Genomic DNA, 109,880 nt, shown 5'->3' with positions numbered 1-109,880 from the left:
AAGTATATGTTAAAAAAAAAAAGGAACATGTTTAGAGCACGTATGCTATCAGTAGCCATTGCGTGAGGTTTTCAGTGCCATTATATTAATATTCACACGGTATTCTCTGCATTTGCTCCTTACATGCCTCTTGTTCCAATGTTCTAGGTGGTCTCCTTCTGATTTACTTTTTTTGACCGAATTTGTGAAAAACAAATCATATAGTTGTTTTTTGGATACTTGGTAGAATGAGTCCTCCTTACGGGTTTTCATGCAGTGCAAATTTCACCAAATAATGAGTTTTTAGATTTATTGTAACAGCGGATTTGATGTAAAGCTATTAATAGAAATATTATATATAAATTGGATCCAAGCCTCAGATGACAAAAGAATGGGACATCCAAAAAGACTATTTTAAATATAGAGCCTCGCCTGTTCTTCTTTAGAAGAAGTGATTAATGCAGTGACATCAGCTGCTTGAGAAGACTGGGCATTAACCATTCATTTAAAAACAAACTTTTTTCCTTCCTGGTTTCTCATTTTTATGTTTTTATTTATCGGTGAAGTATATATTCATAGGGTTTCATTAATTGGGGAGGTTCAATTCATTTTAGTCATAGACACGTAACTGGTCACAGGAGTTGATTTTATTCCATAAATAACACCAAATTCTCCCATCAGAAGATAATCAGAGGCTAACTAAGAAAGATTATCCAAAATGTGGGTTTTAGACTCCGGCTAAAAATACCCCGCACAAGGAATTATGGGGAACATTCATCTGGTTCTTTATATATAAAGAACCAATAACCAACAAACTGCTTCTCAAACAAAAGGCTTCTCTACCTACATCAAATATAGGTCAAAAGTGAAATCCAGAAGGGAACAGAATTTAAAAGTATAGGTTTGTAACATCAGTAATCTTTTTACGGGGGAGTCTTCTAATGGCACTTCCTAAATTTTACATTAAAAGGAAAATTTCACTTCTAAATGTGTAAGTCATTTATGGTACATGCTGATCTAAACTCATATCTGTGGGGTTTTTGGAGCTTCTGCACACCTCTCCTGCTTTGACCGTGCGTCCTACCCTGACCTGACCTTGGGGTTGAAATGTGATTTTACATCTTTACTTTTGCACAGTCTGGAAATGATACAATGCATATATCTTGCTTTTCATCTATGGGAAAACATCTCACAAGAGAAAACATCCACTAAAAGTATCACAAGTGTGTCTGACCCAAAAGAACTTTTTGAAGCTTACTTTCTGCCATTTATGAGCATATAACTGCTCAGCGGACCTATATTCTACCGGGTCTTTCAATGCATCGTGTTATATTAAAACGGAAACCCACCAAACCACATGAGAAACCTAACACAAAATGTATACTTTGCGTTGTGAGCAGTGGTTATGTTTGCCTTATTAAAAAACGTAGGAACCATTGTCTCGACGCAGGTTGCCAGCGAGTGTATAAGTGTGCAATAACTATTCATCAGAGGCATAACTAGGCTTTCTATCATGTGTCCGGGTCAGAAGTCCTTACAAACTGGGACATTACATTCTCTTCTGGAAGTGGAAGAGGGAGCAGGGTCATCGGCACCAGGTGGCTCAATTGTACCCCTCACATAGTTGTGCCTGGGGCAGCTGCCCCTCTTGCCCCATGGAAGTTATCATTCTGCTGTTAATAGGCTGACAAATTAAGATCTGCTTTACACGTATTAGGTTTTATTTTGCCTATTTTTAAACAATACAGCTAGAGGTGACCCATATCACAAGCCAGCTATGAAGTTCGTTATAATGTTTTCAGGCTCTCATGCAGATTTTGCGGTGTTCCAAAATAAGGAGCTCAGCACAGGGTCTAAAACCTTTTCTTTAATGTAAGCTTTTGCATAAGCTTTTGGAGCTCAGAATTTCTTTCCTCATTTGGAAAGAGGGATGTCTGAGGTTAGGAAAGTTTATGGCTATCTTTTTCTTTTTCCATGGGATAATGTAAAAAAAAACAAACTATAGCATGGAGGGGCAAAAGAATATGGGATTTACAGATGGAAGTGAAAAAGAGAATTGGCATGATGTATGGACACCCAGTTTGCAAATAGAATGTCTCATTGTTAATGACCCAGGCAGACACTCTGCCTAACTAAGTCTATAGAGGAACGGACTTCATTAGCATTACCATAAAGAATTAGCTCAGTGTGGTGACTGAGCAGGTAAAGTAATGAAAATATCACATGACTTCATTGCAAGAAAATAAAACAAGGGTTTTCTACAATGCCTAACCACATTACAGCACTCTAATAAATGATCAAAGAAAATTATAGTTTTGTCCCTTGACATCCTTTTAAGTTTAAGGAAGTTCACTGGACTAAAAAAAACCCAGATAGAACTAGATTCTTGTTAATGCGGTGTATTTTAAATTGGAAAATATATTTTCCCTTTAATTAATGATGGGTTTAACGGCCATAATTCTGTCAATCTTAATTGGTGAAAATGAAAGAAATGTTATTGCCCAACTTGTTACAATGTTGCAAAGGGGAAATCCAATCCGTTTATTCCAGTATGTGATATATTTATACTGTTTGTGGGGTACCTAGCAGTGAATGCCAATTAGTTTTTTGTTTCATTATGGGTGCATTACTGTCATGCATATTGTTTGTGATTTTAGTGACACCCCATCAGATGGAAGCTCTAGTCTCCAGTCCATGTTATTTCTCAATCTCACCCCCGTGTAGAGTCTGAAGAATGTGGTCAATGCCATGGAACTAGTAATACTCCCTAGTTATTTACTTTAAAAGAAAACCATGTTACATGTAGAATTGTGGCTGGGAAATAGTTGGTTGCGGTACATAATCATAATCCTTGCAGAAACTGTTTCTAGGGTTTATTGGATGAGTTCCAATTTATGCAAACAGGAGAGATAAAAAATCCCCCCCCCCAAAAAAATAACACAAATATAGGGTTTTGTATAATTTGTTACACACTCGTTCAGTAAACATAATGTCCTTTTTATTCTTAAAGTCATGCAATCTACATGAAGTAATACATAGTTACTCTAAGCATATAGTGATGTACGCATCATCTCAGTACACAGACTGCTTGTATGAGTCCAGGAACCCAAGTGAATAATGTAGACAGTCAGGAACATCATGTTAGCTTACACGCAACATGTACAACTCATGCAGTAAAGTAGGTTAGCCGTTTTAAAAGGTAACGTTTGAGGCAGAGTATATAAATCTGCACCCAATCACTTAATGCAGGAAACAAACCATTTTAACCCCGTGTTAGAGAGGTCATATTTTGGTAAACAAAAGCAACACCAAATATTGTGAACAGGACTACTCATCTGTCACAGCTATAGGAAGCTTCATATATCCCCTTCTATATCCCCATTCAACATAATTTTGAGATGATTATCTTCTTCCAACACATAAACAATACAAAGAAAACATAACCACCAATAGTTCCATATTTCTGTTGAAGCGCTACAGAATATGGTGGCACTCTACATAAAACAATAAATAATAATTATATTTGTCAGGAAAAGATCCTTAACCGTGCCTTAATCTTGCTCTTGGCTGTTCTGGCAAATGTCTTGGGGTATCAGAAATGGCTGCAGCCAAGTATGCATTCTGTAGCACTGGGCAAGTAAATGGAAGAAGATTGTGCTTTCCATGAGAAGAAGATCCGGAGACCTCACCAATGTAAGCCCCATGTATACCGCCATGCTCTGGAAAGTTGGTATACCAGTTACCGTATATAGTCCATGTAATGCAGGCATGGTGATCTCACTAGTTCTATGGAATCTGAAGCCATATTTAGTACCAAGAATTGTATGTGCCGCCTGGACCAAAGGTTGTTACAAAAAATCACTTTTTAGGAAAATGGTGTATTTCCGTGCCGAGTGGAAATTACTCACGTGATGTAAAAGCAGCGCAAAAACAAAGTTCCTCTTTTCACATGAGAAACAACCTGTTGCAAAATCCTAAAGAATACACAAGGCGTAGTCACCCAACCACTGGAGTAGTTACTCTGTTACTCCTAGTTGGAGTTTAGGATTATCACACTTCATAGTCCTTTCTGCAATTTCAGCCTGAAGGGAGACTTTAATAACTGTATACATTCCCAGTTCTTTGTTATGCTGGACTGGGCCAATGTGGGTCATCTATGAGTCCCATGATTAGAGGTATAGTGAGAACTTGATCCCATAAGAGATACGGCAGAAACCTTTACAATTTCACCCCTTCCGTGGTTACACAACTGCAAAAGCAGGCAAAAAAGGGAAAATCCCACTAACTTTTTCCCCCTGAATTGTTGAGTGCGTTGATTTTGGCCTCTTTTTTAGTTATGGGAGAAAGTTCTACACGTGATCCACAGCTGTCCACATGTTGTCATACCACAGAACTTCCCAGGTCTACTTCCAGCAGGACCTCTCATTTCTGCTCTGTACGGGACCAAGGTGGGCCAGAGATGGGCGAGTTGCACCAAGGGGACATGTCTGCTCTCAAAATAGCCAGGGTAAGAGCAGGTAGTAGGCAAGGCGTGGGCCACTTACCCCAACCCGACAATAAAATGATGCCACAGAGGCCCAGTTATCAGCTGTTAATGCCTTGGACCTACTGGACAAATCTATAGAGTTTTAATGCATGCATACTGGCTGAGGATGATGAGCATCGCAGTAAACCAGCAGCCAGAAGATTTCTGTTCCCCAGCCCTGATGTATTAATAATGGCAAAAAAAAAACTGTCCAACCTGTTAGATTGTCCATCCCACACAGAAGAGATGTCTATCCAATACGTCATGAAAGATGATGTGTTGCCTAACGGTACCTTTTACAATGTAACAAATTAACAATGTTATGAATTAAATCTAATGATTGAGAAGTCTGGCCCTATATGGCACCCAACGTGGGCCAGCTAGCATTATAATTCACCTCTCAGCCCCAACTTGATAATCAGCAAATTTCATCAAAGGTCACACTATAGCTAATGAAGGGTCAGATGTTCAGGGACTACAGTTCCTATCATCCTTACTTGCTGTGCGAGAATGATTTTTTTCCACTTTTTTGTTGTTTTTATTTAATCAGACAAATTCCACCTCAAAGCGTTACAGACACTGTCATGATAAGCCGACAACCGATGAATATCACGTAGTTGTCATCACGAGGCTTCACCTGCCTGCTAGAAACCTGTTTGCCATAGATTTCTATCAATGTGTAAATTCCATACATCCACGGGCGTTTGAGTAAAGGATGCTAACAGCATAATAACCATAATAACTATAACGAGGGGAAGCAAAGCGGTAAATACAAGAGGCAGAAACACGTATAACGAGGGAAGCCCACTGGCCTGAGTGTGGATAGCAGACCACAGCCAATGGGAAAATGAGTTCCTAAGAAGCCCGTCTCTCATTGGCGGCACGGTGTCCCTATTTTCAGATTCATATACACGAGACACGGTATCTGTCTCTACATATTTATAGGATATTAAGAAAACCTTATACATGGCACAGGGTTATGTTCAACATCAGCCACGTCACAATTGTTTATTAACACCTCCAATGTGTTATCCCTGGGGTCCTCAGCACAGATAATGTATAATATTTATATACGTTCCCATGATCCTCTGCTGTAACCGTGGCCTGCTCATCCCCATTGAAGAAAAAAAACAACAACATTCTCAGACAGTACCCTGGGCTGAACCGGCCCATCTGGCACCTGATCTCACCGTTTAGCGTGCAGCCGCCGGCTGGACATGCCTGACCTCAAACTGTATAAAAACGTCTGTCCAGCTGGTGGATGTGTGTTACATCATTTGGTGGCCCCTGGCCCTAAAGTGGCAAGTTATCCCCAGCCCAGCCCTACCAGTACTCATATTTGGCCTATGGCTGATCTGGCACCTCGTGAGTTAAAGGGAAGACTATTGCCACCATAGCGCCATCAGATTGTCATAGTGCAATGAATATGCCCAAGCGTAGGCCCTACAGCGCTTAACCTCTACCAGAGGCCCCGGCCGGGATTCCCATTGCGTATTTTATATGACATAGTAACACAAGGCGAATATCTTTTAAATCTTATTTCTTCATGTCAACAAAGTACTATTTCCTCATATTTTTGACGGTTTACTAGATTATTCTGGATTTTTGTTTTGTCTTTTTCTCCTTGCTGTCTTCGTTTATTTAATACATTTAAGTAAAGGAAGTACCAAAGAAAAAAAAAAAAAAGAGACGCTCAAGAAAATTCCCAACCCCAGAGGGGTTCAGCGCAGTGGTCCAAAGCAACGAGGGTAACAGTGCTGATTCTACAGTTATAACAAACTATAACGCTCAGCACGAGTTCTGGATTTCATGGGACTCCCACGTGTGACATATCACTACCATCTGTATTTCCCAGTGTAAAGACTCTTAATCAGTCCTTGGTCTTATCTTCGATTCAGGTCATATGCCTATCCCATGTATGTTTAAATTAGCCTCTACCACTCTCTCTGGGAGGCTGTGCCACTTGTACCACCCTCTCAGTTCATACCAAGGGGCTACGAATGTCACATTAATTCCTAAACTGCTAATTCTGGCCAATGCATGGATGTCACATAAACTATATAGAACTTGATCTTTTCCCATGTGCCCTTTTTGCTCCAATGGTGTGTGGAACTCTGTCAAACCTAATGTTATGATGTCATAATCTAAAGTCCCCGCAAACTGGGACAAGGAAAAGACATTGCTTAAGGAAATGTTTGGTGAAGAACTGTACTCCATATCCATAATCATCTGCAGATTGAAGACATTAAGAACACTTATAATATTCAGAATATATTCAAACACTCTGATAACTTTTTAAAGTCACCCCATTGAAAGTTTCCCCACCATACCAGTGTGTGGCTTAAGGTACCTAAGTATGACATCATACCTCAACTCAACTTCAAGATTGTGGAAAACTTAGATCACCGTGTTCCTTTTCCACCAGCCTGTCAAAAGATGGGCAATGATTCCAAATGTATCATCCACGGGATCATGTTTGCTGATGCAATGTGTATCTTTGGGTGAGTTACTGGCAAGGGTGACCTAACCGGTCTCGGGGAAACATGGGTTAAACGGCCCTCATGACTGGCCAGCAAGTTTAAATGCTCAAATACTTCTTAAGATGGAGAGAATTTTATGGCAGATAAGAACTCTTCGGCCATCTAGGTAATTTTTGTTCTGTTCTAACTCTCAGGTCTTATCTGTCCTTGATCTTGTCTTCATGATAATACCACGTATGTTTACATTCCTTTACTGTATTAGCCTTTAACACTTCTGCTGGGAGGCCGTTCTATTTATTTACCACCATCGAACTGGAAGGGCAGAGGGTCTGACTTTATGCTTAGACTTGAGTTAAGTCCTAGTATTAATGTAGATGCCGATACCGGAGATAATGCCGAAACGTTATGGATAGAAGTTTGTGCAGATACAAGAAGATCCGGTACATTATTTAGTATTGAGGAGGAATATCTGTTTTTATCACAAACTAAAAAAAAAGGTGGTTTTAATGATGGTAAATTTTAATTAAAACCAATGTGGCTAAATCGAGCAGCCAGTCAGGAAAGAACAAAACATAAAGGTGCACACAAAAATCATAGGGCCATTAGAATGGCTATTTTTTTTAATGAGAATGATAGCCAATGACAGCAAGATATTCCCCCCAAAAAATGTTTTCAATACATTAATGGACAAAAAGTAGGAAGGAAACTGACGGCCCAACTGAAGTCTAGAATAGGGGAGTCCTAACCCAATCCCCCGAATGAAGAAAAATGGTGAAAAAAAATGTAGATTTCTGTTTGTTAAAACTTTAAAAGGGGAGTCCCATGTAAAAATATTTCCCTGTTGAACATAAAATACAGTTTTGCATACCGTATTGTAGGTCAGCATTTTTGGAAACTTGATTTTTATTTCATTTTGCGCCCAAAAACTTCCTACCTTCCTGTCGGCTGCTAAAAAGGCTAACCGGTCTTTCTACCATCACAGGGTAATTGTATTCTGCGATCTTTGTTCTGGGCTGATGGATTTATCTTCAGTATCTGGTATTATAGCCTCAGGCCCAACGATGACATCATATGTGGAATTTCTACAAGTAAGTAATACTTTATATAACTTTTCACTGACATCTCTGCATTAATCCAGCTCAGTGCAGCCGCCTAGTTTCATTATTCAACGTGGGTTTGGGAATCCTTCATATCCAAGCGGAGCTAAAATCTCAAGGTTTTGGCATAACTGAAGAGGTAAAATCCAACCTGTTATCCAGAAATTAAACTTATTACACTGTATATTAGGAGAGACCTACAGAGCCCCTATATGCACCCCTATATCTCTACCCTCCTATCCAAATAATCCCCCAACTGCCCTCTTCGTTGCGCTCATGACCTTCGTCTCTCTTCTTCCATCATCACCACTTTCAGTTCCCGTATTCAGGATTTCACCCGAGCTTTACCCCTTCTCTGGAATCTGAACAGGGATTTAAGCAAAATTTTCCCATAATATATACCAATAGGATGACTTTTTATTACACCGACACACATTATGATCACATTTTTTTTTATCCTGATGCGCATACAGTTCACCTGTTGCTGAGCAGCACATACGTAGTGCTGCCCCCTGCAGTATGTGGGGTGTATAGACTCACTTGAATTTGATCAGCAGCAGGGACAATCAAAGCTGATGTTCTCCAAAGTGTTTTTACAACAAAAAACCAAAGTATCTCCATTTTCCCTGGTCCTGTGCATGTGTTTGCAGGCGACGGGACAGCTTTAGCTGGCACATGTGGATATACTTTGCCTGAAAAGGTAATGGTTCGGTCCTGCTTCAGTACATATTCGCCAATCAGCCATAACATTATGACCACCTGCCTAATAATGTGTAGGTCCCCCTTTTGTTGCCAAAACAGCCCTGACCTGTCGAGGCATGGACACCAAGACGTTAGCAGCCGGTCCTGTAAATTGCGACTTTGTCCAGCACATCCCACAGATGTTCGATTGGATTGAGATCTTGGGAATTTGAAGGCCAAGCTTTTGCCCCCCACGTGCATCAATGAGCCTCGGCCGCCCATGACCCTGTCGCCGGTTCACCACTTTTCCTTCCACTTTTGATAGATATTAACCACGGCAGACCGGGACCCCCCACAAGAGCTGCAGTTTTGGAGATTCTCCGACCCAGTCGTCTCACCATGACAAATTGGCCCTCGTCAAAGTCGCTCAGATACTTGCGCTTGCCCATTTTTCCTGCTTCTAACACATCAACTTTATAAAGTAAAATAAAATGTTCACTTGCTGCCTGATATATTCCCCCCCCCCCACTGACAGGCTGGTGTTATGGCTGATCGTGTATTCTGCACCGCATGCTTGCAATATTTCATTCTGAGTTTAGAAAGATGAGATGATGAGGAAGTAGTGGCAGGAAAAATATTTTGAAGGGAATTTCTATAACCTTTAAACAGAAAAGGTTTTGATTTTGTGCCTCGAAAGGGGGAAAATTCTTTTTTTTAACTCCTAAATGGTAATGTGCAATGCCTTCACGTGATATATTCACCTCCAGTGCACATGCGTAGAAAGAGCTCCTATTGAGTTTAATATTGGAGAGCTTTCCTGCCATTGATTGGCTGCTTCAAAATATTATTTTTTTTATACATGCACCATTTTACAGGCTAAAAAGCCTCCATTCTGGGAGATTTCTACGATGAGAACAAGGCAAGTCCAGTCGGAGATTGAGACCGAGTCTACACTTTCAACCGTTAGGTGCTAACTTTAGCCTTTTTAGGAGCCATTGTTCCGGGGCTCCTGGGCTCCTAGCCAAGCTGTGTCATCCAAAAGACATGGCACGGACCCCAAATTCCAGTTTTAATTATCATTATGAAATCTAGACATAAATAAACAGCACGTCACAAGTTCTTCTGTACTCTAGAACTTATGGTATGGGGTCCCGGGGGGGGGGGAGGGTGTTGCTTGGCCAACAGCAACCATATACGGGTCACAGCACCCATTTAATGATAGGCACAATGGTCCATAGTGGACATTTACTGGTTCCAAGGAAGATGTCTGATCTCCCCAACTGGCCCATTGAGTAGTAGTGAACCAGGGGGCCAGATCTCCCAACAGCCCCCCAAGCCAATCAAACGATTTATTTTAGGTTCCACCCAGATCACTCAGACACGATGTATATTAAACCTTTGGCTTTTGAGATCTATTTACGTTTTATTGCGGTAACGCTTATTTGTGCTTCTCAGGATAATATACTTCCTGCAATTTATTCTTAGCCTTCAACCTTTGAAAGTGAAACTACAAAAAAAGCACAACTCCCACCCAATTCACCTTTTCCCCTGACAATATGCTTAAACGTTGACATTTATTTATAAGAAAAGGAAAAGAACCTTGTATTTTTATAATAACGTTACTTGTGGTTTTCGAATCTGCGTTGAACATACTATAGAAGCTGCAGCGATAAAACTGCCCTATCAACCACAAATTCTCTGTGATTATGGAAAGTAAAATAAAACATGTTACAACATTTTATTAGGAGCCAGGCTTTGTTTTTTAATCTGTTCAATTCAATTATTTATTGATTTATATAGCAACATCCTATTCCACAGCGGTGTACAATGGGTAAACAGGACATAACATCTACTGCATCACATAACAACCTGGAAAAGGAGCTTACAATTCAGACGTTAAAGATTTGAATGAACAGGAAAAACCTTTTGAGTAGGAGCATAACCAGGAACCACAGGGGCCTGGTGTGAAAATTGCCCCAGGACCCCCTGACTTCACCATGCAACATTTCCTAAAGCACCAGCTTTGCTCTCACATTTGCCCCAAAGAGCATGTGAGTGCCATCTTTGATGTTATCTGGATTCCCCTGTGACCATGATTGTTACGCCTCTGCTTTTAAGTCAGGTTAGTGGACATGCGAGAATCACCTTTTATCAACAAAAAAAATGTCAGACATGCCGGCTTACAACTTCAGGTATTTTCCACCGGAATCTCAGACTGTTTTCCTAAGTAAATTCGCCTTACAATTTCCCGCTACACCTGACACTGTCCCGGGTTTCTGACAGGAGTATAAATGCACAGGTCTAAGACAGCAACATTCAGCGTAAGGGGCCAGCCGAGTAACACACTGATAAAGCAGCCAACAAAGAACAGACCCATTTCAGAATCAGGGATAGGTTTTAAAACCAAATCTGTGAATCAAATCAATGAACTCACTTCACTGCCAACGTTTAAGGCACGTGAACCGTGGTCGTGGAAAGCATGGCGGCGTGGCATAGCCGACAATGTTATTTTCACCCTCATAGTCAGCTGTGACGGCTGCCTCGGAGACACCTTTCTGCTTTAACATTTTTTTTGTTTTTGTTTTTTTAAACTCAATTTGAATATTTATTGAAGATTCAGCTTTGGTTTGAAATTTGCAGCTTCACAGGGTCCCGCTATTATCATTTCATTATAAAATCATAGTAGAGAAAAATAATTTATAAGGGCCTTAAGTCCACAAGGTGTTAAATTGTTTCCCATATTGATAGTAAAAATTGAAATGCAACAGGTACCACATCTGCTTCGAGCAGTCAACAGTGGGTCTGAACATCAAGTAACTGTAGGGAGCTGCAGCACTGGGGCTGCAGTTTCTCCTTAAGATGTGTCCCCCTTTCTTTCTGCTTGCTTTTAAAGATTGCATACAAAATAATATATATATATATATATATATATATATATATATAAACAGTTACATTGTAACATCTCCGTGCTAAATAACACCAATAGACTTCCATCAGTTACATGTTATGTGCCGGCAACAAAAGGTGATTGTTATTTAAAACTATTACATAGTTTTATTTCTTACCCCATGTATTAACTTCTACATATAAAAAAAGGGGAAAAAAATAGTTTATCGCCACCTGCTATAGCTTATGATACAAAAAGAATAGGGCTAAAAGTTTACAAAAGAAAATAAATACCTTATTTCTTGAGTGTAGTTCTTTGCGTTCATACAAGTGAAAGTGTGTTTAAAAACCAGTCTAATATAGAGTACTTCAATACTCAAGCTCGCTGCTGATTGGCTGCTTAAATGCTGTAACACTTGCCTAACCAGCGCTGGAGCCGACAGGCGGTATGTATGTGACCTGCATGGAAATACATTCAGTGGAACATATCTCCTGCACGGAAAATAGTTGGGGGGTGGCAAAAGGTGCAAGTAAAAGGTAAGGATGGCCCTGCTCACAGGAGCTTACAATTTAGAGGTTAAAGATTATGATTCTGCTTGGACTTTTGAATGCACATGAAAAACCTTTTGGGTAGGGGCGTAACTAGAAACCACAGGGGCCTGGTGTGAAAATTGCCCCAGGACCCCCTGACTTCACCATGCAACATTTCCCAAAGCACCAGCTTTGCTTCCACATTTACCCCAAAGAGCATGTGAGTGCCATCTTTGCCCCAAACAGCCTGGCTGCGTCTTCCTTTGCCATCAACTTGTAAATGCCCCCAAACAGCTTGTCTGTGCCACCTTTATCACCAAACAAGTAGTCAGTGCCCCCAAACAGCCTGCCTGTGCCCCTGCCCACACTGCCCACATGAGTGGTGTGTCTTCCTCCTGTGCTGGGTGCGCAGACACAGTGGATCAGTCAGACACAGCGTGCAGGGAGAGATTGTGAGAGATCATCCTACTGCAGATTCTCTATACTCTCCATGCCGCTAGGTACAGGTACAACACACACCTAGTGGCTTAAATGGACAGATAAGTGGTAGCAGAAATTGCCGGTATCCCCCTGTGACCATGATTGTTACGCCTCTGCTTTTAAGTCAGGTTAATGGACATGCGAGAATCACCTTTTAACCACAAAAAAATGTCAGACATGCCGGCTTACAACTTCAGGCATTTTCCACCGGAATCTCAGTAAGTAAAGTCACCTTAACATTTCTTTCTTTCCGTTTGCTATTAAACATTGCTTACAAAAGAACCAAATTAACATTAACAGTTACATTGTAACAGCCCCGTGCTATATTTAGCATGTTACATGTTATGTGACGGCAACAAAAAGTGAGATTCTAGGTGACCTTTTGCTATTTGCAGGATTTGCGTTACGCCGCTGACTCCAGGTAAGTCTTTTATCAATACTGCGACCGTGTTGGGTAGGTAGGATAGTTTGTAGAACGGAGGAAATAGTTAAAATGGCTTTTATATTCACCGTAGGAAATCAGCGGCAGCTTTGAGTTCACAGATCTGCTATTTGAAACACAGGGGAGACAGGAATTCCTCGCTGAGATGTGTTAAGAAGGGTTAACAAGATAAGATTTTTTAACTTTGTCTCAAGAACAGGATCTAGTTTGGTGACACCTGTCATGATTAACTCATGAGGATATAGTGGATGCATGGAACGAAAATCCAGCAGAGGTGGTGGACACTTTGTGTTAGCATTCAATGGGTTAATCTGATGTGGATTTAAATCAGTTTCTTGCATGCCCTCTGTATCGTTCTGGCTAGAAGTGTCATCTTCTTAGGGGACCCATGTGGCGATTCATGGCCAAACTGATAAGGATTATAGGAGTTAAAGGTATTTCAACACCCCATTAAATAATTATTACCTGATCACTTGTAGGTGACATTTTAAGTCGCTGATTATTAAAAATTGACTCCACAATATCTGAGAAACATGACTTATCTATGCATGTGGGGTATCGCTGTACTGGGGGGGGGGGGGGGGACTGAAAAGTGAATGTGAAAAATGTTTTCTTTTTTTTGTTAGAATAAATTTGGAAGGCACCGGTGTGGAATCAGCTGCATGGGACAGGCCAATATGCCCCCAACTAGATTCCCTGAGTTTCAGGGGGTTTCAGGGGGTTAAAATGAAACATGGGACGTCTGCGTGTCTCAGATGAGACCTGGACCCAACATACTGATCTGTCAAAATTACATGTTTTAAAACTGTAATGCGCATGTTCAAATGTTGAACCCGCAGTGTCACAGAGACCTGCCCTACCCATGTATATGGGGTATTCCTGTACACGGGGGGTGTTGGTGAATACAAATCACAAGTTGTTTTAGTAATTTCATGTAATTTTTATGAAATACTGTGTTTAGCTAGAATGGCACAGACTGGCACTAAAATGGTTAAATCAAAAGTGTTAAAATGCCCCTAGTAAAATACTTTGGGATGTCAGCTTTCAAAAAAGATATACTTTTGTTTAGCAGTTTTTGGTATTCTGGCCGCTATTGGGGCGCAACTCCCAGCACATGACATTTAAAAAATTGTTTAGAAACAGTGATGCGTGTCATTCACATTTAACCCTGTAAGTGCCAAAATAAATGAAAATACCAGCCATATGTGGTGTTTCCAAAAACAGGACAAATACCTAAATACACTTTTGGAGGTTTTTTTCCCATTTGCACTGGTTATATAGTTTTTATAGGTGAAACTGTGAAAATATTTCATTTTTTCACAAATTTTCATACATTTTCTAAATGATGGTTTACATAAATAATTATTATTTCAAAAGTAAGCCCTACTTGTGCTGAAAAAAAACAATATATAATGTGCAGGGGTGCACAAAATCAGGGGTCCCCAACCACCAGGCCTATAAGCAACTGGGGCGCAAGGTAGGGTGACCACATCTCCCGGAATCAGTGGCTTCAAACGCCGTCCTTTTTTTTTTCCGACGCGGAGGAGAGAGAGGGGCCCCTCAGTCTCTTCCATGAGGCCTCTAGCTTGGCGGCGGTGCCGGCATTTCATGCGGAGCTCCGGAATATGATGTCATATTCCGGTGCTCAGCAGTGAAGAAGCGTGCACCGCGGCAGAGCAGGGAGACAGAGGCCTTGCGATTCCACCGTAGGACTCCTGGACAGTAAGTGAATTTAAAAGGGGGAGAGGGTAGATAGCGAGAAGAGGAGGAGAGGGGGTAGATAGTGAGAAAGGGTGTGTAGATAGCGAGAAGGGGGAGGGGGTAGATAGTGAGAAAAGGGGGAGAGGGGGTAGATAGTGAGAAGAGGAGGAGAGGGGGTAGATAGTGAGAAAGGGAGTGTATATAGTGAGAAATGGGGTATAGATAGCGAGATAATAAAAATAGATAAATATATTAATAATAATAGAAGTAAAATGCACAATAAATGTAATGCACCTCAATCAAACCCCCCGGTCTGTGGAAAAATTGTCATCTACAAAACCGGTTCCTGGTGCCAAAAAGATTGGGGACCGCTGCACTAAATGAGTTAGTGGGCAATCAGAGTTGAATAAAGTCAAAGCAAAAGCACAAAAACTGCTCTGGTCATTTAGTGCAAACATGGTAAAAAAAAAACCCACCCGGTCCTGAAGGGGTTAAAGGGGTGAAGTTAGTAAATCCAGAGGCCTGGTGCTATTAACCCCCTCATGCCCATACCCTTCACACCATCACGGGTTGGCTACTAGTCCTGACCGTGACAACACCAATAGCACAAGCAGGGAAATGAGCTTAACTAAAGGCTTGTGACCCGCGTTAAGATCTACGTGTTAGCAGTTCAGGTGTAGAGTTAGATTTAGTTATTAGAGTGTTTGTGTTGATTCTAAACTAATATCACACGCTATCTTTTGGGGTGGGTGGCGTATAGTCAGACAAAACCCTCCTCCTTTTACTTTTATCATACTGCCCTGTGGTAAACAATAGAATGACTCAGTCTTAATCACAAAGAATGACACTCTGACTAATCTAAGCTTATGGAGGAATGGATTATGGATCAAGTAGGACTTCATTAATATTGCCATAAAGGATCAAACAGAATTTGACGGCAGATAAGAACCATTCTGCGATCTAGTCTGTCCTTATTTCCTGATGTAAAGACTTAGACCTTAATCAGTCCCTGGTCTTATCTTAGATTCAGAAGCCATACGACTATACCATGAATTTGTGAATTCCCTCACTGAAATAGCCCCTACCACTTCCGCTGGGAGGCTGTTTCACTTCTCTACCACACTCTTAGTAACTTAAAATGTATTTATATTACATGTAAGCCTCTGTTCTCTCTCTAGATTTAGATTATTATGACCTCTTTTTCTGGGATATATAAGTCCACAGTATATCACGTTTGTACTGATCATTGTATATTGAATTTATCATTAGTCAGGGTTTTACTCTAGAATGGAATTCTTCATGTTGTAGAACCTGACTGTACTCGTTCGGCGTGACACATAGTTACATAGTTATAAACCTCATCACATTGGGATTGAGTGGACTTTTAATAATAGGTTCCTCCATAAGGCTTTCCCGGCAGCGGAGGGGAGGGAATTCATTAAGAAATGCAAGCGCTCCGGCTCCCAGAAACTCCTTCATCGGTCATTCTGCTTGGAGGGGTTTTAATCTTTGAAACGAACAATGAAACATTGTAGCAATGAACCGTCCTCCGCCAATTCCTGCAACCTGAAGCCGTAGGACACACGCGAAGCCCAAGTGCACAGGCGTGGAGTCTGACGGCAGATAAGAGCCATTCGGCCATCTAGTCTGCCTATTTGCTAATGTAAGACTCGGACCTTAATCAGTCGTTGGTCTCCTCTTAGAGTCACCATAGCTTTATGCCTATCCCATGCACGTTTTAATTCCCTAACTATATTAGTTCTGCTGGGAAGCTCCTCCACGTATCTACCACCCTCTCCGTAAAGTAAATCTTCATTACAGTAACCATTTCAGTGCTATTCAACGCATTTGACACCCTTGTGACAGTGAACTAATTAAAATACTTTTATTTACAGGAGTAATAAATGTCCTTAACTGACTGCTGGCAGGGGAATAACTCTATATGTCAGCCGTATGCAACCGGTGACCCTTCGGTTGTTGCTGGAGCACAACGGCCCCTAACGCCATAGCATGGATAAGCGTGCTGGGAGTTGAAGCACGATAGCAGCTGGCTGTACTCCGCAGCTCTCCTAACAGGTAAAGGCCAGCACTTGTATAGGTTTATGCCCTCCGTCAGACGGGGCGATCACACAGTACCTGCCACAGTTAGGATCCTCCGTCATTCCTAAGGGGGGTCTCCTCACATGAGCCGCATGTCTCCTAATCCAGCAGAGCCTCCTCCTCCAGCCTTCAGAGCAGCGAGCAGCAGGAAGAGTGCTCCAGAAGTTGGGATGTGGAGCCTAGCACCTCATTCCTCCAGACAGAAGCCAGCCATCCCCTTCCCAAAGCCCTCCCTCCCCAGGGAGCTCACCTGCCCTCCTCCCCTGCACCGTGGCCGATCTATTTCTCGTCTCTACCTATTTAGGACTCGTGTATTTCCTTATGCGGCTCGAGAGCTCCCCCTCTTCCTGTATTTCTAAACTTCTTCTGCACGCTGCACGTTTTATGCTTCTGCCTCTAGTCCTAACATAAGCAGGTCGAAGTACAATTATAACGCGTGAGGGAGTTCTGGATTATTAAGTGTCCGTACCGGCCTCGCACTCATTAGGCTTCCTACCTTCCTCTTATCACCGTCAGCTAACACAGGTAAGCAGCGCACACCTACGGAATACGTGCCAGACAGACGCCGCCTGATAATCCCCATGCCTGATAAGTCCCTTTTCTAATTGTTACAATTTTTTAAATCATTTTTCATTAAGCTGAGACGGGAAACTGGGGGCAAATGAATCAGCGGGTAGCTGCCCCGCCGTCTCGCCTCAATGCTGCGTGGAAAGTATTAACTTCAATGGATACATTTCTTGCAGGTACGCTCCCGACCATCAAACGAGACGTCCACGGAGAGGGAAAAGAAAAAAAGTATACTATAGTCATTTTAACCCTTTCAAAGTTTTTACGTATGGTATGGGGGGAAAAAAGCCACAACTTCTTCCTGAATATCAGCATTTGTTCCGTAACCGGATTTACACGCCCCGTATGAAACTACTACAAACCCTTAAGGTCTGACACACCTGTAGGTGGACACACGTACCGCCACCATATCCATCATATGTACGAGATTAGGAATTAGAGCATTTCATTGGTTTCTGAAAGTAGATCACGTCCTCTGAGATGGCGAGATACCTCTTTACATCTTCGGCTGCTTCCTCTTCCTCTTTTTTAGACCCATAAATGTTTAACAAGGATTGTCAGACGTGGGCATCAGAAGACCACAAAGAACATAAAAACTCGCTTTCAATCCAACAGGACTTAATGAATAATATTTCAGACAGAGTGTTAGAATTTGAAACACGGACATCATGTTAAGGGGTTTATCTTTTATCCCCACCCCGGGATTACGATGCAAACAATTCACTCTATAGAAACCTTTATATGTTTAACTAAAATACATTTTGGCTGAAACAACAGGAATTTAAAAACAGATTAAAGAAAAATTACCAAACAAAACCCAAATTCTCCAGAAGAAAAAGGATAGTTATCAATAGTCAGATAAATCTATTTGTATTAAACCGAATTATAATGATTGTACCCAGGAGATAGATTGTCAGCTTTCCTGTACAGAGACTTAGTCTTACAGCTACAAGGCATTCTATCCACAGAGCCTTTGCTAAAGGTATTATTTCGAGTTAAAAAGGCTACGTTCACGTCTTCAGAATACCCCGTTATTCCAGTCCTATAAACCCCACTTCCCAAGAGACCTCAAAATTCATAGAAAGCACCCGGGAGGCCTTCAGTTTCTGACACAAACTCATTATTATTATCTTTATTTATTAAACGCCAATAAATTACGGAGTGCTGTACACTAACCCTAGGCTCACCCTGATACTCACTCCAACACCATACATTGACACACAAACTCATGCTATCATACACCGACACCCACACACACACACACTAACACCAAATAAAAATGTCTGACAGAAAATCAAATGTCCATTAAAATAACAATACAGAAATGCAGCGTAGCCGTTAATGACTATTGTAGCTGGAAATGGCTAATTTTAACGTGTGTGGCGTGCTGCGGGACGATCCATCGGACGGCGTGCGACACAGGATGGCGGTCGATCCCCGACAGCGTGGTGGAGGAGCAGACCTCACGGCAGTGACCCCGGCGGATGAGCACTAACGTGACAGTTTGCTTATTTATTTCATATTTTGTACTCCTTAAAACCTTAATGTTTTGGTTACTTTTTATTATTTTGCTTTTCACATATCACGTTCCAGCACCTTATTGTGTGAGACTGGGCATTTTTGTGGAATAATTTGGGTATTTTTAAATTAGGTATAATTGTCATATACATAATTTACAAAATGATTGTCTAGAAAGCAAAACTACAAAAAAATGATTTCTATAGAATTCGAGGTTTGATGCATCAAAATGACATTTTCTCCCCCAAAAGTATGTTGTATTGTATGTGAATAGATCTCGCCAGATTTATTTATTACAAAGTATTTGTTAAAACCCCATCTATCATGGATAGTTATTACTTTAAGATATAGTGTTCGAACATCCGTGGCATGGCTGGGCGGGTAATTGTGCTTATTAAGACATGCATATCAACTAAACATTTGATTTAACCCCTTAATGACAAAGCCGGTAGATGTATGGGCCCAAAATGCATTGTTTTCAATGGGTTTAGGGTCCGCCCATTGTCCTTAAGGGGTTAAATACCTCCAAAGCTATTCCTTCAGGGAAACATCATCAGCCGCTGCAGACGTCTAACAGGCTGGGATTATGTGGCCCCCCATATCACTTTTTATATTCTGGTATTGGTCATGGTTTACGTTAATCACCGGAATCTGTTCAGGAACTTTTGATATATACAGAATAAAAAAAATTTAAATATATAGAAAAAAAACTGCATACAGCATGAATATATATATGAATAATATACATTTCCAGTATATATTCAACATTGCACAAAAAACTTGAGTATTACAAGAGCACGTTCAGGAAAAAAAAATGGACAGGAAGCATCCTATATAGAGAAAACAATCAAAATAAGCTTGAAATAATCAAAGTTCACAATTTTTATCTTAAATAACTTAAAAAGAATTGCTTTCTTTTTGTCTGTGGGAATTTAAGAAGACATGATATTACGTATGCAAATACCCGTCATGTTCTTATTCTTTGGATCACTGAAAAAAAAAAAAAGACAGAAGGCTTTTATTAAAAAAAAAAAAATGAATAAGTTAAACAGGTGCTGTATTCAAATTCATCCAAGTATCCTGCTGAGCTTTGCATCATCTCAACAGATGGTCTGCTGTCTCTTCCGGGGGCATTATCACGAAGGTTGTAACTTCTATTGATTGAGAAGCAGTCTAGTGGTTCCTCCACCTGACACTTGCTTGGTTATAACCAGAGGTACCACCACCCATGGTGGAATAATTGAATGCGGCTTAAAGGTTGCAAAAGACCACTGTATGCAGTCCAGTATCATATATTATATGACCAAAAGCATCTCTCCTACCATATTTGCTCGATTATAAGACGACCCTGATTATAAGACGACCCCCCAAAATCTGAATATTAATTAATGAAAAAAAAGAAAAAGCCTGAATATAAGACGACCCTATAGGAAAAAAGTTTAACCAGTAAATGTTAATTCATGTAAACTATGTGAAGAATTCTTTGTTAATAAAAGCTATGATTGAGAAAAATATGTTGTTTTTGTTTTTATTTCCTTTTTTTCAACCTGCCCCCCCAGTTATGCACATCTGCCCCCAGGCTTGCCACTCTGCCCCAGAAATGCCTTATACCCCCTATATGTCACTGTGCCCCATGATATGCCTTTTAACCCTCTATATGCCACTGTGCCCCATGATATGCCTTTCGACCCCCCTATGTGCCACTCTGCCTCCAGAATTGCCTTATACCCCTATATGCCACTCTGGAATTTAGGGGGTTAAAAGGCATATTATGGGGCAGAGTGGCATATAGGGAGGTATAAGGCATTTCACAGAGCACTCTGCCTCCAGAAATGCCTTATGCCTCCCCCCCCATTTAACACTCCCTCTCTCTCCTCCAAACTTACCGGTGCTTCCGAGTCCCCCGGTGCTTAGTCCGGGCAGAATGTAGAGCTCTACGCGCTTGAGCGGAAGTTGTCTACGTGAATCGCGTAGAGCTCTACGCGCTGCCTGGACTAAGCACCGGGGACTCAAAAGCACCGGTAAGTCTTAGTCTCATAGTCAGACCTATTTGAGGTCTGATTATAAGACAACCCCAATTTGCATTTGCTCTGAAAAAAACCTTGTCTTATAATCGGGCAAATATGGTATTTCACGGTGCGCGAGCAGCGTCTCTTGTACCGGCCAGGGGAAGCAGGAACCCAGATGAGAATTTATCTCATGTCACATGACTCTGCTCCGTTCCTACTTCCCCTGGGGGGACAAGAGAAGTTGTTAGCAATCACACTCCTATCATGCCAAGTCAGCCAGTACACGCTGGAATCTGGGTATGCCTGGGCATGACAGGAGTGTGATTGCTGTTAATCATATATATATATATATTAATATTGTTATTGAATTTTTTTGCACCATTTTGGTGTGTTACTTTTGTTAAAAGTGTGGTTATTGTTTAAAAAATTTATTTTATTTTTTAAAGGTTTTCGGTTTTGGCCAAGTGAATCCAGAATTTTCGGTTTCGGTCCAGAATTTTCATTTCGATGCAGAATTTTTAATTTAGTTCAGCTGCACCCATTGCTGACAGGTGTACAAAATGAAGAATGTAGGCAGCTATCTCCCCAGACATTGGCAACAGAGCTTAATCTGTCCTGAAAAAATATAGGTTTCTCGAAGTGAAGTGTAAACCCCCTGTGCACAAACTCTGAATATCTATCCCCCACCCCTGGGAAAAAAGGTCACAACATTATTTCTACAAGAAAAAATATTTTAACCACAAAATCCTGCTTTTATCTGCAGACCTGGAGGCCGCCATTGTTGTCAGTCATGTGATTTTGTTTTAAAAAGGCAAACAGCGCAATGATTTTGGAATCACTGTTAACCTGAGGAAGACTGCAGCATAAAAGCTGGTGTAGCGCTGTATAAACCTAAAGGGGGATCAAATACTCACAGCAAGCTGCAATACAACAACACACCACTAGGGGTCCCGCAGAGGAAAAAAATGTTATATATACCTAAAATATATTTTGCGGAGCATCAGAACACTTCCTCTCGCTTTCTTTTTTTTAACTTTCTTTTCCATATGATTTAGTGCCAATGGGGCTAATGATAATGACACGTGATGAGATTTCATAAGGGCCGAAACTTCATTTTTTTTTTTAAAGTACTTTTTTTGTTTTAATAAATTGGTTTATATAAATATACACGCTGCGAGTGATGGTTTATCATTCTTTTGTGTGTTTCAGGTGAAGACATGAATGTTTTCATTGAACTCGAATGCTCTCGCCTGAAACTTATAAAATTGAGAGTAGCAGACATTTGCTAACAACCTGCATATCACCTTACAAATATTCAGAGCCCCCAGACAAGGCGCATCACACGCACATACCAGCGAGGGGCACAAGCGTATACAGCCCTTTGGCAGACAGGTAATGGTACTTTTTATGCCAGCCTTAACGCTGGGGCCTATATGATACATTTTGTGTTATCTGCCCTAATTTATCGTGTATTTTTGCACTGTGCCCGTGGACACGCGGCCCTTCGGGAATCCTTTTGGGGAGGGATGGAAGGAGTCGCTTTAGGGAGCGCAACCCCAGAAGATAAAGATTGCTGGCAGAATTATTCACTAAAGGGAAACCTGACATGAAAGTTTGAAGCAGAGTCGTGTTTCAGTTCCTTGTAGAGTAGTAGACAAACGGAGCAACCTCCCGTCAGAAGTGGTAGAGGTTAACACAGTAAAGGAATTTAAACATGCATGGGTTAAGGTCGGTGTTTTTAAATCAGGAAACATGGGCAGACTAGACGAGCTGAATGGTTGTTATCTGCCATAAGATACTATGTTTCTGTTTCCCCATCCATTAAACTATAAATGATACAGAACCAGCGCAGCCCTTCTAGCTAGACGAACCTGTCCGTGTCGGCCCCTCACAGTGGGAGAGTTAAAACGGCTTTCACTCCCAGGTATCTAGACTACGTACCGATCATCCAAACAAACCCAATCCAAACTAAATCCTCTTACACCGGGATCGTTCATATCACCAAATGCTAAATAAAATTTAAAACCGCACTCAGATTAGTGAATCGCTCCTTTTATCCGGGATCACGGAGCACAGGTTGAAAGCCTCCTATTACCGGCAATGTACTGCTACACATAACCCATGTGCTCCCCTAGCACCGGGGCGGGGACACTATAGAAGCCACGCCCACCAGGCGCATCCTATTACAACCGCTGTACTTCCTAGACGCGACTCCTCTGCGCGCTGGCCAATTATACTACTGCAGCGTATGTCAGAAAGCTCTTATCGCCAATTGGTTCGCGTTCGCATGTCCGCTGTTTGCCATTGGCGGAGGTTGAGGCAGCGGGTTAGGTTGCGCCTAGAGCTGTCAATGTCTGCTCATCTTCCCGGTACTGGTGCCTGGTAATGGCATTTGGCCGTCGGTCGCTGTTGCTTCTGAGGTGGTGGCGGAGGCGGGAATTAGCGCTGTGACCAGGTGTGACAGAAGGAGCAGGGGATCCGGCGGGCTCACCCCGGGCGGGGCCCCATTTATTGTGTATGTTTTGATGCGCTGAGTGAATATGGCCACCATGGAGAAGCTGATGCGGGCGTTTGAGTCACTTAAGTCCTTCCAGCAGCAGGGACCGGCTGTTCCCGAGGAGCCCGTGCAGAAGCCGTGAGTACCGGGTGTGGGGGGGGGGATACGCAGGCCTAACAGCCCCACACAGACAGCAGCGCTTCACCTCATGCCAGTATGACTGCTGTGTGTTGCGGCATCTGCTGAATGTTACAGCGGCCGCAGGGAATAGCCGCTATGTGTTCGTTGCAGTGTATGCAGTCCTGCACACCTGTGTAACATTGCTGCGTAAATAGTCATGTGACCGAGCAGGGTCCGACACCATAACGATACAGACCGGTGTTTACATAAGCAAATCTTTCCCTGCATGCAGCGCTCATTCAGGGTAACATTCTCTGTTCTCTGCCCCATATACTATATATATATATATATATATATATATATCACTCCTGTGCCGTATGTAGCAGTTACCTCAGTATAGTGTGTAGTATACCCACCATTATACAGCAGCCCCCCTGATACTTGGCTTCCTGGGTATGATATCCCAGCAGAAGACACCTGCAGCATTCACTTCATGTCTGCAGAGACAGGCATGTGTATGTAGCGTGTCCAGAACATATATATATATGACCCAGCCCAGTGCTATAGGTTCTGATTATAAAGTTTTTGGGATGCAGAGTTTGAATGTTGTTGCTATGGTGATAACCCCGATTTCCAAGCTTTTCACCACACAGCCCCAGGAGCGGCTGGCGCATGTAACTGAGATGCTTTGTGTGTCAGGCCTATTGCCTTACGTCTCTACAAAGAGTCTGTCCCTATCTCGGCATGATATCCGCGCACTGTTGAAGTGAATAACTTTATTAACACTTGTTAATCCTTTGCACAGCATACCTTTGGACTGGTTTGACAGCCGGCTGTAAAAGCAAACCATGTCGGTGTATGATTTGAAAGCAAACTTTTTGTTGTGGATACCGGTGCCCGGCGGTAGATTTCTAGCCAGCTGGGAGATATGGCTATAAGTCACTCCTCATGCTCTTTACATATTTATTGGCAAAATTGCAACAAATGGATAACTTTATTTTTGTAACTATTAAACATTAACGAGCAGACCCGTTGGGGTTTATACACTAAAAGGGCCAACACCGACCTGTTTCTCCAGCAAGAAGTGCTGAGCTGGCATAATTCAATGTGTGAGATTTGAAGAAATGTCACTGATTTAACTATCCATTATACAGGGCCAGCTCTTCCTACTGCCAAAATTGGCTTGGGCAGGCCCTTGATAATGTATAGTGAAGTCAAGCAGCTGAAACACAACTGTATTTAGTGAATAAACTCCTTTGGCACAAGTAGCCGGATCGTTGCCACCTGTGGGGCACTATTGTAAAGCACTGATTGTTTAATGTATTGGAGACGTTTTTGTGGGACTTCTATCTCGGACGCCGATCCAGGGACACATTTTGCCAATAGAAGCCGATTGTAATATTTGTGCCAGGCAGCTAAAATCAATGCAGCGGAAAATGTATTTTATAGACGCTTTGCAATCACAGCTGTCACTCTAAGCCGTGTCTTTCCTGCTCTATAGATTATTTTCTCTATTTGAAAAGGAAATTCACCCCGTAAAGAGTTTATCTAGTAAAATAAGTCAAAAGGGAGCTGAATGTTGTAATATTAGTAAAGAAGTACAATGTGCATCTTCAAATAATTTATGCTGTACCACTAGGTACAAAATCTATTACAAAGATTTAGATAGTGGACTGTAAGCAGCCAACCAGGAGTCTTCTGGACGCCGGTGCCTCGGCAGCTTGGCAATCAGTGTAAAGATACAGGACTCCTCTGAACGCCAGAAGATGCTGACATTTGGTGACGTATAAGAGCCATTTGGCCAATATAGTCTGCCTAAACAGCTACAATCATTCATAGAGGATGATCCATCAAGAGGCATCCCATTGACTCTTAAGCACGAGCTTAGAGTCAAGAGGATCACTTGTTCCTTGTTCAGTATAACCTTATGACCTTTTCACATATATAATACAGTAGGTTGAAAAAAAGACTTCAGTTCATCGAGTTCAACCTTTCACACATGCCTAGTTCTAAAGTATATATCACTGCTGCATTAACCTCTACCGCTTCTGCTGGGAGTATGTTCTGTTCTTTATGACTTTCTCCAATTAAATTCCCGTTTTAGACATGGACCATTGTTGTGACCTTCAAAATATATAAATGTCTTTGAAATGATATAAATCCAGTGTGAAGACAGATTATGGCAGATACAGGCAGGGGGTAAATCAGGTACAGAGGAACCTGTAATCCGGTGCTGTAGGGAGCTGTTCTAGTCATTGCATATCTCGGATTATGTCGCTGCAGTATAGGGTCTGGCTTTCTTGTTCGCTTGTTAATGCTCTAACAGCTGTGTCTAGGGGTATATACGTTTTATATTCTGTCAAACCCTTTGTTATTCTTTATAAAACAATGGCATTAAATTGCCCGTGAAATGTTCTCTGATTTGGCTGCAGTCTTGTTGTGCTTAAGGGAAGTTCTTGATGCTTCACTGCGTAGAATGTATTCCTGTTTATATGTAATACATCAGTTTAAGAGATCATTTTATTCTCACGTGTAATATTTTATATAGACTTCTATGATCTCGTAAAGGGGTCTGTTAATGTACTTTCTAATATATCTCACGCTTACTATTCATGTCTCCTGGGAGACTTTGGTGGACGAACGTCTGTAGAAGTGAGGAGCTAACGGGATTTTTAAGGAGCCGAGGAGGCATTTCTTCAAATAGCGCAATACGGCAGTGCGACAATCCGCTATCTGGCTCCTCTTTGTCCAGAAACACACGCGTTAGACACTCTCATGATAGCATTTAATAGAAGTGGCTGGCGTGGGAGATGTTACTCTTGCATGAAGGTGAGAAAGGCTTCATTGGTCTCTGTACGTCAAAGTGAAATGGAAAGTGTTTTGGCCGGCGTATGCGTGTTCTAAATACCAAAATACAGTGATGGGAGTGATAAAGGGCCGTTGGAACACAGGACTGATGGCCGTGATAAAGGGCCTCTGTACGCCAATGAAGATATTCCAATAAAAATCAGCTGTTTCCAGCTACAATAATCATTTACAGCATTAACAACATGCGCTGGATTTCTCATTCATTTTGTGTTATTTGAAATAACACTTTTGAACGGCAGTATATTTACTTGGGCTGCCAACTACTTCAGAAGTTGCCGATGTGCCCTGCTGGAGATGGGTGGGCTGTGATCGAGACATTGCTAATAGGTGGGCTTGTTCTGAGGACCTGATATAACCCGTCACCGTGTATGTTACCTGCACGCCGGCTGCCGTCACCGTGTATGTTACCTGCACGCCGGCTGCCGTCACCGTGTATGTTACCTGCACGCCGGCTGCCGTCACCGTGTATGTTACCTGCACGCCGGCTGCCGTCACCGTGTATGTTACCTGCACGCCGGCTGCATGTGTACGATATCCGGACTGACAGCCCAGTGAAGCACAATGCCGGAAACTGCTTTATGAACAAAACAATTACTTATGTTTCACAGGGACGGCGTCTATCCGTCAACATAAAGAAACGGGAAAGCCTGCTTTTTGCTCCATAATATGGAAAACTCTGCCTCCAAAACAAGTGAGATTTTTCCATTCTATGTCATCCCTGGCAGCTTTCTCTTTACAGACTCAACGAGTCAACGAGGGTAGAACATATTAAATACATATGACTCTCATGCCTTTCCTTCCGTGGGCACGTCAGATACGGCTGACGTTTTTTCTCAAACCAACCTTTTGTATTGAGGAGTCTCTACGTTTCCATCAATATGTCTCGCAGTAGGAATCAGAAATCTTAAGGTATGGAGGCGGTTTTTAGCCGATGCCATGACAAGAAGATTTCTCCATTAAGTTTTCAGTTCCTCAGGTGCTGGAATACCTACAGGACGTTTTTAGAAGGACTTTGTCCAACTGCCTCGAAGGGACTGGTTTTAGCCTTTTCAGCTTTTGTAGATAAGAGTCTTATTCTCTAAAAGTGTCTTGTAGGATTTGCCCTGTAACCAAGTCTAAAGAGTCTCCCTGGGTCCTAAAGTTGATGCGTAATAGTTTGAGGCGCCTTTATTTGGAGCCCTGGAAGAGGCTTCTTTAACGTTTTTAACCCGGTGGCAGTCATTTCTGTGAGTGGGCACCAGGCGCTCTCCATCAGCGATCTGTACTTGGGAATCTCGGAGGATGTAGTTACGTTCTTCCTTGCTCCTGAGTCCATGCTCTTGCTGGTCTTGGAGAGTTTACCTTTTCATTTTATGCCCAAATCCGGTGTCGGTTATACCGAGGATGGATTCCGCTCTACTAATAAACTTTTCAGACACAACGAAAGGCAAGATAGTGTCAGGATCGATGTTAGCCTCCTAGATTACTCAAGCTACTGAGGCTTAGCTAGCTATGGATGAAATCCTCCACCAAGACATGCTGTGCAGACAGTGTGGATGGAGGCCTCTCCAGAACTGGTGTGCGAAGCAGCTGCATGGAGAAGTCTGCGTATGTTTGTGAGACTCTATAGAATTGGTGTCTTCTCTTCTGCAGGGATTTCGGGTCCATTTATATAGTTTACTGGAGCAAGAAAAAATAAAAACTTTTATAGATCATCGGAATGAACAAAGTAACTAAATGAAACTATTCGATGTAATTAAATGGCGACATGCCGATGCACCCAGAGAAATGAATAATCCGTCTGCCTTAGTAGCATTTGGAGAGCTATTTATGCTCAAAAAAAGCACCAGACCTGGTTGAACTTTGGAAATTAATTTTGTAACATTTAAATCTTAATGTTTTCTGTTCAATTTCTTTGCATTCGCTTGCATAGCAAGTCTTTGTGTTAAGAGGTGCTGCAGCAGGAGAGTTGCATTTTCACGTTGGTGACTTTACTCTGTGATATGAAGCTCCAACCCCAGTGTGTTTCTTCTGCGGGAATAGTTGAGCTGGCCCGAAGTTCAGCGTGTATAGAAAAAGTACGCTGTGCCGAATGGTGATTGAGTTGTATGCTGGGTGGAAATTTTATTTCAGATGTATTAACCCCTTCAATCCCCTATAGACGTACCGGGACGTCCAAAAACCGCCCACTAAGAAACCCCTATGGAGGTACCGGTACGTCTAGCCCTTCGTGCAGCGTCAGGGACACATCCTGTCGTTTGACAGCCTGGACTCCCCCCTGGCAGCAGAAGCCGGCGTCGCCCCAAATGAAACAAAGGTCTACTAAAGCAAAATGCGAAAATTTCACGCTTGGAATCTATAACGCGCATGGTCCCGTTTGTGCCCTGTAATGTCCAGAAAACCACAAAAAAACTAGGCATGTGGAGTATTTCCGTAATCAAGAGAGGCGGCTGAACAATTTAGGATAGATTTCTCTGCCGTAACGCAAAACCTGTACAAAAAATCCTAAGAATACTACAAAATACTAAGACGCGTTGGTGAAAAAAGTGCAGGAACTAATTTCTGTGGCCACCTTTGACAGTGATTGGTGGCCAAATACCTGCATGTAGAATGCAAAAATACCCCTGATAGGATAGCCTGGGTTGTCTGCTTTACAGAAATATATACCTTTTTGTGGGTGTTTTTGTTTTATTTGTTTAAAATTAGAGTTGCAGTAAAAATTTTACGGCTTTGTATAAAGTAATGTACACCTTATAGTATGTTGGCTTTATGTGCTGCAAAAGTATGAAAATTCTATATAAATTAGGTATTTATGAAATCAGAACACCTGAATTGATAAATCTGGATGGAATTTTCTGTCTCTTTACCTAATTTTGTGAGGATTCAGAGGGAAAATGTAAAAAAACTTAATGTTTTTTTCTAATTTTTGCTAGTTGGTACTAAATTTCTAATTCAAAATTTTCAGCTAATCATCCAACTATGGTATCAAAAGAAAGCTCTATCTCTCCTTGAAAAAACAATATATAGTTTATATGGGTACACTATTCACAGGAAAAGAGAATCATCGCTGAACCGACATACCCCAAAAATGGCAAAATTGCTCCGGGCTTTGAGGTACCAAAAAACCCCTGGGATTGAAGGGGTTAAACTTTTCTTTGGGGTGTTGATATTGTTACTTTTTTATTTATAAAAGTTCCAGGTGATTACTGCCAGTGGAAAGTACTAAAGTAACAATACTTAATTTGACAAGACACCAAAGTAACAGTAACTAGGAAGAGATACTAGTACTAGAGGGCTTGTTACAAAAATGACCAATATACAGAATCAGTCCTTTTAGATGGACCTTTTGGTGTTGGATGTCTACTTTGACTGCTGGGATGAAAATTAAAAGGAGAAACCTGGTCAAAGTAATTTTTTTGTACAGCCGATGGGGGTTTCGATTTTTTTGGTAAGTGCTGAAACATGGCGTAAAGCGGTGAATAAATAATAAAACAGTAAATAAATAAAAAATATACAATTTGACCTCCAATGTTTCAATTTGAGCAATGCTCGTTTTATTTTCGAGTAGCCCTCTTTGAATAATTACTTGTTGGTGACGGTGGTGTCTATTTACGTGGTTTATTTATATGAATGATAAAAGCTTGCAGCCTCTCTCCCCTGTAACTGACACTTTGACGTGCTTTGTTGTGTAGGCCTGTTGTCAGAATGCTGGTGTGTGTGTGCGCATGAATGAAACATCTGCCTGCGGGGACATATCTGCTTACTGGGATACCGAGTGCCTGGAAATTATTCTTAACCCCTTAAAGACAATGGGTTGTCCTTAAACCCATTAAAAACAATGCATTGTGAGCCCGTACATTGTCATGAAGGGGTTAAAAGAGCTTGGAAATGAACGGCGCGCCACGAAGAGCTGTGGACAGTCTGTTCATCAAAACTGTGTGTGTAGCCGGGTACATATTTATATGCATAAACTGTGATATATCCTTGAGGTTTTTAACCCTTCAATCTGTATTTAACATTTGAGGTTGTTGGAAGCACAAAATGTGCTGCGCGGTAGGACTCCATGTGGAGGTGACTTTTATGCCCCCGATTCAATGTATTTAATGATCTAATAAAGCCCCTGTAGATTGTTTCCTATATTCCACTATGGCCCCACATGTCTTTCCCAGCTTATTTGGCAAATGCAATCTTTGGCTAACATAGGCTCATCACGTGTGGAATAGACATAATGGGGCGACGAGTAAAGAGGGAGTCCTCGTGCCTGGTAATTCTGCACATGGACCTTCGCTTCTAATGCACAGTTATGGAAATGTTTCTGCGTTTCTGCAGGCTTTATCATATACGCTTTAACGCGTAAGATAGCTGCGTGGGCACTCTGAGCACTTTAATATGCACTCACTTTTAATGGTGCTGTTCAAGGACATTAAAAAAAAAAAAAAAAAGAGTGCTCAATCCAGATCTTGTATTTTAGGAAGCGCTGTTTAAATTGTTGGCGCTATATAAATAAGATATAATAGTAATGATAATAATTGTGTGCCGACCTATCCTTTTCTTTCCAGGAAGAAAGATCCTTCGACTAACAAGAAAGATCGTGTAAATCACTGCCTGACGATATGCGAGAACATTGTCGCACAGTCCCTCAGGTACCGTGAACTTTCACAACTTCTTAACAGTCAGAACCAATCTGCCACACGCTTGTGTTTCTACGGGATAATATCTAAACATCGCGTGCCGGGTGGGTGCGCCGTCTCCTTCGCCCCTTTATATGATGCAGCTAGTGCGGATTACACAAGGAGATATGCTCCTAAAAGCCTCTATATACTAAATGAATGCTCTACAAATTGGCTTCTTGAAAACCTCCTGATTTTGGGAGAATGTCAAGAACGTGGAAGGAGACAATAGGCAATATTAACTTGATATTTGCATTGATTTAGCTGGTGTATGATTGGATGCGTAGATATTTAGATAATGCTATTTGTATACCTAAGTGGAGGGCGCATAAATTGAATATTTAACCCCTTAATGACAATTGCCGGTTCTGGCATGTCACGGAAAAACAAGTCGTTTACGACAATTGACGTGCCAGGACCGGCATGTCTTTAAACGGGTGCAGAAAGCAATCTACGTTCGCTTTCTGCACCCAAACAGCGTTGCCACGATCGGCACCAGGGGCCATGTCTGGCCCCTCCCCGGACGCCCGTTTTAAAAGCGTTTAGGAGGCGATCAACGATCACCTCCTATACTTAAATGGTGTCGCTGGAATGCCTTGATCAGGAGGCATTCAGCGACACCAAATACTTACCCCAGGACGCTCTCCGGAGCGGTCACAGCCGCAGCTGCAAGTAATCTTTGCCATCCGCAAGATGGCAGCGGCCCGGGAAAAAAATAATAAAGATGCAAAAGTTCGCTAGATGGTCTCCAGACCCTATAGAGAACTCTGACTCCACTTGCAGGTTGAATACAGGTACTGCATTCAACCATGCAAGTCAATGGAGCCCAGCTTTCTAATCACAGTGTGATTAGTAAAAATAAATTAAAAAATAAAATTAATAAAAATTAGAAAAAAATAGTTAAAAAAACCCGGTAAAATGTAAAAAAAAATTCCCACTGATGTCACTATCAGGGGAACCTTCAAGTAAAAAAAAAAAAAAAAAGTAAAAAAAAAGCCAAAAAAATTAAAATATATATATAAAAAATAAAATACTGGCATATTAAATGCCCATGGGGTAAATTGAATTGGCCGGGTTCAACAATGTCCCAATTAACACCGGGGGAAGGATGGCCACACATCTAATTTCCAATTAGAAAAATGCACACGTACCAAATGTGGCCTTTTAGTTCCCCCCAAAAATGACAAACCCATGCATGTGGGGTATCACTGTACTCAGGAGATGTTGCTGAACACATATTGGGGTGTCGTGTGACAGCGGCATATACCAGGAGCTGTAAATTCATACATAAAGTAGGTGTGTGGGGGGAAAAATACACATGATAAATACTACTGCAAACTTTGAAAAAATGCTGGTGGTAAAATGTGTGCATGCAAAGAGTTAAAATACCAGCATTTAAAATACCCTGGGGTGTCTAGTTTTCAAAAATATATGGCTTTATTGGGCACACTGAAATGGCCCGGCTGAAAGATGTACCAAATAGGGCATGGGCAGTGGATCCCCAAATGCCAAAGTTCAACATTGAAAAATGCGCATGCCCCAAATGTGGCCCTTTAGCCCCCAAACAGCCAGGCAAAATCATTAATGTGAGGTATCGCTGTACTCAGGAGATGTTGCTGAACACATATTGGGGTGTTTTGTGATAGTGACATATACCAGAACCTGTTTATTCATACCTGAAGTAAAATGTGTGTGAAAAAACAAATGCAAAAAAAATGACTACCACAAAGTTTGACAAAGACTGGTGGTAGATATGATGCATGGAAAGAGTTAAAATACTAGCATCTGAAATACCCTGGGGTGTCTAGTTTTTAAAAATATATGATTTGATGGGGTAAATTGCATTGGCCGGCTTCAAAGATACCCGAAATGGCACATGGGGGGAAGAATTACCAGATTTGGAAAAAATGGCTTTGAAATAGCAAAACGCTACCTGTACTTAATGCTCCATAACGTGCAGAAAAAAGCAAAAAAACATAAAAACATTGGGTATTTCTAAACTCAGGACAAATAGTAGAATCTATTTAGCAGGTTTTTTCATTACCTTTTATAGATGAGTAAAAGATTTTTCAACTAAAAGTTAGAAAGTCATTTTTTTCTAAATTTTTAATAGTAAATAATATGATACAATCAAAACAATGTCATGTAAAGAAAGCCCTTGTCCTGAAAAAAACAATATATAACTTGTGTGGGTTCAGTAAACGGGAAAGAAGAAAATTACAGCTAAACACGAGCAGCGCAGAAATGTTAAAACGGCCATTGTCACGAAGGGTACAAAAAGTAAAATCAGCCATTGTCACAAAGGGAACGTCTATTTCACAGGAGGAGACATGCTAGGACAAGAGGTTGTAGTCCTATTGTAGAAGATGGGGAGAGGGTAGTTTATTGGAACAGCCTCTCAGCTGACATGGTAGCGTTTTATATAGTGAGGTAATTGAACTATGTATTGGATAGACGCGTACCCGTATACAAATGTATAGACTAGACGGTGGATCTCATCTGATTTTAAGTTCTGCTTTACTATTTATCTTGATTTTGCATGTTTCAGAAATTCCCCCGAGTTCCAGAAACTGCTGGGCATAGCCATGGAGCTCTTTCTGCTGTGCAGCGATGATGCCGAGTCAGACGTTCGAATGGTCGCTGATGAATGTTTGAATAAAGTCGTAAAAGTAGGTGCCGTTTGATCTGTGTTATACATAGTGCAGGCATGGTCCTGGCTGTCTTGGCAGTGGTGTAGTGGAAACGCCATAATGCGCACCCTGCCTTGGGAAATGCAGTAATAACACATCGTTATTATTCTAAGTTATTGTTTTATGTAGCACCATCATATTCTGCAGTGCTGAACAATAGAATGACACAGTTCTCCTACAGGAAATCTCATACTGTGTACATTACTTGCACATCTTTTTTACCCAATTCTCAATTTGTGTCTAGGAGCGGCATGTTTATTTTAATTATTGCTTTTATTGGATCATTATTAATCTGAATACTTGCAGTCCCTTGCTTGTCTGGTGAGTTTTGCTTGTGTGGGGAATCTACTTACTGTTCTGTGCTATTCTCTTGTTGTAGGCTTTAATGGACTCCAATCTTCCAAGGCTTCAACTAGAACTCTATAAAGAAATCAAAAAGGTGAGACTAAGGTGTAATTTCCTAGGCGTGCTGTTTTCAAACTCTTCGTGTTGTAAACACGGCAAAATATTTTTTTTATATTAAAAAATATTTTTAATAGTTTACTGTCACTGGCGACGCCACGTTAAAATATTTTAACATGCACCCTCCGAGAAATGACAAACCGGTAGAAGCTGCTGCTCCTCGTCCATGTTCTGAATATTGCTATTGATTGGCAGCTTCAAGCCGCACCAGGATTGCATTCCTGTTGAAACAAATGTAATTGCTTTCCTCGCAGGCGCTTGCATCAAGCCTCCTCCTCGAACCTGACAGAGGAGAGATCGATCTGTCAAGAGAAATACTGAATAACAGAATAGTAGCTCCTTTATCCTTAAAAGGTGGACATTGAAGACGTGTACTGTTACATGCTTCGTCTCTGTCCTGATGTTGATTGTTGTGGATTGTCTTCTAGCGGGAGAATACAGGAGAATAAATCGATTAGAACGCTGACCCTGCTGCAGACCGCCACTTATCTCTGCAATACTCGTGTTTATTTTCTAGCATTATCTGAGTAGACAGCCTTTTTATTGATAGATTTTTATGACCAGTCACAGGGAAAGGTTTACTAATAAACACACTTATATACTGGAAGCGTATTCTACGCTGCAACGACTTGGCTTACCGTTACTATTGCAGATCACCAGTTTTGTATGCTTTTTGGAGGGTTAATTTACCATGCATTTATAAAGGATATAAGTATTACTTTGTTGAGCTGGGTGTATGCTGCTGAGGATTCCCTTATGCTTTATGTGTAGAATGGCGCGGCGAGGAGTCTGAGAGCGGCCCTCTGGAGATTTGCTGAGCTTGCGCATCTTGTACGGCCCCAGAAGTGCAGGTATGCCCGTTTCCTGATATATTGCACACTATCTATAATGGTGTTTATTTACGTGAAAATAACACACATGCATCTGGAAAAATGACATATTTTCTTAATAAATTAGTTATTTGTGCAAACAAGGTTATGAGGAAGTTTCAGAGCGTACGTAGCTTGTCTTACATTTTCACTAAAAACATATTTTTATGTTTGGGTTGAGACCTGCTGATTTCTAGATTGCAAATGGCTGCAACCGGCAGAAATTCTTAGAAATGCTCCCAAGGACGCATTTCTTGATTGCTGTTCTATGTTCCAAACAAATTTTCCTTTGTAAAGAACCTATTATATGCAAATGGTTTTCTACGCAGTGTAAAGCAGCAAACGGGTGCTTTCATAGGGCTGCAAAAATCAAGGTGTGAATCATAACTCCTTGCTTTCCGTGTATTGATTATCTGTTTCTTCCTCTTTATGCCTAGGCCTTACCTGGTAAATCTGCTTCCCTGCCTGACCAGGATCAGTAAACGCCATGAAGAGTCTGTGCAAGAGACGCTTGCTGCTGCTGTTCCAAAAATTATGGCTGCCTTTGGTAACTTTGCGAATGACAATGAAATTAAGGTACGGTCACCTTCTTTGTTAAAGTCTAACTCTGTTTGACTTTAGTAGCTTTTAAGTTCCAGACACGATAATGGAATACCCACAGCAATAATGATTTTAAATGACGGTTATTACGCCCCTGAGACATTCAGATCAAGTTAGACATAAGCCACGGAGAAATGTGAAATGTGTCCTTTCCTCTTATATGCGCTTATGTAATTAAAGGGATGGAACTAAACAATCATTTGCCCAAGATGAACTTCTATAGGTTCTTCTATAATCTCTACCCAATGTGAGCACCTTATTGAGTCAGGGGTAGTCATCAGAAGAACCATATACTTGATCAAGAAGTACAATTGGCATTAAAACCAAAAGTTTTAAAAGTGAAGTGAGGGAATGTTAAAAGAAAGATAAAGAAAATATTAACAGACTCCGTCTTATAGTGTTAAATCACAAATTACAGGAACTAAGTACATAATGGGTATGAGTTACATGGCATTTCATACGGTATACTGCATAAAAAGAAAGCAATCTATCAAAGAATATAAAGTCATGCGCATGTTATGGCTGCTGTGTTTTTTATTGTCTTCTGTCTCATCAGCGTGTTTTTCAAAGGACAGCCCTCCAATTGTTGTAGCTTTTTGTATTAAAATAATAATAATAATTCAGAAGTTCCTGTAGCCTTTTTTTTCCCCCCTTGTGGCTACAAATATAAAAGTGTGGAATTTCTCATTAATAAGTTTACTAGCTGAAATTTCCGAGCTCGGGTTGTGTAATGTTTGCGTTAACAAGTAACTGACGGTTTGTAATTTGGTTTTCCGAACAGGTCCTGCTAAAAGCGTTTATCTCAAACCTGAAATCCGCTTCCCCCACGATCCGTCGGACTGCAGCTGGTTCTGCGGTGAGCGTCTGTCAGCACTCGCGAAGAACACAGTATTTCTACACGTGGCTTCTCAATGTTCTCTTAGGTATTCATATCTTTGTGTCTGTTTTTTTTTTTTCCCCTTAAATTATGAGATTATTCCACGTGTAAGATTAGGAGTTATAATTAAAACCATTGAGATTACTTTATTACCCAGGTGGGTAGATCTGGGGGCTTGGTTAGTACAGACAATAATGGCAACCAAGAATGTAGACTTAGTGGCTGTTACTGAGACATGATGTAATGAGAAAAATGACTGGGACACTTGTTATATAGTAAAGACAAAAAAGGGGGCGAGGGGACCCTATATGTGAACGATAAAATCAAATCTAATCTAACACAGGTTGGTGAGTAGGGTCGTTTTGGGTTAGGTTAGAATTTGTTAATCGTACAATAACTTGTGTAGGTGTGATTTATAGACCCCCTGGGTCAGTGGAAGAGCTAAATGATCTACTGACTGAGAAAATATCTGAAATGGCTTTGGAGGGGGGAGTAAATATTCTAAACTCCATACTGGGATTATCTTTAAAAGATGCAGGTGAAGAGTCGCCTCGTACGGAGGTCATATTAGATTTAGTGTCCAGAAATTGAGATTTTTTTAATCAGATATTACTGTAGGTGAAAGTTGGGGATCCCTCAGTCCCACCGCACAGAATCAAAAGTTTTAGATTTTAGAAAAAATAGTTTTTTGAAATGAAATATGTGTAAAGGAGTCATTATCAGACTGGGGCCATTTAAATGGAGTCCAGAAGAAATGGGGTTATTTATTTAAAATTATTGAGGGCAACAGAAAATTTTATTAGGCTGGTCAGTAAGAGCAAATAATTGAAGAAACCGCTGCGGTACTCCGCAGAAGTGGCCAGAATAGTAAAACACCCCAAAAAGTTAACAGCAATTTATAAAAAATAGACAGATATATAAAATTAGGCAGAAAGAAGCACACTCAGAAGAGAAGATACCCAGTCCATTAAAGTGTTTTAATTTTTATTTTTTTTTGATACATTAATGAGACAAGGAAAGTAAAACAAGGATTAGTTAGAACAAAAGATGGCTTTCAGAAAACACACAGGTTTATTTTGGGAAAATCATGCCAAACTAATCATAATTGATTTTTTTTTGATTAACTAAAATAATAGATTATTAAACATTAGAAAAACTACCACAACAAGAGGACTTAGTCTTAAATTAGAGGGCCATAGGTTTCAAAGTAATATCAGGAAATATTAGTTTATTGAGAGGGTAGTGGATGCATGTAATAGCCGTCCAGCTGCGATGTTAGATGTTAATACATTGGAGGAGTTTAAGCATGCATGTTAATGCAGGCGTATTACTGTAAGATGTTAATGTGTGTGTCTGTTACAGTGCGGTGTTTAGTGTATTTTTATTTTTTATTTTTTTTAGGACTTCTTGTTCCAGTAGAGGATGAACGCCCTACTCTGGTAATACTGGGAGTATTATTAACACTACGTTACCTGATCCCACTGCTACAGCAACAGGTGAAAGATACAAGTCTGAAAGGAAGCTTCGGCATGACCAGAAAAGAGGCAGAAATTTCCCCTTCTGTTGAGCAGCTAATACAGGTAAAAAGAAGGAAAAGTTATTTAACCTGATGCTCCTGTGATAAAGGATTTGTAACTTCCAGGTAACTCATATAGTGGCTTAAAGTAATAATTTAGAACAGTCTACTGACATCTTTGTCTCTCTGTCATTGTATGTAGCGCAGAAGAAAATATAAATGTTCATTAGTTTTTCCTACGTAATAGATTGGCTTCACAAACAACTGAAAATGTAGTCCAAGGCGATCACAGAACATTGTATAGGCTGTCGGTTTTTGGTGTATCTGTTCCGAGAAGCCAAGAAGTGTTCCATTGACCATGGGGTAGTTTGCCTGTAAAGCCGAGTAACGTAAAAGAAGTGAACGTCTGTGATTAAATACGAATCTTATTTCTAAAGACGTCCAGCGCCTTTATTAACGATTTACGCGCGCCTTGATTGAAATAGGCTTATAGGGCCGTTAAGCAGCAACACACTTGAGATCTGATATGTTTAGTTCGGCCCCTGGCCCAAACGAGATGCTGTCCTTTGACATACGGTAATGTTTCCCCTGTGCTGTTGCATTCAGATTTACGAGCTGACGTTGCATTACACGCAACACCGGGATCATAATGTAGTGACCGGCGCGTTGGAGCTGCTGCAGCAGATGCTTCGGACTCCTCCGATTGAGCTTCTTCATGTGCTGACCACGTCCGGCGGGATCGAGCAGGTCGCTGTCGGCAGGGACGAGCTGCAGAGCCGAAGCCGCAGTGGAAGCATTGTAGAGCTGATCGGTGAGTTGGCGCTTACCGTTTTATTTATGTGGGAGAGAGCCTTCGGGTTGCCGCACCTCAGCATCTTGACTCTGTGCTGGGGCTCTTTTGAGTATTATTATGCAGATGCTGGGACTCTTGAGCATTATTATACAGATGCTGGGACTCTTGAGCATTATTATACAGATGCTGGGGTTCTTTTGAGCATTATTATATGGATGCTGGGGCTGAGCATTTTACAGACTCATTAGCTGTGAGAAAATGCTGTATTATCACAAGTTTTGTGCCCTTTCTTGTGGCCGTTGTATGGACTACGTCTGCCGTAGCTGAGAGGTGATTTGCAGCTCGCATGTCGGCAACTACTTGTGGCTTGTTCCTTCCTACATTAGTGTCATTCCAAGAACATCACTTTTATCCACTAGGCAGTAAATTGCTGGACGCTTATGATGAGATGAAAATGTTCAGGTCACTGCATTAATTATATAGCACAGAATTTTGGATCTGACTGTGGGTCAGGACTCAAACTCTGCCAGAACTCTGCACCGTAAAGTGGTGTTATAAAATAATAAGGATCCATATTCCTGATTGTTCAGACGCTGTAATACCGAGCCAATTGGCTTAATTTCATCCTGGGACAAAAGTTACCCAGCCTTCTAAGAACGCAGCAAGGGTGTGAGAGTTTGAGACAATACTGAACTGAGTCACAAGAAAAACTTTTGGAAATCTGGAATGTAGGACATACTTGGCTCTTCCATTAGAATATTGAGACTAATGAATAGTCAAAATGTTGCGTGTGACCAGGCGCCTTAACCAGAGACATGTATGAAAAGTGTGAAGGCTAGTAATGCAGATGTAAAGCTGACATGCTGTGAGTGTCAAAGTAATCAGCTGTAGCCAGAAGCCACTTGCGCTTGCCCTCAGGTTACAAATACGCTAGATCTCCTAGGACCTCCTGCCCGCTCTGTGCAATTGCCGAAAAACAAGTAGACCACCTAATAAGTGAGAGCGCAAGCTGTGACCGATGAGGCTGTATTTGTATTACATTTACCTTATACACCTTCACGTTACCTTTTAGATACATTCTCTGTCTCGCTCTGTTTTGTATCCTCCCGTGGACCCCGGTACGAGAAGTAGACTTGCGGAGAATGTGATCTTGTGAAATAATTTATTCACAGGCTCTCGGTCTGCCTGGTTAGACCCCTCTGTATATTAGTGGTCCAGAACATCCCTGTTTTTGGGGGTAGAGGCCAGGGTGTACGCAGGGAAGCCAGAATCCCCCTCTCTCTCTTTGCTTCCCTCTCTTGCTTCGTGTGGTCTCTCTCATCGCTCTTCTCCTGTGCTTTTCAGCTGGTGGAAGCTCTACTTGCAGTCCTGTACTTTCAAGGAAACCAAAAGGTGATTATTAACTCGTCTAACATTACCGCTTCTTTTCTGCTTCGCTTTATTGCTTTTTTTCCCTCTCTAACTTATCTTTTTGACGTTATTACTGCGGGTGAGGCGGTTTTAAAGTGCTGTTTGTGGCTGTTCTGCGTGTGTTTTTCACTGAGTATGAAACCAGATTTTTATAACATGGATGTTTCATGCGTGTTTCTGAAATACATCACATGCTTCTGTTCACTAAATAAACGTATTTACCACGTTAGCTTCATGTTAGTATCCGTATCCACGTGGTTGTTGCTCACCATAAAGTAATCGCTCCCCAGATAGGTCAGTTATTGTTGTCGACTGGTTCAAAAATGATATCACTAAAATATTTTTTAGGCACGGATATTAATTCCCGTTTATCCTTTAATGCGAAATGATCTCCTTGACATATTTTGGGGGAGTGCGGTTATTATCACTAAGTTAAAGGGAAATGGATATAAAAAGAGTTCTGGTTGCACGTTTGTTTCTTGAATTAGTAAGTTTGGGGAAACGTTAGACTTTCGATGGACTAAATGGTATAGTATAGTATATACTATTGTGTGTACACCAAAGATTCGACCCTCATACAAGACAAGCATTGCTTAGGGTTTGTTTTAACCAGAGAAGCGCAAGCCTGCCCTGAAATCTCATTCAGTCGTGGCCGATGTGACGCATAGGCTGCTCAGGACTGGTCGTCTATCCTCTAATGCAGCATCCGCGGCGTTGGGGTTAACTGGCTGTTTGCTGTCTAAATATTTGCCCCATACCGTGGCTCAGTCAGTGGGGAAGATAACGGATCCCTGGTTACTCTGTGTTATGGTGTCACAACTCCAAACGTACTGATAAGATCTGTTAGAAATGTTCGGAACGTTTCCGCGCTTTTATATTAGCGTTGGATACCGTGAAGGCGGGAGGAGTAGTGATTGGTCGTGTTAGTGGGTCATGTCATACTCTTGGTGGGCCTTCATTGACCCATGTGGATGCAGGTTACTGTCTTCTAGGTGATAATGGGGCGCAGATACATATAAGGAAAAAAACAAAAAACCAATGGTGTAAAGTGTAAAACTAATAAAGTATATGAAGTAAATATTGCACTCACAAAAGAAATGGATAATTCAGACCCATCTATGTAGAGTGTAAACTTCTTTAATATTCTTTGTAAATTCTAAAAAGTAAACTTAAAATAGTGTAGTATCCGAGAGGATATAAAAATAGCCGGCAGGAAATACACTCACATTTAATTCGGGCACATAAAGTGCTTGAAGAGTGTCAGTGAAGAGTCCACCGGTTAATGAATGTAGAGTAGTCCACAAGATGTACTTCTAAACGCGTTTTGCCGACTTGGCTTCTTCAGTAGAAGTATAATCTATGAAATACTTTATGTGCCCGAATTAAATGTGAGTGTATTTCCTGCCGGCTATTTTTATATCCTCTCGGATACTACACTATTTTAAGTTTACTTTTTAGAATTTACAAAGAATATTAAAGAAGTTTACACTCTACATAGATGGGTCTGAATTATCCATTTCTTTTGTGAGTGCAATATTTACTTCATATACTTTATTAGTTTTACACTTTACACCATTGGTTTTTTGTTTTTTTCCTTATATGTATCTGCGCCCCATTATTGTTTGGTTCGTTTGAATTCTTACACCCTGAGGAGGAGTGTTCATTTTTTGGGTTGCTGCAGTCTTATCAGGGAAGTATCATATTACCTATTTATTATTATATATACACCTCACGTGATTTTAGGTTTATTCACGTCTTTTATATATACTGTCTTCTAGGTGCCTAGCATTTAGACAGTTGGGGTAATCGGTACGGCAGAGGGGGGGCAGTATTACCAGGGAGATGGCTCAGATGTGCCCCTCTCGTTAAAATTAGCCATCCTGACCCTGAAGTGACTTTTGTATTGAATATTGTCCAAGGAAATTTCCATGATACATTATTGATACATTATGAACTCCTTTCCTTTTATCGTTTGCCCCACATTAGGGAAAATGCACTTGGGAGAAGAGGAGGGACTGGAAGATGACACCGATGCAAAACCAGACGTCACTACAACACCTTTTGCAGGTTAGTGGGGTTGCTGGAACACGCTTACAGAGCGGGAGGTGGCGAGGGGAAAGGGTGTTTATTTGATGTCCTTGTATCTCAGATATAATGTATTATGTCCCCTCGTAAATTCATGTATTGTAAAGATTGGTTTGGTCTTACATTCTGAAAAAAATGGGATATTAAGATCAGAAACCAATGCCTAGAGCTTATTTTAAAGCGTCTGTCCCACTTAAACAATTAATTGTGCTCTCAGCATGTTAAGGTAAATGTTTTACTCTGCAGGCATGCAGAATTCTTGCATGTTAGGATATACCTCGTATTACTTTGGACCTTGGGCTTGTGGGAAAGCTTCATTCTGAGTGCAGATGTGTCCACCCCCGTTTTGCAGTTAGAACGTAGTGTCAGCCGTTTCATAAATTCGCATACAGATGAATGCAAGTTTATTAATCCCAATATTCATTCTTTTGAAGCAGCAGGTAAGAATGACGTGGCATCTGATGGAACCTCGTCGGCGGGCACCCCCGCTCCAGCATCGGGCTCTCTTGATCCTGCGGGTCATGACATCATCACGGAGCAGCCGCGATCCCAGCACACATTGCAGTCGGACTCCGTAGACCTGAGCGCTTCTGATTTGGCCAGCACCATTACAGAAGGAGAAGAGGAGGACATCTTAAGTCGTAGCTCTAGTCAAATCAGCACTGCCCAGTCTGACACGAACATGGATTTGAACGAGGGAACCACCCAGGCTTCCTCGCCGGTCAGCGATAGCTCACAGACCACAACAGAAGGTCCAGACTCTGCTGTGACCCCTTCAGACAGTTCTGAAATTGTAAGTGTGCAGCGGGCAGAGGGGGGATCCCGGTCTTCTACTGAAGGACCCGATATGTCTCAGAGTTCTTCCATGTCGGGCCCGGATCTGGATACATCTACTTTCTCATCTTCCTTTTCCCTCTCAGCCAGTAGCTTTCAAAAGGTCAGCAGTTTGTAAAATCTGCCTGAACGCATGACCTTACCCAAACATCCTTATTTATTTTTATTATATGCCAATGCATGGTGCACCAAAGAGCCCTCATGGGGCGTTACATCGGAGAGTTACTCTCTTACGCTTCGCTTTTCTATACAATTTGGGGTTTATGTAGTTATAGGCTGTAGGTCATTATTTGTTATTGGATTGAAATACTTTTACGTTCAGACATCTGTTCCCAAGATAATCCCAAAGCTGGTTCCTTTTGTGTTTTAAAAAAAAAAAATTAAAAATAAAAAAAAAAATTCCCCCGAATATTAAATTCTCTATAACGTCCAAATAACTGGCTTCCTAGTATTCATGAAAAGTATTAATCAAGCTTATAATTATATAATATTAAAACTGACTTTTAACAGGTGTACAACATGGAAATGATTTTAGTTGAAACATTTGGAATGTATCTATGATTGAGTATTGAAAATAGTCTTTATTCCTGGAGTTTTGCTGCCATGTCTTGTTTAATGCGCATGATTTATTACATTAAAGGGATAGCAAAGCCTCTCGACAGGTGTTAGGAATGAACTCTCCATGTGTAGTGGGAGGAGCTATTTTTTTTTTTCTGGCTACCTGGAAGGTCCAAACCTGTTCGAATTTATTTTACATATTAAGTATGTATATCATGTATGAAGAGTGCAGTTATCACTTTTCCTCAAGTGATTAAAGTAGCCAGTTCAGAGTAGTCGTGTTCCCACCGTAAACTTCAAGTATCTATTCCAAAGGTACAGTATAGCTAATTGCATTATTTTTTATGAATGCACTCGAGGCTTTATTATCCCCACAAACTATGCCGGCTTCTGGCTGCAGTCTTAGCGAGCGCTTTTGAACATACCCAGAAGTGAGTACTTAATATCTCAAAGCCCATGGAGCTATAGTTTGCTGTTCCAAATTACCATTAGGAGGGATGGGAAATTCTACACAGCTTGAGGAACAAAAATCCAGGTCAATTGTCAGAACTTCCAAATTTCCATTCTTTGTCTACATTGGGGAAAACTAGTGTGCGGTTTTGAACATACCCTTCAGATATACGGATGCTATGAAATCCCCCCCCCCCCCCCCCCGTATATAAAAAGTAAATATTCATCCATAGCATCCGTACATCTGAAGGGATGGAGTGCTCTGTGTAAATGGTGCAATGTTTGAAAAGTGTTTCTTTTCATCGTACAACACGTGGAGTGGCCTCATCGGCATATCAATTGTTCAGAGTAACTTTTTAAACTTTGAAAAGTCTCTTTTTAAACATTAACACCACTTGTAAAGCTGAGACACTTTGGGTATGTTTCAAAATGTACCTGTACGCGGTTTTAGTTCTCTGATACATACAACCCGTGGTCTTTGTTAACTTGGAGGGTCTATCAGAGTCTGTCTTTCCCAGATGTTTTCCTTTCACTAGATGGAAAATCACAATCGATGGCGAAGTAGTGTTTTCTTCCTTGTACCTAAGCTGGTCAAGTGTGATTCCTCCTCCTTAAAGCTTTCTGGTGACCTCAGAACAAGTTTTTGAGAGTCCTTCTTTACCATGCAATGCACATGGATACAAAGCAACTCCGGTGCAAATTGTAGCAGTCGTAGTCTAGTGGTTTCCATGGAAACTAGCATCCCTAAACTAATGTGAGATATGTTCCTGGCTTAGCAAGCATTATGAACCATAAACCTTGCAGTATATAATATATTTCATGCCCGTCCAAAACCGTTGAACACAAAATAATTGGTATATTTGTCACATCTCTAGTATACACAGGTTATTTTGAGTAATAAGTTAGTCTTTTCAAGCAATGAGGATTTTGGTCTCTTGCAGGTAATCGATGGAGCTGAGAACCAATACTCGGGAATGCAAATTGGACAACTTCAAGATGAGGAAGATGATGGAACAATACTCCATCAGGAAGATCCTTCTGCGAGTTCTGGGATCACACCCCTTGGTATTTGTACTGCGGTTTCTTTTCGTGGAGAGCGAGCAAACTTATATACTTTGACTTATATTTTAAAGAAATGCCTTGTTTGCATCTGGTGGCCCTTTTCTTACCAGCGGTTTCATGAATATTTGAGAGCTTGCATTTCACAGTCGAGGACCCTTTAAAATCCATGTAATCTGTCTCTGGGTATGTTTATGTTTAGATTCTATAGGAGCAGCCATGTTAAAGGGACAATCCAGTGGCACATGGATGAAGAATGCATGTTTAAGTATTTTAAAATGCATTCTTCAACCATTAACATAAATACGTTTACTGACTTACCTTAAGATCTACGCTGCATCGCTCCCTCTGTGGGCAGCTGAACAGCTCTTCAATGAAAGTAAATGGGAACACTCTCTGTACATGTGTATTGGGGGGGGGGGGGTTGTTAAACACCCCTGGGGCCGGCTGCTGGAGAGTATAGAGCTCATGCATCTCTGCGAGCCGGACATGTGTTCGACCACTCGTCTGTCCCTTATAACTTTCTGTCCTCTGGATCTAATTAATTTCTAATTAGTCTTATCGAGGCTCATTGCAGTGGTGGGGTGGGAAGGCAGATCACGCTGCAAATGGAAATTAGATATTGATTGTTTTTTCCCCCAATATATTCCAGTATCCTCCAGTTAATTCATTAACAGAAATAAATGCCCCCATTACAATTACTCTAAAAAATTGACAGTGTTGTGTTAAGCAGCAGTTAGAGAACAGATACATTTTTATTTAAAATGTATTGCAGATAAACAAGAAAAAAGCTCATTTTATAAAGATAGAATGTTTTGTCGATAAGAGCAGGAGGGTTTATTGTCTCCATTATCCCTGCTGTGCCTTCATTTCCTCGTATCGGTCATCTAATATTCTGGATCTTTCTCCCCCTTTTTAAAAAGGTGTCAATCAAATTCACCTATTAAAAACCATGGGCCACAGCCGCCAGTCTTCTGACAGTAGTGTTGATCGCTTTGTAACAAAAGAGGAGACTGTGGAGCCAGGAGATCTGGAAACTAAGGTAAGAAAAGTGCTTCTTTTATCATCATCTTTCACATACCTTTCAATTTTCAGATTATTTCTCTGACTATGCCTTCCTAGTCCAACCTGGCCCCTTGTGTCTCCTGGGCCCTTCCCCTCCCTACCTCTAGGCACCCCTTTTATTTGGACATCTGAGATTTTTTAATGTGTTTTCTATTGTTTCTGCCTGTTATTATTCAAATGTTACAGGACCAAAATATTTTTGTTTAGCCTTCCAGAATTAAAGGAGACATTGGACACTACACCGACAGAGATGCAGCTCCTCTTATTCATTGTGTACGGCTCTTATCTGCCTCATTCCTCCTGACAGGACAAAGGAATGGTAAGGAGTGTAAATGTAAAGGAATGAGGGGGATAAGCGTACAGAATTGGTGGTTTTATACTGAGTGTTGTTTCCAATGCCGCATACCATCAGTAGTACACAACGTATTTATTTTTTTATTTTCATGCCCAAGGAAACCTTTTTGGTCATTGTTTTTCCTGTATGAGAGTGCAGGCCTTCAGAGCGCATGGTTACTAGTGATTATGGTCTATTCATCAGAGATACAATTCCAAAACTTGTTTCTCCAACAAGGGCTGAGCAGGTCATGTATAATGTTTAATTAAATGAATGAGGATGAATGAATCTTCTAGATTTAACTTTACATTATACAGGGCCAGACAAGCTCTTCCTGCGCAGAACCTCACAGGGCTTGGACCATTGTAATGTATAGTGAGTCAAGGGGTTGAAACCACAATCCTCCTGTCAAGTCTTCTCTTATTACATACACCCCGATGTGGCTTGTATTGTTAAGAATCAATGTTGTGATTGATTTAGAATCCTAGCTTTTGTGTTGTTGTATCCAGACAGCACCTTTTTTTTAAATGGATGACAGTTCTATGTTAAACTTGTGTTGTCGCAGCGTTGGTACCAGACAGAGACGTTCGGGTCAGTGTGAAGGCGCTGGCGCTGAGCTGTGTCACTGCGGCTGTCTCTCTGTATCCAGAAGCTTTCTTCAGCAAATTATACAAGCCGACTACAGAAATCACAGAACCTCAAGGTGACGACGGCCGTTCTCTCTAGTCCTGTGTTATTACACCAACATTTTGTAGTGCTTCCAGCTAACTCTAACTGTCTTTAAATATAAAAGGGGCCGGGGCACGCTCCTCTCATTAGCCTCTTAAAAAACAGTCAGTCTTTTACTCAACCCTTTACCTGTAAACCTTCGATTAAAATAGGGATCTGTTAATAAACGCTTGATCTTTTCACCTGATGTAGTTCTGTTTTTAAATTACAGAAACCCTGTATGTCTCGGACATTGTGAATTATATGAACCATGGAGACCCCCAGGTGCGGGGGGCCACAGCTATCCTGTGTGGGTCCATAGTCTTCTCAATACTCAACAAGTCGCACTATAATGCGGGAACCTGGCTGGCACATATCCGAAGCAGTACAGGTAAAAGGTCCGCCGTGGGCCACTTATGTATGACCTACCTAATCATAAAGGTTTGCAGATTAATGGATGCCGTCAAAGCACAGATGATATATAGTGCTGTGTATGTTACATACTCTATTCACTAAAGCAAGATTTTGCAGGAAAGTTGAACAATTTAGCCCCCTGATAGTGTCCCATATATAGATATAGAGCTTGCTTTGCCCTCTGTAATGCATAAATATGATTTTCAAGAAACCTCACTGATTTAGAGAGATTCCCTGAGTATCGAATATTAATTCACGGTAATATGCATAGCAAATGCACACACAATTTAATCGTATATTAGATTGCAGGTTCCAAATAGGAATACTAGTTTTCATAGATAAATACCAAAATACACGTCTACTGTTTTAACCCCTTCACGACAAAGCCTGGACATGTACGGGCTCAAAATTAATTGTCCTTAATGGCTTTTAGGACATTAAGGTCATTAAGGGGTTAATAAAGTATCAGTTTCTTGTATTTCACACAATTTCTACTAGTGGTATGCAAGATCTCTACCAATGGCGCCCGAGTAGTTAAGGTTTTCCAATCCTCTCAGCAACAACAAAACAGTCTTGGCTTGGAATTGCAACCTTAAATAAGACAAAAACGCATGTACTGGTCTGTTACAATGTTACTAGTAACAAACTATTTAAAAAGAAACCGATAATACTCCAATAATGACCTAAATTTGCAATTCTGCAGATCATCGGTGAGTTTTTTTTTTTTTTTAGTAGATGAAAATGTCTGAACTCTGACAACGAATATCCCACAATTACAGCATTAAGCTTCATGCATTATTGCCATATTTTCAGGTTATAAACTGTTAAATACAATAATAATATCCTTAATATTATAATTAGCAGCTTAATCGTGTGACTTAGCAAATTTCCACAAATGTTCTAAAATTCACCACTAGGAGGAGCTCTGGTCTAAGGAGTGATTTTAGTTATTGACCGATAATGAAACTTTTAACTCAAAAAAAACAAAAACAAACGTAAAACCTAAAACTAACTAGCCTTGAAAATAAATGATCTTAAAATTTTCTCAAATTCCTTTAAATTGGGTATAAACACAACTAAAAACTGTGTGATTATGTGTCTGTATCACGTCATTTTTTTTGGGTAGGAAACTCCTTTTCTGTGGAAGACTGCGTACCTTTTTTGCAGAAATCTCTGAAAGATGAATCTTCTGTTACCTGCAAGCTAGCGTGTGTGGCTGTCAGAGTGAGTAATACCGAAGGCCTGAATTATTTGAACGAAAAACGCCGATTTTAAACATTGTTAATATTGTGCAGAGGTGTTTCACCCGTGTCTCCTGTGTGCTTTCCAGATCTGCATCTCCAGCTTGTGCTGTAGCGCATACAGTGAGTTTGGATTACAGCTCTTGATTGATCTCCTCACCCTGAAGAACAGCTCTTACTGGCTTGTAAGAACCGAGCTTCTGGAAACTCTTGCCGAAATTGATTTCCGGTAAATGTAATCTTTATTTTGTAAAGAATATAACGTTTTGCCCGAATGAGAGATTTTACCTGAGCCATGATCTTTTCTTCATTTTTTTTTTTTTTTTTTTTTTTTTACAGATTAGTTAGTTTCTTAGAAGAGCGAGCCGAGAGTTTACACAGAGGTGTCCATCATTACACCGGGGTAAGAAGTCTTACAGGAGAAAAGGAGCTAAGAAAAGTACCGAATATAGAAAAGCTGCTAACAACCCCAATGAGCTCTTCCCATTAAAAAAAATAAGATAAACACTTCTTTTAATATAAATATTTATATAAATATATATATATATAATTCCTTTTTTATGGAATTTATTTATTTTTATTAAGCGTTTATTAAATGCATTGCTTTTATATTCCAACTGCATAGTAGTTTTAACAGCACTCACCCCAAACACCTATGTAAGTCTCGCGTTATCAGTGTATTTATATATTTTATTGCTTTTGGGCATTCCACTTCTTTACATTTTGGAAGGTAAACTGGAAAATCCTGATGCCCCCACAAAACATTTTCTTTTTTACGTTAGATCAACGCTTATTTAACACATTTCTTTAGCGCTATTACGATGAAAGAAAAGCACAAAATGATTTTGGTATCGAGTCGGACACGCGCCATCCATTTATATAGTAAAGTAGCAAATTTTTTAAAGAACAAGCCGTTGTTTTAATAACATTTAATTAACCCCCATTAAACCAGAGGCAGCAATTCCAAAAGTTCTTCTAACTGTAGTGTGATGGGTGGGTGACTAAAATGTTACAGATCTCCCGGGTTGTGCGATGCACATCTTTGCCCTTTCCATTCCCATCATGTGGCTATTTTCCTTTTTTAAGACCCCCTCACTTTTTTTTTTATTTTTGTTGGAACGGAAAGAATAGAGCATTTTAATCAAACATATTGTTGCAGGTGAAACAAATACTATTATCTATTTGTCTTTTCTCCCATTTTCGGAGACTTAAATGTAACGTTTTTTTTTATTGTTTAATTTTCTAGCTGTTACATCTTCAGGATCGAGTTCTCCATAATGTGATTATCAGCCTTTTGGGTGACGAGGATGCCCGGGTGAGGCACGTTGCAGCCGCTGCTCTAGCAAGGTACGTGTCGCCCTCCGTCCTCGGCGGCGCGGCTGCCAGCATTCATTGATAAGAGACATCTGTACGCTGTTGGCGGCTTAGTCTGTCTATTCAGTCCTCTTAATATTTTCTATGCCCCTCATAAAACGAATAAACACGATTATCCCGGTTCTATGTCCTTCGAATTAACCCATGAAGGTTTTGGCGTAGAGCATGGTGAAGTGACAGCCCTTTAAAATCACAGAAGATGGATAAATAACATTAGTTAACACATCGTTTGCTATTTTTTTTTTCTTCTCACAATGCAGTTTTGCCTTATTTCCTTTTCGTGCTCAGCTTGCTTCTAGGTAATCTCGAGACTCATGCATTTATATTAAAAATTATACTAATCGGAGACAAATCCTTATAAAATTAACTGTCCATATACTTTAACTGGAACAGATAAAAATCAACATTAAACAAAGTGTATTTATAGATGGGGGAAATGTTTTAAGAGCACCAGTAAAGCAAAGATTGACCCCGGTGCTGTTTAATCTAAATGTCCTTTGTTTACGCATGTACGCTGCGTGTGTATTTGTTTAGACGCTGTCCGCGTGGGCCTGTGGATTGTGTGCACTTGTACACGTGACCACAGTGCCTCTATATCAACCACATATATGTATTGCATGCGCAGCTTCGGATTTGTGATCTTCCAATACATCCGTTGTGCGTGGATACGCTGGCAACCCGTTCCTAGAAAATGTAGCGTGGAGGTAAAATGTCTTTTCACAACATGATGTCGGCCTTGGCATACGACAAAAACACTTGGTTTAGGAAATATGTTCCAATAAGACACAACACGTTTTATCAATGTAAGAAAAGTCGACTAGGCTTTTGCCTACTGGGTTGGCAGAATTTCAACATTTGTGGCTGCTAATTGAAGAGTCACCAGGGAGAAATTGTTCATTGACTCAATTCTTTCTGGTACCCTTGGTGTTTGTTTTAGTAAAACAGGTTAGTATGCATTGGTCATGTTGCCTTTTAAATATGCTATGTCGTTATGAGTTCCTGGGTTCCCGTAGCTGTAATTGCCCCCTGGGCTAAATGTTCCCAGCCCTTCTTGACGTACCTGGGATAAATGTAGCACCTTCGGAGCCTGCATGTATGTGTTCAGTTCTCTGGCCTAATATCAGGAGGCAGCTTCCGGCAAACTGAATCATCAGCGCTTCTCTTCACCCATCTCGGAAGAGAAATGGTCACTGGCCCTTTAACTGAACCTGTTTTAGTCTGTTTTATCTCTGCTTGCTGATGTTTAGCAATCTTTGTTACTTCCGGATCTCCTGGTGTCCATAGAACACGCGCCATATCTCAGTGACATTTTATTTGGTTTTGTTTTCAGATTGCTACCCAAGTTGTTCTATAGTTGTGACCAAGGACAGGCGGACCCCGTTGTAGCTGCAGCAAGAGACCAAAGTGGCGTTTACCTGAAAGTCCTCATGCACGAGACGCAGCCTCCGTCGCACTTTGCCGTCAGTACGATAACCAGGTGAGGGAGCTCTTAACCTGCCTTTCGTTTTAGAACAGGTCCATTCAGGCAGTCTCCTTCAAATATGGGAAAAGGGCAAATCAGCACCATATTGCTATTAAATAAAATGTTCCTCTGGTGTCCAAGAAGCTTAACCAAAAGCTTGTAGTGTTTATAACAAAGGACAGGTATGGTCTGAAAAAATGCTAGCACAACACTAAGCAGATTCATCAATTATCTAATAGAAACAGTCAGGGGCGGGCTGGGCCGGGGGGCAATTGCCCCCCAGGCCGCCCTGAATCCGGGCCGGTGGGCCGGCCGGATGGCCGGCAGACGGATATTCAACGCAGCCGCTTAGTTTGCGGCCGGATTGAATGCGCCCGTCGTGCCGGTAGCGTACCTGGCGGGGGGCGGCCCGCCCCAGCTGCCGCTCATCTGAGGGGTGTCGGCGCGGCAACTGTGGCTGTGCGCCGGGATTTGAAGCCACGCCCACCATCTTCCTTACCGGAAGGACAGGACACAGAAGAAAGGAAGAACGAAGAGGAGGAGGAAAAGTGACAGTGACAGAAGAAAGGTAGGACAAGATTCAGGGAGAGTGGATAGTGTGTGAGAGTGATGGGTGTTATGCTGAATGTTTGTGAATGAGGGTTTCAGATAGCATGGATGTGTAAGTGGTGGGTGGTAGCATGGCATAAGGAGGCTGTAATCACATTCCTTTCATGCCCAGATTCCAGCATATACTGGCTGCCTAGGCATGATAGGAGTGTGATTGCTGTTATCAATTATTTTTTTTGGTCCAACTTTAGTGTGTTAACACTTTTATTGGACAGAATAATTATATATATATATATATATATATATATTGCAAACAGCAATCACACTCCTATCATCCTAAGTCAGCCAGCAAATGCTAGAACCTGGGCATGATAGGATTGTGATTGCTGTTAATTATATATATATATAATGTTGTTGTTTTTTTTTTTTTAAATCTAATTTTGGTGAGTTACTTTTAATAAAGTATTTTAAAGTTTTTTGGTTTTGGCCAATTCAGTGAATGCTGAATTTTCAGCTTAGGTCCAGAATTTTCATTTCGGTGCATCCCTACTATATACTAAGCCAGTCACTGGCGTGGTAGGCCTACACCACATCAATATTTGGCTTAGTATATAGTGATAGGGGTTGTACTGCAGTATTGTCAGTGTCTGGCTCAATGTATAGTGATAGGCACGCATTGACGTCAATGTGTGCCTCAGTATATAATAGTTATGCTGTACCCGTGTCAATGTTTGCCTAACCATAGAAACTATGCAGCTTTAAAGTGTGTGTGGGGGGGTGCCACATAGAGTATATGCCACAGGTGCCAAATACTCTCGGTACGCCCCTGCATCATGCGGCAGTCAGACCCAATGGCCATGCCTCAGCTCCTCTTCCCACGTCTTAAAAGGGGTGGGAGGAAGAGCTGAGGCACGGCCATTGGGCGGTGCGGTGCGTGCACGCCGGCCGCTTTGATTTCATTAAGCGCCGGTGGAGTGACTGCCGCACGACAGCCGATTTCAATATTGCTCGCAGCCGCTTTGGTGGCGCAAGGGGCCAGTTGACTAGACTTGCCCCCCAGGCCTTGGGCTGCCAGCCCTCCCCTGGAAACAGTTTAATTTGTATCAGGGAGGCTTGGGTTTATTAATTTTATATAATGGTATAATAAACAGGCCTGTGTCAAAAAAAATAAAAAATTATATTTATATAATTATCTTGTGTTTGTATAAATACATTTGTTTATTACAAAATTATGCATACAAAAAATATAACTTTACACTGAAAGCTACACAGAATTGCACTCATTTTGGTGATATTTTGCATATTTAAGCTCTAGCGGTGATCAAACTAATTATACTCTTTCAGAGTTCCTTATTGGGATGCAAATTTTCACCCCACCCACTGCGTCCCCACTTTCATTATGGACATTTCTAATATAATTATGCAGAATTGAATAAAGAGAAATTTAATTTAAGAGACCGTGCTGGAGAAGACTGGATATTGGATTGTATACTACTGCGTGAAATAACCAAGTAACCGAGGAAACTGATTACCTTTTATTACATAGTGGGGGACTCCGAAAGCACGCGTTCAGCTCCGAGACCCCACTGGGTAATGGTCAGATTGTTGGGACATTTGCAGATGGTTGCATGAATTTTAACTCTATCAATGCGTTCTGCAGTTAAAGCACCTTGATTTTGGTAACCCTATAATCCCTGGTTATTGAAGGCGTATGGGTCAAGCAGCACACATAACACGGTTGTTTTGTATTATAAGGTATGCAGAAAAGTTTTTGGTAGGAATCTGAGGTTGTTCAGTAATGTATCGCAGGTGCATATTCTCTACAAGTTTTTTGTTTCCTAACCACCTCCAGGATCTACAAAGGGTACAGTATTCTGCAAAATCCAACAGACGTTAGCATGGAAAATAACCTGTCCAAGGTTATCACTGCGGTTTCTCACGCGCTGACCACGTCGACCACACGCGCTCTTACGGTAACTTTGATTATCTGATTGCTGGGTTGCATATACCAACCGCACGACGACTCTAACTCTCCATTCTACTTTAGGGTAACTGAATATTGTTAATCGGGTTTCCTGCTAGGCAGCTAAATGTATCAAAAAAGCAAGTCAACATTTCTTAATCTTCAGAGATCCCTTCTGTTCTAGACATGGTTCACATCAGACAATGCTTCTTTTGAATAGAAAATGCAATCTTTAATAAATAAATAAATAAATATATATATATATATATATATATATATATATATAATATGGTAGGGCAACTCTGACCAACACCTCCAATCTCGTCTCGTTGATTGGACTTCAGATTAGCTGTAGGAAGTCATTAACCTAGGGGTTTCCATACTTTCTCCATGCTGCCCTGTAAATGTTTTACATGGGGTGTTCAGTAGAGCCTTGAAGCAGACTGTTTGTCTAGTTCTGTGATCAGGTAAATTTAATATATGCAGAAATCCAGGTAATAGCAAAGGGTTCACCTTTTCCCACAACTAGTATATATTATATTGTCCTTCTTACAACAGAATACGCAGCTCTGAAGGCTCTGTTCTTGCTCAGCCATGCCTTGTGTTCGTATTAACTTGTGATAATGATCAGACACCGCCAGGAATACATAGACGCATGTAATTTGGTTTTCTTGATTCTTTTCTTGTTTAGACGTTCAATATTTAACTGCAATTTCAAGGACTTTAGAATAGCTTTTCCTGGGCGGCAAAGGGTTAAATCATAAATATCCCAACTCTTGTGAAGTGCTGTAGAAGCAGTCGTTTACGCTCGGGATTCAATAGGTTTTTCCACGGCAGATCAATAAGAGAGGCTAATATTGATCTAAGGGAACATTGTATCAGATGAGATGCTGTGCTTCTTAAAGCCAAGATGGATTTCCACATTATAGGTCAAATCCATGTCCGGAAGGCCATGAGATTTGCCATCGCCAGCGGGTATTTGATCAAATCAAATTAAATCGGTAAAAAGCAGCTTAACACCTTTTGTGCCTAAAAGGGCGAATGACATGATTTTTGTCTTTCACCAAAGGGCTTAGGGCATTAGTTGGGTAGACACAAATAGGGAGCAGTTAATAACTTAATACCTTGTTTAGTTAAAGCTCTGTTTCAAAAGTCTGTTTTCCTTTTGGAAATGGTGTATTTTTCTTTTCCTTGCTTCCAGTTTGGGTGCTGTGAAGCTCTTTGCCTTCTGTCAGTCACGTATCCAGCATGTACGTGGAGCGTGGGGTGGCATTGCGGCTACGTGACTACCTCCGGCACGCAGGCCTCGCGGATACTGCTTTACAAGAACAGAGGACGCACCTTCAGGTGAACAAACCCACAATATTTAAACCCGTTTCCACCATGTTTTTTGTTTTTTTGGGTTTTTTTTAAGAAAATGAATATACTTGGCCAAGAAGAATGAATACATTTTGTACCTACTGTTAAAGTAAACTTATTTATAAAGCTTGAAGACTATGTTGGGGAAAGATATTTTAAATATATAGCTTCATTTTCTGTTTGTTTTTCTACGTTTCCCCTTCTGGCTTTTTGTAGTATTAGTTAATATGCACATCCACAGATCCACAGCAGAAAACTGGTAGAAAGGCCAATCCGGCATCTTTACAGTAATATAGAAAATGGAACTTCTAAGTCTGTTGGCTTACCTATAATTTTATATAGCTTGGTGGAATTATCCTCCATAATGTATCTATTTCTTTTTTTGAGTTTGCCATTCCTAATGCTGTGGTATTAATCACTGCACTGTTGTAAAAGCTTTTTCCTCCCCTTCCGTTTAGCATTTCTCAACAGAGCCCGTCAGAGGAGCCTCGAAAGTGCTGCACTGCTGGGATGGCGAACATGGTGCTTTCTCTGCTGTCGTCTGCATGGTTTCCTCTGGATCTCTCTGCACATCAGGATGCCCTGGTTCTTGCGGGGAACCTACTCGCAGGTTTTTATTTTTCTTTTTTATTTTCTTTTTTTTAAATGTAAATTTCTAAATTATACCATTTAGTCTTGGGACCCGTGTCAAATGTATTTTTCAACTGAAAAAAACTAAGAATCTGAAAAAAAAAATTGAACTTATAAATAAATTAAATAAGTTTAAATAAATAACATTTACTGAACAGATATGATACAGCATCACTATAAACTGGGCCAGACATTGACAGTGGTGCACTATAACCCCTATCACTATACGCTAAGCCAGACAAGGTAGGCCTCTGCCCCTAAAACAACTTGCCTGTGCCACTTCTGCCCCTAAACACTTACTTCACTCATTCACCCATTTACTCGCTCGCACCCCCTTACCTCTTTTGCACTGGGAGACATCTGTGCCCGGAGACATCTGTGCAGCCCAATGTCTGCCTAACGGGGGCCCGCAGCTTACCGCTGTGGCACCTGCACACTGTCTGAGGAAACTCTTTCCCCGCCCAGTTAGGCAGCCATAGCGGCACCCGGGACGGACCGTCCCATTTAGGTACGCTACTGTCCCTTCACTTGAAGCAGTGAGTTACTGACAAGATGCTTGATATGCTTGGGTGGGGGTCGGGGTTTAATCTTTAGACCTCCTTGCACTCTTGCATTAGCCAGCATCGGGACAATACTGTGTCCCATCCCCGGCTAGTAGAAAAGGCGCTCTCGGCAAGATGCTATCATGTCTCCGCTCTCCCCATATTTATCTGTAGTGGTAGCACAACCTTGCTGAATGCTTTGGTTTCGCACAACGCAAATGTTTCTTCCTCATAACTTGTTTATTGAACCATGATTTGCAGCTACTGCTCCTAAATCGTTAAAGAACCCTTGGACTACAGAGGAAGAGGCTAATCAAGGGGCCAGTAAACAAGAGGAGCCGTGGCCGGCCCTTGGAGACAGGACAATGGTCAGCATGGTGGAGCAGCTCTTCGTTCACTTGCTGAAGGCCATCAATATATGTGCTCATGTCATTGATGATATCGCTCCTGGGCCGGTAATAAAGGTGAGTTTTTCTGTAAAGATGACTTGATCTTGGGGAAACTGTCCCCCCCTCTCTTCTCTATCGGAAACGTGTACTACATTTTGGTTTCTCATCACCTCCCTTTCCGCTGACCGGTAGAAGGCCCCATTCCAGCTCTGATGTTGGCATCTCTTACTTTATCCCTTCAGTAGGCAGCTTCTGCCGCGAGAATCTTGTGTTGGGGATTTAGCATTCTCCTAAGCCGATGTTATCTGTCCTGTTTCATTTTGTGTAAACTTGCAGGCGACTCTGCCATCTCTTACTAACCCAACTTCTTTGAGTCCCATCCGCCGGAAGGGGAAGGAAAAAGAGAGTGCTGAGCAAACAAACGTGCCCTTAAGCCCTAAGAAAGTCAGCGAAGCCACGCCAGGTAAAAAAAAAAATAAAAAAAATTGTTGTTTTATGGCACTTTAGAGTTATGTTCTGATTTGAGAGCTGGAGTGAGTGATATGTGTTGTGTTATTTTTGTAATCAACTTTTTAAGATCACGCTACATTACTGTTGTGGAAGCAAACATGCATGTACTGAATCTTCTTTGTCATGATACTATTGTTACCATGTTTTGACATTGCCTCTAAACCGCTATGTGTGCCCGTACATCTACCTCCTCTTCTGACAGAACACCAGGACAGCTCCAAGGAGGAAAATAATGCCGACGTCGGCTGTTTTTCCTATCATACCTGTTAACGTATATATTTTAAGGAGCGAGCTTTGTGATAATTAATTTGCCATACTTTGGAATCTAAAAGGATCTAAGAAAAAAGCCTGGACTCTTTGTGATGAATGGGCAGAGTACATGTGACAATGTTTTTTGTTGTTTTTGTTTTTTATTTTTTTTCCAGCATCTCGGCAAACGGATGCATCGGGACCTGCTCAAACAAGCAAATCCCTTGGCAGCTTCTACCATCTTCCTTCCTACCTTAAGCTATATGATGTGTTGAAAGCTACGTATGCAAACTATAAGGTATGCCGCAGTGGTTTGTACTTTGGTAGAAACTTAGCTAAAATGTTTTCTCAGTAATTGGCTAGTATTGCTTGTCCTATTGGGATTGTTTTTAATAACAAGGCACACGTCCGTTTGCCAAATCACATCTAATTATAGCTCCATGTGCTATAAGATACACCCGTGTTATGGTATTTCCTGCATTCTGATAACTGCTGTATGTTTAGCATCAGACCCAGAACCATGTCATTTTTACCCTAATAAATATTTGCTTTTGTTTTCTGGAAGGCTCACAGTCTAATTGTCCAGTTGCCGTTTAGGTGCACATTTTTAATTATACTCTGTGATCCTCCAGGTATCATTGGACCTTCAGAATAACAATGAGAAGTTTGGGAGCTTCCTCCGGTCTGCCCTGCATGTCTTATCACAGATTTTAGAGCTAGCCACACTTAATGATATTAGTAAGGTGAGTACAAGATAAAATGATGCAACATATCGAGTGCTTCCCATCTCGCAAACATGTGCAGTGCTGTGAAAAACTATTTGCCTCCTTACCCTTTTCTCTTGTCTTTGCATATTTGTCACACTTTAATGTTTCAGATCAGTAATCTAATTTTAATATTTGACAAAGATAACACAAACTGCAGTTTTGATTCAAGTATAGAAGAAAAAAAAGCTATCGAACACTACATGGCCCTATGTGAAAAGTAATTGCCCCCGTAGTTACCAAATCGACTAATTTAATGGATAATTCAATTTCAGGAGTTCAGTTTCGCTAGACACACCAAGACTTCATTACTTGAATCTGAACGTTGGTTTAACAGAACCTGTCTTGCAAAGTGAAGTGGGCTAAAAGGTCTTGGAAAGCAGCGCATGATACACAATCTAAAGAAATTCAAGAACAGAAGAGAAGCAAAGCCCTTGACATTCATCAGTCTGGAAAGAGTTAGAAAGTCGTTTCTAGGGCTCTGGGACTCCAGTGAACTGCGGTGAGAGCCAATATCTACAAATGGAGTAAACTTCCCAGGGGTGGCAGGCCTCCCCAAATTCCTGGACCTCATCCCAGAGGTCACAAAAGAACCCAGACTAAACTGCATGCCTCACTTGCCTCGGTTAAGGTCAGTGTTCATGATTCCACGATAAGAAGGAGAAAAAAATGTCATCCATGGGAAAATTGCAAGGAGAAAATCACTGCTGGCCAAAAAGAACACACTTGTCTCACAATCAACAAAAAAACATCTTGATGAGCCCAAGTCTTTTGAGATGATACTCTGTGGACTGATGAGTGAAAGGTGGAGCATGCGTCCCGTTACATCTGGCATAAAGCCAACGCAGCATTCCACAATAAACATCATACCAACAGGCGACACAGTAGTGGTAACGTGATGGTCTGGGCCTGCTCTGCTACTTTAGGACCTGAGAGATCTGCCATAAATGATTGAACCATGAATCTACCAGAAAATCCTGAAGGAGAATGTCGGGCCATCAGTCTGTGACCTAAAGCTCAAGCGCGGTTGGGTTATGCAGGAAGACAACGTCCACTTCTGATCACTTTTTCTTTTGAGCCATTCAAAGTCCCGACTTGAGTGTGATTGAGATGCCATGTTGTGAACTTTAAAAGGCAGTTCATGCTCGTAAACCCTTCAATATGGCTAAATTAAAACAATTGTGGCAAGAAGAGTGGCCAAAATTCCTCCCCAGCGATGTAAAACACCCATTGCCAGTTATCACAAACATTTGATGTCAGTTGTTGCTACCGAGGGTGGCGCAACCAGTGGTTAGGTTTAGGGAGGAAATTACTTTTTCACATAGGTGATATAGGTTTTGATTAACGCTTTACCTTTAATATGTGACGTATATTTACTTGTGTTGCCTTCTATTTAAATAAGTTGGATGATCTCAAACATTTGAATGTGACAAATAAGCAAATATAGAAGAAATCAGCAAGGGGCATATACCTTTTCACAGCACTGTAGCTGCTACCTAACGTTTTAGCCACGTGTATTCAAAATAATGCATCCACTTCTACTATTATTTTTCTATTAACCTTTTAAATTGTGTGCGTGTATAGATTTTTACCTGTCATATTCAAGTAGAATATCACACATTTCTTGCATAGATAGCGAGATAGAAATACATTTCTATAGATAGATATACACACCCACCATTGAAACTGAACTCCCGGACTCCAACTGTGTCTGGCACCCTGGTGTAAGGGGTATTATTGAAAAGTGGAAGCATTAAGGAACAGCAGCAACTCGGCAATGAAGGGGAAGACCACATAGTCACAGTGCCGAGGTGCATGGTGCGTAAAAGTCACCAACGTTCTGATTCCATAGCTGAAGAGCTCCAAACTCCCACTGGCCTTAATATCAGCACAAAAACTGCACGACGGGAGCTTCATGGAATGGATTTCCACCACCAAGAAGCTGCATGCCTCACCAAGTACAATGCCAAGCGTTGGATCAAGTGGTGTAAAGTCGCTCTTCTCTGTTCGGCAGTCTGATGGGCAGATCCGGGTTTGGCGGTTCCAGTGAAGGAAAATGTTAATGGTTCAGCACACCAAGACATTTGGGACAATGCTGTGCTTTCAACTTTGTGGGGACAGTTTAAGGAAGACCCCTTTCTATTCCAGCGTGACTCCAAGCAAGCTCCATAAAGACATGGCTGGATGAGTTTGGGGTGGAAGAATTTGACCGGCCGCACAGCGCCCTGACCTCAACCCCCATCGAACACCTTTGAGATGAACTGGAACTGAGATTGCAAGCCTGGCATCTCGTCCAACATCACCGCCTGACCTCATAAAGGCTCTACTGGATGAATGGGCAAAAATTACCACAGAAAAGCCTTTCCGTGTCATGTCGCTCATCTGAGATTGTATTTACCACATTTTTTTACACCTGCTAGGAAACTGTTGATTATCATGTCCTGATACATAAAACCATAGAACTGGAAGAGGGTGAACTTCCTTTTTCACACGACTTGCATGTATTTTAGATGCAGTACAAATATTTATACAAAGAATAAAAATCCCAAAGACTCGTTCATTCGGGGGGGGAAAGGTGAGAAAGGATCTCGGATATTGTGGAAATGTTCATGAAAGAAGAAGCAATTTCTTTTTACCGCGCTCTTCACCGCCTGGAAATTGCTTTGCTTGAGAAAACAGCTCTAGAGGAAACTGATCTTAAGCTTAGATTTGACTGAGACGTAAATTGATTTCTCTGAATACGGAGTACGTTGTTTTCCCTGCTATGAACTGTAATACGAAGTAAAAGACCTGAACGCGTGGAATAGTAACATGACCGCATGTATACCCGTAGCACCCATCAGTGCTAACCTGCTGTTTAAATATTCGTAGACCTAAATAAACTGCAGAGCTTTCCTTTCTGCTCTTTTTTCAACTTTTTTTTGGGTCTTTGTTACAGTTTTCTGACTTTTTTTTTTCCTTCTCTGGTATGAGGTGGAGAAACGTGCATTAAAGGGTAGCTAAACAGAACAAGTATGGAGAATATTTACCAGTGCCTGTAAACGCAATGCGTTGTGCTGTGCGAGCGAGCAGTAGTAGATAGTCTAACATATACGGGTTTAGCTCTTTGATTTAGTAAAATCACAGTCGGCACTTGGGTGAAAGTTGGGTGCGAACTGCTTTGCTTCCCCCAGGCCAGCTAAACTATCAAATACTAAATAGACTCCTAGTGGAGCAGCCGCAATCAGAATGAGAAAGTACATTGACACTTGGCACTTACATTTATATACTGAAAATAGAATGCTGGCTTCGCAGTCCTCGCAAAACAAATCCACAAAGTCCCATTTAATCCAATGTAAACTACTAAATCATGCAAATAGTTTTTGCTGAGTTGAATGGCGTTTTGTTTCTCGTACTGTGTTGTAAGATTAGCACTATCACGGTTTCGCTGCAAGGACTGTTTAATGTATTTCTTTTTACTTGGTTATTGTGCTAATGTTCTGTAATTTCTTCTGCTTACAGTATGTTGAAGAAATACTTGGCTACTTAAAATCCTGCTTCAGTAGGGAGCCGGTGATGTCTACAGTATGTGTGCAACAGGTAAGTGTTTCTCTATGTATCCCTATTGAAATATTTGTCTTGCTCCCTTAATTTTTCATGCTGGCTGAGCATGGACAGACCTTGGTTTGTTCTTCAAGCACACTTTGCACTTATGTGACCCTTAATACCTGCGCTTATTTTCCTCCTTCTCATGTTTACGTATTTTACTCCCATTTCCATCAGTTATTGAAGACTCTTTTTGGAACCAACTTGGCTTCTCAGTTTGAGACCTTATCTTCGAATCCCAGTAAATGCCAAGGAAAGGCTCAGCGCTTGGGCTCTTCCAACCTCCGGCCCGGCTTATACCATTACTGCTTCATGGCTCCATATACACACTTCACCCAGGCCCTGGCAGATGCCAGTCTTAGGAACATGGTTCAAGCAGACCAAGAGCAGGACGCATCAGGGTAGGCAAAAGCATCATCTGTGGCACCTTTTCATTTTCCCGATATCATGTGTTATGATCACAAAACATTAGTAAACGCCTGCCCTCTGCGTTTGGACTTTGCCACGCATAGAAACGTTGGGTCTTACTTTTCTGTTTTTCAGCTCTTCTAGTCTGACCATTTTTCCACTGGTTCTAAAATGCTTCAACCCTGTAAACTATGTGTACATTCTGCCGACAAACCACAGGCTTTACTTTATATATAAACTATCTCAATAAATGCTGCATAGAACAAACTGATCAATGCTTGATATCGTTCCAGGTGGTTTGATGTCCTTCAGAAGGTTTCTTCCCAGCTTAAAAACACCATCAGCAATGTTGCCAAGCACCGGGCAGATAAGGTATTTAAAAGCCATCATTTTAACTAAAAACTCAGTATGAATTGGGGGGTCATGAATTCAGGGCGCTTGCACATTAAGTGTCCCTCAAGCTTCAGGTTAGAGCTTTTGTTAGAGTTGTTTCTGCATCTGATGTATTTCAAGTTTACGTGCTGGCTGAGTGTCACAGGAATCGTGGCACGCCAATGGATTGGAGGCACCATTGCATTTTCTATGTAGTAATACCCCATTTACTGATCTCCCTTCTTATCCTTAGCTTTGCTACCAGCCAGATGTGCCTAGAAAGGACCTTTTCCATCTCATCTTTTGTACACCATCTGACTTTTCTTTATTTAATTGGTTTTTGTTCAGTGATGGATCTGACTTTTCTTTAATTGGTTTTTGGGCGATGGGCAGCTGTATGCTTGCTGTCTCTGATACTATGTTTGTTCTGTTACAGAATGCTATACACAATCACATCCGCCTGTTCGAGCCATTGGTCATAAAAGCTTTGAAGCAGTACACCACAACCACGTCTGTGCAGCTTCAGAGACAGGTGCTTGATCTACTAGCCCAGCTGGTCCAGCTTCGAGTTAACTATTGCCTTCTGGATTCTGACCAAGTAAGAGGTTTTTTGTTTTTAATTTTTGGTAATCTGTTCATGAAAATGTATGCCATTTAATTGTAATTATTCCAACTCCAGCAGTCCAGTTTTGGCAAGTCCTAAATAAACTACTGTTATGATATCTCTATGATCTGGAAAATACCTATGGTCTCGTTACAGATTTTTCCAGCTTAAAGTGGCTTTACTTTTGTGTTCTCTGCCTCTAGGTATTTATAGGGTTTGTGCTGAAGCAGTTTGAATACATTGAAGTTGGCCAGTTTCGGTAAGTCTGTCTCAATCTTTTTTACATATTTTTTTAATTATATTTTAACAAATTGCTGTAAAATGCTAATGTTTATATACCGGTTTTTATTGATACCGCAGGGAGTCCGAAGCCATTATTCCTAATGTCTTCTTCTTCCTGGTGCTGCTGTCTTATGAGCGTTACCATTCAAAGCAGATCATTGGAATTCCCAAAATCATTCAGCTGTGTGACGGTATCATGGCTAGTGGAAGGAAAGCAGTCACCCATGGTAACGTTACATTTTATTTTAAAAGTAAATTTTCATTCCATAAAGGGCACATGTTAATTATAAATCCTATTTCTTACTAATGTATTTATTTCTACTAAATAGTATGGAGGCTTGCATAGCATGTTAAGCAACTAGTTTAACTTCGTCCCTTTTGTAACACCAGTACTAACGGTATATAGCAAATGCAGGCGTAGTCTGTATCAAAGGAAAATAAAGTTACATACAGGTGGGACACTGTAATAAAAGGATAAAAAATCAATATTAAGTCCCACCGCGGGGATTTGTTCCATATGAGGTTAACCTAATTTTGTGAACATATGTGGGCTCGGTGATTTCCCTATTGTTGCACGGGCTAGAGGCTGAAGCTGGCCAGGTTTCTGGGTTTTATGAGCGTTATGGGCTATGTGTCCTATGTAACCTCGTCTTGTCAATAACAGGGTGTTTGTCATTTTGTGCCCTAGCAATTCCAGCTCTTCAACCAATAGTCCACGACCTCTTTGTGCTCAGAGGAGCCAACAAAGCAGATGCTGGGAAAGAGCTGGAGACCCAGAAAGAGGTGGTTGTGTCCATGCTCCTCAGGCTCATTCAGTATCACCAGGTGAGAAGGTCCAGCGGCACCACTAAGTTCAGCATAAACATGACCCAGAAATATTTAAATCCAGTGCCTGGTGTGTAATTTACTGCATTATCAAAAATAAAACAATAATAAAATAAGTATATTGTATAAAACGCAAGTATTAAACTCTGTGTCCTTGCGTCTAATAACACCCAAAACTGAAAAAAATGCCAGCTGCGCATCCAATCATGATTATCAGATTTTCACTAAAATGGGGCCTCATGTCCATTTTAACCAAACCTTGTAATCAATGCCAGTTATGGCAAACAAAATCCCCCCCAAAAATGACAATGCTCAGTTCTCCTTCTGTCATAGGGTGGAATCTCCATATACACGCCATATACACTAGGAGCTCAGCAAAGGAACATTTCAAATAGAATTGCTGTTTTTATACATATGAAACCTTGTTGTTTTTGTGAATAGCAGATTTGAGTTTACATCCAATTTTTTGTTCTGGGTAGTGAAACCATTTGTCTTTACATTTTGCTTGTTAGGTGCTGGAGATGTTCATTTTGGTGCTGCAGCAATGTCACAAGGAGAATGAAGACAAGTGGAAAAGACTGTCCCGGCAGATAGCGGATATCATCCTACCAATGCTATCTAAACAACAGGTAGACAATGAAGCCCACTATTTCCATCGGGCAAAAGCAATCTGCCTGGCTTGCACGTGGTTTGGTGGGGATGTCCGTGCACCAAGGGCGAGTGCCTGGGGTCTGGCTTATTTACATAGAGCTTCCATAAGCCAGCTCCCATCCCTCTAGCTAGGAGCACAGCGGTCCGGTATCTGCGTGATTACTTGCCGGTTTAAAACTAATGTGGATGTAGATAAGCCTTTCTGCTGTGATATTTTACAAATAAAATTGAATACAGTATTTATTTTTTTGATGCCTTTTTTTTGTTTTCTAGATGCACATAGACTCGCACGAGGCTCTCGGTGTACTAAATACTTTATTTGAGACCCTGGCTCCGTCCTCTCTCCGCCCTGTGGACATGTTACTGAGAAGTATGTTTGTTGTCCCCTGTTCTTTGGTAAGTCGCACGTTAAATGCGTGATTGGCCTTGATTATGCTGAGAAGCTCTAACTTGTTGTTTATGCGTTTCCCGCTGTTCGCGGATCGACACTTCAATCTCGTCGGTGTTCAGCCCCTGCAGAAAGCAAAATATGTTGGCATTGTGATGGTCCTATTACACCGCGGCGTAGCTGGGGAACACTGTGCCCACGTAGAGCAGTAATGAGTTGGATTATTACACATTTAATTATTGCATTTATGTGGAAGGGAAGGTTTTCTGTGCTAGGTTCGTCTTCCCATGAATATAAAACTGCCTACAAACGGAGAGTAAAGTATCGTGTGTTTGGTATCTTGTCTAATTTAAAATGTATTTGGGTTCTAAAACTAAATCTCCATGGTACGGTTAGCTTTCTGCATTGTGTATCATCTGGTGGGCTGCAAAGGATGCGTTTAACCCCTATTTGTAAAGCGATATTTTAATAGCTCTAAGCTTCTAATAGAACAAATATCCTCCCTTTCGAAATAATCGAGGAAAATGCTTGCATTTTACGATGTTTGTGCTTTTCACGCAGGCGTCCGTGAGCACCGTTCAGCTGTGGATATCAGGGATTCTGGCTATTCTCAGAGTTCTCATCTCTCAGTCCACCGAGGATATCGTGCTCTCTCGTATCCAGGAGTTATCCTTCTCCCCGCTGTTAATCTGCTGCCCAAATATAACCAACCTGAGGGACGGGGACAATAATCGCCCAACTCCGGAAGAACATTCTGACCAAAATCAAACAAAGCCTCCCCCGGAAGAAACCTTTTCTCGGTACGTATAAACAAAACGGCAAACAAAGGTACTTAGACAATAAATTAAACTTTAATACATGCCTGTCAGTCACAGATACATAAAAAGGTGATAAATTAAGGTGTCGGGAAGAAAAACTCCTTTGTGAATCAGTCCATGATGGTACTTTACATTTGATCCTGTTCTCCTTTTGGTATTACCCTCTGTTATCGCATGCCATGATGACCCACCAAATAAATGGCACCCCATCAAAAAAGTTCTTCAATACTAGGGGGCTCATTAAATTCTCATATACAGATCCCTATAAGACTACTCTGTAATACATGCCTATTCGTAAATAGGACATAGAAATGTATAATATTTCTAACAGCGAAACAAAGTGAAAATATAATATATTTTATATGAAAATAACGTACGTGATCCAGGTTAAAGTGTTTTTTTTCTCTTACACTTATAACAGTTCTTTACATATGTCTGTGTGTACTCTCACAGCAGTGTATTGGCAGCTTGTCGCTTAAACCAAACGGCCCGTATAAATTATACGCAGAATTTGATTGCCCAGCACTAAGTGTGTAAAAAGCAGGAGGTAGTCTGTCACATAATTATGTTACAGTAAATACCATATAGAAACTATCTTTATAGGACAGGGGTCGTTATACTTGCGCAGAACTTCTTTAAGAGCCGGGCTCATGTTTGCGGACAGGCTGAGAACGGCTCCGGTGATTTATGTGCGTTTCCTTCTTGAAGCTGCTGTTAACATGAAGCGTCCGTGACGTTGGGATGAACATAGTCATGTTAGAAAAAGTAGATATTGTTAAGTCTTTCCCCTTGTTTCAGGTTTCTGTTGCAATTGGTGGGCATCCTGTTGGAAGACATAGTACAGAAGGAGCTTAAGGTGGATCTGAGCGAGGAGCAACATACCTTCTACTGCCAGCAGCTTGGCACCCTGCTCATGTGTTTGATTCACATCTTCAAATCGGGTAAGCGAGGACAGGAGAGGCAGGGCCGTAGCTAAATGGGTCCAGTTGGCTTTCTCTCGTAAGTTATAATTTTAAAGGGAAATAAAATATATCCTAGAATTCAATGGCAGATAAGAACCATTCAGCTCATCAAGTCGTTCTCAGTCCTTGCTCTCGTCTTAGGTTCGGGATAGGTTCATGCCTATCCCGGTTTAAATCAACCCCTAAAAGAAAATGGGAATCACGTCCAATAGTGGAAAGGATGCGTCTAAAAACAAAGAGCATACATTGAATTTCTAGTCTGCATCTTTAGCGTTGTTGCTTTATGGACACCATCTGAGCAGATTGTCACGGGTGCTGCGTAGGAGAGCTACTAGTTTTGAAACCTTTTCATACGTTTGCTGTAGGTTTTGCCCATCCCCTGATATACGGAGTAAGCACCAAAAGAATGTAGTCTCGCTGTTTTAAGTAGAACGTTTGGCCACCAGATGGCTGTAGAGTTCTGCGTGTGGCTAACGCGAGGCGCATCACTTTCTGAAACAAACATATCTGGTTATATTGTTTTTCATGCAGACGCTTACTGTCCATGAGTTAACGGGCTAAACTTGGGGCTTAACAAAGTGTACGATCTACTTGCCTTTTTGATCATGTTATAGCCATGCTAGATAAAGTACACAATTGTATATGTATATGTCCTGTGGGGATCAGAATTGGTAGTCGCAGGGGTTGGCTGCACCTTTGATAGAATGACACGGTCAAAAGTGTTGGTCAATGTAATAGTGGAGAGATGGAGAGGAATAATCATCAAAACAGGAGCTGTCCCTAGGGTGAAGCGTGTATATTACATCGGTTTATTAAGGCTATGGAACTGTTAAATGTAGGATTTGGGAGACGATTGATCCGCGTTACTCTGTAACTTGTACCCTAGCTGATCCGGTGATTGCGACGGGTGGATGCTTTTCTGGTGCAGAAGAGATTGATTGTGCAAATATACACTACTGAAGCCTGTATACTTTTATTTCCTGACACATTGTTTTAGGTACATTCAGAAGGATCACAAATGCAGCTACGAGACTTTTTAAAGGAGATGGAGACAATGGCAACTTTTATACCCTGGAGAGCCTGAGTGAGCTCGTGGAGTCCATGTTCCCCACGCACCCCTTGCTTGTCCTGCTCTGGTGTCATCTCCTGCTGCTCATCGACTATACCAACTACGACTGGTGGTCCGAGGTTCACCAGACCCTCAAGTAAGGCCCTGCGACCTGCTGTGCATTATAGACCGATAAACATCAGTATGTAGGCAAACCGTCGGCAACCGTGTGCCTTGTAGAACTGTGGCTTTTTAACATTTCACTTTATATGATTAACAGACACACTCCTGGCGCAGTAGTCTATGCACGACCCATTCAACAGGCAAAGGTGTCCTTCTAATGGACAGATGCCAGCCGTCGGCTTTTTAATAAAATGGAGAATATTTAACGTGATCGTTTAAAGTATTTCGTCATATGCACTATTTTGAACCCCCTGCAATCGCTGCAGTGAACATCTAATGTCTAGTTGCTCTAAATGTATTCCATTCCTTGAGTATTTATATGAAGTATATGCATGCAGGCACAGTTTAAGTAACTCCGGTATAGATGGATATTTTTTTCATTTATTGAACGTTAAAAGATTTACTTCTCGCTTTACAGATTGGAATATAATAAAGGGTAGGTACCATATAAGAAGTAATATAGTCCACAGACCTCTGGATTGGGCACAATAGGGTTTTCAGAGGTCTGTACAATATGTATTGGTTTTTTTTAAAAGGTATAGAGAAAACTGTTTTGTTATTTTGTACTTTTTGTGCCCAGCATGACCTTTTTATGACTGCTTTCTTAATAATATAAACAACCTTGGTGTACGGCATCATAATTAAGCTTTGCTATTAAATGCGACTATTGTGAGCGTGGGAGGATGACTGGGGTACATGTATTGTGAGAACAAATCTAATATGACTTGCGTCTTCATAAACAATGTTTCTCCTACACAGCCATCATGCGAAGTACAACTTGTTCCACCAATTTGTATGTAATTGTCTGGCCACATATAATTAATCGGGATGCCTACCAAGTTATTATAAACTTTTGCTGCCATGGTTGCCACCTTTCACCTAATCACAAATAATGCGTGCCGTAGGGGTGTACCCTAAATCACTCAGAATTCTTCCCAGACGCTGCTTTTTACCATAAAGTTTAGAGCCTTTTGGGAAAAACAGACATGTTGACTGTCCACCGACTGAAAGAAACTTCTTCCAAGGATACTCGGTTAGGAAAAACTGTTAATCAAAACTTTAACAGCTTAGCTGTGCGTTTGAAGAGACTGTACAATCTCGGTGCCGGCAGTCTAACGTGGTATTAGACACATCTGCTGCAAGTCTAGGAGCTCGAGAACGGCGAAAGGCAAATGATTCTGCAGAATGCCTCCATGCGTTTTCAAGGGGCGAAAAAACTGTAAAAGGGCACGCTCGGCTGTCGTATGTATTGCAAGGAGTGTCCCTTTAAATAGAACTACTGAAAAGAAAACGGAACTTACTTTTAGCTCTGTGGGATATTGATGTAATCGCCCCAAATCCCCATTGTTTCATTGTCCTTATCCCTGAGACCTACATAAGATGAACAAATAAAAACATTTGTATCCCTTCTGCGAGCTGATGGCGCGTTAAATGTCACGTTTGGTCAGAAATAAATGTCAAGTGAGATTACGCTGGCATGGAGCGGCCCCAGCGGCCGCAGAATACATCCGGCTGTCTCTCTGACTCCCCGAGCAGGAGGCATGGACTGGAATACATAAAATCTCCGTGGAGTTCTGTTCTGTTTATTATACTAATTTGGCATCTTTTTGAATATGAAGTGATATAAGGGTGCAAATCTGTGTGCGCTCATCCAAAATTATTAGACTTGTTTGGTTTTTTTAACCCTAGAGTTTATTCGCTAAACTTACAATCTGCGAGTAAACAGGAGAGTTTCTGGCTTTACCGCTTACTGTGCAGGGTGAAATCTGATTTAAAGGGACAGAGCTGTGGCATATGATGGCAATGATAATATTTATAATAGCCCTCAAGAGTCAATGCAGCCCCACCAACAAATAATGTATGTTGTCACTTTGTAAGTACTCGTATAGATTCTTCATTCTATAAAATCACTTTCCCTATGGATAAACCTCATTCCTGCTCGAAGTAGCCGATCAGATCCAGAAAGGAGTTCCGGTTGAAGATCTTGTGCCGCGGCGCTGGAGCTGGTGGGTGAGGACTATATTGCGCATGGGCTCTAGCGAGCGGGATATGTGTCCGCTCCGTCTCCTGCGAGCTTAGGGCCAGGACGTTGGCAAATACATACGGGAGGATTCTGCGCAATTTAAACCTTTAAAAGGGACCACTCAGCCAATTATAATAAAGTGCATATGACGGCCCAAGTGTCCCTTTTATTACACGTTTTGCAGGGCCGACCAAGCTGACCTTGCGGTAGAAGCTCGAGGGGGATTGATTCCTGAAGCTGCAACCTTCTCGCAACCGCCTACTACCTTAGTGAATTAGCCGGTTTGAAATCAGTGCCTGAATGTTCTGTATTAAAATTCGTCCATAACCGGGTTACATGATAAAGCCTTTGCCAACTCATCTTAATATTCACCATAACAGGCTGGCTATGATGGTATTTAAGCTTAAATGCATCTTTTCCGTCTTGTGGGAGATGGTGAAGGACCAGTCTGGGTGCAAGCAGTCGCTTCCCCGTCTCACCGCGCTACAGCCGGGTACCGCCGAGGATACATCGTTCACTGACCACCTCTGACACGCCACGCCGGCTCCAAAATGTTTGCCTGGCTGCCCTTCCACCCGGCGAGAATATATTTTAATATCTAAAATCTCAGCGTCCATCAGGAAGGAAATTGGCAGCAGGCGATCGCATCGTTCCACTTCCAGTTACTGCACAGTTAGTAGCCCATTGTGAGCATTAACAAGCCCATTAAGGGAACTGGCCAGTAAAATAAGTCGTGTCTTCAGACGGGGGGAATTTAATCATTCTTTAATTATTCCCCATTACTGAGAAAATGTCCGTATTTTCAGTAACTTCTGTGGGTTGGAATCCGATCTGAGTTGTCCAAAAATATATTGAAAAACGTGTGGGTATAGTGCGGCCCCGTGGCTTCCGCTCACGTTTTATTTCTTCGGTAATGTGTGTAAAAAATGTAATATAAAAAAATAAGGTTAGCGATATCTTATATTTGACGTCCTAAAATTGGGATTGACGCAGCGGTATTTCTGCCGGTGCTTATCAGCATAGCTCTAAAATCCCTTCCAGATTGGGAGTTCCTGATGCGCATGTGAATTTATTGAGCCATCAATCATTTAAAATGATTAAATCCTGAGAACTTTAATTTACTCATCGGCTGCCTTGGAATAATTTTTTATTTATTTTTTTTACATTAAGGTTCAGCCACCAAATACATTTATCTTATTAAATTACACATTTATTATTGACAATGTACTTGTATAAAGTTGATATACGGCTAGTTTCGACCGCCGAGTACTGTCGCTGCGTGATTCTAATAAAGGGAACCGGTTCCACATGGTTATAGTTTCTTTTTTAATTTACGGCTGATAGCTGGGCAGCGAAGTAAAGCATTATTATTTATTGATTTTATGCTGTAAAGCGCCATTCTATTCCACAGGACGCGAGAAGCAGAACGGTCCCATTCAAACGAGAAATGTTGTTGTATTCTTTTTCTTACAGACGGAAGAGCCTGTCCAGCACAAAACTACTGCTCAGTCCACAGATCTCGTCGGACGGCGATGACCCAGACGCGGAGTCGACGCTCGGCATGTGTAACCGAGAAATAGTCCGAAGGGGAGCACTTATCTTATTCTGCGATTACGTGGTAAGGATAAGCGTGTGTGCCGTGTAAATATGACATGTGCCCGTGCGGTGGAGAGTCATGTCATTGAATTTAACTTTAGACTCAGAAACGTACCCCTTTGGTTTAAAGGGATGGAACAGTTTAATTGGGGCAGGGTTGCTCCTGTCAGTGAAGGGCCACTGGAATGATCAGGGAAGGCAACAAGTTATCTAACCCTAAAAGAGCCACTGTGGACAAGATGTTTGATGAACATCAGTGATCATGAAAGTAATTGAAGACCATATAGATATAAAGATAAAACAGAATGTTCTGGTCTTTCTTGGCTCCCTCCACATGATTTACTGTCTTGTCCTGGACCTAAATGGGGGGGGTAGCAGGATAATTTTGTATAGTTCAACTCAAACTTTGGGTTGAGGAGCCTAGCATGATGAGCTTCTTCTGCAAGAAGGGCAGAGTTGTCTCTATAATCGATAGATAATGTATACCTCCCAACAGTCCGTATTCCCAGAAAAGTCCTGATCAGGCAGTGTCCCACTTTTGCGGACAGTGGGGATCATCATGCAGTTGTGTGAGATCACTCCCCCGTCACCGAACACGGGAGCTGTCGGGTAAGGCGGGCGAGCGGTCATGCATATGGCCCTGCCCATGCACATGGCCCCACCCACACCCTTCTCTAGCCACGCCCCCAGTACAGGTGCCCTGCTATGGACAACACTTCTTGAAAGACTTCCCACTGATTTTTACTACAAGTTTTATGCAGAGCCAACTAAATCCAGGTGCTGCCCGCCACAGACTGTGTAGTCGACTCGGATGTTTTCTCCCGTCTGATATGATTGAATATTCTCGTTTTTAGTGTCAGAACCTGCATGACTCCGAGCATCTGACCTGGTTGATCGTGAATCACGTGCAGGACCTCATCCACCTTTCCCATGAGCCTCCGGTGCAGGACTTCATCAGCGCCATACACAGGAACTCCGCTGCCAGTGGATTGTTCATTCAGGCAATCCAGTCCCGCTGTGAAAACCTCGCTACGGTACGTTTTTCCCCTCCATTTTCATTTTTAGGTAATGTAATGTGCAACTTGTATAATAATGGGGTTAATCTGCCCGTAAAACCCATGATAACGGACGCATATGAGAACTTTAATTAATAGCACATTAATTATAATTAAAAAAAAAAAAATGTGCAGAAAAACCCTCCAACCCACCTTCAGCATTTGCATAAAGAAGTTTATTCAGCTTATGATGGTTGGCCACACTATGCATCCTTCTGGCCGCCACATGCTCTTCTTATAGCCCTGCCGTAACGCTGGCCAGGATTGTGTCTAACCACGTTGTCCTCCTGGGTTACTTTAATGTTTGTCCGTTCAGTTACTAAATGCCAGTGGAGCCGATGTAAATAATTCGTCACATTCTGCCAATGGTGATATAATCAGAATAATTCTTTTTCTTAAAGCCAACGTCCCTGAAGAAGACCTTGCAGTGTTTGGAGGGCATCCACCTCAGCCAGTCGGGCGCCGTGCTGTTGCTCTACGTCGATAAGCTCCTGTGTACCCCGTTCCGTGTGCTGGCGCGCATGGTGGACACGCTGGCCTGCCGGCGGGTGGAAATGCTACTTGCTGCTCCGGCACAGGTACACAGGGGCCACCGTTACTTAACTAATTCTTGCAAGAGTTCTATGAAACGACAGGTAAAATACATATCTGCAGTATGTAACCACAGCCTTGGTAAGAGATTCATTTTCATAGTAAAATGGATCTTTGACTGCGTCCATTTTAATTAAAGATATCATTATATTTTTTATAATAGATTACCTCCCTTGGATCTTTTTTCCAAGGGGCATGTAGTCCCCTAATCCCACTCACACGTATACATACTACTAAAAATATCATATTTAAAATGAAACCCAATCCTACACACATACAGTTAATATCACTCGTAGTTTAAAGCTTCTGCCCAACACAGTGGGTAATTTGTTTAAATTTTGTATTCATAAAACCCTTCCATTTAATGGTTGACTCCTAATTTCCAGTCATACTGCAGTCTATATCAATGGCCAGTTGGTCTACCTTCCCCTTGCCATGTCTACTGTGATATTCCTTTACGTCGAGCCTACACAGGGTACGTAACACGGTGTGGTATTTCCGTCACAGAGCAGTGTGTGTCAGTTGCCGGTGGAAGAACTCGATCGGATACAGACGTATTTGCAGAACAGTGGTTTGGCACAAAGGTAAATCTGGAAGCTCATTTACTTTGTGTTTAAATAGCGTAGCCGGCTGGCATTCTGGAGCTGAACCTCTTTGTATTTAAGCAAATCAACCTTATGTAGGTTAAGCATTTATACGGGTCTATACGATGTATAGAACAAGACCTCTAAAGACTGCGATGCCAATGGGCTTTGTGGATAAATGGGTATTGCGTGAAAATCACCATATCAGCAATGGAATGATACTCCTTATTGGACCGTTAGTTTGGCTACAATATCAGTTACGTTTTCAAACTTTGTCCAAAGTCTTCGTATATCCGGATTATATTGTTTACTCTTTATCTACCGATTTCCCAGTTTAATCTTTACTGCGTATTACATATATACAGCGATGAGGCTATAATTAAACAGCAGAATGTTTTGTGTTTTTTGTTGGCGTCTCTAATGCTATGATTACAGTAGGTGGAATTTCTTTTTAAAAACTGGGAAGATGGCTATTTTTTTTTTGTCCCTGAATTCCAGTAATTCACTGATATCAGCTGACTGATCCAGTTTTCCTTTTGCAGGCATCAGCGGCTTTATTCTCTGCTGGACAGATTCCGGGCTACCGTGGCGCAGAACACTGTAAGCCCTTCACCCGTACTTACCTCCCACCCGCTGGACGCCGAAAATCAGCCCCCGTTAGAGTCTCTGGATCCAGATAAGGTGATAAAATAATAAATATTTTTTATTTACTGCCAATAAATTCCTCATGTTGTAATAGAAGCAGTTGGATGCTATTCTGGTACCATTGCTTTTAAATTATTTATTTTGTGTATATCATAGGAAAGTCTGATTAGTAATTTGAGTGATGTAAGATGCTGAGTGATGTAAGATGCTGAGTGATGTAAGATGCTGAGTGATGTAAGATGCTGAGTGATGTAAGATGCTGTGTTAACTCTTGGGACTCACTGATGAATTTTATTTTAATTTTAAGGACTGGTATGTGGCTCTGGTTCAATCCCAGTGCCAAGTCCAATCAGATTGTTCATTACTAGAAGGAGCCGAGCTAGTGAATGAAATTCCTCCATCAGAACAGCATTCCTTCATGACCAACGAGGTACGGTAATGATTTCCGTAGATGCAAAATGTGACTGGTGTGGGCCAATCTTGGAAAACTTACAAAAATAACATGGTGCTACCGGTTTTATACAGAACTCTGTGGCTGTAGCGCCGTCTCCCAAACTTTATAACCGTTTTTAGCCTCATGCGTGTATTCCCCGGCTTCTTGTCCACATAGAACCGGCTCAGTCTCCAGTATTTGCTGCATAAAAGCCAATATTTAGTCTTTACCCGGTTTTTTAATTCTTTTCTGTCTCGGAGATGTGAAATGTTACCACGTGATTATGCACTTGATGGAGTACTAGAAATGTTTATTTTGTTACGCTTTTCTTTTTGTTTTGTAGAAATAGATCAATCCATATAAATCTTCAACAAAGTGAAAAACAATCTGAATTTTAGATGCAATATACAACGTGGGCATGTACAGGGTAACAAAAAGTATTAAGCCTCTTAATACTTAATCACAATTTGCTCACATTTGATAACTATTTTGGGGTGCTTAATTTAGAAATTTTTTAGATACTTGTTTGTCTCAACATTTTCTAAACACTAAATAAATATTTTCTGGTGTGGAAGTTACGTTATTTTTCTTTCCATTACAGAAATTCAATTTGAGCCTTCTTGCCCCTTGCTTATCATTGGGAGTGAACCAGGTTGCAGGAGAGCAGAAGAGCGCCTTCTTTGAGACGACCCTTGGTGTGATCCTGACTCACGTGTGTCGGTGCGTGCAGCAGCTGCCGGGCCCTCACCTTCCTCTGCGGCCTGCGCAGGCGCAGCAAAACACGGAGTACTGGGGAAAACTCAGCACGGTCTTCGGTGAGTATCTACTCCACACGACGCCATCGCTCTGGCAATATGAGACGTATTCAAGGGCATATTCAAAGACTGGACCAAGGGTTGATTAAGGTCTGACTCGTTACATATGGAGAAAGGTGCAAAGATGGCCGGATGGTCCTTACTTGCCATCAAATTCTGTGCTACAACTGCAAAGACATCGAGGAGCCCTGGTCCACAGCCTTGGGTAGGGTAGAAGTGCATCATTTGTTGCCTCGCTAGATGTGTGCTCACGTTTAGAAAATGATTTACTATTATTATAGTCAATTCAAGACTCTTGTCCTCTGTCTTTGGGGGGAAAAACTTCCCTCCTACACTTTGTTAAATCTGTAAGTCGCATCTTCTCTTTCTCTCCTTTCCCCTCGAGCTATACATATTATTATTATTATTATTTATTGTTTTATATAGCGGCATCAAATTCTGTAGCGCTGTACAATGGGTGGATTGAGACCATTCACCATTATTAGAAGCCTCCCCTTCACTCTGCACGTTTCCTTGATTTTGGGCTTGGTGTACCTGGGCAGATCAATAACCAGAAAGTAGACTCTGCTCAAACAGGGCAAAAAAACAAAAGTAGCAGTCGACAATCACTCGGCCCACTCCAGTGCTTTTTATTATTATTATTAGTTGTTTTTATAGCGCCATCAAATTCCGTAGTGCTGTAGTAATGTAAAAATAAAAGCAGCTTGCCTATTGCATGGGAATAACATCTCTACCGCTATTGCCTGAAAGCACAGCGCATGTTATTGGGCATATCAGTAGACGTATTCTTACGTCGAAGGGCCGGATTTTTCACTGGAAGATCATCTGGCTTTGTATCACTCTGATTCATTTGTATAACCTTCAGCCACTCTTGCTTTTTTTGCAATGCTTCGTTTTGTAGAAGAAAGCGAGTTTAGGTATTCATCTGGATCTGCAGAGAAGCGCGTTTATTGTGTCTTCAGCCTGGGCCGACCCCAGAGAGTTGAAAACTTCATGCCGGGCGTTAACAGACTATCAAGCTGCATCAGACCTCTATGATTATTTTATTTGCTGGAGAAACATTCAAAAACATTGTGAACTATTGTATTATCATTAAGTAAAACACATAGGACGATAAGTTGCTGATACCTGAACCCAATTGCAGCTTATATCAGGGATTTGCCCAATGCTAGAGGGTCTATAACCCACCCGGAACATATTTCATATGTGACGGAGCTGCCCTTTAATTCTTCCTATAAGCACGTTAAGAGCCCTTAATATTACTTTGGATCTGATACTGCCCTCAAAGCCAGCAGCGGGCTTATAAAGTCAGCCGCCAGATCAGATCAAACTTTTAAAGAGAGAAACGAACCGGATGTTTTAAAGGACGTGGAGGTGATAGCAGTGCCTTTCTCCCTGGCGGGGAGAAGATTTTTGTGGCGAACATTAATTCATACGGTTTTGTACAGACACATTTTCTGATTTGCCTTCTCATTGCCGGACACCATTAATACATTCCAAACCAAGAATGAAACTAGTAGCAGCTGTTTTCAGACAGAACCTGTTTATTGTAACTGTTTTTGTATATCGGTGTAGAACACTTACTAAATATTCTAGATGAGGTTCCTGACAGTTGTGTGTTGCGCAGGTGACCCGGCCGTGTATAGCTCCACCATGACTCTCTGCCGAGCGCTATCTCAGTACCTGCTCTCTCTGCCCAAGATACCGCCAGCCCTCCACATACAGCGGGAGAAGGAAGCGGACATCCTGACATTCATGGTGTTCTCTGTCGAGGTGAGATCCCCAGGTTTAAGTAGCAATCCATATGATTACATTTGTGGATTATTATTATCTTTGTGTTGCACCAACAAACAGTCCATACATTCTGAAAAACTGATAGATTGATATATATATATATATATATATATATATATATATATATATATATACACTGCTCAAAATAATAAAGGGAACACTTAAACAACACAATGTAACTCGAAGTCAATCACACTTCTGTGAAATCACACTGTCCACTCAGGAAGCAACACTGATGGACAATCAATTTCACACGCTGAAACAGACAACAGGTGGAAATTATAGGCAATTAGCAGGTGGTGGCCACAGACCACTTCTCAGTTCCTATGCTTCCTGGCTGATGTTTTGGTCACTCTAGTGGTCGCATGAGACGGAGTCTACAACCCACACAAGTGGCTCAGGTAGTGCAGCTCATCCAGGATGGCACATCAATGCGAGCTGTGGCAAGAAGGTTTGCTGTGTCTGTCAGCGTGGTGTCCAGAGCATGGAGGCGCTACCAGGAGACAGGCCAGTACATCAGGAGACGTGGAGGAGGCCGTAGGAGGGCAACAACCCAGCAGCGGGACCGCTACCTTCGCCTTTGTGCAAGGAGGAGCACTGCCAGAGCCCTGCAAAATGACCTCCAGCAGGCCACACATGTGCATGTGTCCACTCAAACGGTCCGAAACAGACTCCATGAGGGCCCGACGTCCACAGGTGGGGGTTGTGCTTACAGCCCAACACCGTGCAGGACGTTTGGCATTTGCCAGAGAACACCAGGATTGGCATAATCCCCACTGGCGCCCTGTGCTCTTCACAGATGAAAGCAGGTTCACACTGAGCACATGTGACAGACGTGACAGAGTCTGGAGACGCCGTGGAGAACGTTCTGCTGCCTGCAACATCCTCCAGCATGACCGGTTTGGCGGTGGTCAGTAATGGTGTGGGGTGGCATTTCTTTGGGGGGCCGCACAGCCCTCCATGTGCTTGCCAGAGGTAGCCTGGCTGCCATTAGGTAACAAGATGAGATCCTCAGACCCCTTGTGAGACCATATGCTGGTGCGGTTGGCCCTGGGTTCCTCCTAATGCAAGACAATGCTAGACCTCATGTGGCTGGAGTGCGTCAGCAGCTCCTGCAAGAGGAAGGCATTGATGCGATGGACCGGCCCGCCCGTTCCCCAGACCTGAATCCGATTGAGCAGATCTGGGACATCATGTTTCGCTCCATCCACCATCGCCACGTTGCACCACAGACTGTCCAGGAGTTGCCGGATGCTTTAGTCCAGGTCTGGGAGGACATCCCTCAGGAAACCATCCGCAACCTCATCAGGAGCATGCCCAGGCGTTGTAGGGAGGTCATACGGGCACGTGGAGGCCACACTCACTACTGAGCCTCATTGTGACTTGTTTTAAGGACATTACATCAATGTTGGATCAGCCTGTAGTGTGGTTTTCCATTTTGATTTTGAGTGTGACTCCATATCCAGACCCCCATGGGTTGCTAAATTTGATTTCCATTGAGATTTTGTGTGATTTTGTTGTCAGCACATTCAACTATGTAAAGACGGAAGCGAAAAAGTTCGCTAAAGGGTCTCCAGACCCTCTAGAGAACTGGCTCCACTTGCTGGTTGAATACAGGTACTGCATTCAACCATGCAAGTCAATGGAGCCCAGCTTTCTAATCACTATGTGATTAGTAAAATATTCAAAAAAAATACAAATAAATAAAAAATGGAAAAAAAATAAAAAAAAAATGTGCTAACATTTAAAAATAATTATGCAGTGATGTCACTAGATGAACCATCCAGTACCAGCAAAATGTGTAAAAAAAAAATATAAAAAAAGTATTAAAAAAATAAAATAAAATTAAAAAATAAAGTTTATTTTGAGCAAGTGCTAAAATTTCTCAAAAATCTCAACAAAGAGTTAAAATAAAAGCATTTCAAATACCCAAGGGGTGTCTAATATATAAAAAAAATGGCTGATGGGGTAAATTGGAGTGGCCTAGCTCAAAGATAGGGCATAGGTACAGACTGACCAAAATGGATAAAAAAAGCGCACTTCCCAAATGTGGCATTTTAAATCTGAAACAACCCGACAAACCCATGCATGTCGGGTATCACTGCACTCAGGAGATGTTCCTGAACACACATTGGCGTGTTGTTTGACAGTGGCATATACCAGGACCTGTATATCTATAACTTAAGTACAATTTGTGTGAAAAAAAAATACAAAAAAATTACTATTACAAAGTTTGACAAAGTGTAGTTCTATAATTGGTGCATGGAAAGGGTTAAAATAACAGCATTTGGAATACCCTGGGGTGTCTAGTTTTCAAAAATATATGGTTTGAATGGGTTAAATTGAGTTAACCGGCTTCAAAGATGTTCCAAAGAGGAGATGGAGGCAGACTGACCAGATTTGTTAAAAAAGATTTGGAAATCATAAAACGCTGCTTGTACTTATTGCCCTATAACTTACAAAAAACAGCAAAAAAACATAAAAACATTGGGTATTTCTAAACTCAGGACAAGTAGTAGAATCTATTTAGCTAGTTTTTTTACTTGCTTTTTTAGGTGAGTAAAAGATTTTTCAAATAAAAGTCATAAAATGTGGTTTTTTTTCAATTTTTCACCATGTTTTTTTATTTTTTTTTATAGTAAATAAGACGATACGATCAAAATAATGGTATCTGAAGAAAGCCCATCTTGTCCTGAAAAAAACAATATATAACTTATGTGGGTACACTAAATGGGTGAGGAGAAAATTACAGCTGAACACAAGCACCACAAAAGTGTCAAAACAGCCTCGGTCCCACAGGGTACAAAACGAAAAATGAGCCCGGTCCTTAAGGGGTTAAATGAAAACCTTACTGTTACTTTGGTTATATAATATTTATATGTTCTTTCAGTAGATCTAGTCTGATGTGATTTTTTTTTTTTTTTAAAGCGGTTGAATTCCATTGTTATTTTGACCAGTTTAATGCTTTCGAGCGTTTTTAGCATAGTTTTAATATACAGCGTTCCATCCTCAGGCCGTGTCCTGGCATTTCATACACGAACGGATCCCGCTGAGCGTGGATCTCCAAGCCGTGCTGGACTGCTGCTGTCTAACGTTACAACAGCCGGCATTGTGGAGCTTGCTGGCCTCGGACGAGTTTGTGACGCAGGCCTGTTCCCTCATCACCTGCGTCAGGTTCATCATCGAAGCAGGTAATGTACCCTCCAACAGCTCAATAAGGGGACGGAATCTACGGGATGGAGAAAGCGCTGTTTATTAGGTCACCTTTCTGCCATCTTTATGCTTCTGGAACCCACCAGATATCTTGAATATATCTGTGAATGTCATTCTTGAACGGACACAAGTTTTTTTTTTTTTTTTTTTTGTTGTAGTTTTTTTGGTTGTTTTTTTTTTAAATTTAAGGACAGTGTTACAACAGAACAAATGCAAAATATGAGATATACTCATGAAGTGTGAAATATGTCAGTGTGCGGTTTCCATCATCGTGTATTATTTGCTCTGTATACCAATGGGTTTCCTATGCATAGTTGGTTCTTTTAAAGATCCCTTCCAGTGGGCTAAACTAAACATCAGTATTGTATTTGTTCTGCTTCCAGTTGCAGTAGAGCCCGGTGACCAACTGCTTAGTCCTGAAAGGAAGAAAAACGAGTCAGCAGAAACCGAAGTACACAGTACACAGAGTAAGGAGCGGGATGAGAAATAACATTCCTGTGCTTAGGCTGTTTCCGGTTTATTGGACTTCTCGGCTGAGGGCTTCCATCTTCTGCTTTAGGCAGGCTTCTGAGAAAGTGATGATTTATAACACAAAGCCCTACCTCGCTGACCAGCCTAAATATCCATCTAGTTAAATGACCCCTAGCGGACTCCTGAAAACCTCCCCAGGCAGCATTTTGTGGTCCAGACCAGCATTGCCTCCCCTGACACCAGGGCTTTTTCAGGTGTCTTTTTGCCCTGGGGGGCACAAGTTAAAAAGTCCTGACGCGGTTGCATCCCGCTTTCCATAGGCTTCATCCCAGGGACTTGTAAACATAAATATGCTGCACACATGGACAAAATACCTATGGCCCATTGCAATATCCCAAGTATTTTAGACTTTACATTTTCTAGCGTTACTAGGGAAAGTTAAACTGTATTTACCGCAAAGTTTATCTGCCAGAGATTGGTCTCTGCACTTTCGCTATCCCAGAAAGTAGGGTGTGTGACATTGTAAGAACCGCAGCCCGCTCACTATCCAATTTCATACTTTTTAAGGTGAAATCCATTCAATGCAGCTGCCGATGTACATGCTGGGATATACAGAGTATCTGGCCTGGTTCCAGCCCTCGAGGTCTTAATAGCATGTAAGACGTATGTACTTCTAGTCTCACAAATGTGTTTTTTTGTTTTCTACTCAGATTTAAAATTGATCAAGCAAGCCCGTGAAATGACGGCCGAAATGGTGGACTCCCTGCAGACCATTTTAGTATTTGGACACAGAAAGAACAGCAACTTTGCAGGCTTTCTTACGCCTGTTTTCAGGAATATTATAATCAGCTTGGCTCGCTTGCCCATAGTTAATAGTTACACCAGGATCCCTCCACTGGTAAGGGCTTATATTGCAGCCATTCCTGAATACGATATAAATAAATAAATATATATATATAATGCTTATAGTGCTTTTACATTGTGACGAATGTACTTTTAATATGTCTAAGTCCAGCTGAATACGACGGTTCAAAAGTTTGGGGTCACTTAGAAACGTCCTTGTTTTGGAAAGAAAAGTAAAATGTCTCCATTAAAATAACATGCTATGGATGAGAAATCCAGCACAGACGGTGTTAATGCTGTAACTGACTACCGTAGCAGGAAACGGCTTATTTTTAATGGAATATCTCAATAGGCGTACAGAGGCCCTCTATCACCCCCATCACTCCTGTGTTCCAATGGCCCTTTATCATTCCCATCACTCCTGTGTTCCAATGGCCCTTTATCACTCCCATCACTCCTGTGTTCCAATGGCCCTTTATCACTCCCATCACTCCTGTGTTCCAATGGAATGATGTGTTCGCTAATTCAAGTTTACGTTTAAAAGGCTAATTGATCGTTAACTAGAAATGCCCTTGTTCTCCATGAAAACGGCTAAGTGAACAGTATTGTAAGTAAATATGTATTTGGGCTTAATTACAATTGGGTACAAGTGGCGGAAACCAAAATATGGTTTTCATCCGCATGCCCTCTGATCACAACATAACAACTTTGTTTTGAAAGCACTTTTAGGTTATTGATTTCTTGTTTGGCCCATGTGATGATCCCTGGGATGGTGAGGAAAGCGTTCAGACGTCTTTTCCCCTCCGTAGCCGCCTACTTGCCGGCATTCATGTACAGATCCAGTTACACCGACTTTAAACTTTCAGTAAACATGGCCAGATTTTCTCCCGGCATCTGCTGTTTTTTGTAAATCTTGCTACTGGTTTCTGTAGCCTTCTGAATGAATATCCAGATCTACGATTACAATCCGAGTAAAGGTTCTGTGATGGCTCATAGCTTACCCCTGTTTCTCGCTCTGCCTCACGTATTGAGATAAAGTAATCGATCAAACAGACTGCATGTAAAAGCTTGGCCTATTGCCTAATTTTTTAATAGTTACGTTATTTAACGCATTCTTTATTCCCTTTTAAATAGGTTTGGAAACTTGGATGGTCTCCTAAAAGTGGGGGTGAATTTGGAGCATCTCTTCCTGAAATTCCAGTGGAATTTTTACAAGAAAAAGAAGTATTCAAAGAATTTATATACCGTATCAACACACTGGGTATGCGTTACACTGCTCCTGCTGGCTTGTTCTCATTTAAAAAACGTCTATTAAAACAAGGTTTTTGTACAGAGTAAAAGTGCTGATATCCCATATTTATGGTCAGTGCGCAGTCTGATCCCAATAACCGTATGCGGGTCGCCTTTGGGCAATATTTCAAAGTGAGATTTAATAAGGTAATGCTCACAATTTAACTGTAGAAGGACGTGGAAGATTTCAGCGTTTAGGTTAAATGGATTAAATTATTCTAGAGAAAAAAAGGGTTGCCGTCATAATGTGTGCTGTATTTAGGGTCTTACCTTCTAAGAAGGAACTGAATTCCTTTTGGCCAAGGCTGTCCATCAGTAAGCAGTTTAAATAATGGTTTATCCAGGTTTTCTCTGATGGCCCTTAAGCCGTGAATTTTTAATTATCATTTTTTTTCTATCCTGTTCTGACTATAACCAGCTTTAGGGGTTGTTTTCCAGTTTTCCACATTATCATCTGGGAATGCATAAAGGGTTTAACTCGATGACCTTGTAGCTTTGTTTTCTCTACTTGCAATGCGATGACTTATAGATCTCTTTAGAATATACAGAGAGTGAGGCTTTCTATTAAAAACGAAATCAGGCTAATGAAGATTGCGTTTAGAATGGAGCTGCTAAGGAGCACTTAAAAGACCGGCACGTTTCAATCGCCATAAACGGGAGAAAAGGCCTAAATGATATTTTGCGTTGATGTATATCTGCGCTCTTGTTTATATATAAAACGTACGTGTTATAAACAGAATGTTCCCAATATTAAATGCGATCATATTAACAGCTCTAATACTAGCCTATTGTGAATGATTACATGCTAATGGGAGAAATTCTGTATTTCTAACAGGTTTACTTTATTGTTTTTCTACATTATGTTTTCACAATGTAATTTTACAAATTGTTACGTAGTTTAAAAGCCGTACACGGCCCGCGGTTTCCGTGTCCTGTTGCATTGAGCGGTCACGCGGCTCGTTATGCAGATTGTAAGCTTGCGAGCCGGGCTCTCTCCACCTAATGTATCGGTTTGTCTCAGTCTGTCAATTCTCGTCTTGTCATACCCCTTCAATATATGTATTATAAGAAGCGCTGCTTTAATCGTTGGCGCTATATGAATAAAAGATAATAATAGTATGCTATTAACATTTTCTCAGGATGGATAAATCGCACTCAGTTTGAGGAAACGTGGGCCACTCTCCTGGGGGTTCTGGTCACTCAGCCTATTGCGATGGACCAAGAAGAAAGTCAGCAAGAGGTACTAAACGTTTAAATGTTGGAAAATTCTCCTGTATAACCCTCATTTGATTTAATTGCGCTTTGCACTTGTTACATTATCTCCCGTGCTGCCTCGTATAGATTAACGAGAATTAGCACCGGCACGTATATTGCTGTTGGGTCCGGTGGCCAGCGGGAAGTCAATACACTTGCTGTCTGTTAATACGTTCAAAGAGCCCTACCTGGAAGCTCTTGTTTTACCGGTTATAATGTACATTTAACCTCGTCTTCAAAATATTCGGTTCTACATGCTAGTCTGATTTACCAGAGAAATGCTTAAAAAATGGTTAGATGTTACATCCTCCTCATAAAAATATCTGTTGTTGTGGATTTTGCAGGAAGATACAGAAAGGACCCAAATCAATGTCCTGGCAGTCCAAGCCATCACATCTCTGGTGCTCAGTGCAATGACCCTCCCGGCCGCGGGTAACCCGGCCATCAGCTCCCTGGAACAGCAGCCACGTAACAAGACGTTAAAAGCCCTGGACACGAGGTACGACGTGCAGATTCCCTTCATTCCAGGCCCAAGTGAGCGTCTGATTGTGGGCTGCTTGACCTTGATTTCCTCTAGTAGAGTAATAAAGACGTATTAATAATTCATGGGGTGCGTCGTATACATTTATCGATGCCGTAACTACACCTCTTAGGGACTATTAAACTAGTTGCTGGTGAATCTGACCTATTCCAGTGGTTGTACATCAGTTTATTGCTCACTGATACCCAGTTTATGTCGTGGGGCAAGGACACTTGATTCAATCAATCTGGCTGAAATTAGAACGTGACAACGACCCTCTGCAAATACAATTTAAGTAGTGTCAAAAGACAAAAATGTGTAAATTCACAAGGACCCATAACCTCGGTCTTGAACATGGATGTATACAGAATACAATTCTGTGGTTCTAGTTGCTGCTCAACTGAAATAAAGACACCACCCGGGAGGTCCGGCAGTCTCTTACGGTTCAATAATCCAGGAGATGTCTGAGTGTTTTGGTCAATAGACCTTTATTACGGGGAAACCTCTGTATCAACCTAAACATTTGTAGATCTATGAGTGTCCCTGGTGCGTGTTTAATCTTCAGGGTATTTGAACCAGCATTTAGCACACGCTATTCTTGGCCCTGTCCGCACACAATTCTTTTTAAAAGATGTTAGAACTACAATTTGCTCTTTTCACATTAATAGCAGGACTACGTGTTGTGAGACCGGTGTGTGCATAATGCTTTCTGATGGATATGTTTCCGTCCGCTTGTTTTTAATACACCTGTGTGTTTTGATCTACGCTTCTAGATTTGGCAGGAAGCTAAGTTTAGTGAGAGGGATCGTGGAACAAGAAGTCCAAGCCATGGTATCTAAGAGGGACAATATAGCCACGCATCATCCCTATCAAGCTTGGGACCCGGTACCTTGTTTATCAGCTTCAACCACAGGTACCTGTACATGAAATGTCCAAGACTAACTAATAACGATCAGCCATACTTACCGCTCACCGTGAGCTGCCCTTACTCGTTTCTATCTGAACTCATGCAAGAGGATCCAGTTCATGCAGCATAGCTTTTGACTTAATAGATGTGGTTTGCTGGGTTATGATGTGTGCAGCTCGCATTAATGCTATAAGTCTGCAGATCGTTTGTAGTAAGTAAACCAAGTAAGGGCCGAGTTGGCCTCTGTAATGCATATGTATCGTTTCTTATTATATTCTTGGCAATTGGGCTATATGTAATGCGGAGCCCTGTCAGCCCTTCATAGTGAACAAACGTGCATAGTGTTCAAAGGCTTTAAATTCTGCATTCTCATGGTCGCAAAGTCATATGAGATTATAAAAAAGGTGAAATTTACCTAGTAATGTGTTTATCAGTGTAGTGACCTCTAGAATGATGATGATGACGAGGAGCTGGATTCTGATATTGAGAACATCACGAAATAATCCGTCCTTTTAAAATACTTGTGTCGTTCGTGTCCAGCACCCTTACGGATGTCATTCAGCTTTAGTTAAAAATGCTTTTTTTGTCCGTTTGGTGACTGACTAATCGGGTGATCGCATTGGAAATTGTAAAATAATCCGAGGTTGTCTCATGTAGGTTATTTACCTTTAGTAACGAATTATCAGAGCATTAGTTCTAAAGTTTAAAAAAAATCTTTTGCAGGTGCTCTTATCGGCCACGAAAAACTTCTTTTGCAGATCAACACCGAGAGGGAAATTGGAAATATGCAGTATAAACTGGGGCAGGTGAGCGCTGGACGGCGGTCCGTATTGTTTGGGTGAGGCATAAAGTGTTGTAAGGCTATAAATTAAAGGGGGCAGTTTACGTGGCTGTGGCCGCTTAATAATAGTTTTTGGCAGCCTCGTCCGCCCGTACATTGAATAGCAATGTGTTGGCATTTTCTATTAGCATTAAATGGTGATGTGTCCTGTCTCTGCAGGTCTCCATTCATTCTGTGTGGCTGGGAAATAACATCACCCCCCTGAGAGAAGAGGAGCTGGATGAGGATGAGGAAGATGAGAACGATGTCCCTCCAGCTTCTTCCCCACCAACCTCTCCAATAAACTCCAGGTCTGATTAAATATTTTCTGCGTCTTGTGTTTTGGGCCACGTCGTGCATTTTGTTACCGGTGTTCCTCCTTTAAATGAAGGGATTGAAGGCATTGTTGTTTATTTCAGTGCAGGGGGCTTTTGATCTTTGCTTGTTTTCCTGGCGGTCTGGCATTCCCAACGTCCATCTGCACGCAGTCGCTTTGTCTGCTACAGGGCTTGGTGTGCCAGATCATACAAATGGGTTTAGTAGCTTTTCAGTCTTGGGGGGATTCATATTTTATTTAGGTATTTATTGAACCTTTATGTCTTTTCTTTTTTTTTTCCATTTGGAGTCCTGTTGTGTCATTATCGAATGAATTGTTTCAGCTAATGGTCTCTGCTATCACACGTTTGGGGCATTGTGTATAACCCAGCTGGTGGTCGGACCAGAAACAGCGGTAGAGCAGTGTATATAAACGCTATTACTTTGTAATTGGGCACTTTGTAAATATTTTAATTTAAACTGTCAGCTCCTCCTTTCCAAATGTATTCATGACTATTTAAAAGTCTGTAGACTATGGCTTTATTGGACAGCATTTGTTGTAGCTCCTTTTATTATACTGTGAAGTGCAAAGTAAATCTATTAATGCTCAATAAATAAAATAAATACATACACGTGTCTGTGTGTTAGCGGTCCCACACTCCTGGCGGGCAGCATACTTATAAAAAGTGGATTTCTCTCCCGCTTATAGGAAGCATCGCGCTGGAGTGGACATCCATTCCTGCTCGCAGTTCTTGCTGGAGTTGTACAGCCAGTGGATCCTGCCCACTGCCGGGAAGAAAACACCAGTGGTCCTGATCAGCGAAGTGGTCCGATCGGTGAGTCGCTTTACGTCACACGTGGCTCTGCGGGACCCGGGCTAGCGTGGACCCCGCAAGCTATTATGTTGTGTGGTATTAGCTCTAGGTACAATATACAAACCCCTTCCACGAGTGTGATAGTTGTCATTAGAGTGGCATATTCATTTTGCTGCAACACGGGAACTTATTGGGATCGTTTATTAAAGATCTGGGGATGGTGGAATTACCCCATAACGACTAATGAGGTGCCAAGCACGTGCCATGGGGGTAACTGAGCTTATAAAGTGATCAGCTATCGCTTTCTTCACTCAGATGGTGCTGCTGCTGTAACGCCTCGATATCGATACACAAAAAAATACCTATTTTCAGTTTTCTGCTGTGCACTTAAATATGTTTCCCATCCACAGCGTATTCCTCCATATTCCTTATCAGTAATTACTAGACTTGGGCACCAGGGGGCTCTTCGTGTTCGTCTTCGTGTTCGTCTTCGGGGAAAAAAAAAATCTTCGTATTCCGCGAATATTCGCCTGTTCCTGTCTTCTCTTCGGGCGAATATTCGTGGACATTCTTCGTGCTCGTTTCATCTTAGTTTTCCTCCCGGTTGCCTAGCAGGGGTTAATACGGGGTTAAGAACACATCGGAGCAGCAGCAGCTGCCGTGAAGGTACGAGTGTGCAACTCTATTGGTCGTTTCGGCAGGGGGCTGATCTGGCATCAACGAATGAATTGCAGAACTGCAGAATGCACTTCATTCGTTGATGGCAGGCGAGCCCCCTGCCGAAACAACCAATAGAGTTGCACACACGTACTGAGGTGTACTGTACACAATACACATTGCCCGAAACTGAGGGCCACGTTCCTCCGAGCAGTTGTCTTGTCTGAGACCTAGACAAATGCTCTAAGGAACTTGGCCTCCTTTTTATCATACACAGTCACACATCCATAGATGTTTAATAAAAGAATAGGGATTATTTTACATTTTTAAATCGATTTTGGACCACTTTTAATACATGCCTAACATTTGCTACCTATTCACAATGGCAACAACCCAACTTTTACTGGACAGGACTGTCCACGAAAATGTTGGGTGTGTTGGCAGGTATGCGAATGGAAAAATGTTGGACAAGAACTATAAAATAGCTTAGGGTTAATGTACGGTTGTGTTTAAGATTATTAGCAGTGCACTGTTTTGGTTAAAGATGTATTATGTCTAAATAATAATTTAATTTTAATTCAGTTATATTTATTATTTACTTTATTATATTTATTTAATGTTGTAGTGCTACCCTACCCAGCTATACCTATGTGCACTAGCATACCTAGTTTAGCTAAATTTGATGGGACAGGAAAAAAGCAGGACTGTCCCTGAAAAAGTTGGGTCTGTTGGCAGGTATGTGGATTGAAAAATGTTATAGGGTGAAGTGTCAGTTATAGCGTTAATGTAATGCTATTAGTGAGTGTAGAAGTGAAGGCCAGGGCAAAAAACAGGAGGAAAGGTCCTTGTGATTTGTACATTGTACATGTGTGTGTGTGTTATGTGTTATGTCACTGTGTTATATGTGTTATTGTGTGTGTTATGTTTGGTAGGTTGTGTATCAGACGGAAAAAAATGAAATGGAAATGGAAAAGGCGAATGAGTGGGTAATTGGCGACCCACTCACCTGTTTCACCCCAGGGCAAAGCACCCAAACACTGTCAGTCTTAGACATTTGGCAGCGGACTTCCAGAGCTCAGACACAAGGCCCTAGCGTACGCTGGCTACACTGGCGGAGGTAGCAGGCGTTGCCACACCGCAAACAGACGCAGCCAGGGGGGGAGAAACTACCCTTACCATTAGGGACATTTTGGGCATGACTCTAGCCAGGAAGCGAACTGGCCGAGAAGAGACGCTGGCACCACCACCAGCAGCAGCATTGGGAAAGGCGAATGAGTGGGTAATTGGCGACCCACTCACCTGTTTCACCCCAGAGCAAAGCATGAAAGTCTGTCAGTCCTTGGCGTTTGGGAGCGGACTTCCAGAACTCAGACACAAGGCCCTAGCGTAAATTGGCTACACCGGCGGAGGTAGCAGGCGTTGCCACACCGCAAACAGACGCAGCCAGGGGGAGAAACTACCTTGAACATTTTGGACATTTGAGGCATGACTTTAGCCAGGAAGCGAACTGGCAAAAGATGCTGGCACCACCACCAGCAGCAGCGTTGGAAACGGAAAAAGGTGAATGAGTGGGCAATTGGCGACCCGCTCACCTGTTTCACCCCAGGGCAAAGCATCCAAAGACTGTCAATCCTAGACGTTTGGGACCGGACTTCCAGAACTCAGACACAAGGCCCTAGCGTAAATTGGAGGTAGCAGGCGTTGCCACACCGCAGCAAGTGCAACCAGGGGGAGAAACTACCCTTTCCATTAGGGAAAATTTACTTTCCAAGCTAAGAGCTGGGTAACCCAACTTGGGCAGATTGAATTTAAGGAAGGCAATCTGCTCCATCAGATGAGGTGCCATGCGTGAGCGCTGTGGACTCAGTATGTTTCCAGTCATAGAAAACAGGCGCTCACTTTGGACATTGGTTGCGGACATGATAGAAGCTGCTGCGCAACCCATGAGAGTGCAGGCCACACACTCTTCTTTTCATTCCAGTAGCTAAGAGGATCAACATTAGGCGCAGAAGGAACTTCACAGAGGTAAAGTTTGACCATTTCAGAAGCACTACTCTCCTTTCTGCTGCTAGCTCTGTCAGATGGTCCAACTATACTCCCAAGTGCCTCTTCCCAAAACGCAGATGCTCCACTCAGCTGTGTTGTGCTGCTTGTGGCACTGCTGCTGATGCTAGGAGTAGCAGACCACATCATCTCTTCCTCCTCCTGCACCTCTCCCTCCTCGGACAGCATTCCCATTTTACGCTGCCAGTCACGCACCTTGTTGACCAATTGCTCCCGGTAGCTACTGAGAACATTAAATTTCAAAGCTAGCTTTCCCTTCATTCTTGGATCGCAAAGGCACGCTAGCATCGTTTCGGGACTCTCTTCCATGCGTTTGCGAAGGTGTACTTTTAGCAGATCCTTCAGCTTCCTGACTATGGCTGCTACGTCAGGATGTAGAGTGCCACCTTGAACAGCCTCACGGTTTTCAAGGAACACATCCATCTTGCTGCCTAGATGGGAGAACACTGGGATTACCTGGGCCAGACTGGCAGTGTTTGAGCTTAAATTTTCAGTGGCATCCCTGAATGGTTTAAGGACTGCCACTAGCTGGGCGATCACTGTCCAATCCTCCCAATTCAATGGAGAGGTAATCCCAATATTATGCTCTGAGGCAAGATTATGGATTGCCCTCTGCTGCTCCAAAATCCTCTCGAGCATCTCTAACGTGGAGTTCCACCGTGTACTCACATCCTGACGTAGGCAGTGTACGGGAAGACCTGACCTCTCTTGCTCTTCCCTCAAAAGTTTGCTAGCCTTAACACTATGGTGAAAGTGCCCAGCGATCTTTCTGCAGCGGGACAGAACTACTGCTGCCACATTAGTTCCTTCTGACATTGCTGCCTTCACTACAAGATGGATGATGTGGGCTGCACAGCGCACACCAACAATATGACCATCTCGCAGCGCTTTCACCATATTGGCACCTCCGTCAGTTACCACAAAACCAACTTCAACATTGGTGCCCGCCTCTGCTCCCACCCAAAGGCTAAACATTTTCCTCATTGCATGCAGAATATTTTGGGAAGTGTGCTTTTCATCCATCACTTCTGCATGGAGAAGGAATGATCGGTAGCCTGCTGCAGCAGCTTCCTTGGGCACACTGGGCTGCTACCACTGTGCTGTCAAAGAAAGAAAGGCATGCCGGCCGCTAGGTGCACTCCACAAATCTGTTGTGAAATGAACACACTGACCAGCAGCCTTGGAAAGCGCCTCTTTCACTGCTGAAACACAGGACCGATACGAGGGGACAATGTTCCTGCTGAAAGTGGAACGTGACGGAACTGTATATTGTGGAGCCACAGCCGCCATCAATTGTTTGAAAGGCTCCCCTTCAATCATGGAGAAGGATGCCCCTCCAACAGCAATGAACTGACCAATAAGTCGCGTTACTTTATTGGCCTGCTGTTTGGGCATTGACCTCTTGGAGTGCAGTGCCCCAACCTGCCTTGGTCTCTGGCTGCCAGCACTAGCTGCTGCTATTGGCTCAGAAGCAGCTGTTGGGGTTTTACCACTGTCTCTGGAGATGGTACTAGTTGTTGTTGTAGTACCACGGCCACCAGCTATGCTGCCTGCCCTACGGTTTACTTCTGCATCTTTCCCCAATAGCACAGTGTTGTGTTGAGTGCTGAGGTGATGCTTCATGCTAGCACTGGTAAAATGGCCAGACACTTTCCCTCTGCTTATTAGCTTCCCACAATGTTTGCACTTTCCATAGCGCCCTTCTTCAACATTTTCAAAGTGCTCCCAAATTGGGGCGCGCATAGTCTTGGAGTGTGCCTTGGGTGCTGCTCCTACTGCTCGGGGTGGATGAACAGAGGCAGAACTAGTATTGGTGGCACTGGTGGTAACAGTACTGGCCATAGTGGGACTGCTAATTGCTTTAAGTCTAGCAGATTTGGTAGGTTTTGCTGGTGGTGGTGATGATCGCAGCGAAGAAGGTGGAGGCTCAGGGGGAAATTGTGCACTAGTCATTTGGACACTGCTCCCTGAGGAATCTGATTCCTGACCACTCATCTCCTCTACTTCCTCTGGCTCATAGTCTAGTTCTTCATTAGCCAGATCAAATGGAATTCCTGCTAGGCTGGAGCTAAGACTGATATCGTCGTGACTAGTAGTAGTAGTAGTAGTAGAAGAAGTGGGAGCAGGAAGAACAGACTCTGCACTTGGCCTCTCAGTCTCAGGCTCCTCTGCTACCTCGCTAGCTGGAGTTCCACTATGTGTAGCCCTCTCTCTAACTGTCTTTACAAAAATATTGTAAGGACTTGGTGGCTTGCTAGAGGTACTAGGAGGACATGGCGTGGTGGTTACTGGGGAGAACAGTAGGCGCAGCACTAGTGGTGGTAGAGGCGGTAGAGGTGGTGGTGGTTTTCCCTACAAAGGAATGAGATCGCTTTGGTTTGGGAAAACCCCTCTGAGTCTTGCTGCTAATTTGGCTCTGCTTGGTACCTTGCATGCTGCTTGTGGATGGGGAAGATGCTGCTTGGGGCAAAAGGCACTACTTTTTACTCACTGGGCTAGTAGAAGTACTAGTTGTGCTACCCTTTAACTTTGAACGTGCTTCTGGTGCTTTAGGCTTTCTGTAAAAAACCATAGAGCTTGTGGGCCTAGCCGCACTACTACTGCCTGCTTTTGGTGCCTTTCCTTTACTTGATGATCCTTCAAGCAATGCTTCCCCAAATGATAAGCGAGAGCTTGGCCTACTTGGCCGACTAGACTGACGCAAAGGCTGCATCTTAGAACTGATGGTGGTGCTGGTGGTGGTAGATGGAGCTTGTCCCTCCTTAGTCCCAAAAGGAGGATCCATTTCAAATTTTGTGTTGTGTGTAGTGTAGTGTAGTGTTTAAAAAAACTATAAAAAAAATTTAAAAAAAGGAAAAACAAATTAAAGACAAAAAAATTAGAGGAAGTTCTCTTCAGTGCTACTGCTTAAAAAGTAAAACTATGCACAACTGCACTGTGCTGTGTGCAATCTGCCAAAGTGCTAAAGTTATTTAAATTATTAACTCAAGATTAACTATATTAACTAGCAGTATTTTATTTTTAATTTTGAATTTACACGGGCTTAAGAGTTTAGCCTACTACTATGCTAAAGCTATATTTCCTCACTATAGATCTACCTCTAGGCAGACGCTCTCAAGCCCACTAAGCTAAAGTGAGGTTAAATCAGATTCAGTATATGATTTATTAATTAATATTAAGTTATATAATATTAATAGATTAGAAATAATTTACTTATATATTATAGATAGAAGAATATAGATTAGGAATTAGAATTTAGAATTAGAATTACTTATATTATAGATTATAAATTACAATTTATATTATATATTTATAATATATTATAGATTAAGATTAAAGAAGATTAGAATTATTTTAGTACTACAGCTAGTACCTTGAAGCTTTGCTTAGTACAGTTGTCGTCGTCACACAGTCAATTTTTCTTGAAAAGAAATTAGAAAATAAAATGTAAGACCAAAACAGGTAGCTTCACTGCTTGCTGAACAAAAAGAACACAGCACTTATGCGGCTGCACTCACTAGCCCAACAAGTTCACTTCACTGATGGACTGAGGTGAGCAAAACAAATGAAATAAAATGAAAAATTATTAATTAAGAAAAATTGACTTGGTCTCTTGCTGTTGCTAAAACAAAGCACAAACTAAAGAGCTGCAGCACCAGTACTAATAAGATTATCTGAACTATAAACTAGTAGTAATTAATTATTAATTTTATTTATAGCTAATTAACTATTAAACTAGCTAAAATGAATTATATAATATTACTAATATAATGATTTTAGATTAGACACTAGTAGATGTCTTGAATGTCTACAGTACACTCTACACTAGTATACTATAGTATATAATATATATATGACTGACAAATATATATAATATTATAAATTAATGTACTATTAAATTATTATATATTCTATTAAATTATTATTTATAAATTCTATTATTTAATTTATCTAACTCAAGACCGGACAGGCAATAGGCAGTGCCAGCCCAGGGCAAGGGAAAAAAATTAAATAAAAAAATGACTAAATTAATAAAATTATTAATTCAGTAGAACTGAAGTGAGGATGAAGTACACTGTGAGAAATGGCAGGCTAAGGCTTACCAGTCTCACACAGAACAGAACAATCTCTCTGTAACGCTCGGATGCAGCACAGCAGTGTTGCCAAAGCAGTCACAGCGAAAAATGAATGGATCTCTCAGGCAAGCTCTGGTCTTATAAAGGCGCCTTCAGAATTCAAAAAACAGCAGCACAGGCATTGGACGAGACCCTTAGCGTGACGTCACAAGAGTGAGCTGATTGGACAGACGAGGATCAGCTCACTCCTGTTTGAAATTTTGGCGGCTGCACGGCGAAAACGAAGACGATCTTCGATTCTTCGTGGTTGTGAGTCTTCGTCTTCGCCTACGTTTTGCCAGCACTGTATTCTGATCTACGTTCCTTTGGAACGAACAAAAACACGGCCTCTTCATGCTCGTTTTCATGTTCGCCCGAAGACGAATGCGTCTAGTGATTACATTATACATTATATTTATTTATTATGCAGGCAGCTTTAAACCTTACGTATAAATGTTTTAACGCATTTGCCAGCGGTTTCTTTCACACATTATTGATCGAAAAGATTCACCTTAAAATCCTGGTGACCTGTTATTCATAAAACTGGTGGAAACGTTTAAATGCCTCGGGGAAATATGATGGAACGATCACAGCTTAACTGCCCTATACACCACCTTCTGGAAACATCTTCTCCCTCCCTCACTGTTCATTCACACGCGGCGGGATAATTCCCTGACGTTGTTTGGAAACGCTCGGCTCATTCCACTGTGTCTGGCTCGTACGTGTCTCTTGGTGATGAGCAGCTCTCAGAGTAGTTAGCTAGGTGATTCGATCCTCATCATCAGATAATGTGTTTCTAGACTGGTTCAGAGCCACGGGCCTATGATTCCTCGGGGTGAAATAACGCTTTACCTCGGTCGTTTTTCATCCTGGTAGACGCATGCGTAAATCTTGTCTTTTTGGCAAAGTGCACATAATTGTAGGATATTGCAGGGCTGTATGGGGAAAATAGCATAGTTAAGGCTAATGTGAATAAATATGTATTGATTTTTATAGTGCAGCTTAGAAAAAAGTACCAACTCTGTGCTGTTAAGAGAAAATGACCCACTGTATATAACACACGATTGTTCCTGTGTTCTCGCGCCGAAAGGATTATAAATAATAATTAAGGCAGCGCAGGTACGGCCCTGTGGCTTCCAGTCTTTAATCCGTTGCGTCTTGCCCTCATGCAGATCCTGGCGGTGTCGGATTTATTCACGGAGAGGAATCAGTTTGAGATGATGTACGCGTCTTTAACCGAGCTGCAGAAGCAGCACCCGGCCGAGGACGAAATTCTCAATCAGTATCTGGTGCCTGCGATCTGCAAAGCTGCCGCCGTGCTGGGAATGGTAAGATAGCCCCGACGGGGGACTGGAGGGTCCTGTCTGTCCATGGCCACCGAGATACATCAAAGAGAGCATCAGGTCCCAGTTACAGCTGGCATTAAAGAGGTTAACATTTTAACAGCAAAGATATTTTATTCAGGATATTTTATGTATTGAGTATCAACATTCTGTAATACAGTCTGGCGTTTGTGGATTGGGTTGGTGCCATATCTGTATGAGATTCAAGGCCGTGGGTTATTGGCGTACAAACGCTTTGGCTCTTAGCCTAGATCAATCCTTGCATCTATCGTTGAGAAGCGTGGGGCTTGGGGGCCTAGGGGCCGTCTTGGGTAAGACGACAACTTTAGAGAATTAATGAAGAGATTCCAGTTGGTCGGTAATATATCTTCATCGCACCGATCTGGGCATTTGACAACTATTTTGTAGCGTCCGTATCAGGCTCTGTGGAACTTTGCAGCCGTCTAGGTCAGCACGCTCTGGATCTACGCGGCATCTAGAATTTTTCAAGTGGTTCTGATGTGAATATTTAAAAAAAAACAAAAAACACATGATTTCCAGAAGATCCTTTAAATATTTAAAAATGTATTATTGCCCAAACTATGAATTATCGATTGAAAAGTAATTCATGTGATTTTTGGGGGGAACAAAATAGTGAAAATGTTGTTTTTTTTCTTCTTGTGATCGTAAGGATAAGGCTGTTGCAGAGCCCGTGAGCCGTTTGCTGGAGAATACGCTGCGCAGCACGCATATGCCGAGCCGTATTGGAGCTTTGCACGGCGTCCTGTATATCCTGGAGTGTGACCTGCTGGATGAGACGGCTAAACAGCTCATACCCGTCATCAGCGATTATCTGCTTTCCAACCTACGCGGGATAGCACAGTAAGTGTCTGGCAGAGCGCGGCTCCATCAGCAGCGTGTGGAACGAATGCCGCCGATGCCCTTCCGTATTCAATTTCCTTCATTTCTCCTATTTTTCTCCTTTTTTCTTCAAATATTTTTTTCACTTAGTAAGTCGGCGTGCTATGTTCCTTACCGACACCAGGACACACTCAGGGGTGATTGCTGTAATATGACAGAGTAGCAGATGGTTGCACATTGCATTAAATTGCAATGTGTCGCTCAGTTGGACTTGTAAAGGTTAAAGGGAAAATATTAGAATAATCTAGACAAAAAAGAGCGGTGAGCGAGGAGCCTGTTTACTGCAGTGCAGAGGAGATGGACTGTGTTTCTAATTAGAACGACACAGGGATTCTTGGGGAGTGAGAGTAGAGCCGGAGCAGCACCGTCGGCTATGTCCTCCCTGGTCACCCGATTCCAGATGTTTTCTGCTATGTTAAAATATTAGCAATGCCATTGTGTTTCTGATTCAGCACAGCTCCCTGCCCTCTCTGCCTTTTGTATTAACTTCTATTTTTAATGATTTACTAACGGCAGATTCATGACACAGGCTCTGGCTGTCAATGTCCCCTTGGCACAAATGCGCTGATCGGGCTTCCTTTTCTCAGACCTCATGAAATATGCAGGGCTCGGCTGTACTGTGATATAAAAAAGGTCCCTGGTATAAAGCGAACGAGGGAAATTGTTTACGCGTTCCGATACATGGCAAATTCTCAGAGCCTGGTCACTCTGGACAGATTTCTGTCTGTTGTGTGTTCTCTCCAGCTGTGTGAACCTCCATAACCAGCAGCACGTCCTGGTGATGAGCGCCGCAGCCTTCTACCTGATTGAGAATTATCCTTTGGATGTAGGGCCGGAGTTCACCGCTGGCATCATACAGGTGAGCATGGCGCACGCTCGACTCTGCTACTCTTTTACTCGTTAATGGATTTTCTGAAATCACCGTGACTTTTAAGCGCAGCTGGGAAACCCAAAACCCGTTGTATAAAATATGTTGGCAGACTTTTCTCAATGTGCTAGTCGGCCAGAGACCTCTACTGATCAGGTCCCACAATAGATCTAATGGTGTAATACAGGGGTCTTCCTCATGGGTTTTTTTTTCTTTTTTTTTTTTTTTCTTTCATGTATTTTGATTTAAGAAACAATACATTTGTTGCGTCTCTACTATGCATACTGCTCTCCATTTACACACCTTGTGTGTATGTGAAATTAATGAAAGATCTAGAAATTGGCTGCCTATTGGAATTCCAAAGGCATTTGTTTGGTTCCCCGTTCTGTAGAATACGTTCCCAGTGTTTTGTAGGAATGGATACCTGTAAAGATGTTGATGCACCTACGTCTGTTAATGAACGCAGACCCCCTGTGACTCGGGTCCGGTCATTCTGATTTTATTATTGCCTGAACTGGACCTCGGTACATAATACCAAGTCTTTCAGTTACTTTACTGCCATCTGTAGACATATTAACAATACAGTATTTTACGCATCCCTATACAGGAGCCATAAAAGTCAGATTTCCCCCTGTAAAGATATACAGGGCTGGGTGTATTATTCTGGCGCAAAGTTTGAAAACGTGGTCTTTTGGTGATAGTAACCAATGGAATAATGCAATCAAGCGGAACATTCATTGCTTGCTGTTGCTTTTCACAATAATCCCTTTTTATGTATAACCTCCATTGTGTGTCTGTACTAATGATATGGGGGGTGCATTTCGTCCATGTTTGTCGGTATTCGCTAAAGTAGAGTGCACGTGCCGTCTGTTTGCTGCCCGGAAGCTATTTTAGAACAATCCATTAAACTGACATTCAGAATCCCATGCTTGGTACGTTTCACTTAAGCGATGTACGGGTTTCATTAACAGGCACATCTTTTTTTCCTTTGCTTTTGGGTTTTTCAGATGTGTGGCGTGATGGTCTCGGGGAGTGAAGAATCCACCCCGTCCACGATCTACCATTGTGTCCTGAGGGGTTTGGAGCGGCTACTCCTCTCTGAGCAGCTCTCCAGACTGGATGGGGAGGCTCTTGTAAAGCTGAGCGTCGACCGCGTCAATATACACAGCCCGCACAGAGCCATGACTGCCCTGGGGTTGATGCTTACCTGCATGTACACAGGTAGAGACTTATCTGACAGTCTGTGTGGGCTCCAAAAACAAGAGATATATAAAATGACGCCAGAGTTTGGGTAATCAAACATGCAATCATCGGGCATAAAAAGGTATTGCGTCCCAACATAAACACAATCCAATGAGAGTAAGTAAGGCCTGATTCGGTCAGCCCTTTCGAATATAAATCTGACCAACGTGCCCATCAGGTTAGATTTGTCTACAGACATTTCTTACACCCAAAAGGCATTCCATTAAAACCTCTGCTAAACAGTTATTGACATGTGTCAGGGTCGTACGAGTAGAAAAGGTGAGCGGACACTAGGGAATCTCCCCATGAGTGGCCATCCCGAAAAATAATCAGCAGGGTGTAAAATCATCCGGACATCATCATCATCATCCTGGGATCTATAGCCCTCTCTCGCCCCAACTCCTGGGCTCGTTCCCACGCCATTAGAAACGTACCGATACGTAGGGTTCATGGTAGGAAGTGGAAATCACCGCCCCGTCGGATTACCATGAGACGTTGTGGCAGGACTCTGGCAGTTAATGCTCACAAGTTTGTTTTTTTGTTCTTTTTTCTTTCAAATCCAATGTGAAGTTTTGATGAAAGTTTTAATAACCCTCAGTAGAAAGAAAGTAAAATGCGACAAATCAAAAAAGGACAAAACACCTAATCTTTATAAAGACCGGAACAAGTGTTTAGCATTCCACACATTCTTAATATTTAATGGCTGAGACTTCCGTATTAATAGGATGCGGGCATACATATTAAATCATAAAAATCAGTATTTGTAGGCCACTCTGGCTAAAATTGTTCTCATCATATTCTAATGCTATTTTTTATGCAGATAAATAGCCAAGGCGAGAATATAAATGTGTGGTTTTGCTTGTTGGGGAAATAATGTAACCCCATTTGATCATTGCATGTCGTACACATCATGAAACCGAAACCAAGTCAGCGGCTATTTTATTGTAAACAACATGCAGTTGATAGATTTCTCGCATGAATATATTTTGAGGCTGTGTGCTAACTTGTCTTAATCAATGTTTTTGTTCCTAGGTAAAGAGAAGATCAGTCCTGGCCGTACCGCCGAGCCGAGCCCTTCAGCTCCAGATAGCGAATCTGTCATTGTGGCCATGGAGCGAGTGTCAGTGCTGTTTGACAGGTATGGGGGGGGGGATATATATATATATATATATATATATATATATATATATATATAATAATGAATCTTGCTTTGTGCACCACTATATGGACAAAAGTATTGGGACACACTTCTTAATTATTGAAATCAGGGTTTGGGGCCCTTACTTCCAGTGAAGAAAAAATGTTAATGCTTCAGCACACCAACACATTTGGGACAACGCTATGCTTCAACCATTGTGCGAACAGTTTGGGGAAGACCCCTTTTCTATTCCACTGTACCCCAGCGCACAAAGCAAGATCCATAAAGACATGGTTGGATGGGTTTGGGGTGGAAGAATTTGACCGGCCGCACAGAGCCCTGACCTCAACCCCATCGAACACCTTTGGGATGAACTGGAACGGAGACCGCGAGCCGGGCGTCTCGTCCAACATCACCGCCTGACCTCATAAACGCTCTACTGGATGAATGGGCAAAAATTACCACCGAAACTCCAAAATCTCGTGGAAATCCTTCCCAGAAGAGTGGGGGCTGTTATGGCTGCAAAAGGGGAAAAACCTATTAATGCCTATGTATTAGAATGTAATGTCATCAAAGTCACTGTGAATGTAATTATCAAGTGTCCCAATACTTTTGTCCACATAGTGTCTCAATCTTGTTTACAAACTCACAACCTGGTGAATACACCTTAATATTTATTACTTTTTAACGGTGCCACCAGCTTTAATACCAAAAAGACAGTATACTAAAAAACTAAAATCACTGTTTTCTCTCATAAATTCCCAGTCTTCCTGAGAAGGGATAGCGTGCGTCTGTGTGCGCGCGACTGTGTGAGCATTACAGAGCTCAGCATGTGCATGTAGCGTTAATCTCTGTGGCGGTAACGTACATTTTCTCAAGACATTTTTTAATCTCTCACATGAATAACTGCTGATGCAGAATCATATTTGGAAGTGTTTTCTCCCCTGAGCGCATCGAGATTAGCGTTTCTTTAGCGTTTCTCCTGTGTTAATTGAATCCTCGCGTTATTAGCTTTGTGTGATCGTCCCGGCGGGGAGCGGTTAGATAAGAGCAATAATGGCTTTCACCTGTTCTTCATTTATCTCCGTGTTTGGCTTCACGTATAGGGGAAGCTCTGAGCATCACATGCGTTATGAGAACGTCTCTCCCTCTGCTTTATAACAGAATCAGGAAAGGCTTTCCGTTTGAAGCGAGAGTCGTGGCGAGGATCCTTCCGCAGTTTTTAGATGACTTTTTCCCTCCGCAAGATGTAATGAACAAGGTCATCGGAGAATTCTTGTCCAACCAGCAGCCCTACCCGCAGTTCATGGCCACTGTGGTTTACAAGGTTTGCAGATGGTTATTGATAACACAAGATTTTATCCCAAATGTTATATTTTACAGAGCTGTACATGAAATAAACCTATAAGAGCTAATGTATTCATATCATACCAATCCAAATGTCTATAGACATATACTGTACTTACTATATGACTACCCCCACTTTATTATACGGTGAACTGTAATGCATGTCTCTAAATGAAAATATATATTTATAGATATATATATAGATAGATCTATATATTTGGACAAGCTTTAAGATCTTTAGAAGTCTCTTCCTCTAATACGTTTTCCTTATGAAAAATTAAGCAAATTATATTTTAATATAAAGCGTGTAATACAATCTGCGTATTGTGACAAATAAGTGGGCAGTAATATTAGAATTATTCTCCCAAGAAGTTCTGAATGGAAAACTATATATTTTTTTTAATTGATAGTCCATTTAATTTACTTTTCCATTTTATCCCTTATATAAAGAGCTTGGAATGAATAAGCTCTCTGTGCTTATGGCTCTTCCCGAAGGCTTCTTATGTGATTGGAAGGTGCTGGGATATAATAAGGAAACTGCCAAGCGATAACGGCTTTTGTAACAGTTACTCCCTTTAAGTAATGATCGTAACTGACGCCAATAAACGAACACACATCAGTGCGACTGCGTCGCTCTCGGCCGCACAACCAACACAATCAGTCAACCCAAACGGCTCTTCATTAAAGACGCTTCTCTCTGCTTTCTAATGTTACGCCTCTAGATTTGCTTTTACTTTCATGTAATCCGCTTGGTTTTGTTTTTTTTGTACAAAAATGAGTTTATTTATCGCTGGGCTAGTTGTGGCCCCTGTACCGACAAACAGTGTTTCACAAATCGAATGCACGCAGCAGGTTTGTTGATGTCTGAATGCAGTGTAGCTTTTTTTTTTTTTTTGGGCTATAACATCTGATTTTTGCTTTGTGTGAGAGCAGCCAGCTTAGTGCCGTTAACATCTATGGCTGAGGATCTTAGGAGTTAATTGAAAAAAAATAGAAATTATAGACATGCCACCTTTTGTATGGTGGGCCGCGTTTGCTCGTGTGTAGGTGACGTATCGTTACTTCCCCGGGTCCTCGAGGTGCAGGATAATGCATTGACGCTTGTCCTTGTTCTTTGGTGGTTTTTTTTGCAGGTCTTCCAGACCTTACATGCGACCGGACAGTCCTCGATGGTGCGTGACTGGGTGATGCTGTCTCTCTCCAACTTCACACAGCGCACTCCAGTTGCCATGGCGATGTGGAGCCTGTCTTGTTTTTTCGTCAGTGCATCTACTAGCAAGTGGATTTCGGCGATGTATCCTTTACCTTCCTGCTGTCACCACTGTATAACATGACGGCTGCTGCATCACGGGCGACCTATCGAGAAAATCCATGCACAGATCTTTTTTTTGTTGGTGTGCCACTAGATGTAATGAGTGAAGGGAGCTGTTGGTTCATCATTGTACCTTTTGTGAGGCTTTTTAATTCTATAAACCCTGACATGTAACGTTGTTTAAAAATTTATTATGTTACTTGATCTGGAGCGGGTGCAGTAGAGAACACAATCTCACCCTGGTTAAAACTTACATCATTTTTGACCTCTGGAGATCCGTTGGTTTTGGCTTCAAGTCTTAAATGTAATCCTCGCAGGACCAAACATCTGTGTTTGCCGTACCAGCTATATATATATATATATATATATATATCAGCCATATTCCTGCTCCTCATTATACTGCTGGTTTCATACCATTACTGTAGTTGCTCATAAGCCAGTGTGTGTGTATATGTATATGTGTGTATATATACACATATATGTATATGTGTATATATATATATACACATATACATATATATATATACACAGTATTTTTCAGGATATGTCATTAAATTACAGAGTTTGAAAGCATGCCATAGAGGCTGCCATAAGAAAGTTTTACGATTTCTCTTGTTTACAATTGAAAGGTTCCATTCTTAACCCGTGCTTCAGTCTTCCACACGTGATCAGCAGAATGGGAAAGTCTGAGCCCGTGGATATCAGCCTGTTTTGCCTGGTTGCCATAGACTTTTATAGACATCAGATAGATGAAGAACTGGATCGAAGGGCCTTTCAGTCCGTCTTTGAGCTGGTGGCTTCTCCTGGAACTCCTTACCATCGCCTCCTGATCTGTTTGCAGAATGTCCACAACGTTACTGTTTTCTAGATGTCCCGTCGGCTGCAGAAATGGGGTGCACGCTGCGCACACGTGAAAAGAAGCCTTTCCGCCTACATCGGTGCATCCCGGTCACTCTAAATCTACCCGGTCACTCTAAATCTACCCTCCGAAAACTAGGCACTGCTGTAACCCGGCACTTGTCCTGCTCTGAATGTTGGTTCTTGTAGATATGTTCTGATTGCAACCAGATTTTATTAAAGTGAATGTAAAAGTCCTGTTCTATACAAATAATTGTTTTATGGTACATTAGACAAAAGCAGCTCGACAACCCTTTTTTTTCAGTTTTGTGATGCACATTTCTGATAGTTTTGTTTTTGAGTCTTCAGTTGGGATGGAGTTTAATTTAACATTTACGTATTACCTTTAAATGCTGCCTTGATGGTGGCAGGATCTCACAGCAATGACTGGCTTTTAAAATGTATTGGGAATCTCCTTGGGAATTCATGTTCGAATGTAATTAACCCTGTAGCTCCCACAGGGTTAGGGCACGGGTGCGAAGTATAGGAATTCTGTTGGGTGTTTGTCTATACCCTTGTGTGCTGGACAAGCATTTGGGTAGTTTGGGATCATTTCTGTTTATTCTGCATTGCTCTAATTCTCCTATCTGCTGCACTGCATTTGGTTATTGGCATAAATTGGTTTTAAAATATATTTCTATATTATGTAAATTATGTATAATTGTAAAACCTTTGGCGCATGACATTCTCTAAAATGAGAATTCTACACTACGCTTCATGCCATTTCCCCATATTGCGTGAATTTTTCGTGGCCCAAACTGGTTTTCTATGTATTCATTAACCTTAAAATCTCAACGTTCTCAACTAGACCGGCAGCTGATTCAATGCTGACGGCAGATCCTGAAGTAGTCTCATTTCCATTAATTAATTTGTATTATAATACCTTATTATACACATAGCTGAGCTCTCACTCAATTCATACTTCCTATTCCACATGTCCTTCGCCCTTTTTAACTGGAGTGACGGTTTCATTATTGGTTCCCTCTCTAATTTGTTGAAGTGCAGGTAGGTCTTCCTGTGATGTCTTTCAACTAAATACATACCGGTAATGCTAAAACTGGATGAAACGTGTAAATACAGCAAACATCTCATCTAGAATTTTGAATAATGTTCTTAAATCAATCTTTCAGTAACCGTCCCCAGATATTGTGGTCTAGTGGTGGAATGTTGTGTAGAGTAGGGTGACTTTTGGTTACTGATTATATGATTGTCTGCTGTCAAAAAAAAACAAAAAACGTTGATAGGTCTCTGCTCTTGAGCGCTACTTACTTACCATAAGCATAGTGCCCAGAAAAGGGGAAAATAACCCAATAATTTCAGTACTTTGGTTCAAAATCAGGATAATACCCATAAATCTTCTGTAGCAAGTAGATCCAGACACTTCATTGAATACTACAAAGCATTGACATTGGATTTGTTAAACCTTTGACTTTAGGTGTTAAGACCATTGATTCAGAATACAGAAGAGCGGCTATTTCACAGTAGATTGAGGAACAGAAGCTAACCGTCTGCAAAGCCATAGCACTTTGTTGAAGCAGACTGTGCCGTGTGGACTCTACCGCGTGGCTACTTTGTCTCAATGACGGCACCGAATGTCTGTAGATGGCAAAAGCTTTCAATATTAAAGTTCTAGCAATGGGACTTAAAGTGCAGCTTCTAACCTCGCCTTCCCCACAAATAAAATTGATATACTACTATAGGGCAACATACCTGTTCATCTATGGGGTAGATACTTAGTCAATGTGTTAATAGACAATAAAAAGTGTTAGAGGAAAAAAACTAAACGTTCATCTAGTGCATATAGAGATCTTTTTTTAGCCGGTTGCGTCATAAAGCCTGTATAATAGACTTTTGTGCTCTTGATACATTCTCTGGGGCTTTTAAAATAATGGTAAGTTAACTAACCAAAGCGTTTGGTAGATTGGTGTATACCATGCTGGCTATATAGACGTTTATTGACAGATTGCTTTCAGCAGATTCTGACTTTCCTACTAGCATCCAAACTGGTATTAAACCACGTGTCGCTCAACTCATAAATCATAGACTGAAAGACTTGTTCTTTGAGTAATAATGAAAGCTCTCAACCTCTAAAGTGAGTCCTTGGTTATTAATAGATGTTGTTTTTGAACCTGATATTGTGGATTAACCTACACTCCTTAGTTAAGTTATCGGAAACGGTGTGTGTGTGTGTGTGTGTGTGTGTGCGTGTCGGTAGGCTCACTACTTAGATGAAGATTTTGTTAATTTGGCAACACTTTGTGCAACCAAAGGGGCATAATGCGTGCACAACGCAGCTTCGTGCTCTTCCCAGGAGAGCATTCTAATTCCAAAACCTTATTGTTTAATGAGTTAACTCCTTTCTTGGAATGAATCCCATGCACAAGTATTCCCCACTATGTTATCTTGGATCTCTTCATTCAAGGCACTGAGTTTGTAGGGATGTCACAAGGTTGAGCACAAACTCCTTAGCTTAGTAATTAGTGTTCACAGTTGAGCTCGGTCTGCATCTTACCCACCTAATCAGCCATTAAGTTAACCCATTAATCACCGCCAGCTGCTGATTAGTGAGAAATCAGCATTTCCTTTGCAGTCCTTACACAGCTATGAAGGCTGATCAGTACACCCTCCAGAATCGGCAGACAAGGCATCGTTCAAACTCCGTGTATTTTTGCAGTATTCTTTTTGGCTGATTTTATATAATCCGTCATACGTGCAGACCTTATTGACTTGCTTGGATATGTCAAATTTCTATTCAAGGATTTTCCTCATTAATTTTTTTTCCCACAGAGATGACATTTTGAAGGTTGGGGATAAGGTTGCTGTATACTCTGCCTCTGGCGTTAAATCTGAAATAAGATTGTTGAGTATTCTCTGGAAAGTGTTAATTTAAATATGTAGATACACAAAGATTCAAATATATGTATAAAAAAATAAATCTCTCTAAATGGGGGTTTTATTCGGCTTGTTGGATGGGTCCCCCCTCCCTTTACGACATTGTTGCCCAAACACGTGTTTCATCCACAGAATTCCTTTCCCGCATTGTACCAAGTCCAGTCCTTCCAGTTGTGGATGAATGTCCAGTGGGACAGACTTAGTCATTCCCAAACCATCAGCTCTGGGCCATGATAGGTTGACTTCTGGAGCCCACCGTGTGTTTTCACAGTTAAGACAGAGTATATATATTAAAATGTATGTTTAAATGAAAGAGTTCTGGTTATATTGCATACAAGAATTAAAGAAATATTAAACCAAACAGTTGCAGCATAAAGGCTATTCATTATTTGTAACATTTGGCATATTATGTCAACCTTATGTGTGTGTATATGTTTTTTTGCATTGATTATGCTAAGATTGGAAATTTTTCATACATTAGTTATCCTTTATTGATTTTTTTTTTTTGGTTTTACATGTTAATTTAGAGGTGTGACAACGGCCAAAGGATGACACTTTTGTTTTACAGGGTATGGCTAGAGAGCGGGGATTTTTAAGTTTGGGACCTATTGATTGCTCTTTATGTAACATAAACATTTAGAAGAGTACTGTATATACATTTATCAGTATGTTTTCTGCTGGTTCGAAACACAGTACAGTGACATTTAGGGCTGCAGAGCACTATCATACAGGCATGTACCAAGAGCACTTTAAACACCTACTAACCAAATACTGTCTATTCTATAATGACAAAAGCCAAAAACACAGGTCCAAGGTGACCGCATAACTCCCATCACTTTATACTGTGACAGTGGTACATCAGTACTCCCATTACTATAATATATACTGAACCAGGCAGTGACTGTGGTATACCATAACTCCCATTAGTATATACTGAACCAGGCAGTTACTGTGGTACAGCATAACTCAGATCACTAATTATATATATATATATATATATATATCACACACTCACTCTGAGCCTGGCACTGATGGTGGTAAGAGTGTATGGGAGTGCCTTTAGACACCATGGAAATCCTTGCAGAAAGCAGCACTAGAGCTGCCTGGGTGGAATAAACTCAAACCTTTTCAGGACTATGGTATAACTCCCACTATGCTCTGCTGAAACCTGAAATCAATGGGAGAGCATTATGTGGTGGAACTCTTGGATGAGGCAGCATGGGAGCTGGCTGCCGGTAAGTATCTTTCGTGTATGACCCGCTAAGTAGATACATTCAGTCAGTAGCTAACCGGTTAAAACAGTAAATAGAATTCAGAATAATCCCTCTAAAAGGGATCATCTAAATGAGAAAAGGTCATCATATGCATTAACGTGCATGGCTGGAGTGTTCCTTTAAGTGTTTTAAGAAAGGATTCCTTTACGCGTATAAATCTGTAAAAGATTATACATATCCCTACTGAAACCTAAATATTTACCATTAATTCTCGGGTGTAATGTGCAGTAAAATTTTTCCTACAAAACTGAATATAAGTGTCTGAAATAATACACTACAACAAATAACAGTGTTCATCACATTATTTTCCTGCGTAGAAATAGTAATGTTCCTTAGTCTCGTCATATAACCAAATCCACTTAATATTGTTGAGCATTAAACTACCCTGTAAGGTAATTATCATGTCTGAAATGGTCTAGAACTGGCCAACGCAAGTGCCCATTTTAACCTGGAATACCTATTATTTCAAGCATCATAATGACGTGGGGATGTCTTAGATGTACTTAAGATCTGTCCCCTTGGTTTTCAAATGTTAACATGATTGTGATACAGGAGTGTCTGACGAAGGCGCCTAGGGGAGAACCTAGCACCAAGGACCTCCAAGCTGATGCACCATGAGCCGGCTGCCGGAACACAACCGGCACCCATGTCAGGGCAGCCCCCGGCGCTGTGTCACTTATAGTCAGAGAGAGAAAAAGAAAAGGTGGAAGGGCTGGACTGGTGCAAAGGAGGCTGCAGCCTGGATGGAGCCGATATACCTTACCCCAACCCTACTTATCTGCCCTCCTCTTTTCCGGGACTCACCCTCCTGACTCAAAGTTAACATACCCTGCTT

At 41.6% G+C, this 109,880-nt stretch overlaps 1 protein-coding gene across 1 annotated transcript; it reads left to right on the top strand.

Moving 5' to 3' along the window:
* Positions 1–23,536: 23,536 nt before the first annotated feature.
* Positions 23,537–104,850, top strand: LOC149282274 (huntingtin-like). The gene is made up of 67 exons (XM_089498454.1): positions 23,537–23,631; positions 31,020–31,103; positions 33,679–33,799; positions 34,200–34,259; positions 35,054–35,133; positions 35,589–35,727; positions 36,533–36,674; positions 38,030–38,208; positions 38,751–38,955; positions 40,282–40,329; positions 42,334–42,414; positions 42,867–43,225; positions 45,216–45,339; positions 46,257–46,375; positions 46,606–46,717; positions 47,298–47,435; positions 47,673–47,831; positions 48,981–49,078; positions 49,185–49,324; positions 49,435–49,498; positions 50,342–50,442; positions 51,800–51,946; positions 54,333–54,453; positions 55,645–55,725; positions 56,274–56,412; positions 57,236–57,438; positions 57,700–57,826; positions 58,299–58,420; positions 58,755–58,865; positions 62,388–62,465; positions 62,649–62,872; positions 63,173–63,251; positions 63,688–63,849; positions 64,059–64,114; positions 64,216–64,364; positions 64,826–64,962; positions 65,475–65,591; positions 65,887–66,009; positions 66,563–66,801; positions 67,618–67,760; positions 68,779–68,986; positions 72,509–72,653; positions 73,486–73,665; positions 74,088–74,264; positions 74,785–74,861; positions 75,404–75,542; positions 75,814–75,936; positions 76,541–76,754; positions 78,382–78,527; positions 81,562–81,739; positions 82,145–82,228; positions 82,943–83,130; positions 84,210–84,336; positions 85,505–85,605; positions 85,964–86,118; positions 86,913–87,052; positions 87,770–87,852; positions 88,047–88,177; positions 88,891–89,017; positions 97,005–97,160; positions 97,846–98,036; positions 98,820–98,934; positions 99,951–100,164; positions 101,218–101,323; positions 102,488–102,650; positions 103,804–103,964; positions 104,637–104,850. Exons 1-67 carry the CDS (start codon positions 23,537–23,539, stop codon positions 104,848–104,850), a joined length of 9,249 nt encoding a protein of 3,082 aa, XP_089354580.1.
* Positions 104,851–109,880: the final 5,030 nt, after the last annotated feature.

This window comes from Sceloporus occidentalis, unplaced genomic scaffold (assembly GCF_023333645.1).
Source record: "Sceloporus occidentalis isolate IW3139 unplaced genomic scaffold, rSceOcc1.0.p SCAF_120, whole genome shotgun sequence".
Classification (NCBI taxonomy): Eukaryota; Metazoa; Chordata; class Lepidosauria; order Squamata; family Phrynosomatidae; genus Sceloporus; species Sceloporus occidentalis.
The sequence above is the reverse complement of the archived record's forward strand: the minus strand, read 5'-3'. Positions and strand labels throughout refer to the sequence as shown.

Excerpts from the sequence above, each read along its gene's own strand:
- LOC149282274 (XM_089498454.1), top strand. The coding sequence starts at position 23,537 with ATGGCCACCATGGAGAAGCTGATGCGGGCGTTTGAGTCACTTAAGTCC. Across the intron at positions 38,209-38,750 it reads CTGTTGAGCAGCTAATACAG|ATTTACGAGCTGACGTTGCA; the intron begins GTAAAAAGAAGG and ends TGTTGCATTCAG. Across the intron at positions 49,499-50,341 it reads GTGTCCATCATTACACCGGG|CTGTTACATCTTCAGGATCG; the intron begins GTAAGAAGTCTT and ends TTAATTTTCTAG.